At 40.0% G+C, this 144,179-nt stretch overlaps 2 protein-coding genes and 2 pseudogenes across 4 annotated transcripts; 3 read left to right on the forward strand and 1 right to left on the reverse strand.

Annotated features, from left to right (window-relative positions):
* Positions 1–11,005: 11,005 nt before the first annotated feature.
* ADH5 (alcohol dehydrogenase 5 (class III), chi polypeptide) lies at positions 11,006–27,808 on the forward strand. Its single transcript, XM_055296944.2, has 9 exons — positions 11,006–11,117; positions 14,586–14,687; positions 17,681–17,822; positions 18,345–18,432; positions 22,158–22,377; positions 22,529–22,789; positions 24,021–24,156; positions 26,354–26,492; positions 26,624–27,808. Exons 1-9 carry the CDS (start codon positions 11,106–11,108, stop codon positions 26,646–26,648), a joined length of 1,125 nt encoding a protein of 374 aa, XP_055152919.1. The 5' UTR covers positions 11,006–11,105; the 3' UTR covers positions 26,649–27,808.
* Positions 27,809–36,570: 8,762 nt separating this feature from the next.
* METAP1 (methionyl aminopeptidase 1) lies at positions 36,571–108,537 on the reverse strand. 3 transcript variants are annotated; one of them, XM_055296929.2, is made up of 11 exons: positions 108,223–108,537; positions 75,027–75,078; positions 69,659–69,771; positions 68,537–68,597; positions 64,531–64,622; positions 62,845–62,928; positions 60,536–60,674; positions 58,309–58,440; positions 53,887–54,030; positions 41,514–41,579; positions 36,571–38,220 (listed from the first exon to the last, which is right to left on the reverse strand). In XM_055296929.2, exons 1-11 carry the CDS (start codon positions 108,334–108,336, stop codon positions 38,057–38,059), a joined length of 1,161 nt encoding a protein of 386 aa, XP_055152904.1. In that variant the 5' UTR covers positions 108,337–108,537; the 3' UTR covers positions 36,571–38,056. The 3 variants fall into 3 exon arrangements, with proteins under 3 accessions (XP_055152904.1, XP_055152906.1, XP_063466288.1); XM_055296931.2 differs by lacking the exon at positions 108,223–108,537 and adding an exon at positions 95,050–95,102; XM_063610218.1 differs by lacking the exon at positions 53,887–54,030 and having other exon boundaries at positions 108,223–108,496.
* Positions 80,817–81,632, forward strand: LOC129492090 (activator of basal transcription 1-like; annotated as a pseudogene).
* Positions 108,538–143,636: 35,099 nt separating the features above from the next.
* LOC129492408 (uncharacterized) lies at positions 143,637–143,679 on the forward strand (annotated as a pseudogene).
* The last annotated feature ends 500 nt before the right edge of the window (positions 143,680–144,179 follow it).

Consider the following 144,179-nt stretch of genomic DNA (forward strand, 5'->3'; position numbering starts at 1 on the left):
GTTCATCTCACTGGAGATTGTCAGACAGTGGGTGCAGGACAGTGGGTGCAGCACACCAAGCATGTGCTGAAGCACAAAGGGTCAGAGAATTCCCTCTCCTACCCAAGGAAAGGGGTGACAGATGGCACCTGGAACATCAGGTCACTCCCACCTAATACTGCCCTTTTCCAATGGTCTTAGCAAACGGCACACCAGGAGATTGCATCCTGCACCTGGCTCAGAGGGTTTATGCCCATGGAGCCTTACTCACTGCTAGCACGGCAGACTGCGATCAAACTGCAAGGCAGCAGCGAGGCTGGGGGGGAGGGGCGCCCGCCATTGCCGAGGCTTGAGTAGGTAAACAAAGCCTCTGGGAAGCTTGAACTGGGAGGAGCCCACTGCAGCTGAAGGAGGCCTGCCTGCCTCTGTAGACTCCACCTTTGGAGGCAGGGCATAGCCAAACGAAAGGCAGCAGAAACCTCTGCAGACTTAAATGTCCCTGTCTGACAGCTTGGAAGAGAGTAGTGGCTCTCCCAGCACACAGCTTGAGATCTGAGAACAGACAGACTGACCCCCGAGTAGCCTAACTGGGAGGCACCCCCCAGTAGGGGCAGACTGACACCTCACACAGCCGGGTACCCCTCTGAGACAAAACTTCCAGAGGAACGATCAGGCAGCAACATTTGATGCTCACCAATATCAGCTGTTCTGCAGCCTCTGCTGCTGATACCCAGGCAAACAGGGTTTGCAGTAGACCTCCAGCAAACTCCAACAGACCTGCAGCTGACGGTCCTGACTGATAGAAGGAAAACTAACAAGGGACATCCACACCAAAACGCCATCTGTACACCACCATGATCAAACACCAAAGGTAGATAAAACCACAATGATGGGGAAAAAACGGGGCAGAAAAACTGAAATTCTAAAAATCAGAGCACCTCTCCTCCTCCAAAGGAATGACGCTCCTCACCAGCAACGGAACAAAGCTGGATGGAGAATGACTTTGATGACATGAGAGAAGAAGGCTTCAGACGATCAAACTTCTCTGAGCTAAAGGAGGAAGTTTGAACCCATGGCAAAGAAGTTAAAAACCTAGAAAAAAGATTAGATGAATGGCTAACTAGAATAACCAATGCAGAGAAAACCTTAGCCAATTTGATCAAGTGGAACAAAGGGTATCAGTGACGGAAGATCAAATGAATGAAATGAAGTGAGAAGAGAAGTTTAGAGAAAAAAGAATAAAAAGAAACGAACAAAGCCTCCAAGAAATATGGGACTATGTGAAAAGACCAAATCTACGTCTGATTGGTGTACATGAAAGTGACGGGGAGAATGGAACCAAGTTGGAAAACACTCTGCAGGATATTATCCAGGAGAACTTCCCCAATCTAGCAAGGCAAGACAACACTCAAATTCAGGAAATACAGAGAACGCCACAAAGATACTCCTCGAGAAGAGCAACTCCAAGACAAATCATTGTCAGATTCACCAAAGTTGAAAGGAAGGAAAAAATATTAAGGGCAGCCAGAGAGAAAAGTTGGATTACCCACAAAGGAAAGCCCATCAGACTAACAGCTGATCTCTCAGCAGGAACTCTACAAGCCAGAAGAGAGTGGGGGCCAATATTCAACATTCTTAAAGAAAAGAATTTTCAACCCAGAATTTCATATCCAGCCAAACTAAGCTTCATAAGTCAAGGAGAAATAAAATACTTTACAGACAAGCAAATGCTGAGAGATTTTGTCACCACCAGGCCTGTCCTAAAACAGCTCCTGAAGGAAGCAATAAACATGGAAAGGAACAACCGGTTCCAACCACCGTAAAAACATGCCAAATTGTAAGGACCATCTATGCTAGGAAGAAACTGCATCAACTAATGAGCAAAATAACCAGCTAACATCAGAATGACAAGATCACATTCACATATAACAATATTAACCTTAAATGTAAATGGGCTAAATGCTCCCATTGAAAGACACAGACTGGCAAATTCGATAAAGAGTCAAGACCCATCAGTGTGCAGTATTCAGGAAACCCATCTCACGTGCAGAGACACACATAGGCTCAAAATAAAGGGATGGAGGAAGACCTATCAAGCAAATGGAAAACAAAAAAAGGCAGGGGTTGTGATCCTAGTCTCTGATAAAACAGACTTTAAACCAACAAAGATCAAAAGAGACAAAGAAGGACATTACATAATGGTAAAGGGAACAATTCAACAAGAAGAGCTAACTATCCTAAATATATATGCACCCAATACAGGAGCACCCAGATTCACAAAGCAAGTCCTTAGAGACCTACAAAGAGACTTAGACTCCCACACAATAATAATGGGAGAATTTAACACCCCACTGTCAACATTAGACAGATCAGTGAGACAGAAAGTTAACGAGGATATCCAGGAATTGAACTCAGCTCTGCACCAAATGGACCTAATAGACATCTACAGAACTCTCCACCCCAAATCAACAGAATATACATTCTTCTCAGCACCACATCGCACTTATTCCAAAATTGACCACAGAGTTGGAAGGAAAGCACTCCTCAGCAAATGTGACAGAACAGAAATTATAACAAACTGTCTCTCAGACCACAGTGCAATCAAACTAGAACTCAGGATTAAGAAACTCACTCAAAACCGCTCAAATACATGGAAACTGAACAATCTGCTCTTGAATGACTACTGGGGACATAACGAAATGAAGGCAGAAATAAAGATGTTCTTTGAAACCAACGAGAACAAAGACACAACATACCAGAATCTCTGGGACACATTCAAAACAGTGTGTAGAGGGAAATTTATAGCACTAAATGCCCACAAGAGAAAGCAGGGAAGATCTAAAATTGACACCCTAATATCACAATTAAAAGAACTAGAAAAGCAAGAGCAAACACATTCAAGCTAGCAGGAGGCAAGAAATAACTAAGATCAGAGCAGAACTCAAGGAGATAGAGAAACAAAAAACCCTTCAAAAAAATCAATGAATCCAGGAGCTGGTTTTTTGAAAACATCAACAAAATTGATAGACCTCTAGCAAGTCTAGTAAAGAAGAAAAGAGAAAAGAATCAAATAGACGCAATAAAAAATGATAAAGAGGATATCACCACCAATCCCACAGAAATACAAACTACCATCAGAGAATACTATAAACACCTCTATGCAAATAAACTTGAAAATCTAGAAGAAATGGATAAATTCCTGGACACATACACTCTCCCAAGCTAAACCAGGAAGAAGTTGGATCTCAGAATAGAGTAATAACAGGCTCTGAAATTGAGGCAATAATTAATAGCTTACCAACCAAAAAAAGTCCAGGACCAGACGATTCACAGCCGTATTCTACCAGAGGTACAAGGAGGAGCTGGTACCATTCCTTCTGAAACTATTCCAATCAATAGAAAAAGAGGGACTCCTCCCTAACTCATTTTATGAGGCAGCATCATCCTGACACCAAAGCCTGGCAGAGACACAACCAAAAAAGAGAATTTTAGACCAATATCCCTGATGAACATCGATGCAAAAATCCTCAATAAAATACTGGCAAACCGAATCCAGCAGCACATCAGAAAGCTTATCCACCATGAACAAGTGGGCTTCATCCCTGGGATGCAAGCCTGGTTCAACATATGCAAATCAATAAATGTAATTCAGCATATAAACAGAACCAAAGACAAAAACCTCAGGATTATCCCAATAGATGCAGAAAAGGCTGTTGACAAAATTCAACACTCCTTCATGATAAAAACTCTCAATAAATTAGGTGTTGATGGGACGTATCTCAAAATAATAAAAGCTATTTATGACAAACCCATGGCCAATATCATACTGAATGGGCAAAACTAGAAGCATTCCCTTTGAAAACTGGCACAAGACAGGGATGCCCTCTCTCACCACTCCTATTCAACATAGTGTTGGAAGTTCTGGCCAGGGCAATCAGGCAAGAGAAGGAAATAAAGGGTATTCAATTAGGAAAAGAGGAAGTCAAATTGTCCCTGTTTGCAGATGACATGATTGTATATCTAGAAAACCCCATTGTCTCAGCCCAAAATCTCCTTATGCTGATAAGTAACTTCAGCAAAGTCTCAGGATACAAAATCAATGTGCAAAAATCACAAGCATTCTTATACACCAATAACAGACAGCCAAAACATGAATGAACTCCCATTCACAATTGCTTCAAAGAGAATAGAATACCTAGGAATCCAGCTTACAAGAGATGTGAAGGACCTCTTCAAGGAGAAGTACAAACCACTGCTCAAGGAAATAAAAGAGGATACAAACAAATGGAAGAATATTTCATGCTCATGGATAGGAAGAATCAATATCATGAAAATGGCCATACTGCCCAAGGTAATTTATAGATCAATGCCAGCCCCATCAAGCTACCAATGACTTTCTTCACAGAATTGGAAAAAACTACTTTAAAGTTCATATGGAACCAAAAAAGAGCCTGCATCACCAAGTCAATCCTAAGCCAAAAGAACAAAGCTGGAGGCATCAAGCTACCTGACTTCAAACTATACTACAAGGCTACAGTAACCAAAACAGCATGGTACTGGTACCAAAACAGAGATATAGACCAATGGAACAGAACAGAGCCCTCAGAAATAATACCACACATCAACAACTATCTGATCTTTGACAAACCTGACGAAAACAAGAAATGGGGAAAGGATTCCCTGTTTAACAAATGGTGCTGGAAAAACTGGTTAGCCATATGTAGAAAGGTGAAACTGGATGCCTTCCTTACACCTTATACAAAAATTAATTCAAGATGGATTAAAGACTTCAATGTTAGACCTAAAACCATAAAAACCCTAGAAGAAAACCTAGGCATTACCATTCAGGACATAGGCATGGGCAAGGACTTCAGGTCTAAAACACCAAAAGTAATGGCAACAAAAGCCAAATTTGACAAATGGGATCTAATTAAACTAAAGAGCTTCTGCACAGCAAAAGCAACTACCATCAGAGTGAACAGGCAACCTACAGAATGGGAGAAAATTTTTGCAATCTACTCATCTGACAAAGGGCTAATATCCAGAATCTACAATGAACTCAAACAAATTTACAAGAAAAAAACAAACAACCCCATCAAAAAGTGGGCAAAGAATATGAACAGACACTTCTCAAAAGAAGACATTTATGCAGCCAACAGACACATGAAAAAATGCTCATCATCACTGGCCATCAGAGAAATGCAAATCAAAACCACAATGAGACACCATCTCACACCAGTTAGAATGGTGATCATTAAAAAGTCAGGGAACAAAAGGTGCTGGAGAAGATCTGGAGAAATAGGAACACTTTCACTGTTGGTGGGACTGTAAACTTGTTTAAGCATTGTTGAAGACAGTGTGGTGAGTCCTCAGGGATCTAGAACTAGAAATACCATTTGACCCAGCCATCCCATTACTGGGTATATACCCAAAGGACTATAAATCATGCTGCTATAAAGACACATGCACACGTATGTTTACTGCGGCACTATTCACAATAGCAAAGAGTTGGAACCAACCCAAATGTCCAACAACAATAGACTGGATTAAGAATATGTGGCACATATACACCATGGAATACTATGCAGCCATAAAAAATGATGAGTTCATGTCCTTTGTGGGGACATGGATGAAACTGGAAACTATCATTCTCAGCAAACTATCGCAAGGAAAAAAACCAAACATCGCATGTTCTCACTCATAGGTGGGAACTGAACAATGAGAACACTTGGACACAGGAAGGGGGACATCACACACCAGGGCCTGTTGTGGGGTGGATGCAGGGGGAAGGATAGCAGTAGGAGATATACCTAATGTAAATGACGAGTTAATGGGTGCAGCACATGAACATGGCACATGTATGCATATGTAACAAACCTGCATGTTGTGCACATGTACCCTAGAAGTATAATAAAAAAGAATAATAATAATAATGCAAAACTCCCATAAGGGGGTTGCTCCAGCGACAACCCACACTGTCTCACTCTTACGAGCAGCCCGCCCTGGAATATCTCTCTCAGGTTGTACTTTACTCTGCACTTAACTTTCAATTTTTTTCTTTTCCAACAAATTATGCTGTACTTTAAAAAATATAAAATAAAAACTTTGAAATCAGTTTGTCAATATCCACAAAATAATTTGCTGGTGTTTTTTTATTGGGATTTAGTTAAATCTATAGAGCAAGTGGGAATAAATGACATTTTGACAATGTTGTTTCAGAATATCCATGTACATGAGACATTTCTCCATTTATTTAGTTCTTTTTTTTTTCATCAGAGTTTTGTAATTTACCTCACAGATCTTGTACACATTTTGTTAGATTTCTGCCTAAGCATTTCATTTCTGGGGATGCTAATGTAAATGGTATTGGGTTTTTAATTTCAGATTCCACTTGTTCATTGCTGACATATAAGAAAATGACTGAAATGTGTGTATTAAACCTGTATCATGCAACCCTGCTATAATCACTTATTAGTTCCAGGAGACTTTAGTCAATTTTTTCAGATTTTGTAAATAGATAAATGTCATCTGTAAGCAAAGAGAGTTTTATTTCTTCCTTTCTTATCAGTATACATTTTATTTCTTCTCCTTGTGTTATTCCATTAGGTAGGATTTTTGGCAAGATGTTGAAAAGGAATGGTGAGATGGGACACCTTTTTCTTGTTCCTAGTCTTAGCAGGAAATCTTCTAGTTTCTCACCATTAAGTATGATGTTAGCTGCAGGCTTTTTGTAGATGTTATTTATCACATTGAGACAGTTTCCTTCTAATACTCGTTTGCTGAAAGTTTTTCATCATGATTAGGTGTTGAATTCTGTGAAATGTTTTTTACTCCACCTATTGCTATAATTATGTGATTCTCTTCTTCTTTAGCCCATTGATGTGATGGATTACATTAACTGATTTTCTAATGTTGAAACAGCCTTGTATACCTGGGATAAATACCACGTGGTTGTGGCATGTAATTATTCGTATACATTGTTGGATTCAATTTGCTAATACTTTGTTGGGGGTATTTGTATCTAGGTTCATAAGGGATATTGGTCTGTGGTTTTCTTTCCTTGTAATGTTGTGGCTTTGGTATTGCAGTAATGCTGGCCTCATAAAACGAGTTAGGAAATAACTCTCTCTGCTTCTATCTTCTGAAAAAGATTGTAGAAAATCGGTATATTTCCTTCCTTAAATGTTTGGAAGAATTCATCAGTGAACCCATGTGGGCTTTGTGCTTTCTGTTTTGGAAGGAACACTTGTTTGGTGTTCTCTAAGTTTCCTGGATCTGTGGTTTGTTTCCTGACTTTAATTTGGGGAAATTCTCAGTCATAGTTGCTTCGAATACTGCTTCTGCTCCTTTTGCTTTCTTCTCTTTCTGGTACTCCCATACATGTATATGATATCCTGTTCCATTTATTCGTTTCTTCTCTTTGCTTTCTTGTTTTGACAGTTTCTATTAACATATACTCAAGCTCAAAGATTCTTTCCTTAGTCACATCCAGTCTACTAATGAGCCCATCAAAGGCATTTTTCATTTGTTACAGTATTTTTTTCTGTCATTTATTTTCAATTCTTTCTTAGAATTTCCATCTCTCTGCTTATATTATCCATCTGTTCTTGCATGTTGTCTACTTTTCCCATTAAAGCCCTTAGCATACTGTAAAAAATAAAGTAGAGGTTCCTCTTCAAAGACTTTCCTCCCCATCTAATTAGGAATAAATGGTAACTTCTCTTAGAAGCAAAATTTATTCAAAGACCTGTGCTCCTAAATATTTGCCCTGGCATGCTTCTACTATTCCAAGCAAGCATTAGGTCATAGCCTGTTCCTCTTCCTTATTTAAAAGTGTTTTTACCTTTCTCAGCATTCCACAAGTTACCTCCTCCTTCCTTTGTTCTCCTCTACCTTTGCCTCTTTTAAAAAGTTCTAAGTTGCTAGCCAGTCAGGACAAATACAGAATGTGAGGTCCCGCTCCAGACAATGGAAACCAGACACAGCAGTAGGGTGGATACATTGGGTTATAAATGACTCTGTCTCCTTTGTTTGGTGTACTCTCGTGGCAAAACTGCTGGCGAGTGTACCCTTTCTGCAGAAGTAAAAATGGCCTTACTAAATTAAATTTATGTTCAAGTACTATTTCTTTATGGCACCAGGGAACAAGCATTTCAAACAATATTAATCATAGTTGTTTTAAATTCATGGTCTGATAATACCAACATCGCTGTCATCCTCTGGGTTTGGTTCCGCTGCTTGCTTTGTCCATTCAAACTATGTTGCCTTTTAATATGCCTTGTAATTTTTTATTGAAAGGCAGATATAATATACTGGGTCAAAGGAATAGCAGTAAATAGCCGTTTAGTAATGTAGTGGTAAGATATATGGGAAGGGGAAGTGTCCTATAGTTCTACCATTTTATCTCAGTCTTTTAGTGAGCCTGTGTCCCTAGGCTGTAAACTTCACAGCTCTCAGTTTGTTTTTTCATCCCCTTAGGTGGTACAGAATGTCTAGAGGGAGCTGGAGTTGGGTATTTCCTTTCCCCCAGGTCAGGTAACCACTTGTAAAAATCCCAGTACACTAGGCTCTGGTAAAATAGTTTCTTTTGATGGCAAGTCTTGTTAAGAACAAAATGCCCTAGAATTTTTCAAAATAGTTCCTTTTACACTCCTCATGCAGGAAGTAATTGGGGATTTTTCTCTGATCTTCTCTGAGAATTCATGGAGGTAAAACTCACAAAAGTGTGAAAGCCCCCTATGATTGGGTCCCCCAAGAATCTTTAACTCTCAAACTAATCCATAATGAGCCTCTGGCAATTCATCAATTACAGCTCAGACTTTCCTACTCCAGTAACAGTTCCTGCAAAGGTGTGTTTCTATGGTAAGTTGTGATTCTTTGAATCCACCCATCTGTGTCTCTAATTTTGGGGAAGCTGTTTTCTCTGTGACCCCACTTCACTTACAGCTCTAAGAAGAGTTACTAATTTCTCATTTTGTTTAGCTTTTTAGTTGTTGTTAGGATGGGGTGATGACTTCTAAACTCCTTACATGTCAGACCAGAAACCTAAAGTCTTGCCTATTACTGTTAAACAAGGTACTACAAAAATGCAAGTGTCTCTTTCCAGAAAATAGACAATATATCTGCAATAGGGAAAAGAAAACTGTCTGCCAAAAGTCTTTTTTTTCCCACTAGAAATTGCTTGCTGCATTCCAAGCAGAAGTATTGACATCCACAAAGGCCTGGAATCAAGAAAAAGCATAGTCCTTTTAAGGAACTACGAATGTTCCTTAAAGGTTGGTGTGAAATTTGGCAGGAGAGCAGGAAATAAGGATAGAGATATATACAGAATGAAGTAATTCAGGGCCTGACTGGCCTAAAGAGTTTGGATTTTATCCATTTGTTCTCCCTTGCATAAATAGAAGAATGGTATTTGTTTATAGCCTATTTCATTCAAAAATTATTGAAGAAAAATAGGAAATGGCATTGATTGATGTTACGTTTTGGAAACATCACTAACAGGGCATTCCTTTTTAAGTATTAGATTCAAGGGCCTGGCATCAAGGAAATCAGATGGGAGGCTCTTTCAGTAATCCTGTAAGAAATTATGAAAGCCTGAACTAATGCAGCAGTAATGGGGAGAGAGGGGCACAAGACCAGAGAGATATTTAGGGCTTGGTGACAAACTGAATGCAGGGACTGAGGGAGAGGGAGAAGTTGTGACTCTCATGTTTCTGGAAAGAGTCTCTTTAAGGAGAAAATATTAATATGAGTTTTAGGAGTTGCATTCGATTGTGAGATATCCTAATGGAGACAGAAATCCACTAGGCAGTTACATGTCCAAGTCTGGAGTTTAGGGGAGCCATCCTGATTGGAGATAATAATCTGGTAGTCATCTTTCCATAAATAGACGTTAAAAGCCATAGTGTGAGTGGGAGAGTGGAGCGAAGGGACGGAAAGACTTTGGACATAATCTTACCATATGTACCCAGGAAAAGAGCCATGAAAAAGACTGAAAAACAGAAAACAGCAGTGTGTCTGACAGAGCTATTTTAACAAAATTCTGCGTTTACCACAGTTTAAGGGTAAACCAGCAGGCCAGGTGCGGTGGCTCACGCCTGTAATCCCAGCACTTTGGGAGGCTGAGGTGGGTGAATCACTTGAGGTTAGGAGTTCGAGACCAGCCTGGCCAACATGGTGAGACCAACCCCCTGCCCCCACTCCCCATCTCTACTAAAAATACAAAATTGAGCCAGCGTGGTGGCGTGTGCCTGTAATCCCAACTACTCAGGAGGCTGAGGCACGAGAATCGCTTGAACCTAGGAGGCGGAGGTTGCAGTGACCCGAGATCGCGCCACTGCACTCCAGCCTGGGCGACAGAGACTCCGTCTCAAACAAACAAACAAACAAACAGAGTAAACCGGCAAATACTACATTCTCTCTCTCTACACTCTGGCCCACTCTTAACACATCAAACTGTCCAGGATCAGGAGACTTTTTGTTCTCATCTCCTCCTTCCAAAGTTCTCTGCCCACGTTCTACTGTCTCCCCAAAATCCTACCTACCCTTCAGGAACTGCTGGAATGGGAGCTTGGGAAGTTTTCAGCAAACGCCTCTCTCCTCCTTTGTGGCCCCTTTATTCCCAAAGCTGTGTCCTCTCCCTATGACGAGTCCCTTGAGGGGCTGTATCTTACTCCTTGTGTCTCCAAGCACACAAAATCTGTATTAGGGGAGGCAGCATTTGCCAGTGGAGCACAAAGCTGTCGCAGGTCTCTTACTGGTTCTCAGGCGCTTTCAGTGAAATTCCCGTTCCCTCACCGTCCACATCTGTAATTTGCCAGTCTTATCTACGATAAGTGGTGTAAAGTTACACGGGGAAGCCCTTTCCCGACAAAAAAAACGAGTTCTGCAACAAGTCCGTCGGATTTTAGCAACGAAACCGGCGCCCTGCAGCCTCGCAGGCGACTGCACCCGGGAGCCCACAACTTAGCGGAACGCACCACAGCTCAAGCACCGCCCTTCCGGTTGGAGCCACTGCAAGCCCCCCCACGCCCCGCCCCTCGCTAGGCGCTCGCCATGCCCATGCCTGCGTCGCTGCGCGGCCCACCCCGGATGTCAGCCCTCCGCGCCGACCAGAATCCGTGGACATGGCGAACCAGGTAGGGCCCGCTGAGCGGAGGGCCCTGAGTCTCCGAGGGAGGGAGTGTATGGCATGGGACTAGGCTGCTATCCTCGGGGGCGCGCGAGGCTCGGCGCCCAAGACGAGATCTGGCTCCTGGTTCTGAAACTGGGCCCCCGGCGAGCGGCTCAGCTGGGCAGAAAGAGAAGGAAGCTTTGTCTCCGCTCTTCAGTCGCGAAGCAGCTTTCTTTGCTGCTTCTGGGACAGGCGGAACGGGGTGGGGGTGGGAGAGCCGGAGAGTGGGGGGCAGGGGCTGGTCAGGTCGGTATCCCAGTGGAAATGGCTTAGGAGCGGCCACGCATTGCTTCTTACACGAAACTAAGTAACTCGCTCTGGGTCATTCTTGCAGCTTGCATACTTGGCAGAGCTACAGCCAGATCCCGTGCTCCTAACTCCTGGGTTGCTTGTGTTGCATAATTGAGCCTACGCCTTAATTATTGTGCCTCCAAGGAGTGTATTTTGGAAAGACCCCTACATCCCTTTCAGAAACATTTTCGAGCACTTAAATACCAAGAGATTTATATTCCCTCTAGCCCTCACATAACAAACACCTCTGCGAGGTGTTATCCCCATCTTATCAAAAACTGAGGTTTGAGGTTGGTTGTGCTTGGTCACACCAACGATGGCGAGCTGGGATTCCGACCCAGGTCTGCTCCTCTATGACAAATTCATAAAATACAAATTAGACAGTAAAGAAAGGCAAAAATTACGAATAACATAGTCTAAAGTTGCTGATTATTTTAATGCTTTGCAATTTTGGACATTTTCTAGTAAGACATACGGCCTTAAACATATGGGAGTTTGAAAGAAATAAACTGTAACCAGTCTTTCAGACTTAAACTGGTAGTTGCTTTTCCTTATTATTGAGTGTCTTTATTCAGAGAAGGTGAAAGATTATAATTGTTACTGTAGTTCAAATGTTGAAGTAGGGCCATTTCCCGCGGATTTAGAGTGGGGCTTTGTTTTGCTTAGAATTGTCAGTAAAAGGAAAAGGTTAGGCTCCATTAAGACATTTTTCAAAGAGGAGCAGGCCATCAAATTTAATATTCTTGTTTCTTTGGATTTTTATTTGCATAACTTAATTGTTAGTATTCTGAATCTGACTTGTGGAGTTGAAATTTATGGCACATTGAAGTGAAAAAGGTTCTAATGCAGTGTCTGATTCTTTGTACTATGAGATTTAATATCTGCAATTTAATTTTAAAAATGATCATTTCCACATTTCCAGCCTCACCAATTTACAGAGGCCATTCTTCCCCCCCGCCCCCCCGCCCCCAGTTCAGACGGAGTTTCGCTCTTTGTTGCCCAGGCTGGAGTGGCGCGATCTTGGGTCACTGCAACCTCTGCCTCCCGGGTGCAAGCGATTCTCCTGTCTCAGCCTCCCGAGTAGCTGGGAATGCCCGCGCCCGCCACCATGCTTGGCTAATTTTTGTATTTTTAGTAGAGACCTGTTTCGCCATATTGGCCAAACATATTGACCATATTGGCTGGTCTCGAACTCGTGACCTCAGGTGATCCGCCCATCTCGGCCTCCGAAAGTGCTGGGATTACAGGCGTGAGCCACCGCACCGGCCTACAGAGGCCATTTTTTATATCTGTATATAACTCACCTCTCCTTTCCCTCAACCGTTTGTTCCGTTGCTACCAATAACTACTAACTTATTTTGCAAAGCTATGCTGTGCCAAGGATTGTGTTAGGGACTTCATATTCTTTTTTTTTTTTTTTTTTTTTGAGAGGGAGTCTCGCTTTGTCACCCAGGCTGGAGTGCAGTGGCACAATCTTGGCTCACTATAAGCTCCACCTCCTGGGTTCACGCCATTCTCCTGCCTCAGCCTCCCCGGTGGCTGTGACTACAGGCTACTGCCACCTCGCCCGGCTAATTTTTTGTATTTTTAGTAGAGACGGGGTTTCACCTAGCCAGGATGGTCTCGATCTCCTGACCTCGTGATCCGCCCGCCTTGGCCTCCCAAAGTGCTGGGATTACAGGCTTGAGCCACCGCGCCCGGCCAGGGACTTCATATTCTTTCTTATTCAGTTCTCACAATCACCCTATATATAGGTGTTTTATCACCATTTGTAATTACCTTTTCCTCATCCTTCAGTATCCTGGTTAGAAGTGAAGCTCTCCCAAACCAAGCAAAGTTACACTCTTAACCTACTTTTTTTGCTTTCTGTATTAGTTTGTGCCTGTCTCTTTAAATCACACTCTTTGTAATTATTAACTTTAAAATCTGTCTCCTGTAAACCCAGTGGTTTACAACCTTTAGTCTGTCCACACATTTCTCAAGTGTAATGTAAACTTATCAGAACCCTTCTCATTACGTGTGATTCTCTGGTAGTGGAGGATATACTTGACTATAATCTCTAAAGCAGGTCTGTATGCTATAGATATATTAGTCACGTGTAATATTAAATTCTTAGCCTCATTAAAAAGAAAAAAGTGAAGTTTTAATAGTTTGTTTATAATAACATTATAAATAATGTTATTTAACATAATTAAAATACCATTTCAACATGTAAGCAGTATTTTTAAAAATACTTTTGATGAGATATTTTTACTTTTCTTTGAATGAAGTCTACAAAGTCCAGCTATATTTATAGCATATCTCAGTTTTTTTTTGTTTGTTTGTTTTGAGACAAACTCTGTTGCCCAGGCTGGAGTGCAGTGGCACAATCTCGGCTCACTGCAACCTCCACCTCTCGGGTTCAAGCCATTCTCCTGCCTCAGCCTCCTGAGTAGCTGGGACCACACAGATGCGCACCATCATGCCCAGCTAATTTTTGTGTTTTTGTAGGGACGAGGTTTCACCATGCTGGCCAGGTTGGTCTTGAACTCCTGACTTCGTGATCTGCCCACCTTGTCCTCCCAAAGTGCTGGGATTACAGGCGTGAGTCACCACACCCAGCCAGTGGTCATTTTCTAAGTGCTCAGAAGTCATATTTGGCAAGTGGCTGCTGTATTGGCCGGTGCAGTTACAAGGGATATAGCTCCTCATTGTTACACTCCTAATCCTCCTTCCCACCCTGCAGTTTTGCACCAAGCCGGTGGTATTCAGAACAGCCTGAGCAAAAGAATTTCTTCAGGCATGTGTTAAGCATGCAGATTTCTTGGACCCCATGCCAGACCTGCTGAATCAGATTCTCTCGGAACTTGTGTTCTTAACCTGCTTTTGCATATGCATTGTAGAGGGCCATTAAATATTTGATGAGTACAACTTTTTAACCAAAAGATACTTTTCTGTCTGACCAGGTAATCATCTCAATTAAGTCATTTTTGATGTATAGTATTTGTGTGAAATCTTAAAACATATCACTTGGAAGCATACGTTTCTTTGTGAATCTGTGATATACTTTTTAAGATTAGCATTAATCTGTATCTAAATTGCCTATTAAGTAGTTATTTGTTTAGGAGGATAAACAGCTTGCTCCCTTTTTTCCCCACTTCAGGTTATCAAGTGCAAGGCTGCAGTTGCTTGGGAGGCTGGAAAGCCTCTCTCCATAGAGGAGATAGAGGTGGCACCCCCAAAGGCTCATGAAGTTCGAATCAAGGTAATGATACATTTAAGGCACTGGAGAAAAAAGAGACACAATGAGGTCTCTGGATAGATGAGTATCTAGATCTGAGATCTGCAGAGGATAAATCCCAAAGGACAGTGTCAAAGAAAAGGTGTTGAAAGTCATCCAGCCTTACAATCACAACATCCTTCTCTTATCCCTTACCTTTGCAGCACGCTTCACCATCTCTTTTAGCTTTGATCTTGGGCTGAGCAGCTATCTCCATGGGTCACTGGAGTATTGCAATTTATCTTCTGCAGTTTGGGTTTAAGGTAACTCTGTAGGATACTCATTTTTCTGCTGATTACATAACTTTAAATATATGCTGACACGTTAGAAACAAAAGAAGAAATGTTACCAGAAAGGGGTACTTATTCTGACCCCGGAGAGGGTTCTTGTACCTCACGCAAGAAAGAATTTGGAGTGAGTTCATAGGGTAAAGTGGAAGCAAGTTTATTAGAGAAGCAAAGAAATGAATGGCTACTCCATAGTCAGAGCAGCAGTATGGGCTGCTCAACCGAGTATACTTATAGTTGTTTCTTGATTATATGCTAAACAAAGGATGGGTTATTCATGAGTTTTCCAAGAAAGGGGTGGGCAATTCCCAGAACTAAGGATTCCTCCCCCTTTTAGACCATATAAGGTAACTTCATGACATTGCCATGGCATTTGTAAACTCATGGCACTGGTGAGACTGCCTTTTGGTGTACAAATGCACTATAATTAGCCTATAATGAGCCTTGAGGATGACCAGAGGTCACTTTCATTGCCATCTTGGTTTTGATGGGTTTTTACTGGCTTCTTTACCCCAGCCTGTCTTATCAGCAGGGTCTTTGTGACATGTATCTTGTGCCAACCTCCTGTTTCATTTTGTGACTAAGAATGCCTAGCATCCTGGGAATGCAGCCCAGCAGGTCTCAACCTTATTTTACCCAGCGCCTATTCAAGGTGGAGCCGCTCTGGTTAAAATGCCTCTGACAGAAATGGTCTTCAGTTTTGCCACAGCGACTTAAACAAGATTTGAGAAGAGGCTCCTGATTGAAGAGTAACAAGCAAATGAAGTCACCTTGCTTAGAGAGCTTTAAAATGCACCCACCCTGGCGGACAAGGGTAGGGTTCAGGGAATTCATTATTCTAGTGCTTCTTAACCTCTGGTGGCAGAGAAATGACGTTACCCTTGGAGAGAGGCATATTGTACAAGGCAGCCAGCTGGAGAGATCTTTGAAACCTTGGCATGTAGAAAACTTCATGCGTTTAGCATTCTACTACTGTCTACTTGTTTTGATACCAAATTAGTGCTTTAGAGTAGTGATCATTAACATTCTAGGAAAAGAGTCACAGCAAAAAAGAGCTGTGACTTGGAGTATATTTCCCCTACCATCTCACTTTCAAAACACACCACACATACTGGCTCATGCTCCCAACGATCACAAATATCGGGTGGAGCAGACCAGGACCAAATAACATCTTTTTTCTTTTTTTTTTTTTTTTTTTTTTTTTTTGAGACAGAGTTTGACTCCATCGCCCAGGCTGGAGTGCAGTGGTACGATCTCGGCTCGCTTCAACCCCTGCCTCCCAGGTTCAAGCAGTTCTCCTGCCTCAGCCTCCCTAGTAGCTGGGATTACAGACATGCACCACCACGCCTGGCTAATTTTTGTATTGTTAGTAGAGACGGAGTTTCACCCTGTTGGCCAGGCTGATCTCCAACTCCTGACCTCAAGTGATCCACACGCCTCAGCCTCCCAAAGTGCTGGAATTACAGGTGTGAGCCACCGCACCTGGCCCAAATAACATCTTAAGGTCCTTCGCAACCCATACCCAGGAATTTGAAATCTTACAATAGTGTTTTTTTTCTTCAAATTCAGAAATTAAGCTGACTGATTTTGCCACTGAAGAAGTTTGTTCTGGATGTAGTAAGTGCCCATACAGCTCAATGGGTATTCATTGTGCTCATTGAGCTGTATGGACACAATGAGTATAGCCGTCTTCCCTGCAAAACTGCAGACAGGTAGCAAAGTTTTGTTACATTGTAAGTGGATATATAAGCCAGGAGCAGAGACGCATAAATAGAAATACTCCAAGATTTTGCCTTTCTGTGCTTTTGGTGGCTTTAAAAGATAAGTCATGGCCGGGCATGGTGGCTCACACCTGTAATCCCAGCACTTTGGGAGGCCAAGGCAGGCAGATAATGAGGTCAGGAGTTCAAGACCAGCCTGGCCAGCATGGTGAAACCCCATCTCTACTAAAAATATAAAAAATTAGCCAGGCCTGGTGGTACGCACCTGCAATCCCAGCTACTCAGAAGGCTGAGGCAGAAGAATCACTTGAACCTAGGAGGCGGAGTTTGCAGTGAGCCGAGATCATGCCACTGCACTCCAGCCTGGGCGATAGAGCGAGACTCTTGTCTCAAAGAAAAATAACAATAAGTTACTTGAAAGCCAGAGCGATAGAGATAACAGGCTTATTTAAATAGAACTTGTGTGTGGTTTGTAAAAAGGGGGTTGGTTCCTCTAAAAGTTCTGAAATTTGGCCCAGACTCAAGCAGCCTGGCCTATTTCAGAAATAGTCATTACCTCTTTAAAAATCATATTTCCCGGCTGTCATGAGAAAACTAGAAGTGAGATGGATTCCACCTGTTTCGCACACAGGCGATGTTTCTCTCCATACTTGAAGGCATAGTGCCCATAAAATGACCTTGTTTACCTTCTTTTGCTGACGTGCACTGAAAGGGGGACTAGATGTTCCCTATTTCATTGCATATAAATGCACCATTGCTTTTATGTACCACTAAAAAATTGCTGCCAATTCTAATTGTTAAGATGCCATGGATTATAAGCACATGCTGATTTTAGAGAGGTTAAAATATGAAAGAAATGTGTCTTAGAGTCAATGAAATATAGTATTATAATAAAATGACTTTATTGTATCTGTACCTCTGAATTGCATGCACACACATTTAAACATTCATTGTTTTAATGTCCTGATAGATCATTGCCACTGCAGTTTGCCACACTGATGCCTATACCCTGAGTGGAGCTGATCCTGAGGGTTGTTTTCCAGTGATCTTGGGACATGAAGGTGCTGGAATTGTGGAAAGTGTTGGTGAGGGAGTTACTAAGCTGAAGGCGGGTAAGGAGAATACTTGAACCACTTGTTTGATAATTTTGGCTTATTCCTATGGGGAAATTGTTTTTCTGATAAAACTACCCACTATTTATGAATAGGTATCATCTAAGTAGATTGTCAAGATTCAGTTGATTCCTCATCTGGGAAGCACAAATATTTGGATATTGTTTTCTCTCTGATTTTGCAGACTACTGCTTTTGTGAAACTTTTCTAAGTACATTTCCAAAACCAATTTTGGCATATTAAGCAAGAATTTTTAGAGATGCATCAATGAAGCAGGATTTTGAAGCATATAACTTCATTGTTCTTCAGTTATTGTTTAAAGAGTTTCATTTAAATAAAAATATTGAAACATACTTTTTGCATGGTCAGACAGTATCTGAATGATGTTACCTAGGTAAAGTTCTAAGACTTAAAGTTTTTAACTTTGCAAAGCCACATCAGTTGACAGGAATTTGCAAGGGCTGATGTTTTCATTTAGAAATAGATACTACCTATTCAGGATGTCTTTGCATTTGTTTCCAGGTGACACTGTCATCCCACTTTACATCCCACAGTGTGGAGAATGCAAATTTTGTCTAAATCCTAAAACTAACCTTTGCCAGAAGATAAGGTTAGTATCTTTTTATGTTCTTCTTAAAACACAAGTGCTGCGGGATAATTAAGGAATCACAGAGACCGAGGGGTTGAGGAAGAATTATTTAATAATTTAGGTTCACCAACCCAGTCGGATTAACATCCAAAGGACTGAGCCCCGAACAAAGAGTCAAGCTACCTTTTAAGCATTTTGTGGGGTGGGGGGAGACCTGTGTAGAGGGGAGCATATTACAGAAGCAAGAAACAAAGACAGTTATTCAACTGAGACATGCATTACATCATTTCTTACTTTTCAAGGAACAACGTGTTTTATGACTTGAGATGATCTCTGTCTAGTGACCTTGCAGCTGCACAGCTAGAGAAACAGTCTTCACAATGCCTGGGAAAGGGAGAGATAAGGCTCACTAGCCACAGAAAAACAGGCAGTTAATTTTAAAGGACTCCAGCTCTTTCTCTTCCTCTGGGGGAATTGGGTTTTCTTACATACAACTGAGTTTTTGCTTGCACATTCTTTAATTTCTTTTAATTCCTATTCCACAAGATCATATTAACAATGATAAGAATAAATAATTGTGTGGCAGTTTATGTAGTGCATTGTACATCAGTGGTTTCATTCCATCTTTATAGCAACCTCACTACTATCCCCATTTTCACAGATGAGAGAAGACTCAGAAATTAAGAGGTTTTGACACAGAGAGGGTACCTGGGCACAGCAACAACCTTCTCTACCATTTGCGGTTTTCTGCCTAATTGTGCAACTGAAGAAACATTTATTTTTCACATGAGGAAATGTGTAGCTTGTAAAGGTGGCTGATTTAAGTAACTTGTGCAGCCCTCAAGGGGTTGTCTGCATTCTGTCTCCTTTCTACCCCATAAAAGAAAGAAGCCGGGGGATGTGAAGAGACCAGGGGAGTGACTCCACCTAATGCCTCACCCTGGCCTCACCTTGCCCAGCTGTGGTGCCCTATGTTAACCTTGGCTGGTCTTCACAAAGGCAACTGGGCCCTGGGCCCTCCATGTCCCAGGATCCCTTACCCTCCTGCCCCAGAATGGTTTGTCATAATCTGTAAATTTGTTGGCTCATTTTTCTTTCAACTCCTTTATTTTTCATTGAACAAATCTCTGCTTTCGAAGAGTTGAGGGTATCTGCTATCATTTTTTCTCTTCTCTCCCTCCCTCCTGCTGCAAAGAAAAGAACCAATAAGTTTTAGGGATTTTTGTGTGTATAGACATTGTCATCTGGATGTAACTTGCTTTGAAGCAGTGTTTCCGTTGTGAGTGTCTCTTGCTACAAATATTTGTTCATATTTTTGTGAATTCAATACTATGTACCATTGTATTATAGTAACTTTTTCTAAAGCAAACCATAAATATACTGACTTTTCTTACAGATAAAAGAGAAACTAAAGGGGTGTGCCCAGTATCACCAGCCGTTAAGATATAAATTTTATATCTTTAAGATATAAAAGATATCTTTTTTATAAGATATAAATTTAATGAGAACAATTTATAAGATATAAATTTTATATCTTTAAGATATAAAAGATGCAGAATTTTCTGTACCCATTCTCTTCACATAACAGTAGGCTAAATTTGCCAAACCACGTAGTAAGGAAAGACATGCTTGTGAGATTAAACGAAATCATTTTTATGAACCATTTTAGTGTCCAGTAAGTGAGAGTAATAAAACTTACCCACTAAGGCTATTAGGAAGACTGCAGGAGATAACCTAACTCCTTGATACAGAAAAGGTAGTTGTTTTTATTGTACTAGGTAACAACACTGAAAGAACTACCTCTTTGAGGAACTTTCAGATCCCCTTGTGTGTCTTCCGTTTTTTTTTTTTTTAATTGAGGTAGAGCATGCATATTATAAAGCACTTAAGGTGTATAGATCTTAAGTGTACAGCTCAATGAATGATTAGGTATATAAACACCTGTTGATTTGAACATCACCCAGATCAAGATAGAGAACCCTGCCAGCACCCGATAAGGTCCCTCATGTCCCTTACAAGTCAGAACCTACCTCCCTCTTAGGTAACCACTGTCCTGATTCCTTTGACTGTGACTTTAAAAAATTAGCTGGGCTTGGTGGCACGTGCTTGTCGTCCCAGCTGCTCAGTGGCTGTCGTGGGAGGATCATGAGCCCTGGAGGTCGAGGTTGCAGTGAGCCATGATGTGCCACTGCATTCCAACCTGGGCGACAGAGTAAAACCCTGTCTCAAAAAAAAAATTCTTTTTGATGGAGCTTTGTCACCTGTTCTTTGTTTCTGGTCATATTTATTTTTCTCTCAAAGGAAACGTATTTGCTCTTGAATCTAGAGGCAGTCCATTTTCTCTTCATCTGTGTATTTATTCATATGTATGTTCGAAAGAGTCTAAGAGTATACATCAAATTATAGTGTTCAGCCTGGGCAACATAGCGAGACCCCGTCTCTATGCCCCTGTAGTACCAGCTACTTGGTACTGAGATGCAGGAGGATCACTTGAGCTCAGGCGATCCTCCTGCCTCAGTGTTGAAGGCTGTGGTGAGCTATGCACTCCAGCCTGGGCTGTCTCAAAAAAAAGCAATTATAGTGTTTATTTTATTTAAAATAACATAATTACTAAACATCAATTCTGTGCCAGACACAATGCTAAAGCCTCATATAACATCTCATTAGACTTTTATAGCAATTTGTAAAGGAAGTTACCTATGTTTCTCAGCATTTTCTAGTGAGAAAATGAAGGCATAAAGATTAATTAACTTGCTCAGATCACACAGGATTTGAACCCAAGTGCTCTGACTTTAGGGTGGGTACTCCTAAGCAAGATGTTACATCACCTCTGTTTAGAATAGCAAAAATAATTTTTGTTACCATTTATTATATCAGTGGCCTTTGTAAGCTTTTTGGGTTTTCTTTCCTATTGTTTTGTTTTTTTTTTTTTTTGGTGTAACCAAGTCACAGGCAAAACAAAGTGAAGAAGTAATTTAACTTGCATTATTGAGGACTGTTAGTTACACTTCAGAAAAATGCCTCCTGAAAGATATAAATTAGCCAGTTTGGCCATCTGTTTTCATCAGCTGATCTGGTTAATGGTTTGTAATCTCTATTTGCATAGATAATGGTTTTGGCTTTATCCTTTATGACGTTATATTTGCTCACAGAGGTTTTTTTATTTTTTTTTATTTTTGAGACAGGATCTCATTCTGTCACCCAGTCTGGAATGTAGTGGCACAGTCACGGCTCACTGCAGCCTCAAACTCCTGGGCTGAAGTGAACCTCCTGCAGGCACGTGCTCCGCTACACCTGGCTAATTTTATTTTTTGTAGAGATAGGGTGTTGCTATGTTGCCCAGGCTACTCTTGAATTCCTGGGTTCAAGTTGTCCTCCTGTCTCAACTTTCCAAAGTACTGGGATTATAGGAGTGAGCCACTGCACCTGGCCCACCATTTTAATGATGGGATTTTAAAATAATTCCATCTGATCCATAAGTTGTACCTCTTTAAATGAGTTCAATATTCTGACAGTATGATCTAGAAGGATAGTGAATATTGGAAAAGATGGATAAGATTATAAATATAAATTTCCTTTATAAGGCATTGCTGCAAGGTGCTAAATTACTAATGAATATATTTGAAATTGTAGTTTACAACACTTTCTTAATATTTACTGGTCATTATTTTTAAAACTGATTTCTTTTTCCTGTGGGTTTTAAGAAACCTAATTCCAACTTGCCTTTTTCCTTTTTTTTTCTTTAGAGTCACTCAAGGGAAAGGATTAATGCCAGATGGTACCAGCAGATTTACTTGCAAAGGAAAGACAATTTTGCATTACATGGGAACCAGCACATTTTCTGAATACACAGTTGTGGCTGATATCTCTGTTGCTAAAATAGATCCTTTAGCACCTTTGGATAAAGTCTGCCTTCTAGGTTGTGGCATTTCAACTGGTTATGGTGCTGCTGTGAACACTGCCAAGGTAAGAGACTGACTTGAGTTTTTTGCTTCTGCCTTCCAATTTAATTCAGTGAAACTTTCCTGGAATAGTGAAATTGGCCCATCTGTATGAAACCCAGTGATTCTCTTGACTGTGGTAGAATGAGTGCTTTATAAACTTTCTTTATTCCTAGGTGGAGCCTGGCTCTGTTTGTGCCGTCTTTGGTCTGGGAGGAGTTGGATTGGCAGTTATCATGGGCTGTAAAGTGGCTGGTGCATCCCGCATCATTGGTGTGGACATCAATAAAGATAAATTTGCAAGGGCCAAAGAGTTTGGAGCTACTGAATGTATTAACCCTCAGGATTTTAGTAAACCCATCCAGGAAGTGCTCATTGAGATGACCGATGGAGGAGTGGACTATTCCTTTGAATGTATTGGTAATGTGAAGGTCATGGTGAGTATGGGCTTCATTCCTTTTTAGTTTATGGAGCTGCTTTTTTTGAAGTGCAGTTTTAGATTAAAAATTGTTTTGTTTTGGCAAAGGAAAAGTCTCTTAAGAATTATTCTAGTGAAAGAAGGGGAAAATATCTATTTGAACTACAATGGGAAATGATACAAGAACAGCTCAGGGAAGGATGAGAAAAGATGTTTCTTTGCCTTTCAATGCCTGCTAAGTGCATGTCTCATGAAATGAAAAGACAGAATAAAGCAGTTGTGCAGAGCATGAGCTTTGGAATCAAATACACGTCCACTTACTAACTCAGTGACCCTGAACAAACAGCTTCTCTCAACCTCAGTTTCCTCATCTGTAAAATGCAGGTACAGGTTGAACATCTATCCCTAATCCAAAAATACAAAATGCTCCAAAATCTGAAACTTTGAGCACCAACATGATGCTCAAAGGAAATGCTCATTGGGGCATTTCAGATTAGGAATGCTTAGCCAATAAATACGATGCAAATATTCCAAATCCGAAAAAATCCAAAATTCAAAACACTCTGGTCCCAAGCATCTCAGATAACAGATAATCAACCTGTAGTAACAATACCTACTTAAACCTACATAGACACTCAGTAAAAGTATTACTATTAATTCTGCTGCCTGCTTTTTAAAATTAAATCCTTTAGAGTTTTGAACTAGTTTACTTTTTAAAATAGAAAGCAAACACTTCAAATTATTTTATGTTAATATTTAACCAGGTTAATTTGTTAAAATAAATTGTTCAGGCCGGGCATGGTGGCTCACGCCTGTAATCCCAGCACTTTGGGAGGCCAGGGCGGGTGGATACTTGAGGCCACGAGTTCGAGACCAGCCAGGGCAACATGACGAAACCCCGTCTCTACTAGAAATACGAAAATTAGCTGGGTGTCGTGGCGCACGCCTGTAATCCCAGCTACTAGGGAGGCTGAGGCATGAGAATCGCTTGAACCCAGGAGGCGGACGTTGCCATGAGCTGAGATCATGCACTGCACTCCAGCCTGGGTGCCAGAGGGAGACTCTATCTCAAAATAAAATAAAATAAAAATATAAATTGTTCAATAAAATTGAGCTCACCAAATGTTGAGTTTGGCCTTTTGTTGCCATTATCTTTAAAAACTATGCCATCTCCAGAAGTTTCTGGGAAGCAGTTGTTCTCAGGAAAATGCACTGACTTCTGTGATTTGGTCGTATCTCTGTGCCTGCAGAGAGCAGCACTTGAGGCGTGTCACAAAGGCTGGGGCGTCAGCGTGGTGGTTGGAGTAGCTGCTTCAGGTGAAGAAATTGCCACTCGTCCATTCCAGCTGGTAACAGGTCGCACATGGAAAGGCACTGCCTTTGGAGGTAATTCGATGGATGAGATGACTGCATTTTCTCTTGTTATTTGCATTGGCAGATGTTTAATCCCAGCCTAATTTTTTTATATTAACAAGAATCTTCATGGGCTGCCTTCTGAGTTTTTGCACGCAAGGCTGTTTTATTAGAAGGGATTCAGACTCAATCACTATTTATCCCTGGGACGGGGGAGGTGCTCACCTTCTCCTGAAACATAGGGCCACTTGGTGCATATTCTATAAAAGAAAAAAATCAATATTCTGATAGTGAGGAAGTAGTTATGGGTATAGCAGGGGCAGGAAGTTGATTGCAAAGTAAGCAAACAGTATCAGCCATGGTGTGTTTCTTGTGGACTCAAGTAGCTTGTTACATTTTTATTCATTTTTCCAGGAGTGCAGTGATCACTGGATGTGATCATACATCTGTCTGATTTTAGCAGTAACCAATATTGAGTCTCAAACTGAAAATATTTAATTGGACAAAGCCTTATCATAAAATCAAAAAGCTGCTAGACTGATCATTTTTCCCTTTGTGATCCTAAAAAGTCCTTGGTGGTTTGGGGTTGCGGGGAAGCAGTTTCTATCTTTTCCATGGTTGCTCAGCCAGAGGAGAGAAAATATGTCACAACATGTTTGTATTTCCCAACAGTCGTGAATGAATGAGTCTAAAGTTTTTAAAGGGCTTTAAAAATATATATTTATATTTCATCATCCTCTTAAAGAAAAAAAATCACACAGTGTGTGTTTTGAATGATCTGTGTTTAACGGTTTGTCTTTTAAGGTCCTCTACCTCATATTATGCCAGCTTTTTTGAAGGCCAGAAGAAAAGATTTGGAAAATATGCTAAAATGAGGGGTTTGGCCAAAATCTTTCTTCTTTGTAACTACAGAATTTGCCTTAGAAGATGTCAATCTGACTTGCCCTCCTCTTCAAAGCTCTAGATACATGTCACAGCAGAGTATCATAGAAGAAACTTTTTAAGCCATGTATGCTATTCGGGGGTATCATTCTGGAGTCCATAGCTGTATTTTAAAGGGCATTCTAAGCCTGGCTGATCCAGGGGATCTTGGTAGTAACCTCTAACTGAAGCCTCATTCTAGATTCTAGCACATGCTGGTTGGGAAATTCCCTGTATCATTGAGTCCCCTTGCATTGCTGATCTAAAGATAATAGAAGCTTTTGTCTAGAGAACAGGAGTGGCTGTGGTCATCTCAGTTACCAGGACATTTAAAGGAGAAAGAAAAAATCCCCACAATTTGTGGGGAAAGAATAATTAGTGGAGAATATAAGGGAGGAGATTTGGAAAAGGCTCAAAAGAGGTTTGAAATATCGTTGATAGCATCATTAGAAGGTGAGAAGGCTTCTTGTTGATTGTATTGCTTCTTTAGATACAGTGAGAAATTGAAGCACCTAATTTTATTTAAAATCTTACCATTTAGTTGGGCCTGGTGGCCCACACCTGTAATCCCAGTACTTTGGGAGGCCGAGGCGGGCGGATCACGAGGTCAGGAGATCGAGACCATCCTGGCTAACATGGTGAAACCCTGTCTTTACTAAAAATACAAAAAATTAGCTGGGCGTAGCAGCAGGCGCCTGTAGTCCCAGCTACCCGGGAGGCTGAGGCAGGAGAATGGCGTGAACCTGGGAGGCAGAGCTTGCAGTGAGCCGAGATCGCGCAACTGTACTCCAGCCTGGGAGACAGAGCGAGACTCCGTCTCAAAAAAAAAAAAAACTTAACCATTTAGCTAAAGAGTTCTACTTCATTTTTCATTTTCATTGTTTTCTGTTCTGAGATACTATCCCTATTTCATTGTTAAATTTAAAACCAAGGAAATAAAGTCCTGTATTATATCAGTTTTTTTCTTCCTTGAATATCACGATTACAGAAATCTTTGCTGATGTGGACCTAAATAAGCTTGTTGTTGAGACTTCCAGAGTTCTGTCCTGGGTAGTTTAAAAGTCTCAATTGGCCGAAACTTTAATGAGGTTTTAGTAAATCTTAATACAGAGAAAGGAAAATTTCAAAAGTATTTACTTCTTAACTGAAAGGTGTTTGTCAAATTCTTCATCTCCATACTATTTTTGAATTTCTCATTACTCTTTAACTCATCAAAAAATTCATTCTTTTAAATGCCTTTGTGTCCTCCACTAAGTAACAAGCATACTGCAGAAATTTGTTGAATAAATTAATGTGTGATTTCTTTTAGGATGGAAGAGTGTAGAAAGTGTCCCAAAGTTGGTGTCTGAATATATGTCCAAAAAGATAAAAGTTGATGAATTTGTGACTCACAATCTGTCTTTTGATGAAATCAACAAAGCCTTTGAACTGATGCATTCTGGAAAGAGGTAAGCTTTCTCTTTATATATCATAGAATGTAATAACGATGTCGAGTTTGAGGGGATGGAGAGTCGAAAAACACAATTTTAGTTGTCTTAAAGGTATCATTTAAAACTTAGTATATTGTTTCCTTTTACAGCATTCGAACTGTTGTAAAGATTTAATTCAAAAGAGAAAAATAATGTCCATCCTGTCGTGATGTGATGGGAGCAGCTTAACAGGCAGGGAGAAGCGCCTCCAACGTCACAGCCTCGTAGAGCTTCACAGCTACTCCAGAGAATAGGGTTATATGTGTAATTCATGAATCTCTATAATCAAGGACAAGGATAATTCAGTCATGAACCTGTTTTCTGGACGCTCCTCCACATAAATAATTGCTAGCTTATTAAGGAATATTTTAACATAATAAAAGTAATTTCTACATTTGTGTGGAAATTGTCTTCTTTGTTTTATGCTGTAATCATTGTCATGGTTTGTCTGCCCATTATCTTCATTCTCTAAGGGAAAGGGAAAGGAAGCAGGGCAGTGGTGGATGTCTGAAACCTCAGAAACATACATTGAACTTTTAAGGGTCTCAGTCCCGTTGATTAAAGAACAGATCCTAGCCATCAGTGACAAAGCTAATCAGGACCCAGGTCTGCTTCTGTGATATTATCTTGAAGGGAGGTACTGTGCCTTGTTCATACCTGTACCCCAAATTCCTAGTATGGCATCTGCCCCTCAGGGGGCACTAAAATGTATTATTGAAACAGCATTGTGGGCTTAAATAGGTGTATGTGTGTGTTGGTTGTGACTGTACTATTTCTAGTACAGAGAATTACATAATATCCAGTTCTCAGCACCTACTTTTGTCAAATCTTAACATTTTGCCACTTCCAGATCACATTGCCATTCCTCCCCTCCAGAGGTAACAATTATCCAAAATTTGATGTTTATCATTCCTGTGTTGTTGTACTTCCACTGTGTATAACCTAAACCATCTATTCTTTAGTACTGTTTTATATATTTTTAAGCCTTATACTTGCTCATTCTACAGCTTTTCTTTTTTCACTCATTATTGTATAATTATGTGAAGCTCTCATTCATTAATTTTAGTACTGTGTAGCAGTATTCAATTACGGGAACTACCGTAATTTATCTGTTCTCCAGTTGAAGGCATGAAGTTGTTACCAGTTTCTGTATTACAACACTGTAGTGGAACATTCTTCTGCATTGGGCTCACTGCATTAGTTACTTAAGACATGTATCACAGAATAAACACATTTAGCCTTATAGACATTGCCAAATTGCTCTTCAAAGTAAATATGAGTTTTTGTGAATTACATTGAGTGTGGAATGGTGTTTTATTATGACTAGTTTGCATTTTCGTCAATTCTCGTTAAATCCTTCATTCTAATGGACATTTTATTATGAAGAACCTGTTCATATCCTGTGCTCAACTTTGTATTGAATTATTTCTCTTTCTCTGAATAATTTTTAGGAGTTCTTTTATTCTAGACATCAATCATTTGTCAGTTTTATATGTTGCAAATATCTTCTAGTCTATCTTGTGACTTTTCTTTTTACTTTATGGTATTTTGTTGAATAAAGTTTTAATGTAGTCACATAAATCTTCCTGGTGGTGGTAAGTAACATTTAGGTTATTTTATCCTGAGAAGTATAAAGAAGCAAACAAAAATGATCCAGGATATTACCATCCTGATAATCCTTGACATAAAAATAAATTAATGAATGCAATATACCTAAGGGTTAGAAAATACAAATTGTCAGGAAATTAATTATACAATGAGAAAGAAAAGCTATACACCCGCAAAAAGATGGGTGATTACTGTTAAGTTTCTTATGTATCTTTTCAGAAGTTTCTATGCACACAATAGCATATATATCCTTTAAAATTACACAAAAGGAATACTATCAACACTATTCTGTGAACTTTTTTCTCCACATGATGATAACGTAGAGTTTATATCACTGCATCACGTTTACCATGCAAATATCTTTTGGTTGGATTGATGCTATATGCTTTTTCAATTTATCGATATGGTTTAAATGCTCCCACAGAATTGTGTGTGAGAGAGCAATGTGTCATTGATTGAAAAGTGGGAAACTGGTAGTTATGGTCAGGACTTCCCCTTTTCAGAACTTTGGTGCATTTGAAGTGCCTGACTGACAATGTTGTCCAGCTTCCCTCCTGTTTTACCTAGAGGGCTGGAGATAGATAAGAGGGCCTAAAGGGGCCACAACTATTACCATCTTAAGTGGACTGAAAGGAAGGAGAAATTAAAACTAGCTTTTACTCCACTTGTAGGAAATGTGCTTCTAATCTTTGGTGTAGCCCAGCCTTCTAGGAACAAAAGTATCCTGTGTTGGCAACTGCAATAACAAAACAGTTATGCAGAGCATGGAGGAGAGCCAATAACTCCTAAAGGTCTTGTTCCTTTGACTTTTCTTCTCAAACATGAGATAGATATACATGAATTGCAACGGCAAACGTTTTTTAGGTTCGCCAATATGAAAACGTAAAGCAGTTTTAAGATTAATATTAAAATAGGACAAGTGCGGCAGCTCACAACTGTAATTCCAGCACTTTGAGAGCCCAAAGTGGGAGGATCACTTGGCCTCAGAAGTTCAAGACCAACCTGGGCAACACAGATGTCATCTCTAGGAAAAAAAAAATTTTTTTTTAATTGGCCGGGCATGGTGGCATGTGCCTGTGGTCCTAGCTACTAAGGAGGCTGAGTTGTTAGAAAGATGGCTTGATCCCAGGAGGTCGAGACTGCAGTGAGTCATAATCGCAACAATGCACAGCCTGGGCAACACAGTGAGACCCTGTCAAAAAAAAAAAAAAACTACTACTCTAATTCTTGTAGCTAGCCTATTATTGAATTTGCTTTTCATTTCTGGCACAGTTAAATACATACTCTTGAGCCAGCTGATTAAGTTTAGTATTAGCATTTCCTGGCTGAAAGCACAACTATCTCTTTCAGAGATCCAGTATAAAGAATCAGTTTTACAAAATCTGTGCTTGAGCCCGGGAAGTCGAGGCTGCTTTGAGCTGTGATTGCACTACTGCACTCCAGCCTGGGTGGCGGAGTGAAACCCTGTCACAAAAACAATAAAAATAATCAATTTTACAACATCTTTACTATTAGAATTCCTGGGTCATGAGACTCGGCTGTAGTTGTCAAGTCTTTTTTTTTTTTTTTCTTTTGAGACGGAGTCTCACTGTGTTGCCCAGGCTGGAGTGGAGTGGCACGATCTCAGCTCACTGCAACCTTCACCTCCCGGGTTCAAACAATTCTCCTGCCTCAGCCTCCTGAGTAGCTGGGATTACAGGCGCATGCCACCACGCCCAGCTAATTTTTGTATTTTTTGTAGAGACGGGGTTTCACCATGTTGGCCAGGCTGGTCTCAAACTCCTGACCTCAGGTGATCCACCCACCTCAGCCTCCCAAAGTGCTGGGATTACAGGCGTGAGCCACTGTGCCTAGCCAAGTCTTTCTTTTTAAGGTCAGTTTAATACATCGTCTTGAATTGAGGAATTGCTTAACATATATATGTTATATATGCTAACAACTGCCTGGCTCACACCTGTAATCCCAGCACTTTGGGAGGCCGAGGCAGGTGGATCACTTGAGGTCAGAAGTTTGAGACCAGCCTGGCCAACACGGTTAAACCCTGTCTCTACTAAAAATACAAAAATCAGCTGAGTGTGGTGGCACACAACACCTGTAATCCCAGCTACTCGGGAGGCTTGAAGCCGGGAGGCGGAAGTTGCACCACTGCACTACAGCCTGAACGACAAAGCAAGACTCAGTCTCAAAAAAAATAAACAAACCAACCATTGACTAAGTGCATGTAAGCAAATCTACCCTGGTTGTCCCAAATTGGGATTCAACCACTTTAGAAGTATTGTTAGAAATTTTTTCAATTGATACATAATAGTTGTACATACTTATGGGGCATGTGATATTGATGTGCATACAATGTATAATGATCACATCAGAGTAACTGGAATATCCATCACCTCAAACAATTATCATTTCTAAAAGAACATTCTAAAGCTGCTCTTTTAGCTGTTTTGAAATATACATAAATTATTAATTGTTGGAAAACTTTTGAAAGTTGTCTTTAAGCTGCTTTTTAGGACAAGAGGTATATAATTGCAATACAGATGGATATTAACTTCCACTGTATATTTCATTAAAGCTAGTAAAATTTTTTTAAAGGATCTAAAATTTTGCCATGTAAGGAACTTAAGCATCTTTAATTGGAAAATGTTTATATTCCCAATATAAAAATTTCAAGTATTTCCTGCATTGCCATTTTTAGCATGTTTGGCTATTCTGCTATTTAACCTACCTAGTGATACTCGCTGGAGACAGTCCGTCTACAGGCATATCTGATAGGCACAAGTTCTTTATTCACACAAAACTAACATACAGAGTAGAATGCATGGGATGATGAGGTCGTTTGGGATAGAGGTATGGAAAAAACTCATCATGTCCAAAACTTTACTACAGTGGAGCCAGTCAACATGTGTACAACTTAACACCTAACAAAAATTGCTCCAAAAAGTATACATAGCACTATTTCTGTTCATCCCATCTGAATGGAAAATTTTACTTAGCTGGTAATTCTCAAAATGTTTTGACGACTCAGGGAAGGGGAAACATATTTTACATGCACAGGATGCTTCATAACTTTTCTGCTCGGCTACCAATCTGCCATGTAGGCTGATGATCAAAGTCCTAAAGTACAGTTAGTTCTTTGGGCCTACAGGGACACCTTGTGGACTAACTGGTTTCAGCCAATGTTTTTCAATTCACACACAAGATCAATTTCTTCGTCAGCAAATACCTTTTAGAAAAAGTACACTACAAACACATTTGGAAAACATTTTATTAAGTACTGTGTAAACAGCTATTTAGATAATAATTGCATAGAACTATACCAAGGTAATTGTGTCTTTAAAGAACAACTACCAAGTGAACAAGATGTGTAAAGTCCTCTATTATACAAGATTTCCTTTGGTGGAACATTACGGTGACAAAGCAGCGTAATGGGCTCTTAAGCAGATTCATTTTTATCAAACTGGACATATCCGAATTCCTTATGTTTAAGAGAAATATGCACATGCTCCTTTCAAGAAAGGAGTGATAACCCACCATGGAATTACCTCCAGTTTAAACATGTACTCTTGACTGCCAAGAATATCGAGATATGTTAAGCAAGATAAAACAGCAGAACACGCTTTAAAATATGTTGATCTCTTTCTCTAATCTACATGTTAATACTAAACATTCTTATCCTTGGCATTGTTTCCTCAGAATCATCCAGGGCTTAAATTCAGATTTAAGTTTAAAAAATTCTATCTGGAATTGTCTGGTGATCTCTGACCCAACTACTGAAACAAAGCAAATTTGCTTTATAGCCAGTCACATTCTATATAGAATAAAACAGTTGGTAGTTGTCGTATCACTGCACAAATAGGAGATTGCCACAGAGAAGTGTGGTGATTTGTTCTCCTAGCCACAGAATCAGTTTAAAAATTGTAGAAATTGGCTGGGTGTGGTAGCTTACGCCTGTAATCGAAGCACTTTGGGAGGCTGAAGTGGGAGGATCACTTGAGGCCAGGAGTTCAAGACCAGCCTGGGCAACATAGTGAGACCCTGTCTCTATAGAAAAATAATAATCAGGTGTGTTGGAACATGCTTGTAGTCCTAGTTATGTGGCAAGCTGAGGTGGGAGGACTGCTTGAGCCCAGGAGGTCATGGCTGCAGTTAGCCATGATCATGCCACTGCCTCCAGCCTGGGGAAAAACAACAACAACAACAACAAAAAAAACTATTAAAATACTGTGAACGACTAACAGCACAATTGTGATAAGTGAAAAATGAAAATTTTTATAGGAAGTCCTTCTTGAGTGCTCCACATATTAACTTTGGAGTAGTCTAGTACAATACCAGTGTCAACCTTCTTTCAAAAATAACCAGAATCACCATATACAGACAGTTCTATTGTTGCTCACCCACAGTCCCCAAAATGAAAAGCAGCAAACACGTAGCCAGGGCCACCTTATTCCTGCTTCATCTTGCAAAACACCCAAATAAATGCAAACTATTTTTCTCTTTTTCCTACTTACCACAAAAGGAAGATGAGAGGAGGCTGCCACAAGCGGGCCAGAGTTTCCATACATATACTGTGTGCTAAGCTAACCTTTCCTTAGGTGTCCATTTTTAAAATAGAACAAAACACAACTTTTATAGGTTTTAGCCTAATGCAGCCTGTGTTATGAAACAGTTTGTTCCTAAAACATGAATGTCTACATGTTATGTTCCAATATAAAGGAGTTGGCCCCATCAAAAAGTGGGCGAAGGATATGAACAGACACTTCTCAAAAGAAGACATTTATGCAGCCAACAGACACATGAAAAAATGCTCATCATCACTGGCCATCAGAGAAATGCAAATCAAAACCACAATGAGATACCATCTCACACCAGTTAGAATGGCCATCATTAAAAAGTCAGGAAACAACAGGTGCTGGAGAGGATATGGAGAAATAGGAACACTTTTACTGTTGGTGGGACTGTAAACTAGTTCAACCACTGTGAAAGACAGTGTGGCGATTCCTCAAGGATCTAGAACTAGAAATACCATTTGACCCAGCCATCCCATTACTGGGTATATACCCAAAGGATTGTAAATCATGCTGCTATAAAGACACATGCACATGTATGTTTATTGGGGCACTATTCACAATAGCAAAGACTTGGAACCAACCCAAATGTCCATCAATGATAGACTGGATTAAGAAAATGTGGCACATATACACCATGGAATACTATGAAGCCATAAAAAAGGATGAGTTCATGTCCTTTGTAGGGACATGGATGAAGCTGGAAACCATCACTCTCAGCAAACTATTGCAAGGGCAAAAAACCAAACACCACATGTTCTCACTCATAGGTGGGAATTGAACAATAACACTTGGACATAGGAAGGGTAACATCACACAATGGGGCCTGTTGTGGGGTGGGAGGAGGGGGGAGGGATAGCATTAGGAGATATACCTAATGTAAATGAAGAGTTAATGGGTGTGCCATGGGCACACCAACATGGCACATGTATACATATGTAACAAACCTGCACGTTGTGCACATGTACCCTAGAACTTATAATAAAAAATAAAAGAGAAAAAATAAAAATAAATTAAAAATAAAGGAGTTGGAAAATGAGCCACACTGCCACAAGTGTGGTATAATTTACAGGTGGTATAATTTGCTCCTCTTGTAGCTGGAGAGCTTGGTAAAAGTTAAACACCATCAAATGTAGACAGAATCTTACTACACTGTCTCAAACAATTCCAGTATTTCTTTTTTTTTTTTTTTTTTTTGAGATGGAGTCTCACTCTATCGCCCAGGCTGGAGTGCAGTGGCACAATCTTGGCTCACTGCAAGCTCCGCCTCCCGGGTTCACGCCATTCTCCTGCCTCAGCCTCTCCGAGTAGCTGGGACTACAAGCGCCCGCCACCACGCCCGGCTAATTTTTTGTATTTTTAGTAGAGACGGGGTTTCACCGTGGTCTCGATCTCCTGACCTCGTGATCCGCCCGCCTCGGCCTCCCAAAGTGCTGGGATTACAAGCGTGAGCCACCGCGCCTGGCCGAGTTCCAGTATTTCTAACTGCCAGACCACTAATATATCCCTCCCCACCTCTATTGTATTTTTTGCCCCCGAGATTCACTGCATTCATTGTTAAAGTGGCCCGTGGTTTATGAAATTCAGAATAAGATCTAAATTACTTCAATGATATGTTCTAAGAAAAAAAGAATCATAAAGAAATTGTGTACTTTATTGTTAGCAGTAATTTTGGTGTAGTAACTTTGAAACAATTTTACGTCTGGTAGCATCAAGCAAATATTAATCTCCCAGATTACTTGTGTAGGAAAAAAGGTATTTTTACAGTGAAAAGGTCTGACAAACACCAAGTGATCAAACTTTGCATCAGCAATAAGGTGACAAGAACATTATGTGCCTCATGTTGTACAATGAATGGGGCATACAACTGCCATCTCTGTAGTCTTCCACCAAGATGTTTATCCTGAATCTATCCTCATGAGGAACAATCAGACAAATGGACTATTGTAAACTAACCTGATTTTTCAAGTGTCCATTTCGTAAGACATCAAAAAAAGTGTGAGGGTTACTCTAGCATGGGTGTCCAACCTTTTAGCTTCCCTGGGCCACAGTGGAAGAATAATTATCTTGGGCCACACATAAAATACACTAACTATAGCTGATGAGCTCAAATAAAGGCCTGTGCATAATTTTCGTGATATCCACCACCACAGATAAAGATCCTCGCATTCAAAGGATTAGACACGGCTGCTAGAGTTAAGAAGACTAAGACCAGGTATGGTGGCTCACTCCTGTAATCACAGCATTTTGGGAGGCCGAGTCAGGTGGATCACCAGGGGTCAGGAGTTCGAGACCAGCCTGGCATCAACATGGCGAAACCGTCTCTACTAAAAATACAAAAATTAGCCTGTGTCATGGCAGGGGCCTGTAATCCCAGCTACTCGGGAGGCTGAGGCAGGAGAATCACTTGAAACCAGGAGGTGGAGGTTGCAGTGAGCCAAGATTGTACCACTGCACTCCAGCCTGAACGACAAGAATGAAACTCCATCTTAAAAAAAAAAGGAGACTACAGATACATGACAACTAAATGCCATGAATTTGGAAGCTTTAAATAACATTTTGGGGGAAAATTAAAGTTTATGTCCTATACATTATATAATTCTGTATTAATATTAAATTTCTAATTGTACTATGATTATGTAAAAGAATGTCATTAGGTTAAGAGATACATGCTGATGTAGTAGGGTGAAGTACGATGTTGCTTCTTTCAAAAGAAAAGTGCTTATACAGAAATAAAGCAAAGGTGACAAAATGACATTTGTTAGATAAAGGTAAAGAATATATGATTATTTTACTGTACTATACTTTCAACTTTTCTATAATTTGAAAATTTTCAATATAAAAAGTTGGAGATAAAAAAATAAAAATTTTAAAAGAAGGGAAAAACAAGAAGGAAATCACTTACAGATACCTGAGGGTAAAGGTTAAGCAAAGTGGAGCATCCTGCTCTCAGTTTTAACCAAATCCAATGAAAACCCAGAAGTCGTTAGAGAACAAACTGAGGAATCAAGCAAACAAATTCCTAAACCTCCTCACCAACTCTTGCCTATTAATTTAGATATGTGGGTGCAAGTGGTATAAAGGTGTTGGTTAATCCTTTTTATAAACAAAAGACATAAAATGAAGTTCACGTTTCCCTTCTTCTAAGTTATAATTCCAAAGGAGTTGGAAGACTGGCAGGGGGAAAAAAAATTATTCTAAAAGTTAATGTAAACAAAGTTAATACTTTGATTTTCTTTTCTTTTTTTTTTTTTTGAGATGAGGTCTCACTCTCTCACCCAGGCTGGAATATAGTGACACAATCATAGCTCACTGTAACCTTGAACTCCTGGGCTCAAGCAATCCCCCCATCTCAGTCTCACGAGTAGCTAGTGCTACAGGCTCGCACACCATGCTCTTATTTTGTAAAAAGGTGGCAGAATGATGAAACTAGGTGTTTTGTCACCTAAATCCAGTGAACATTTGTAATTAGATATATGCAATTAGACTAGAGTCCATATTGTTTTAAAATCTCCCAAACTAAGAAGAGCATTATCACCACTGTGGTGTTTTATCCTTTAACCAAAAAACTATCACACCAAGATCTTTTTTCCTTCAGCTTATCTTCTAATGACGGACACTGAATAAGCCCACATTGTTAATTCACAATCAGTACATAAAATGCTCCCCTAATGTTCAGCATTCTTTCTTAAAAGCTCTCAAAAATATGGTTGCATCTCAAATGCTGCTGGCACTCTACTGAGTTTATGTACAGCCATTACACCTGAAAAAGCATTTCTACTCAAATGGTCGTGAATTTATTTTAGATTATCAAACAGCCTCCCCATTCCCACCATTTCCCTCTGAAATCCCAAAGAAATGCAGCAAAGTTAATCACTACATGGTAGGATAATCAAACTTTTTAATCTCCCTTTACACATTATATTAACATTCATATTGCAAGGCATTCCATTCACAAATATTACAGTTTGATAAAAACTTCACACACATACTCCCAAAGTCTATACCAGATTCAGTCAACTTTACTAAATCACTCAAATAATAAAAGTAATGAAAACATTATTATTTTTAAAGCAATAAGGTCTGAGGCACTCTGGGAAAGATGTTCTCTTACAAGTATAATGTGTCAGTGGTATGAAATTATATTACAAGGATGCCCAGTAATCAAGTACACTCTAGTGACAATGACTTTGTGATCTGATATGTCTTCACTGGATACACTCCTACTTGGACAACTGCTGAAAGGAACGTAGATATTGGGCAGCTGAGGTCATTTCTAATGAGGTTCCCAACTATGTAAAGGACAGGTGTGTTTCCACACACGAAGGACAGCTGCATCTCTACTGCAAGGTTACAGTACACAAAATTCCTTTCCCATCACTATCACGTTTACTCAACGTTAGATTTTAATAGCCCACTTGACCTCCTGGGCTCACAGCTGCAGACACTTTAGAACTCTTTCCCCATCCTCCACCATAGTGCAACCTTCACGCTTCTCTGAGCACCTCCAAGGTATGCCCTTGAAGTAAAACAGAAAAGGGAAGAAAGGGGCCTTTTTCTTTTCCATTTCTGACCAAACAGAGGTCTGAAATAGTGTATTATGAAATTCTCATTCCCTGCAACAGTCAGCCACCACTTGGAAAATGGCTATTTTTGCCATAAACTAGATTTTTAAAAGCCTAATAACCTTCCAAAGTGAATTTTACTACATTCATTCACTGACACACAGAGTCCACATTGGAGAAAGTCTCATTGGGTGAGTGCTTCCCTATGCACAATTACAAGGGTAAATAATTAGCATGGGGGAAAGGGGAGGCCAAATCCCAACCAGGAATTAAGTCACTGCAAACTATGGATCCATTTGTAAGAGCATATAAACCTGTCAGAGCAGAAACAACACAAACCCCAGGTCACATAGTGTTTGGTAATTATGTATACGGAATTTAAAATGTATACATATATATTTCCATATATATAATTTAAAAAATCTGGTGCAACATATATTGCTAAAGTTTCAAAGATTCTCATTTCCAATGTTCACCTGGAAAGCAGCTGGCTCTTGATGGCTGTTTTGTGGCAGTGATAAAAGCAACTAGAAGCAAGTTTAAGTAAAAGTGCTCAAAGGGCAAATGAGAAAACAGGTGTGCAGGGGGAGGGGGCTGAAGAGTTGAGCAATGTTTCCTTTATTCTCAGCTTTTTCAGACCCAAGACAAGTTCTTGAGGACACACATCAAATGCTGTAGTCCTTTCTTATCTATAGTCAAAACAAAACAACTGATTAAAAAAAAGGTTCCTCTTCCTTTCTGTACTCTCAATAAAATGCATAGTACAGTAAGAAGGTATCACTGAGATGTGCCATCTTGGGAGAAATTAAAATTGAGACATGAAGTGAGGCCGTGCACTGTCAAGTCGCCGGGTTAGGATTTCACAGCCAGTGTCTGTGACCAGGAGGGTGTGCTCAAACTGAGCAGACCGCTTTCCGTCTCTTGTCACCGCAGTCCAACCATCTGGCCAGGTTTCATCCTGCCATCCGCCTTCAACAAACAAAAAATTTCTTAGTTCGATCACTCAGTTTTCTAAATGAGCTCTATCAAGAAGAAAGCCAAGGAGAAAATTCACTACTAAGATCCTTATTTACATGCCAATTGTTTTAGCTAATGCCTTTCCAACTTCATTTTGGTCTTCAGTATGTTTGATGTTTAAATTTCATCAGATGTACTACAACCACATTTTTTATATATCCCAAATATCAAATCAAGCTGGAATTTCCAAAATAGAGGCGCTGGATTTCATTTTAACAACATATTGGTACCAATCACCATGACTTTGAGTAACAACTTTAATTAATTATATGTATCATTATATGTATCAAAGCATCACTATGTACCCTATGAATATATACAATAATTGTCAATTTTAAAATAGGAAATTTTTTAAAAAGGACATTCTGCAATATGCTATAACACAGATGAACCTTGAGGACACAATGCTAAGTGAAATAAGCCAGTCACAAAAAAGCATATGCTTGGCCAGGCGCGGTGGCTCACGCCTGTAATCCCAGCACTTTGGGAGGCCGAGGCGGGTAGATCACGAGGTCAGGAGATTGAGACCATCCTAGCTAACAGACTGAAACCCCGTCTCTACTAAAAATACAAAAAATCAGCCGGGCATAGTGTTGGGCGCCTGTGGTCCCAGCTACTCGGGAAGCTGAAGCAGGAGTATGGCGTGAACCTGGGAGGCGGAGCTTGCAGTGAGCCGAGATCGCGCCACTGCATTCCAGCCTGGGCGACAGAGCAAGACTCCGTCTCAAAAAAAAAAGCATATGCTTAATGATTCCACTTCTATGAGGTAGAGTACAGTAGTCAAAATCATGGAGATAGAAAGCAGAACAGTGGATGCCAAGGTCTGGGAGTAGTGAAGAATAGGAAGGGAATGTTTAATGGGTTGAGTTTCAGTTTTACAGGATGAAAAGACTTTTGGAGATGGATGGTGGTGATGGGTGCACAACGTTATGGATGTATTTAATAATACTGAACTGTACATTTAAAAATGAGATGTGTATTTTAAAAAATCAGAAAGAAAAAAACTTGAATTAGTGAATTTAGCTTTCCTAGTATAACTCTGGCATCTGACAAAACTATACTCAGCATATATTGTGAAGGAAATTATGTAAATGTTTACAGTTTTATTACAGCATTCAATTCCTGATATAATTTCAAAATGGAGGCACACAAACAGATGGTGTGAAAAGATTATACAGTGAAATTTTTGTGAACTATACCCCTGGAACCAGAAAGAGGGGCAATAGAAAGACTGGTGGGAGAGGATAAGAAAAATATGAAGCAGAATGGTCTGGATAGGAGTTGAAACCAGAGAAGGGAAGCAAAGGGACAGTGAATCTGGGAGGCCATGAAAGAAAACTCAGGGAAAGGAGGGAAAGGGGGTGAAGGGGGCATAATGAGGGAAAGCAGAAAGCAAAGGCTCAAGAGAATGTGAAGCAGAGGTGGAATGAGAAAGGCAATTCTAGATACTACTGTAAAAGATGTATTTGCGAGCTTTCTCCTTTCAAAATTAGATGTTAAAAAAATCAATACTTTCTTCATTTTGAGTAATCTTTAGGTGAAACATATTACCTCTAGGACTCACTGCCTCAGACAGACAAATCCCAGAACATAAACTCTGTAGTGAAGTAAACTACTTTTGCAATATTAAATCCCAGGCTAAAAAGAAAATATGAGGCAGCCTAAAAAAGTGAACTCATGCCTCATCAAGCAACTAAAGATGAGTACATCGATGTTTTTCAATGTAATGGCCTTTACACAAATTTAAAACATTACTACTATAATTTTATTGTGATCTGAAAAAACAGGATTTTTAGTAATGTCAAGTCAAATTTATTTGGCTATTCTGAGGAAATTCTCCTGCAGATTTGAGACTTTCTAGTCCAGGGATTTAACCTAGCTGAGTTACACTAAAGTATATCTGCTATAATTTGATGATTAATTACCTGTGCTGGCTGTATAGAAAGTTATTTGCTTACTGAAAATACTACATCGTGGCTCACCAACCAGGTGCTAGTTAATGGAAATACGTAGCCAAAATGACAATTTCCTCCCACTATCTTTCTTTTCACTGTTAAATACTTACCATCTTTACAACTGGTTGCACGTGATCAGAACTTTATCCTTATTATAAGAGGATGACAAAAACTTTACTGCACATTTGTGCAGTCTTTTAAGTATATAACATAATATAAATCATCTCAGTCTAGCAGCCCTGGGTGTTGGCAAGATAGGGATTCTAATTTTCATTTTACAGAAAACGCAATAAGGAATCAGCTTTAGAAGGCAACCTCTAAAGTGACTTCAGTGATCCCCAGCCTCCTGGCATGCACGCCCTTGTGTGAGCTCCTGCTCCCCTTGAGTGCGGGCTGGATTCAGTGAATCACTTCTAAGAAAGAGAATATAGAAGTCACTCCCAAGACTGGGTTATAAAAAGACTGGAAGGATCCAGAGAGGGAGTATCCTTTAAAACAGGGCTCAGGACACACAAGCTTTACTGCTGCCTCACTTTGCATCCCCTAACCAGAAAGCTCCATTACCAGAATCACTCTGAAAATCTCAGTGAGGAGCCCTAATTGTGACTCCAAGTCTCCTATTACTGCTACAAGCCTGTCTGGAGGAGATGACAACAGTGGGGAGGCTGCCAGAGCCAAGTGTGTCTTTGGTGTGCTTTCCCCACAATAGCTATATGATGCCACGTGATGACATGAGTGCAGACCATGAAGGGTCAGAACAGCTCATGAGCTGAGTCTGACAAATTCTGCCAGGTAACAAGCTAAGTTACAGGCAAGCTACTCACCCTCTTCAAGGACCAGTTTCCTCATTTCTATAATGGGGATAACACCTACCTTATACATTGTGAAGAATTAAATCATATAATTATGTCTGCCTCAAACTGGGTGGCTCGTCAAATGCTCTGCTCTGTTCCCTCCTCTTCCCTCACCTACATCAAGCAAGAACGTCCACACAGACTTGACCTGGGCACCTCATTATTACAATGCACCCTCTGACATGATCTTTATGAAAAGGGACCAGAATTCAAGCATTTCAGCATCTCCTGACAGGAGACTACCACGCAGAAACCATGTCGTTCTTGCCAACCCTCACAATTTTCAGTTCTCCACGATACTGAATCAAGTTTGAGGTGGGACAGGGAGTGAGTAGGAAGCAAAAAGCAAGCAGGTAGAAAAGACCACTGACATGATGAATAACCTAAAATACATATAAATTTAATTGAAAAATATCATGGCATCCTTTTTTCTCACCTTCACAAATCATTGGCTCAATTGTAAATACATGGCCCGACTTCATCACTCCAACTGCTTTATTTTCTGAAATTAAAGAAAAAAAAATCTCAAAAGGTAGCAAAACCAACAGTGTACTGTTGAACAGCTAACTAGAAAGAGTACACAACTCAAATTCCCAACAGTGATTGTTAAATTAATTACCCTGATTCCCTTTCTTAAAGTTCAACAAACAGGTATTATACTGGCAGCCATCTAATATGGTACACGTACTGTCCTAGGCACATTTCATTATGCTTATGTGTTCTCTAGGAAAACAGAGGTATTTGTAGGCTGTATTTCAAATATGAGTATCACTTCTATAAAAAGGAAAGTGGCAAATAAAGAATAAAAGTGCCTTGATTTCTATTACCTCATGATTAGAATTGCAATCACAGAACCAAGAGTTCCACTACTTATCCGGGTAGAGAAGTTTAAAGGAGAATGACAGATGTTTCAGATTATGCCAGAAATTTCCCACCGCTTGGGGGTAAGTATGTGTTTGTACCCAGGGGCACAGCCCATAGAAACTACATGATTTTCATAACGTTTCATTAGCTGTTGTCTTTTTCTCATCTTCAAAGAACAAAGTCTATGCCCATTAACCTACTTTTTAAAAAATAAGCCGGGTGCAGTGGCTCATGCCTATAATCCCAGCACTTTGGGGAAGTCGAGGCAGGTGGATCACCTGAGGCAGGTCAGGAGTTTGAGACCAGCCTGGCCAACATGGCGAAACCCTGTCTCTACTAAAAATACAAAAATTAGCCAGGTGTGGTGGCGTGCACCTGAAATCCCAGCTACTCAAGAGGCTGAAGCAGGGAATCACTGGAACCAAGACAGAGGGTGAAGCGAGCCGAGGTCAATTGCGCCACTGCACTCCAGCCTGGGCAATTGAGCGAGACTCTCTCAAAAATAAAAACAAGGCCAGGAGCGGTGGCTCTCACCTGTAATCTCAGCACTTTGGGAGGCAGAGGTGGGTGGATCGTGAGGTCAGGAGATCAAGACCATCCTGGCTAACATGGTGAAACCCCGTCTCTACTAAAAATACAAAAAATTAGCCGGGCGTGGTCACGGGCGCCTGCAGTCCCAGCTACTCAGGAGGCTGAGGCAGGAGAATGGCGTGAACTCGGGAGGCGGAGCTTGCAGTGAGCCGAGATCGTGCCATGCACTCCAGCCTGGGCGACAGAGCAAGACTCCGTCTCAAAAACAAACAAACAAACAAACAAAAACAAAAAAAAACAACTAAAAACAAAACAAAACAAAAAAAAAAAACTAAGGAGACTATTATTTTTTAATTGAAAGCAAAAAAGCAAACTCCATTTCTCTCTCCAAACACTTTTTAGCTTCTTTGTCCAAGTTCACTAATATAAGTTTTTTTCGAGATCATCATGAGAAATACAACAATAAATTACAGTGACCAGACCTGCCATACCCCTCAAAAATGCCAAAAATGTTAAAACTAGGAATAGGCTTTTTTAGACAAAAATGGAGAACTAATTTAAATTCCAAGTTAAACAAAACCTAATAAGGGTGTCAGCTAAGTGAATGACTGCAATGCTCAACCTGACCACCAGATGGCTAATACATCAGCTTTTCAGGGTTCCTCTGTGAGGTTGTTCTGATCTGCAACTGTTGAATGGCAAATTTGCCCGCCCTTTGAGGCTGACTCAACTAAACTCTCCTCTTTCCAGGAATGGTCTAATCTCCCCTACACATTTATATTCCTGCATAACTTTCCTGATGAATAGCTATCGTGCTGCTTTCCACTATCTTAGGTATTGCCAAAATACACTTACTGCAGATTTCAAATCTGGAGCTTTTAAACTGTTACAAAATCCTAAGGTCATTAAAAAAAAGGAAGAAAAGAAAAAGAAACAAACATTTGACTTTTAATTTCTAAATTCATAAACTTTCAAAATGATATGATTAATACATATACAGAATTGGTCTATATTTCCTTGGAGAAACCAAAAAGAAAACGTCAAGAATGTCAGTGTGGTGTCACAGAAAGTAAAAAGGATGAAAGAATCTCGAACTCTGCTGTCCAATACAGCAGCATTGGCCACGCATAGCTAGAAAGTACTTGAAAAGTGACTAATCAGAACTGAGGCTATCAGTGCAAAAGCCCTTTGGATTTCAAAGACTAAAACAACATGTAACATATCTCTCAATAATTTTTACACTGATTAAAGTTTCAGTTTCCCAACATACCTCACTCAACAAATACACATTATCTGAGTGACTATACTATCACGGACACTGTTAGGCACTTTTTAAAAAATTTGTACCTGATCTATAGATCAGAATGACTGTAATATGCAGGCATACCTTGTTTTATTGCACTTCACTATATTATGCTTCACAGATACTGCTTCCTTCCTTCTTTCTCTCTCTTTTTTTTTGAGACGGACTCTTGCTCTGTTGTCCAGGCTGGAGTGCAGTGGCACGATCTCGGCTCACTGCAACCTCCACCTTCCAGGTTCAAGTGATCCTCCCACCTCAGGCTCCTGAGTAGCTAGGGACTACAGGTGCACGCACCATGGCCGGCTAATTTTTGTATTTTTAGTAGAAGCGTGGTTTCAACATTTTGGCCAGGCCGGTCTAGAACTCCTGACCTCAAGTGATCCGCCTGCTTCAGCCTCCCAAGGTGCTGGAATTACACGTATGAGCCACCACATCTGACCAGGTGCTGCTTTTTTTTTTTTTTTTTAAATAAATTGAAGATTTGTGGCAACCCTGCACTGAGCAAGTCTAACAATGTCATTTTTCCAATAGTACATGTTCACTTCATGTCTCTATGTCACAATTTGGTAATTTTCACAATCTTTCAAACATGTTCATTATTATTATATCAGTTATAGTGATCTGTGATCAATGATCTTTGATGTTAAAATTTTAATTGTTTTGGAGCACCACAAACTGTGCCCATGTAAAGACAGCAAACAAATGTTTGTGTGTGTTCTGAAGGCTCCATCAGCCTGCCCCACTTCTCTCTCCCCCTCCTCAGGCCTCCCTATTCCCTGAAACACAATACTGAAATTAGGCCACTTAATAGCCCTACAATGGCCTCTAAGTGTTTAACTGAAAGGAAGAGTCACATGTTGCTCACTTTGAATCAAAAGCTAGAAATGATTAAACTTAATGAGGAAGGCATGTCAATAGCCTAGATAGGCCAAGAGCTAGGCCTCTTGTGCCAAAGAGTTAGCCACGTTGTAAATGCAGAGGGAAAGTCCTTGAAGGAAACTGAAAGTGCTACTTCACTGAACCCACAAATGCAAAGAAAGTAAAACAGTCTTACTGCTGTTATGGAGGAAGTTTGAATGGTCTGGATAGAAGATCACACAACCGACAACATTCCCTTAAGCCAAAGCCCAATCCAGAGCAAGGCACTAACTCTCTTCAATTCTATGAAGGCTGAGAGAGGTGACAAAGCTGCAGAAGAAAAGTTGAAAGCTAGCAGAGGTTGGTTCATGAGGTTTAAAGAATCCATCTCCATTACATGAAAGTGCACCATGAAGCGGCAAGTGCTGATGTAGAAACTGCAGCAACATTGCCAGACGATATAGCTAAGATAATTGATGAAGGTGGCTATACTAACAAAAATGCCGACCAAAACAGCCTTTTAATGGAAGAAAATGCCACCTAGGACTTTCTAACTAGAGAGGAGAAGTCAATAACTGGCTTCAAATAACAGGCTGACTTTGTTAGGGGATCCTGCAGCTTGTGACTTTAAGTTGAAGCCAATGCTCATCTACCATTCCTTAAGATTCCTTAAGAATGAAGCGAAATCTACTCTGCCTGTGCTCTAGAAACAGAACAACAAAGCCTGGATGACAGCACCTCAATTTATAGCATGGTTTACTGAATATTTTAATAATATTAATATATAATTAATATATAATATATAGTTAATATAATTAATATTAATGCTGAAACCTACTGCTCAGAGAAGAAGATTCCTTTCAAAATATTACTGCTCACTGACAATGCACCTGGTCGCCCAAGAGCTCTAACGAGATGTACAAGGAGATGAATGTTGGTTTCATGCCTGCTAACATGGCATCTATTCTGTACCTCATGGATCAAGAAGGAATTTTGACTTTCAAGTCTTATTATTTAAGAAATACATTTTCTAAGGCTGCCGCAGATAGTGATTTCTCTGATGAATCTGGACAAAAGTAAACTGAAAAATCTTCTTGAAAGGATTCACCATTCTGGATGTCATTAAAAACATTTGTAGGCTGGGCGCGGTGGCACACACCTGTAATCCCAGCACTCTGGGAGGCCGAGGCAGGGGGAATGTATGACTCCAGAAGTTCAAGACCAGCCTGGGCAACACAGTAAAAGCCCATTTCTACTAAAACTACAAAAAAAATAGCCGGGCATGGTGGTACGTGCCTGTAATCCCAGTTACTCAGGAGGCTGAGGTGGAGGAATCACCTGAGCCCAGGAGGTAGAGACTGCAGTGAGCTGAGATCGTGCCACTGCACTCCAGCCTGGGCAACCACAGTGAGACCCTGTCTCAAAACAAGCAAAAACAAAACTAAAAAATTGATTCATGGGAGGAAATTGTGTGATGCATGACAGGAAGTCAAATATCAGTATTAACATGAGTTGGGCAGAAAGTGATTTCAGCCCTTTTGGATGACTATGAGGGGTTTGAAACTTAGTGGAGCAAGTAACTGCAGATGTGGTGGAAAGAGCAAGAGAACTAGAATTAGTAATGGAGCCTGAGGATGTGAGTGGATTGCTGCAATCTCATGATGAAACTTGAACACTTGAGTAGCTGCTTCTTATGGATAAACAAAGGAAGTAGTTTCTTGAGATGGAATCTATCCATAGTGAAGATGCTGAGATGACAATAAAAGATTTGGAATATTACATAAACTTAGTTGATAAAACAGGAGCAGGGTTTGAGAGAACTGACTCCAATTTTGAAAGAAGTTCTATGTTGAATAGGAGCAGTGAGAGAGGGCATCCCTGTCTTGTGCCAGTTTTCAGAGGGAATGCTTCCAGTTTTTGCCCATTCAGTATGATATTGGCTGTGGGTTTGTCATAGATAGCTCTTATTATTTTGAGATACATCCCATCAATACCTAATTTATTGAGAGTTTTTAGCATGAAGGGTTGTTGAATTTTGTCAAAGGCCTTTTCTGCATCTATTGAGATAATCATGTGGTTTTTGTCTTTGGTTCTGTTTATATGCTCGATTACATTTATTGATTTGCGTATGTTGAACCAGCCTTGCATCCCAGGGATGAAGCCCACTTGATTATGGTGGATAAGCTTTTTGATGTGCTGCTGGATTCGGTTTGCCAGTATTTTATTGAGGATTTTTGCATCAGTGTTCATCAAGGATATTGGTCTGAAATTCTCTTTTTTGGTTATGTCTCTGCCAGGCTTTGGTATCAAGACGATGCTGGCTTCATAAAATGTGTTAGGGAGGATTCCCTCTTTTTCTATTGATTGGAATAGTTTCAGAAGGAATGGTACCAGTTCCTCCTTGTACCTCTGGTAGAATTCGGCTGTGAATCCATCAGGTCCTGGACTCTTTTTGGTTGGTAAGCTATTGATTATTGCCATAATTTCAGAACCTGTTATTGGTCTATTCAGAGATTCAACTTCTTCCTGATTTAGTCTTGGGAGGGTGTATTTGTCGAGGAATTTATCCATTTCTTCTAGATTTCCTAGTTTATTTGCATAGAAGTGTTTGTAGTATTCTCTGATGGTAGATTGTATTTCTGTTGGATCAGTGGTGATATCCCCTTTTTCATTTTTTATTGCATCTATTTGATTCTTCTCTTTTCTTCTTTATTAGTCTTGCTAGCGGTCTATCAATTTTGTTGATCTTTTCAAAAAACCAGCTCCTAGATTCACTAATTTTTTGAAGGGTTTTTTGTGTCTCTATTTCCTATTCAATATAGTGCTGGAAGTTCTGGCCAGAGCAATCAGGCAGGAGAAGGAAATAAAGGGTATTCAATTAGGAAAAGAGGAAGTCAAATTGTCCCTGTCTGCAGATGACATGATTGTATATCTAGAAAACCCCATTGTCTCAGCCCAAAATCTCCTTAAGCTGATTAGTAACTTCAGCAAAGTCTCAGGATACAAAATCAATGTACAAAAATCACAAGCATTCTTGTACACCAATAACAGACAAACAGAGAGCCAAATCCTGAGTGAACTCCCATTCCCAATTGCTTCAAAGAGAATAAAATACCTAGGAATCCAACTTACAAGGGATGTGAAGGACCTCTTCAAGGAGAACTACAAACCACTGCTCAATGAAATAAAAGAGGATACAAACAAATGGAAGAACATTCCATGCTCATGGGTTGGAAGAATCAATATCGTGAAAATGGCCATACTGCCCAAGGTAATTTATAGATTCAATGCCATCCCCATCAAGCTACCAATGACTTTCTTCACAGAATTGGAAAAAACTACTTCAAAGTTCATATGGAACCAAAAAAGAGCCTGCATCGCCAAGTCAATCCTAAGCCAAAGGAACAAAGCTGGAGGCATCACGCTACCTGACTTCAAACTATACTACAAGGCTACAGTAACCAAAACAGCATGGTACTGGTACCACAACAGAGACATAGATCAATGGAACAGAACAGAGCCCTCAGAAATGATGCCGCATAGCTACAACTATCTGATCTTTGACAAACCTGACAAAAACAAGAAATGGGGAAAGGATTCCCTATTTAATAAATGGTGCTGGGAAAACTGGCTAGCCATATGTAGAAAGCTGAAACTGGATCCCTTCCTTACACCTTATACAAAAATTAATTCAAGATGGATTAAAGACTTCAATGTTAGACCTAAAACCATTAAAATCCTACAAGAAAACCTAGGCAATACCATTCAGGACATAGGCGTGGGCAAGGACTTCACGTCTAAAACACCAAAAGCAATGGCAACAAAAGGCAAAATTGACAAATGGGATCTAATTAAACTAAAGAGCTTCTGCACAGCAAAACAAACTACCATCAGAGTGAACAGGCAACCTACAGAATGGGAGAAAATTTTTGCAACCTACTCATCTGACAAAGGGCTAATATCCAGAATCTACAATGAACTCAAACAAATTGACAAGAAAAAAACAAACAACCCCATCAAAAAGTGGGCAAAGGACATGAACAGACACTTCTAAAAGAAGACATTTATGCAGCCAAAAAACACATGAAGAAATGCTCATCATCACTGGCCATCAGAGAAATGCAAATCAAAACCACAGTGAGATACCATCTCACACCAGTTAGAATGGCCATCATTAAAAAATCAGGAAACAACAGGTGCTGGAGAGGATGTGGAGAAATAGGAACACTTTTACACTGTTGGTGGGACTGTAAACTAGTTCAACCATTGTGGAAGTCAGTGTGGCGATTCCTCAGGGACCTCGAACTAGAAATACCATTTGACCCAGCCATCCCATTACTGGGTATATACCCAAAGGACTATAAATCATGCTGCTATAAAGACACATGCACACGTATGTTTATTGCGGCACTATTCACAATAGCAAAGAGTTGGAACCAACCCAAATGTCCAACAATGATAGACTGGATTAAGAAAATGTGGCACATATACACCATGGAATACTATGCAGCCATAAAAAACAATGAGTTCGTGTCCTTTGTAGGGACATGGATGAAACTGGAAAACATCATTCTCAGTAAACTGTCGCAAGGACAAAAAACCAAATACCGCATGTTCTCACTCATAGGTGGGAATTGAACAATGAGAACTCATGGACACAGGAAGGGGAACATCACACTCCGGGGACTGTTGTGGGGTGGGGGGAGGGGGGAGGCACAGCATTAGGAGATACACCTAATGCTAAATGACGAGTTAATGGGTGCAGGAAATCAACATGGCACATGGATACATATGTAACAAACCTGCACATTGTGCACATGTACCCTAAAACCCTAAAGTATAATAATAAAAAAGAAAAAAAAAAAAGAAAAAAAAAGAAAATCTGGCACATATACACCATGGAATACTATGCAGCCATAAAAAATGATGAGTTCATGTCCTTCGTAGGGACATGGATGAAACTGGAAAACATCATTCTCAGTAAACTATCGCAAGGACAAAAAACCAAACACCGCATGTTCTCACTCATAGGTGGGAATTGAACAATGAGAACTCATGGACACAGGAAGGGGAACATCTCACTCCCGGGACTGTTGTGGGGTTGGAGGAGTGGGGAGGGACAGCATTAGGAGATATACCTAATGCTAAATGACGAGTTAATGGGTGCAGGAAATCAACATGGCACATGGATACATATGTAACAAACCTGCACATTGTGCACATGTACCCTAAAACCTAAAGTATAATAAATAAAAAAAGAAGAAGAAAGAAGTTCTGTGGATAAAATGCTATCAAAGAGCATCACAAGCTACAGAAAAATCCTTCGTGAAAGGAAGAGTCAGTCAATGTGACAAACTTTGTTGTCTTATTTCAAGAAATTGCCACGACAACCCTGATATGGTTTGGATCTGTGTCCCCACCCAAATCTTATGTTGAAATGTAATTCCCAGTGTTGGAGGAGAGGCCTTGTGGAAAGTGACTGGATCATGGGGGCAGAGTTCCCATGAATGGTTTAGCACCACCTCCCTTGGTACTGCACAGTGAATGAGCTGTCATGAGATCTGGTTGTTTCTCCTCCCATGCACTCTCTCTCTTGCTCCTGCTCCCACCATGTGAGACACTCACTCCCTTTTTGCCTTCCGCATGATTGTAAGTTCCCTGAGGCCTCTCCAGAAGCTGATGCTGCCATGCTTGTATAGCCTACAGAACCGTGAGCCAATTAAGCCTCTTTTCTTTATAAATTACCCAGGTTCTAACAGGAATTCGACCAGGAATTTCTAACAATGTGAGAATGTAATACAAACCCCAGCCTTCAGCAACCACCACCCTGATCAGTCAGTAGCCATCAACATCAAGAGAAGAACTTTCACCAGCAAGAGGATTACAACTCACTGAAGACTCAGATGACTGTTAGCATTTTTTAGCAATAGAGTATTTTTAAATAAAGGTTTGTGCATTGTTAGACTACACACACAGGAGACTACTGTATAAACATAACTTTTTGTGCACTGCACTGGGAAACCAAAAAATCCGTATGACTTGCTTTATTGCGACATGTACTATATTGCAAGGGTCTGGAACCAAACAGTTATCTCTGAGGTATGCCTGTACAGTTTAAATGTAGAGTATTATCATCATTACTTCCCACCCATTGATTCAAACATAGAAGCAAATAAACTCTCACCTAACAAGGATTTCTCCTACATAGAAGGAGTGGAGGAATGTTATACAACAGTTTCCTGGTTCTTCCCTCATATGGGCTAGGAATATAGAGTTACAAATTAAAGCAGAGATTTACATTTCAAAAGATATCTCTGCTATACAAAAAAAAAAATCCCTCAATAGTTTAATACTTCCCTGCAGTGATCATAGCATATTTTGTTTTATATAAATGTGACTCTTCATAAACATAATATATAAGGCTGGGTGTGGTAGCTCACGCCTGTAACCCCAGCTCCTTGGGAGCCTGAGGTGAGCAGACTGCTTGAGCCCAGGAGTTTGATATCAGCCTGGGCAACAAGGAGAAACCCTGTCTCTACAAAAATATAAAAATTAGCCAGGGATGGTGGCCCACACCTGAAGTAACAGCTACTCAGGAGGCTGAGGGAGGAGGACTGCTTGAGCTCTCGGAAGTCAAGGCTCCAGTGAGCCGTGACTGCACCACTACACTTTAGCCTAGGTGACACAGCCAGATCCTGTCTCAAAAAAACTATATAAAATAAAGTACACCTGGGTCCTTGTTCCTCTTTTCATAATTGTTTCTTAAGTCTAATCAAATGCTTTAATAGGAAACTCACATGACATCTTCTGTATAACAGTGGCAACATATTTTGCTGACACTATAACCACTGACCAAAATCCCCTTCTCCCATAAATATTATTGTCTTCAGTCTCTCTCTTTCCCTCTCACTCAAATCCATATCTAAACTCAAATTTTATTGCTTCTGCAAGTAAGGGAACTGTTTTCATTCCCTCCCCTGCACATACTCTTACATACACACACCCCACTGTAACTAGAATAGCTACTTCCATTCTGTGAAAGGGAATGCATATTCAGATGATTACAGGGTATAACAGGAAGGAATGAAGTCAGTTACCTATTTTCTGTTGCTAGCTTTTATTTCAAGCATGATTCACATTTTAAATAAAAAGAATTAGGTGGTCTGCTAATAACCATTTATTGACACACATTAGATGCTGTGCTCTAAACCAGCAGTCCCCAACCTATTTTGCACTAGGGACCGATTTTGTAGAATAGAATTTCTCCACAGACCAGGAGGATTTTGAGGGTACGAGCCTTGGGGGGATGGTTTCAGGATGAAACTGTTCCACCTCAGATCATCAGGCATTAGATTCTCATACAGAGTGCACAACCTAGATCCCTCACATGCACAGTTCACAACAGGGTTCAAACTCCTATGAGAATCTAATGCCACTGCTGATCTGACAGGAGGCGGAGCTCAGGTGGTAAAGCTCGCTTGCTTGCCGCTCCCCTCATGCTGTGCAGCCCAGCTCCTAACAGGCCATGGATTGGTACCTGTCTGCGGCCCAGGGGTTGGGGACCCCTGCTCTGAATGACTGCTCCAGCTTCTCCTTTAGAAAGGTTGCTCACTCATTTCACTTTCTCTTCACAACTATCCATGTCTAGGATTTTACCACCTCACACCTGAACTATAGCAACAACTGCCCATCAGGCCAACTATCTTCAGAACTCCCACCTGTAATCCATCTTAGTCACCACTGCCAAATTAGCCTTCTCAAAATATCAGCTTCATTATGCCATTCTTCTGCTCAAAAATATTTCTGAAGATGCCGACATACAAGTCAAATTTCTTCAGTCTGGCATTTGGCACACCTGGACTGCCTGCTGTTAGTCCTTAACATATAACTCAGCCAACCTTCTATTTTCTCTGTTCATCTCTATTTGAAGCACCCATGTTCACCCACCAACTGGAAAGCTTTTTCTCCTCTCCACCCAACCAAAACCTCAACCACTCTTTAGTTCTCCCACCCACCACACCCAGCACCAAATTTCTTCAATCCTTACTTGTCAGCATGAAGTATGGGAGAAAAGACTGACTCCAGAAAGCAAGACAGAACCCAGGTATCAATGCTAGTCTGGCATTTAATTACTAGTCTGTGTGACCTTGAGCAAGCCAATTACCTCTGTAAGCACAGAGTTGCTTTAAAAAAATTGGGCTAAGAAGTTATCCATAGAGTTGCGATGATCAAATGAGATAATGCATATTACTGTCATTGTAAACCTTAACATTAAATGCTTTCGTGTACTGTTTTCATGCAGAGTTCTAAGTGCTTTCCATGTATCATCTCACTTAATCCTCATAACAATTCTATAGTAAGTACCATTCCCTACTATTGTACAGATGAAAAAAATTAAGCACAAGGAGATGAAAGTGTTTATCTAGCAGTGGCTCAATATATATGTGCTAAGTTCCTTCCTAGGTCAACTGTGGATAGCTTTCATTTGTGACACTAAAGAACAGATTCATTCCTGTATATGTTCTTCTCTCTCTACAGAAAATGTTTCTGTAAGACATTATCTATGATCTGTCTTACACTTTCTTTGTTATTGTCTCATACGGCACTCAACCTAAGGAAAAGTACTTTGTTTATTCCCCTATTTATATGAATAAATATTACAGGATCTGACACACATTAAGCACTCAAACCAAGCAAGATGAACTGACTTCACCTAAGGAATCAGAACAGTAATAGCTAGGCCTGTGGCAGACTGTTGTTTGCCAAAATAAGGTTACTTTTCTTCCATAACACACAATTAGATTACGTTTTCCCATCTCCCTTGCATTTAGATGCAGCCATGTGACTGAATTTCTGCCAATGGAAAATAAATTTGATTTATGCCAATTCCAGCTGACTGTTAAAAACTCCCAAGTATACCCCTCCAAGCTTCAACCCCCAACATCTCCACTATCTACTGACCAGGAGGGCAACTCCCAAAGTGACTTTGAAAGCCATGGGTCGAAGATGACACAGCCTGTGTCACATAGTAACTGCCCTGCCCCCACAGTGACCAAACACACCTGCCTTGGACTATCATGTGAGTAAGATACGAACCTGCACTGTGTTTCAGCAAATACACATTTTGGGAATCTATCTATTATAGCTAAGAGATTACTCTAGTGAATACAAAATAGTAGGTACTGTTAAATGTATAAATAAGTATTTGTTGAATAAATGGTGAGCTTATACCAAATCTCTGGATAGTACTTACTGGCATAGTGGGGTACATTGGGAGCTGTATGAAAAAGCTTGTGGATTCCATGCCCACAATAGCTTCGAACAACTGAAAATCCATTTGCTTGGGCATGCTTCTGGATAATGTTTCCCAATTCTCTGTACCGAACACCAGGCTTCACTGAAAGGAAAAAAGAAAATTCACGATAAACTAATAACTAACACGTACTAAGCAATTACTATCAACCAGGTGCAGTGGCTCATGCCTGCAATCCCAGCATTTTGAGAGGTCAAGGCAGGAAGATCGCCTGAGCTCAGGAGTTCAAGACCAGCCTGGGCAACATGGCAAACCCCTGTCTCTGCAAAAAATACGAAAATTAGTCCCGCATAGTGGTGCGTGCCTATAGTCCCAGCTACATTTGGGAGGCTGTGCTAGGAGGATCACTAGAACCCGGGAGGTCAAGGCTGCAGTGTTCTTGCCACTGTACTCTGGCCTGGGCAAAAGAGACAGACCTTGTCTCAAAATAGAAAAAGAAAAAAAAAAGTAATTACTATCTTTGTGCTAGGAAGCTTTTGAAACACTTTTATGCATCCATGCCTCAACTTACAGATGAGACACAGAGAGGCCAAACAGCCAGTAATTGGTAAAGTTCTAATTCAAACCAAGGGCATCTGTAGTTTCTCCTTTCATGCCAAAAACGTTAGATTCATAGCAGCACTAAAGGGTTGGAAGTAGGTACCTTTTGCTTTCTTTAACAATAGAGAACAATAGAGAGGAAATACACTTCTTTACGCATCCTTCCCTAAGGCCAAGTGTTCCATTCTATTAATGTGAGCAGAAGAGATAAGAAAGTGCACTAGGAGTAAAAGAACGTCCAAAAAGTAATGAATTGGTCCTGAGTTTCAGCCTGGATAACTTCTGAAAGACTGACTTCCCCGGGCTTCTTTATCCCCATAAAAACAGTTCTCAAACTTTCTATGACTGCCTCTACAGACAAGCCTCTAGAGGTACAGTATAGGAAAGATACTTCTCACTATATACACTTTCTGCTCTGTTTAGTTTTTATGACTTTTACTGGTGTTTCAATAAAAAACAAAACAAAAAAAGTGGTTCTCATCACTATAAGATTCTCCCTCACACTAAGATCCAGGAGATGGGCACTGTCAGACTCCTAGAGAACCTCAAGATGGCTCTGGGGATCCTTAACTCTCTATACTCTCCTACTCAGCCTATCTGATTCCCAGACTGAGGTTCAGATACAATGTATCTTTCCCATCCATTCATCCATTTCAGGGTAAATAACTCAAGGAATCGCTTTAATTAACATTTTTACTTGCTCTTAACTGTATCTTCCAGCTTGATTTTGGGGGGAGAAGGAAGGAGGTTTCTGGTTTTGAAAAATCATGCTGACTTTCATAATGATTTTCCTTTTTTTTTTTAATTATTATTATACTTTAGGTTTTAGGGTACATGTGCACAATGTGCAGGTTCGTTACATATGTATCCATGTGCCATGTTGATTTCCTGCACCCATTAACTCGTCATTTAGCATTAGGTATATCTCCTAATGCTGTCCCTCCCCTCTCCTCCAACCCCACAACAGTCCCCGGAGTGAGATGTTCCCCTTCCTGTGTCCATGAGTTCTCATTGTTCAATTCCCACCTATGAGTGAGAACATGCAGTGTTTGGTTTTTTGTCCTTGCGATAGTTTACTGAGAATGATGTTTTCCAGTTTCATCCATGTCCCTACGAAGGACATGAACTCATCATTTTTTATGGCTGCATAGTATTCCATGGTGTATATGTGCCACATTTTCTTAATCCAGTCTATCGTTGTTGGACATTTGGGTTGGTTCCAACTCTTTGCTATTGTGAATAGTGCTGCAATAAACATACGTGTGCATGTGTCTTTATAGCAGCGTGATTTATAGTCCTTTGGGTATATACCCAGTAATGGGATGGCTGGGTCAAATGGTATTTCTAGTTCTAGATCCCTGAGGAATCGCCACACTGACTTCCACAATGGTTGAACTAGTTTACACTCCCACCAGCAGTGTAAAAGTGTTCCTATTTCTCCACATCCTCTCCAGCACCTGTTGTTTCCTGCTTTTTTAATGATGGCCATTCTAACTGGTGTGAGATGGTATCTCACTGTGGTTTTGATTTGCATTTCTCTGATGGCCAGTGATGATGAGCATTTCTTCATGTGTTTTTTGGCTGCGTAAATGTCTTCTTTTGAGAAGTGTCTGTTCATGTCCTTTGCCCACTTTTTGACTTTCATTCCTTTCCAGGCCTTCCTATCAGCCTGGGGTGGGAGGGGGAACAAAATTATAATCCATGTTGCATAGAAAGAGTGACAGAGGAAGTCTTCCCTAATTTTCAAACTGCTTCAGCTGTGGCCCCATGGGTAGTATCTAGAGATATTCATATTTCTGGTTGTCAAACACAGGGTGGTGGTATAACTGGCATTTACTGGGTAGAGACCAGGAATGCTTTGTGGAGCATCTTACATGTACAGAACAGGCCTCTACAACAAAAAATTATCAGGCCCAAAAGCCACTAAGTACATAGACTAAGAAACCCTACTTAAGAAGCCTAATTTCAACAGCTTTTCAAACCCTCTACCTGGGGGAGTAAGGGGGGTGCAAAATGAGGGGCAAAAATGACATATACAAAGGAATTCATAGCACTTTCCAAAAAAGATCAAGCCACTTTCATTCGTTCCTGGCTACTGTTATGAAAACTATTGGCAAGTTCCAGTCATACATCATATTAAACAGCATTCTAACTATCTGGTTTTCTCTTTTTTTTTTTTTTTTGTTTTGTTTTGTTTTGTTTCTTCAGTTGATTCACAGAGAAGCAAAAAGAACAGAAACATTGACTATATTATCTGGCAGAAACTCTAAAAATTATTTCAAACTTAAGCTTTCACAAATGACAAACTAAACATTAAATTTCTTCAATTCCACCTCCTGTATTAATGTTTTAAAATAATCAACAATGAGTAATAAGTTTTCAAAATTTCACCTGATACACAAAAATATCATATTCCTTCATTTCCATTCCTCCAACTTCAGTAAAAATTTCATCTCCCATACACATTAAAGAATGCACTAAAAACAATAAAAATACTGGATCAATGTTATTAGAGATAACTGTATGTTTGTCTAAGAACTCTGTCCTGTTCATTATTCTGTTCATGACATCAAGATTTGGAGAGACTGGGGAGGGTTGCAGGTAGTACACTAGTAATAAAGTTGATACAGTAAGGATTTAACTAGAAGGCTGTTTGCTCATTTATTAACAGTTTGTTAACAACTCCAACAAGATGCTGTTAACAGCTTTCCTTTCCTTTTTTTTTTCTTCTTTTTTTGAAATGGAGTCTCGCTCTGTCGCCCAAGCTGGAATGCAGTGGCACAATCCACTTCCCAGGTTCCAGCAACTCTCCTGCCTCAGCCTCCCGAGCAGCTGGGATTACAGGCGCCCGCCACCACACCTGACTAATTTTTGTATTTTTATTAGAGAGAGGGTTTCACCATGTTGGCCGGGCTGGTCTTGAACTCTTGACCTCACGTGATCTGCCAACCTCAGCCTCCCAAGGTGCTGGGATTACAGGAGTGAGCCACCATGCCCAGCCCCTTTCCTTCTCTTACCCCATAAGATACTGATTAAACAAAAAAGGCTCCATAAGTTGTTCATATGTACAAAGACAGACAGCCTGAGAAAAATCCTCCAGAAATACACCCCTACCCATTACTACAATAGTAAGAAATCTGGAAATCACCAAAATCCAACAGAATAGTTACACAAATTGTAATACTATAGAATATAATACATAGCCATTAAAAGAATGAGGTAAATCTATGTCTGTAAGTACATATGCTAACTTGAAAAGATCCCTATGATAGTCGAAAAAACAGCCCAGTAACACATTAAAAATATTATGATTCCATTTAACCTAATTTAACACATACAAATATGGGTGTGCACTAATGCACAGGAGAGAGAAAAAACCTAAATGGTAACAGGGGATATCTCTAGAGAGAAGAGAGAGATAAGGGGGGAGGCAAGTGTAAAGGAGGATCACATGTTTTTCACTCATAATCTTCAGTTTTAATTTTTTATAAGGAGGACATAATATTTATGTAGTGGAAAGAATTTTAAAAACAGAATAAAAGTTGCACTAAAAAACCATCTGCATAGTCCTCTTCATTTATCAGGCAAAGAAAAGGAAGATAAATCACAGAAGAAACAAAGGATGCTAACTAATCATCTGGTCTATCACCACCAAGAGATTCCCAGATCATCCTTTATCCATTACTGCTAACAACCAAAGCCAACTCAGGTAGAACAGGGGCAACCTGGAAGGTACAAGGAATGCAGAGAACTGCAGCGCCCAGTCATTCCTGGCCCATCAAAGCACAGGACTGCCAATAGGTGCTCAACACTGAGGTTGACCTGCATCGATGGCTTGCATCAGGCACTCATATGTGGTTTGAACAAGTTTTCGTGCTCCATCATCCACTTCTCCAACAAAAAATGTCTCATTCAGGTCCCCATGATAACCATTGCGATAAAGAGTGATGTCCACTGCAAGAGAATGTGCAAATATAAAGACCATACTTATTTTCATTTCAAAATTCAAGTGTTTTTCCAACATGACAATATCTAGCAACTTAATGAAAAAGATAACTTCTGCATTCTCAAATTAGACACCAATGGATAGTTATTGCCCAACAGAAGCTCCCTGAGTGTAATGTAACTGAACTCACTGTGGAGAGCAGGAATATGGCCATGTAACATATGCCAGATAGTGGATTTTTATACTCTTATAGTAATTGTATCACTTGTGGCAAAAGAAAAATGTATATGGGACACAATCATGCAAGATAAATTACCAGAGTTAGTAACATTAAATGGAAGACTTTGCTACATTGCTACAAAATACCATTTTCACTTATCTTTTACAAGTTCCTTACTCCTGCTAGGGAATAACAGAAAAATTTACACTGCTCTACACCTGTTTTTTTAAAACTCATTTGCTTTTCTCTCATTTGTGAATATTCATTCTTCTCTTTGTCCCCATGTTTAAGAATTCAGATTACTATTATACTATTATACTATATACTATTATACCATTATAATGTATCTAGAGAGTACACTGAGTATTTTTTTTTTGTTTTTTTTTTTGAGACGGAGTCTTGCTCTGTCGCCCAGGCTGGAGTGCAGTGGCGCGATCTCGGCTCACTGCAAGCTCCGCCTCCCGGGTTCCTGCCATTCTCCTGCCTCAGCCTCTCCAAGTAGCTGGGACTACAGGCGCCCGCCACCACACCCGGCTAATTTTTTGTATTTTTAGTAGAGACGGGGTTTCACCGTGGTCTCGATCTCCTGACCTCGTGATCCACCCGCCTCGGCCTTCCAAAGTGCTGGGATTACAAGCGTGAGCCACCGCGCCCGGCCTACACTGAGTATTTTTAAACCACATATTTCAATCAACCTGTAACATCACAATATAGATATTTTGGTTCTAGCACAACACATACATTCCTGAAAAACCTCACACATTCTGCATATAATAAAAATAACAGGGTTTATATTTGAAAACCGGGTTGGCCTCAAAACCTATGGAACTTTATGAACAGATACCCTAACTAAAGCAGTAGCAATTCTAATAAAAATAGTGTCACAGTTAAATTTTGGCTATCATTCACAGCTAGCATCACAATCAGTCAATTATCTGCAGCCTCTAACACTTGGGCTCATGCTTCCTCATTTGATAGGTAGTTCCTTTAAGATATCTTATTAACAAAGAGTCTAATTTCATCAATATTAAAATACCATCTAGGCCAGGCACAGTGGCTCATGCCTGTAATCCAAAGACTTTGGGAGGCCAAGGTGGGCAGATGCTTGAGTCCAGGAGTTTGAGACCAGCCTGGGCAACATGGCAAAACCCCATCTCTACAAAATATACAAAAAATGAGCTGGGCATGGTAGCAATGAGCCTGTACTCTCATCTACTTCTGAGGTGGGAGGATCACCTGAGCCAGGGAAGTCAAGACTGCAGTAAGCCATGACGGCGCCACTGCACCCAAGCCTGGGTGACAGTGAGACCCTGTCTCCAAAAAATAAAATAATACACAAAACAAAAACAAATACCATCTAGGAAAGCCTTCATTAATGTCTTTTAAGCTACTTCCTCTACTCTCTATACTTGTAACTTCCCAAGGTAGCTTAACATAGGGGTCTTTAAAGCTACTTCCACTCAAGTAAGGCGCTTCTGCAAGATTTTCAGCTTTCCTTTGGGTCTTCATATATTATGAAGGGTTTTCCTGTATCTATAACAAAGCCTGCCCTGGTCTCTTCAAAACCATTAGTGAACTTCTGGAGGAAAAAAACTAGACTCCACATTTCACTGACATTTTTGACCTATTTACCAATCACATATGAGAAAAGCATTAAAGAAATACACACTGCACCAAACACATCACACTGGAAGTATCTTAAAAGCAACATGCACAAAACCATAAGAGAGCTTTCCGTAGATTTAAGAGTTAGTGATACTGAATTTTAAAAAGGAAAAAGTTTAAGTACAGGAAGCAAGTCAAGAAAACACAAGTCACTGTCAGATTCCCCAAGCTTTGTTGTTTCTTTGCCCATGGTGATGAAAGTAACATATTTTTCTTACCATTAACAATGTCACCTTCTTGCAAGGGCCGTCTATCTGGTATTCCATGGCAAATGACTTCATTCACTGAGGTACAACAAGACTTCGGGAAATTATAATAATTCAGGGGAGAAGGGTAGCAATTTCTTGCAATACATGCCTATAATACAGAAAAAATAACTTGGAATATACAGAAGAAAAAATCTGTATGAAATTACAGATTTTAATATTTGAAAAATGTGAAAAAAGTTCACATTTTTTAGTGACACATGCCACTATAAAGTTCACATTTTATAGTGACACATGCCACTATAAAGAACTCAGTATTTTATTTTAGTAATAGTAGTGGATATTATCTTAAACAATATACAACAGGGTTTGTGCCAGTCAGGTACACATACACAAACCAGTTTACTGGTAACTGCACAAAGGAAAAGTAAAATGACATACAGGTTAAGTATTCCTAATCCAAAAATCTGAAATCCTCCAAAATCTGAAACTTTTTGAACACTGACAGGACACTCAAAGAAATGCCCACTGGAGCATTTAGAATTTCAAATTTGAAATTACAGATGCTTAACTAGTTATGTATAATACAAATATTCCAAAATCCAAAAAAATTCAAAATCCAAAACACTTCTGGTCCAAAGCATTTCAGATAAGGGATACTCAACCCCTATAACAAATATATATATAAATATTACCACATATGAAGATTTTACTTTAGAATTAACTAGTCCTTATGAAAAATGTTAAAGTAAAAATAAAATATTTGAAGTAAATATTAACAAGCATTTTTGATATAATTATAATTCTTATGTTGAAACAAGCCTATATCACTATGCCCCAAAAATGACTACTACTAGTATAATTAAGAAATGGTAAAGTACTTCCAGATATTTCAATAACCACATTCAGTGGAACAACAAAAGAACTCTTACAGAAAAACATGGTCTGCTCTCCATAACAAGTTTTACTTTACCGGATGCTTTTACACAGTGGTAATCACAGCATACATAATTTCTGTTTCCAACCTGCTCTAGTCTTCAGGCTAATATTTTTTAATGGTTGCACAATATACCATTTGCAGAATATGTAGAATATACCATGATTTTACTAGCAATTCCGTTCTTACTGAAAATCTAAATTAATATGAAGTTTCCTCAATTACAAAAAAAAAAAAAATCTTACAACCAATAACTACATTTATGGCTTTTCCCTCATTTAGGAATATACTTCTCTACTTCTCATAGCATCACAAATAATAGTTTAGAGCATATAGAATTAGACTTTCTAGATTGAAAATGCCAATTCCATCACTTACGAGTTGTGTAACTTTTGCCAATTTAATTAACCTTTCTCTTCCTCAGTTTCCTTACCTATAAAATGGAGATTATAATAGTACCTACCCTCAAGAGGTTGTTGGTAAGATTAATGAGTTAATGTAAAAGAAGCACTTGAGCACCTGGCCCACAGAGCATACTCAAAATGCTATTATTGTATATGATACATCTTATACTAACATATGAAACAATACCCAAAAGTGAGAATTAATAAGATTCTGAATAAAAAATTTATAAACATTTTCATAGCTCAAGATAGATTGTCAAATCCTTCCAAAAGGGTTCTTCCAATTTACAATACCATCACCAAGCAGAAGAAAGGACCAGTTTCATCATTTCCACACAAGCAATGCATATAAACATCTTTAAAAGACTAATTTACTAGGTCTTTATAATTTGTATTTGTTTACTAGAACACGTGTGATCTGCTTTCCATATGTTATATTAACTACTTATCACTCATTTTTTTTAATTCATATAATGTGTACACTCATCTAATAAAGTCTTAAGGTCTCTCTTTGATGGACAGGCAATCTTTATTTATTTATTTATTTTTAATCCCTATACTTACTACAAATATTTATCTGGACTGTTCATTGCCTTGAGGAAACATTTAACTAAATCTACCATCAGAAGTCATATTCTTTTTTTTTATTTCAGAATATTTGATGTCTGTAGTAGCAGGATTTATTTAAAGCAGATAAAATCAATCATTTTATAAAAGCTCAACTGAAATGCTTATTACGAATATCTTGTTTCAGAAACAAGGTATTTCAAGCTTACCTCACACCTTAATATTATAGATTCTTAAAGATGAGAATAATGACTGTTGAATGTTTTCCATATTTGAAACAAAGCAAAATTTGCTTTCAAATGAGCTTACCCAAGTTACCTTAGACACTCAGAACTTAAGTCTACTTAATGTTTAAGTTCAAAGCATCTAGTAATGTAACAAAATTTCTCAAAGTAAAAAAGTGAAGTTCTTACTAAGTGTACAGCGTGATCTATTTCTTCAGTAGTTACACCTGGTTTAATCATGCTGGCAGCAATATCCAAAACTTCTCTAGCAAGCTGTAAAAAAGGAACACTCAATACATTAAAAAAGACACAGAAATAGAAATCTATACCCTTTCTACTGTTTGACTGTGGAAGATCGGTAAAAATGAATCTCCCCTTGAATATTATAATTTTACAGAAAATATATAAATATATAATATGTAAATACATAAAAACAGACATTAATTTTATATAAAAATTGGGCTAACAAGCAAGCAGCAGTAAGCTTGGCTGATTTCTATGTGAAAATATACATCCTAAGAAATCTAAACTATCATCAACTGATAGAGGTAGTCTTCTCTCATTTCTATAATGGGGAAAAGTAGAGGAAAAGAAAAAAGAACAGATGAACCTGGGCAACATAGTGAGATCCTGTCTCTTAAAAAAAAAGTAGTCAGGTGTAGTGGCACACGCCTGTGATCCCACCTACTCAGGAGGCTGAGGTGGAAGGATAGCTTGAGCCCAGGAGTTTGGAGTTACAGTAAGCTATGAGCTATGATCTATATGATCTATGATTGTGCCACTATACTCTATCTAGCCTGAGTGACAGCAAGACCCTGTCCCCCAAAAAAAAAAAAAAAGATGAATGAATTCCTCAAAGAATCACAGCAAGTCATAGGAATAGAAAGTTCTCCAGGATATCAAACAAAATTAGAATCAAATCACTTTTAAAGCACTGAATAGAAACCTTAAGAATCTTACCTAAATGAATAATATCAATGTATTATATTTTTCTTCAGAATAAATATGTGATTTCACCTGCTAAGTACCAACCACTACTGCCACTCATCATAGGTATTTCACAAAAAGGCCTACAGCATAACCCTCTGAGCCTTAAACTCTGTCCTATGTTATGATGACTTGTGAAAATAAAATGACAAAATGTTTTTAAATATCATTAAAAATTTCTTTTCAAAAAGAATACAGAAAATAAAAGGATTGTCATCTAAACATAGACTATCCACCAGATTAATTCTCAAATAGGCTTTTAAGAAGAAAACTGTTGACTAAAATTATACACTAACAATAGTTTAATGAAAAGCATGGCTAAACCGGGCACAGTGGCTCACGCCTGTAATCCCAGCACTGTGGGAGGCCGAGGCGGGCAGATCACCTTACGTCAGGACTTAGAGACCAGCCTGGCCAACATGGTGAAACCCCATATCTACTAAAAATACAAAAAAAGGCCAGGCGTGGTGGCTCAAGCCTGTAATCCCAACATTTTGGGAGGCCGAGGTGGGCAGATCACGAGGTCAGGAGTTTGAGACCAGCCTGGGCAACATGGTGAAACCCTGTCTCTACTAAAAATACAAAAATTAGCCAGGTGTGGTGGCAGGCACCTGTAATCCCAGCTACTTGGGAGGCTGCGGCAGGAGAATTGCTTCAAACTGGAAGGTGGAGGTTGCAGTGATCAGAGATCACATCACTGCACTCCAGCCTGGGTGACAGAGTGAAACTCCGTCTCAAACAAAAGTTAAAAAAAAAAAAAAAAAAAAAGCATGGATAGTCAGTCTAACAATATAACATTTGCTATCTTTATAAATCAGCAAACCACTGACTTCATGTCTAAGTACTGCTTAAACATTTCCTACCGTATGGCGAAAAAATAACTCTTACCCTACATACAAGTCGCATCCCTTCTACATCTTCAGATGAGAGTAATTTAATCTGAGAAGTACCTTTAAGAGCCTGTTCAGATTCAGACATTCCTGGAATGAAAATTCAGTAAGTAAAACCAAAATGAATGCAAAGATATAGTATTTATTTGCATAATTATATAACTGTGGCATAAAAACAGTAGTCTCACTGTTTCACACAACAGTAATTCATAATTTGGGGTGGTCTAGGTTTGATCTTTTAAAAAAACATTTTCAACATCAAAGGGAAACTTGCTAAACCAATTGAAGAAAAAATTCTAAAGGATAAATTTTCAGACCTATTAGAAATCAGCCAATACTTATGGAGTACTTATTATATGCCAGGCAGTGTGATAATCAAATTCAGTAAATGATACACATTTGAAAAGTACCATAGAATTTACAAATTACTTTCATAATCATCTCATGAGGCAACTATACATCACCAACTGATGAATTAATTACACTATTTTCTGAAACAAGAACCAAAGTTAAATGTTTTTCTAACTCCAGTTTGTGACCTTTTATTGGGCTACACTTAACATTTTTTAAAAGTAAATAAATGGGACAGAAAATATTAAAACAGCATAACAAAGTATTATACTCATATTATATGGAGTAGGAATAAGTGCTGCCATGAAATCTTTGTTATTTATATACACATACAAAGATCATGTTATAAAAGCCATTTCTAACTATGAGTCATAGTCAAAAAAGTTTTAAAAGTATTGCCCTAAAAATCTTCACTAATAAAATTTGTTAGCTTAAAGTTTTACATACATGAAAAGTAATAAAGCCAGCATAGCAATTAACTCAAAATCTAACAAAAATAATGTCAACTAATCTTATTTACAAGTACTAATGGAAAAATTCCAAATAAAAATATTAACAAACAGAATCCAAAAAAACATAATACATCAGGATGCAAGTGAGAGTCATACCAGAAGGCAAGGATAGTTCAATACTGACAAATCTATTAATCCAATTCATCATTCATAAATAAAGTAAAAGTAAATAATCATCTAGAAGGAAAGTTAATTCTGAGAACATGGCCAGCTACCACCTTGACATGATAAATATAAATCTCAAACTGAGAATCAACATCACAGAATGCCCACTATCGGCACTACTATTTAACATTGTCCTGGCAATACTAGCAGATGCAATTAAACAAGAGAAAGAAATAAGACATATAAAACTAGAAAGGAAAGGACAAAATTCTTATCAATTTCAGATATGATTATATATCTCCAGAAGAATCACCTGGTAAATGACCAGAAATAAGAATTCAGCAAGTTGGCATATTGGAAGATAAATGTATCAAAATCAATAACTTTCCCACATACAAATAATCAGCTAAAAAATACCGAAGCCATTATGTACAAAAACAACTAAAAAGATAAAGTACCTAGGAATAAATTTAACAATAAAATCCCTACATGAAGAAAATCTGAAAGCACCACTGAAAAACATAAAAGGAGTCAAACAAAATTTTAAAAACATACCCTGTTCCTGGACAGGAAGACTCAATATTGTAAAGATGTCAATTCTTCCAAAATTAATCTATAAATTTAATACTATCCCAATAAAAAAATGTCAACAGGATAATTTTGAGAACCAGACAAGCCGATTCTAAATTTCACATGGAAAAACAAACATGCAATGGCCAGGAAAATTCTGAAAAAGAGGAAAGGGACAACAAGGCCTACCAAATATTAAACATTATATAGCTATGATAATTAAAAGTTTGGCAGTGGTACGTGATTAGACAAATGGGTTAATGAAACAGAATAGAATCCAAAAATAGACCCAAAGACATGTGAGAACGTAATACAACAACACACATTGCACTTCAAATCAATAAGGAAAGGCTGATTTTTTAAAATAACTGGTGATATAATAACCAGGTATTCTTCCGAGAAAAAAAATTAAGTTGCATCCCTATTTAAACTCCTTATGCCAAGTAAGTTTCAGATACATAAATGATTTTTATCATACATAAAAAAGACTGAAACCATAAAAATGCTGGAAGAAAACATAGGAATATATTTTTTATAACTTCTGCACCAAAAAGGTCTTTCTAGGTCATAGAGCCATACACGCTGTAAAATAAAACACTGATAAATTCTACTATGTTAGGATACTCAAAGTCTGTAATAAATGTAATGACAAAACATAAACGGTCAATTGGTAAAAAGCAGTTTTAAAAACATACATCAAAAGGTTATTTTCGTTAATATACTAAGAACATTTATAAATCAATATGGAAAAAACTAGTACTCTAACAGGGAAAAAAAGGCTAAGGATATGAATAAACATTTCAAAAGGGAAGAAAATATAAATGACTTTAATATATATGCTCAACCTTACTCATAATTTTAAAATGCAGATTGAAATAAAAGCAAAATAACATTTCTCGTCTTTCAGATTAGCAAAGATCATAAAGCTTTGTAACACACTATGCTGTGAAAAATATAGCAGAAAAGAGACATCCATGTATTTTTAAGGAAAGTAACAACTGGAAAAATCTCTGAAATCTGTAATCTCTCAAAATCAAAAATGTATATATCCTTTGATCCAGCTATTTTAGACTATCAGCCTACAGAAATACTTTGACACATGGACAAAGATATAAATATAAGAGTAGTTATTGCAGTCAAATTGTAACAAATTTGCAGTCAAATTGCCATAAGCAAAAACCTCGAAATGATCTAAACACTCAGTAGTAAGAGCCTGGCTTAATCAATATGATACATCCACATAACCGAATACTTCATTCACTAAAAAAGAGGTGGCTTTATATGACACATTTGTAAGACATATTAAGCGAATACAGCAAGGTGAAAAGGTATATATAGTTTTTTCCATTTGTGTATCAATGGCAGAGACGGGGTCCTAATGTGTTTATATCTATATAATAGTTCTGAAAAGTTCTGTACATAAAGGGGAATAGCAGTTACTTCTAAGGACTAGAACTTACTTTCACTGCATAACATTTGTTAGAATTTACCTTGTCTATGCTTGTTTTTCTAAAATACAAGCTAATACTACATTTAAGATTAAATAGAAAAATAATGAAATTATACATCCTCAACAGTATGCTATCATTTAGACTATCTTTTCCTTAAATTTTTCTGAAATAGTAGGGTTTAACTAAAATTTAAAAATGATATTCCTAAGAATGTTATGTAATACAGTTCCCCACTTCTTAGAGAACAAAGCAAGGATAGCTTAGCTTGCTAGATAAAACCACACAAAATTGCTGAGAGTTGACCTTCTTTGACATGCAAAATCAGTAATTTCACAAAGTCTAAATTAATTATGTGTACAGGCCCTAAGGTCAGAGATTGTTCCACTGACCTGTGTTGCAAATTACCTATCTTCGCTGGGTGTCTCAGTATCATTATCTATAAAAATGGAGAAGACAACAGAACCTACCTCAGCAGTGTTGAAAGTGTTAAATGGAGTAACACGTGCAAAGAATTTAGCACAGTGCCTGACACATAGTTAAGCAAAAATAAATACCAATTATTATTAGAGAACCATCATCATCATATCATTCTCATCATTACTATCACTATCACCACCATTACTACTTCTGTTAATGTTACAGTCCAAAGTCTTTAGTTATGCATTCACTCAGGCCTCTACCATCTGCTTTTACCTAAATAGATATTGTTTCATTTAGATAGGAGGGAATATTAAAATTAAAACTGTTTTTTAGTAAGTCTAGAAGTTGTTCTAACAACATAAAATACAGTATTATTTTAAATATAGTCTTTAACAGCTACAGAGTGTTTTCAGAGGTAGGTAGATTTCTAATGGGGGGCAAGAATCTTTAATTCTTTTCAATGTTCTAATGCTGCTTGAAAATACATTTATTAGAAGTCCAGCACTGAAAAATTTCTACAAGAAAAGCATTCCTTCCCTTTGCAGTAGTCAAGCCCACAAATTGAAAAATGAAGAATCAACATAGCAGAGCTTACCTAAGGGATGATCAGCATAATCTGGTCTTTGAATATAACTTGGCACTGGCCTTGTTGGCATCTAAAAACACCAAAGAAGTTAGTTAAAACTGATTTACCAACAAAAAATAAATAAAACGGGGGGAGAAAAAATCCATTCAAAAATTTTTAGAAGTTTTAAATGGCATCTTAAATATTATAACAGATATATATTTCATTAAGATTACGCTTTACTTTTCCTAGTGGTAATGCCACCCCTTTCACAGGGTATTTTAGAAAGGGGTAAAGTGGCCAAGGCCATTAAGGATTTAAGATTAGACAGAGACTAATAGCAAGACACTCATGTTATTCCAAACAAATTGGCAAGCTAACAACAATAAAATCATGTCTCAAAATAAATATACACCAACATGTTCTAGTCATTATCTCTAGGAGGCAGAATTAAGGAGATTGCTATGTTTTTCCTATTTTTCCAAATTTTAAAGATTAAAAGATATATTCCTTTTATACAAAGAAAATCATCAGTGAAGAGAATTTAAATATTTAAGGGTGACAAATAGATTTCAACTTGAATTAATTCTTACATTAAAACTCCAAGTCCTATCTGCCAAGAATAGAGGGAGGGAAAAGAGTGGCAGAAAAGCCATATCTAAATTAAGGGAGAAATATATCATAATAAAATAATTTTAGAAAAGTGTAATACAGTCAGTCCTCCGTATCTCCTGGTTCCGCATCTGTCGATGCACAATCTGTGATACGGAAGGTTGACTTTAAGGGACTTGAGCGTCAGTGGATTTTGGTAACTGTATGGGGAGTGAGGATGTCCTCAAACCAATCGTCCATGGTTATCAAGGGACGACTGTACACACTACCATTATGCCAGAGACAAAATATCTGTTCTACCTTACCCTACACTTCTTTTTAAAAGTTTTAGTTCTTTCATCTAAAATTTTTCCCACTTCTTTCATGATTGCCAAACTACCAGCTCCCAAATGATGCACCATAAGAGCTCAAGAGCTAAAATGCAAGTTCCTTTGTAAACACAATCCTGATTATATGATTCACTATTGGAAAACAAATTACGAGTATCATTTTTGGAAAATTCAAAATTGGAATGTTGTTTTTATTACCTTATTTACTCACCAGTGGATAATGTGGTCTGAGTTTACCAGTATATCGATAACCTGCCCATGGGTCAGTATTAATATCACCTTCCACAGTCCAGGAAGACACTTCTCGCTTTGCCTTTTCATCTTCTGAGAGACGGAGGAATAGATGTGAGAGAAAGGAGGAGAAGGAGGGAAAGAAATGTTTCAGTGGTCAAGCTAGTGAGCAGCAGCATACTTTGAATATCTCTTGTTTAAAACCAAGCCAACAAGCCCAGGCACAAAAATCCACCAAACTTTTACCCCACCCTAAATCACCAAAGCAACTACTTTACTGCTATATTCAAAACCCTTATAACTCCTTTTCGAAGATCTAAAGGTCTTGGAAGAAAAAAACTCCATGTAAACATATACTAAGTTTTTACATAATATCGAACAGAAACAGCTCATAGACAGCTTTTCTAAATGTATTCTGGCCACATCAATTTATAGAAAGCCCATTTTAAAATATGAAACATAAGCCCTAGTAAAACCTACCCAACTGAGATCAGATGTTACAAATGAATTATGCTCTTACTAAAGGAACAGATCCTAAGTAATCCCAAAGCAAATTTAAAATCAAAAATAATTATTTCTCACAAAGCTGATCAACTGCTTTCAAGTCAATATTTCAAATTGCTTTGAAAACTTTATGATCATCATTTGCCTCTTTTCAGAAAGGGGTAAACGAAAGAGGCAGGAAAAAGGCAAAGACAAAGGAGGGAACGGTCTGTTTAAAGTTCAGCAGAAAAATTAAGAATCACATCCATACACACAATCGTGTCAGTTATTAATCTATGTGTGCTGACTGAAACATACGCAAGAATTCTACTCACACAGAAGATACTCTTTGGTGCCTGTGATGTCAACATACTGGCTGCACCTCTTATCCACATAGTAAAATAAAACTCTTATCCACATAGTAAAATAAGACTTTAAATAGCAGGAATACAAGTCCCTTGTAGACCAAGTATTGGCCTAAACATCTCCCAGTGCACTCAGACCTTTTCCTGATTATTGTCATTCTACCATAGGTTTTAAAAGTCAAACTTCAGACTGATTTTAGAAGTGTCTGAAAAAAAAAAAAAATAATAAAACTCCCCTCTTAAACAATCTATTTAAAATACAAAATGAAGAAAACTAGATGGAATCATAAAATGTTAAACTTAGAGAGGATCTTAAAGACAACGTAGTGTTGTTTCTTTATTGTACATATGAGGAAACAGAGACTGTGTGGTTCACATAAGCTGTGACACAAGAATGCCAGCCCCAGTCCAGTACTCTTAAAAAGCATGTGGCTAACTCTGGAAAGGCCCTTAAGGTACAATTGACAAGAACACAAAAATATAGAAAATCCATTCATATTACTTTGGAAGAGAATATACTTATACTATTACATATAAAGGAATAGAAAGATACCATGCTATTGAATTTTAAAATATCTTTCTCCCCTCTGGAATTCGAGAAAGCCACTGTGAATGTTAATATCAATAGGAAAACTTTCTCATCACAGGACAAAAACAAACTTCATTCATTGCTAGTTGGGTCAAAAATGACAGAAAACAGTTCAAAATGGGGGCCAACTGAGCCTGCTTCAGCTAAGAAGTGCATCAAGTGATTTTGTCTGAAACACGAATCTCAATAACTTTCTCCCAAAACCTAGGAGAGAATAGCAACCAAGACGCAGGCTTTTTGCACTAGCATACTCCTGGGGAGGGGAACAGGAGAAGGTGAGGGTGTAAAAATCTTTTAAAGCTTCCTGTTGCTCTGGATTTTGCTCTTCCACAGTCTATATTCAAAAGAGAATTTAGGTACAGGCACAGCAGCTCACGCCTGTAATACCAGCACTTGGGAGGCCAAGGCGGGTGGACTGCTTGAGCTCAGAAGTTTAAGACCAGCTTGGACAACATGGAAAAACCTGTCTCCACAAAAAATACGAAACTTAGCTGGGCATGGTGGCGCACACCTGCAGTCCCAACTACTCGGAAGGCTGAGGTGAGACAGAAGGATTGCTCAAGCCCAGGAGGTTAAGGCTGCAGTGAGCCATGATTGCACCACTGCACTCCAGCCTGGGCAACAGAGGAACACCCTGCCTCAAAAAAAAAAAAAAAAACACAATGCAAAGCAAACAAATAATATAACCCAAAACTACCAAGACAACTAAAGTTGAATATGGCAAGTTCTTCTCTCATCTCTAGGTATAATTTCCTTAATGGAAAATTCACACTTGAAAAGAAAATTCGTTTACATTTTAGGATCAATTTGATCTGAGCCTTAGGTGCTAACCACATCACAGACCATAAATAAATCTGAATTGAGCTGATGATGGTAGCACAACTGCATAATAACTAGTCTTTTTTAAAAGACTGTACAACAGGGCAGTATAAATAAACATTTGTAAGCTGTCTTCCAACAGTCCCAGGTAAAATGCAGGTAGTGTCATAAGTACGTGATACATGTAAGGTCTGGCCCAAAATTCATCACGGTCAGGCTTTATTCTTTAAAAAGTTGTATGTAGGCTGCTTCCTCTTGTCAGCTGACACAAAATACTACACATGTCTAAGCTTTGCATGGGTCAGGATTTTCTGATCAAAATTCTGACTCAAGTCTTCCAGAGATGATTATTAGTTTTTGAGTACTTACTAGGCATGGTACACATGCTAAGCACTTCTCATGGATTTCTTTATTTAATCCTTACACAAACCTATGATTCCAGCATCCTGGAGGTGAGACTTAGAGTAACCCATGGTCACAAAGTTTGGTGAAGCCAGTTTAAGACATTACATAACACCTTCTCTCTGTAATCCAAAAATCAGGCACACTAGTGTGAATGGGTAGGGGAGTAGAAGAAAAAGTATTACTTAGAGTTCTTTTATTAAATGTGGCTTTTATACCTTAATTTTGGCTATTCAAGATACTTGTCAAATTCTTCCACTTTACTTCAGGAAAATGAGAAACAAACACATTGAACATGCCAGCGATACATTAAAAAGTGTACAATAATACAGTCTTGAGATGTGAAATGCTACAACTTCTACAGATCATACTAAAAGTAAATGCTGCTTAAGGTACACTGTGACAGAAGATACAGTATAAAAAACATGCACCCAAGAATCAGCATTATGTGCTTTTAATTAAGGACTTTACCATCTGAATGGTCTTCTTTACTATGACAAGTAAAAAAAAAAATCTACCTTTGAGTCATTTATTTAACTCGCTTGAAAATTTCCTAAGGCCTGCATAAAAAAATTAAGCTTCTATGATTAAGCAAACTCCAGATCCAGATGTTTCAGTGGTGAATTCTATCAAACATTTAAAGAAGAAATAATATCAATTCTACATAATCTCTTCCAGAAAATAGAAGTGGGAAATATATCCCATTTTATTTTAAGAGTCCAGAATTGCTCCAATACCAAAACCAGTCAAATATATTAAAAGCAAATTATAGATCAATATCCCATATGAATATTAATCAGAGATCAGTAGACACTATACTTAAAAAAAAAAAAACTTAACTATATCATCTCCATGACAAGAAATGCTTGCTATGTGTTATCTCACTATCGCTTCTTGGACTGAAGTGCTAACTTTAAAGATGCATTGGTTTCTTCCTAGTGCAACATTCTGTTCCCTCAGTGCTTTTCCTAATACTCTTCTTGTCCCTGGAGATCATCCTTCCCCACACCATTCCCTCCCTCTAGGACTGTCACTTAAAATTTACTGTAGTCAACTTATTAGGGTATGAAAGATACAGAGCTGGCCACCTGAGGATGACCTCTATCCACCACAGCCAAAGGGATTAAGAACAGCAGGCTCATCCACTGAAAAAAGTTATCCCAAAAGATCCAACAGAGCAACAGCTACAAGATGGCACCATACTAAACACTAGAGGTATAAGTAAAATGCAAATAGCCTAAATCCAGTGTTGTAATAATTACCTTCTTTTTACATAGGGAACACCTGCTGTTTATTCCCCTGTAGTGCAAGTCAAAAGGAAATAGCCCTGCCCCTAAACATCCAGTATTGAAGAAATAGGCACGCATCAATGAGTTAGCAAATCTGAGGGAGAGGCCCATTTTAAGCTTTTTTACTAACATACTGTTTAACCTCAACCCTTTATTACTTACCAATGCTTTAACTTCCTGGGTATAAAATGCTAGTAACTGGCTCAAAGAGCTCTGCAAAATACCCAACACATTAGAAATACAGGATGTATGTAATGCATGAATGAATAAAGTTAAGTGAGATTATTTAAATCCATCTCTAAACTTTGACAGAGGTAACAAATCAACAAGTCCTGTCTTTTATGCGTTGATAAACTTCCACTGAGTCATCATTTTTCCTCATCTCTAACCACATTTCTCCCACAACAGCCTAGCATGTCCATTAAATGTAGATGTCACTTTATACAACTACAGAAAATGTGTCTTTTTAAAATTTGTATTTCCCTATTCCTTCAAATGGTGGTTTGGCTGACTTCAATTAGATTTGTTTTGGTAAAAACAAACTGCATTCAAACTTCATTAAATCAGCTAACTCCTAAAAAAAAAATACACAAGTAGATGAATATAAGACACCAAGATTAGGTATGTAGAAACAGAACCCTTATACCAAGAACCACGTAAATAAATAGCCATGTTATTTCCCACTTCAAATTAAATCAAGCTTTGATCCATCAGGATGGCAATGCTATATAGAACAGAAAGCCCTTGTCAACTTTCAGGCAACTATGACAGGTTGTCTTAGACTAGCCACACTAATGACATGAATTTACAGGATAAATTAGCTGGAGCAAAAAAGGCTATGTGAATCTCAGCTACATCAGTGCGGCTGACAGTAATAGCTAAGGAGCAGCTAATAGCTTTACTTTGTGGTGTCACACAAAAAACTTCAAAAAAGAAAAATAAACATTAGACTGCAGGTAATAACATTAAAACACCAAAAAACAAAGTACTACAGTTTTGAGTAGAAAAAGCAATACAAATTGAAACTAAAAGAAACCAAAAGGGATCTGGTTAAATGAAGCCAAATCACTCACATAACCCCTGACTACAATATGCAAACACTTCCAGCAACATAAGAGGGTGTCAAAAGATTAGAGCATCATCAGGTATGGCTCAAGCAAGATCTATCCATACTCACAACTATCTCATGTTTTCATGTTAAATATGTAATACAAGATTAAGATATTATTCAGACATTTTATTTACATATCACAAAGATTTAAAATATGTCATAATTCTAGTATTCAGGATTATACTTTCAGAACATTCAAATACACACTTTCAGAACTAGAAGAATTCTTGTTTTCTGGCACAAATGCCACTTCTAAGACAAATTGTATAAAAATTTGTGATTGTACTTACTTGCTTTCTTATGTAGTAACTTGTGAGTAGCCCAACTTCCTTTAAAACATTCCTAAAAGAACAAAAAAGGAAAATTAGTGTCAGGCCTTCCTTAATGAGAAACATTTTAAGGAATATTGTATATAAGCAAGAGTTATTGTAAACTATTTGCAAAAACCAAGACCTGTAACTTTGCAAATTAAATATTTGGGAAAAGCTTAAGAAATGACACCTGTTCAATATTCACTTCAAAAAGCAACCTAAACTTTACTTCAAATAAGCAAGGAATATTAGGCTAAATGTTATATAGTAGTCATAGTTATATTTCAATTTTATGTCAACAAACTATTATGAAGTATTTCAAAAGAATCATTAGACAATTAACCAATCATACACTGGAAAAAATTGCAGGAAAATTTTTGCAGATTCTTTTATTTATAGTAGTTAGATTCCCAATCAGTCATACACACACTAAAATCACCCATGTGAGTAGAGTAGTTACTATGTGACACAGCCCTGAGGCCATAAGCTGTGTGAGGGAAGGGATGGTATCAAAGTTTACCACTATTGCCCACAGCCAAGCAGAGTGCCTGGCATGAGCTAGGGTTTCAGTAAATGCTTGACTGAATGATCAGAATTAATGAGTAACTAGAAAGACTTTTCATTTAGGAAAAACTGTTCATGTAACATATTTCAGACACTAGTAAGAAGTGGCAAACTGGGAAAATGAATTCAAGTAATTAATTGAATTCAAGTAAAGAACTCAAGTAATAAAGGAAAAGAATAATTCAACCAGACATAGACTTTATTTATGTTTTGAAGTTGATGGCCTCTCCTTCAAAGAGTTCAAAGTTACTCAAATAAATTATTTAAAATGCTAAGAGAATTCACAGAGTCCTACAAATGTGTTATCTTTGTAGACATAAAACTAGTAAGACATGGACAAGAAGAAAGCTAAGAAAAAAAAACACGGGAAAAAAAATCCCTAGGACTACGTAGTTAACCAAATCATATTACACTAAAGCTGCCTTCTGTAAAGGTTTGCCCAAGGGACTCTGAAAGATCAGTTTCTCCAACCTCAGCTAGAATCTTCACTACTTTCTCTTTACTCTTCCTGTAGCCTCCACAGCCTGCAACAGTTAAGCAAAGAAAATCCAGGTCATCCCTATCTCTACAACCTACAACCTACAACCTAAACAGATTCCAAATGTATAAAAAGCTATCTACAACATTAGAGATTTTTCAGTTTTGAAGCTAAAACTGAGCTCAGTCTTTTGGGGAGGTTGGGTTAGTCTGGTAAGCAGAATAATGGCACTTCAAAGATGTCCATGTCCTATTCCTCAGAACCCAAGGAATGTGTAAATATGTTAGGTTATATGACAAAGGCGGGGTGGCGGGGGTTGACCTCTTGTCCCTTCCCTGAGTTTTCATTAACTGAACTCATACCACAGGAAGAAAGACTAAAGTCTGTCAACATACCTGGAAGGACTTTTCACAAACCATGTCTGTTCTGCAGGCCTAAAAGACGGTCCCAGGCCACTTGTCCTTCAAGCCCACTGAGTTCCCCTAAAAATCATTTACAGTCCCCATAAAAACATCCACATTTCCCCAACTCCTTTTCCCCTAAGAACTAGGGTATAAGCATCTGTACCCCAGTGGGTTATTAGACAATCATTCTGTGATTCTCCCCCATGCACACTAATAAATTTGTATACCATTTCTCCTATTAATCTGGTTTTTGTAAGTTTATTTTTCAGTGAACCTTCAGAGGGCAAAGGGGAAATTTTCCCTTGGGTCTACACAGCCATCATTAACTAATATTTTGAAATTCAGCATATTCATTGAAAAGCAGCTACTCAAATAGCCTTGTATTCTCCTCAGAGGATTTCAGAGTGCTTTATACTTGGTTCATGAAACATCCATCAAATTCTAGCTTTTTAACAAGAGGGCTGATAGAATTATTCTCATTAAATAAACTAAGGACTTGTCTCACAAAACAGATTCATTAGCTAAGGGCTTGTATTTCAAGATATATGAGCATAAAGTAACCAAAATATTCATAATAAACACATCTCACCTCTGTAAGGACACCCATCTTTCTCTTCCTTACTGGGGCCAAGAGGCAACCAAGTCATGGTCTTCAACATCATTCATGGTGTCAAAACATTCCCACATCTCCTAAGAACTCTCTAAGCCTAAATAATGTTCCTTCTCTAAACCACAACTTCACTCTTTTTCTTCCTCTTATTCCCCAGTAGAAGAGGAATACTCAAAATCCTGAAAGAATATCCATTCTCTGAAGAGTTAATTTCTGACTCCTTACTGGGCAATCTTTCCCTCCCCATCTCTAACAAATGAACCAAAGACCTAACTAACCTAGATTTAGAGTTCCCCAGGCAAACACCACACTTCCCAATCTCTTCCCTTTGTATAACCTGACCTACCTAATCCTAACACTCACCGTTATAACTGTGTCCTCAGAAGCTTTACCCATTCCATTAGGTCTGTTTCAAATGCTACTTTCTCTAAAAAATGTCCACACTTCACTCCACCCACAAGCTTAACATGTCACATGTACTTATTCAATACTCACTGAAGAGTACTTTGTTTTACTACTTTATTCTCCACTTATTTAACACCACCAAAGCATTATTGTAACGAGTAGGTAAAACTTTAGTTTTCAATCCAAGACAACATGCTTTTTCTTTAGCACCAACAGGAATTTACTAAATTTAGGAGCTTATGAACCCAAAATAACTGAGACAGGTCTCAGTCACTTTAGAAAGTTTATTTTGCCAAAGTTAAGGATGTACCAGTGACAGCCTCAGGAGGTACTGACGACATGTGCCCAAGGTGGTCAGGGTACAGTTTGCTCTTATACATTTTAGGGAGACATAATATATCAATCAATACATGTAAGACTTAACTGGTTCCATCTGGAAGGGTGGGACAGCTTCAAGTGGGGATGGAGCCTTCCAGGTGACAGGTAGATTTAAACATATTCTGACTGGCAATGGGTTGAAAGTGTTATTATCTGTAGAAAGGAATGTCTGGGTTAAGACAAGGGGTTGTGGAGACCAAGGTTTTTACCATGCAGATGAAGCCTCCAGGTAACATAACAGGCTTGAGAGAAAATAGACTGTAAATATTTCTTATCAGACTCCAGGTCTGTGTTGATGCTAATGCTGGAACGGTATAATGAGGCATGTGCAAATCCCACTTCCAGTCATGACCTGAACCAGTCTTTCAGGTTAGAGTGCCCTGGCCAAGGAGGGAGAGTCCATTCAGATGGTTGCTGGGGGCCAGGGTGGTGGGCAGTTCAAATTTTATTTTTTTGGTTTACAAGCTAAAATGGGATAGTGTGGTTCTCAGCTCTGGTTCCTCATTAAAATCTATGAAATGTTTTTCTTTACAAATAAATAGCCATGTTATTCCCCACTTCAAATTCAATCAGAATCTCTGGGAATTTGCTATGTAGGTAATTCTTACTTATTTCCAGTACTGTGAATCACTGAAGAGGAAAAAAGTCAGAGTTAAGAGAAGGTACTTTCATTTCACTTCTAGAACAAGTCATTTCCTACTGAAACTGCTACTGCAAAACTGTAACTCAAACAGTGAAAGAGATCTGATCTAACCAACTCTGTCTTGCTTCTAACCTCCAAGCTGTCCTTGTTCATTCCTAGGCATAGGCCAAACTTGTTCATTCCTGGGCAAAGGCCAAACTAACTTTGGGAGAAACTTAGTTTATAGTTTAAAACAGCAGTCCCCAAACCCCAGGCCATGGACTGCTACTGGTCAGTGGCCTGTTAGGAACAGGCCGCACAGCAGGAGGTGAGCAGCAGATGGGCTGGCATTATCACATTACCGGGTGGAGCCTGAGCTCCACCTCCTGTCAGATGTCAGATCAGCAGTAGCATTAGATTCTTACAGGAGCGCACAAACTCTATTGTGAACTGCACATGCAAGGAGCCAGGCTGCACGCTCCTTATGAGAATCTAACTAATTCTTGAAGATCTGAGGTGGAACAGTTTCATCCTGAAACCATATCCCCACCACCCCCAAGTCCATGAAAAAATTGTCTTCCACAAAACTTTTCCCTGGTGCCAAACAGGTTGGGAACCACTTAGAACAAAGACAATAACAGCTCTTTCCCAAACCAAACCCTTCTTCCTGGAGACCAGACTGCCTTTGTAGGACTAACAAATTAGCCAAAAGATTAGAAATTATGTTTCAGGAGTCATGCGGCTGGAGGCTACAAGATTCTGACCCTCCCCAAATCGCCCCTGGGGATAACAACACTATTGTAAAACCTAAGATCAGTGCTTGAAATATTTTGCAGACTCTGCACTTGATGGATCAGCTGCCATCACCCAGATCAGTAAACTGGCTCATGTGGTCTTCTGGCCCCTACCCAGGAACTGACTCGGCACAAGAGGACAGCTTTGACTCTCTCTGATTTCATCTTGGTCCCAACCAATCAGTACTCCCAACTCACTGCCCATCCTCCAACCAAATTATCCGTAAAAACTCTGATCCCCATGTAGCAGGAAGAGCCACAGACAAAACCCCTCAGACACCAAGTTAAAGAAGGAAGCGGTTTATTTGGCCAGGAACATCGGCACGACTCCTGTCTCAAGAGCCGAGCTCTCCAAGTGAGCAATTCCTGTCCCTTTTAAAGGCTCACAACTCCAAGGGGGTCCGTGTAAGAGGGTCATGATCAATTGAGCAAGCAGCGGGTATGTGACTGGGGGCTGCATGTACCCATAATCAGAACGCAACAGAACAGGACAGGGATTTTCACAATACTTTTCCATACAATGTCTGGAATCTATAGACAACATAACCAGTTAGGTCAGGGGCTGATCTTTAACTACCAGGCCCAGGGCGCGGCACTGGGCTGTGGGCTTGTGGATTTCATTTCTGCCTTTTAGTTTTTACCTCTTTCTTTGGAGGCAGAAATTCGGCATAAGATAACACAGGGGTAGTCTCCTCCCTTACTCAAATGCTCGGGGAGACTGATTTGAGTAATAAAACTCCCATCTCCCACACAGCTGGCTCTGCCATGAGTAAGTAACTTTCTCTACTGCAATTCCCTTGTCTTGATAAATCAGCTCTATCTAGGCAGTGAGCAAGGTGAACCCATTGTACGGTTACACTACTTTAGTATCTATCAAATTAACCGGTGCAACTAACTCCCACCTTATTTTAGGCCCCACTGACTTGCCAAACTACAATGGCTTCACAATATATCTCCCCATCTTGAACCTCTCTCAAATTCTTTCCTATTCCAAACCATCCTAAAGTAGTGGCTAGAATTAACATTAAATGGTTTTCATAATATGACCACCCATAATGTGTCCTATTACCTTAAGATCCTGTATTACCTCTCTCTTTTCCACCATCTCAAATCTAACATCAATTCATGTTGATGAGTGTGAGCAAATAAGCACACCATACCATGTTAGCAAGAATGCTGAGTAGTCACCTGGTAACTAAAAGGATTTGTATGTATCAAGATATAACACATATATAAATACTTACAAATACTTAATATATAAACACATATACAAAGACAAAAAAATACTTTGACCCAGTAGCTCAATTCCAAATAGTTAACCAAAGGAAATAATCTGACAAACGAGCAAAACATAAGCAACTTAATGCTCACTATAGCATTACTTATAACGGTGAAAAAGAGAATTTAGATATACATCAATATAAAATAGGTTAAATTGTGATTTAACCATGCAAATGAATCTATGCAGTCATTAGAAGTAATGAAATTAGGTCGTGCTGCTCGTGTCAGTCAACATGGAGGCAGAGGAATCGGAGAAGGCCGCAACAGAGCAAAGGCGCTGGAAGGGACAGACCAGACACTAGATACGGAGGAGGAGCAGGAGGAATCCAAAGCAGCAGCCTGTGGCAGCAAGAAGCGGGTAGTGCCAGGTATTGTGTACCTGGGCCATATCCCACCACACTTCCAGCCCCTACACGTCCGCAACCTTCTCAGTGCCTATGGTGAGGTCAGACGCGTTCTTTCAGGCTGAGGACTGGTTTGTGAGACGCAAGAAGGAGGCAGCAGCAGCCATGGGAGGGAAGAAAGCAGTCCCACAGCAAGGACTGAGGGATGGGTGGAGTTCCATGACAAGTGCATAGCCAAGAGCGTGGCGGCCAGTCTACACAACACGCCTATGGGTGCCCACAGGTGCAACCCCTTCCATTACGACCTATGGAATCTCAAGTACTTGCACCGTTTCACCTGGTCCCACCACAGCGAGCACCTTGCCTTTGAGTGCCAGGTGCACACACAGGCAGCGCCTGAGAGTGGAGGTCGCTCAGGCCAAGTGTGAGACCATCTTCTATCTTCAAAGTGTGGAACGGAGATAATGCTTTCTTGCTGCTGATGGAGATCTTGCTCACCCAGATGGCTCCTGGACATTTGCCCAATGTCCTACTGAGCAGGAACTGAGGGCCTGGAAAGCAGCACAGCCAGGGGGGCGTGAATGGGCTCACCTGGCAACTGCCTAGGACAAGGCCCACTCCAACAAAGCACTCCTGGCCAGGATCTTTGGAGCACCCCCACCCTCCGAGAGCATAGAGGGACCTTCCCTGGTCAGGGACTCCTGAGGGCAGGGGAGGCCCCTTCTATCTCCTGGCCCTGGTCTGCTTCCCATCTACCTCATAATAGAATGATCGTGACTACCCAGGCAGACATTTTATTGTGTTTCTCAGACCAGTGTCTCTGATGAGGGCCCAAACGTGGAAGTTTTGTGGGCTTCCACTGTTCCCCTATCTGAACTCCTATACATGCCTGGCTAATTCGTACTGTCATACTAGCATGATTATGACTACTGCATATGCTTGTTTTGACTCTTGGTTGCCTACTGCTATAGAATCCTCTTAAAATCCCACTTCCTGCCCCCAGGAAGGGCCTTGTAAGGCATGAAGAAGTTCTTCTACAAAGTTTCTTAAATCCATAAAGGATTTATCATTCCCAGGTTAAATGTTTGTATGTGTATATTCCCAGGCTGCTCCAACTTGTTCCGGTAGGTTGAGATAAGGCTAAATGAGTCCCAGATCAGGATACATGCCATTCCTTATTTGGGAACCCCTCTGACCTCTCATCACTAACTTCCTCTTTTCTTTGTCCTCTTTCCCTTCTTCCTATTTAGGAAAGTTTTAAATTATTAGCCAATCGAGTTAAGTTTAGAGTGTGAGGTCCCATCCCAGCCAATGGGAATGGGACACAGCCATAGGGGATTGTGTCAGGATGTAAAGGTTATAAATGTCCCCGTCTCCTTTGGTGTGCTCTCGTGGCTGGACTGCTGGTGAGTGTACCCTTTATGCAGAAAGTAAACTAGCCTCCCTGAGAGATCCTTTGTCTCGGTGTTGATTTACTTATGACATCGAACTCCCGTGCCCATCAATTTCGTGGCCCATACGAGGACACTGTTTCCCCTCCAGTCCTTGGCCCTCTCTTGTGGGGAGACGCCCAGCCGCCCTGTTGCGGCAGCCCCAGGAAGATAGCCGGGACTCACCTGGTGCGAGGAATATATCTGGATTCTCAGCAACATAGGGGACAAGGATACTTTTAAAACCACGGGACCAGGAGACCTCGTGCATGAGCCAAGGTAGGAAAAACTGCTAGAGGGTGGCAAAGTACTTCTTTGGTGGTCCTTCCTTGAAGGGAATATGTGTGATGTATGTGAGTGAATGATTGTGGTTGAGAGAAAGTGACTGTAAGACGAATGTGGATTATCTTCAGAACAGGGAACAGAGGGAGAAAGTTATCTCCAGGGAACTGAGAATACAGGCAATAAGAAACTAAGACTAAAAAGGGGAAGGCTAATCCCCGGGGAAAAGGAGGAAATACATTTGAGCAGACAAGAGATCCCTGAGCTGGAGGATCTGGGGGATTAAGTCTACTGGGAAAGAGTCTCACCCCACATGGGGAATACTTCTAGTAGGCCTGGAACTGGAAACAAGGCCAGAGATGAAGGAGGCAAGAAAGACTGAATCCCTCTTGATAGTCCTTTAGGACTTATGCTTACACACTGGAAAGAAAATGAAAGGAATAAACATAAGAAAAAGCAACTAATGATCAAGCATTGTTGCTTTCTGTGGACCCATGAGCCAATTTTAAAACCTGCTGTTTTCTGGCCAAAATATGGCTCGAATGAAGACTGGGTCTGCCAGCTTTTAATACTGTATGTTAATAGCAAAAGTCCTATGTCTTCAGAAGAGATACATTATGCCATGTGCTGGCAGCTGGGGCCAGTTTCTCTTTATCCCCTAAGGGATCTGAAACAAGGGATGGAGGAGGGTAAAAAGAGAATATCCAGTGGGATCCCCTAAACCATCTTGCTCCGTTTCTAGTCCCGCCTCCTCCTCCTCAGGCTCCGGAGGCAGAAGCCTCTGATATCTCCTTAAAAAGAGGGTTTCAGAGAGAGATAGAACAATGTAGAAGGGATATTCAAAATTTTGCCTTTCCCTGCACTTCCAAAGAGCTGGCTTCTCAGCTCTTCCCTCTAAAGGAGGTGCCACAGGGTAGGGGTGCAACTGGATTCGTGAACACCCCTTTAACCACCTCTAAGTCCGAAGTCTAAAGAGTTTAACCCTTTGCTAGATGACCCAGAGAGTAGCAAAGCAAATTGACCAGTTTTTAGGTTCCAAACTATATACTTGGACTGAATTAATGTCAATCCTGGGTATCCTCTCTTCAAAGGAAGAGCGGAACATGATCCGCAGGGCTGCTATGGGGGCCTGGGAACGTGATTACCCTGCCGGTCAAAATATTCCGGCAGCAGATGTTACATTTCCTGCTCAGGACCCACAATGGAATAATAATAATGCTGTTCACCAGGAGAATATGAGGGATCTACAAGAATTAATTATAAAAGGTATCAAGGAGCCTGCACCCAGACCCCAAAACCTCACTAAGGCCTTTGATGAACAACAAGAGAAAGATGAGGGACCTATGCACTTTTTAGACTAAGGGAGCAGATGAGAAGGTATGCTGATTTAGATCCTGACAGTCCACTAGGACAAGGTATGTTAAAATTACATTTGTTACCTATAGTTGGCCAGATATCGCAAGGAAGCTAGAAAAGATAGAAAGGTGGAAAAATCGGTCAATTGAAGAACTTTTAGAAGCAGCAGAGAAAGCATATGTGAGAAGGGATGAAGACAGACAAAAGCAAAAGGCAAAAATTTTTTGGCAGATTTCACTAGGACCAAATATACCTGTGATGAGATTTTGACCAGCGCCCAGGGGTGCCATCTCACAGAGAGGCAGGTGTCGAGGTTGAAATGAAACATGGGAAGACCACAGCATATGTCATAAAGAGTGGAAATGTAGAGCAGATGAAGAGAAACTAAAACAAAGGAGCTCCAGAATAGAACAAGAAGGGGGACAAGATAGGTATTATAAATGTGGAAAAACAGGCCATTTTAAGAGAGAATGCCCTGACCTAAAGGCCACAGAGGAAATTCCTCCTCTTGTGCCAACCTTCGGAGAGGAAGAATACGGGAGTCAGGGGCTCTTTCTTTTCCACCTTGAGTCCCACCAAGAGCCCTCGATAAATCTGGAGGTGGGACCAAACCATTACCTAATAACATTCCTCACTGATTCTGGAGCTACTTGTTCTTCCTTATGCTTTTCTCCAAGTGGCCTCAGCTGTTCTCCAGAAGAGCTACTAGTATCTGGGGTGAAAGGAGAGAGGTTTAAGGCCAAAATCCTAGAAGATAAAGAAGTCAGAGACAAAAATCAGGCAGCTAATATTCAATTTCTATTAATTCCTGAAGCAGGCACTAATTTGTTAGGAAGAGACTTAATGCTAAAGTTAGGTCTTGGACTGCAAGTAGGGCCAAAGGGGTTCCTTCCCTCTCTCCACCTGCTAACTACTGTTGATGAGAGGAAAATTCATCTGGACTTATGGTCAAGAGAAGGAAACTAAAGGCATTACAGATTCCCCCGATACAAATACATTTAAAGGTTCCAAGGGGGAGTAGCCTGGAGAAAGTAATACCCGATCTCCTTGAAGGCTGGGTAGGACTAAAACCTGTGATTGAAGGCCTTATTAAAGATGGACTTTTAGAGCCTTGCATGTCTCCGTATAATACCCTTATCCTACCTGTCAGGAAGCCTGATGGATGCTACCGATTAGTACAAGATCTCAGAGCTATAAATGAAATAGTTCAAACCACTCACCCTACTATGACAAATCCATATATTAACCTTAGTAAAATTCCGTAAAGTCATCAATGGTTTACTGTAATAGACTTAAAAGATGCTTTTTGGGCATGTCCTTTGGCTGAGGACAGCCGAGATCTATTCACATTCAAATGGGAGGACCCCCATACAGGACAGAAGCAGCAGTACCGGTGGATAGTATTGCCCCAGGATTTGAGGATTCACTGAATATTTTTACTCATGCTCTAGATAGGATTATTAGAAAGACAGACGCTCCACCACATTTACAATTAATCCTATATATGGATGACATACTTATATCTGGAGAAGATACAGAAAAAGTGAATACTCTGTGTACTTCCAGAATCATTTATACTCTAAGGGACTGCAGGTCTCCAAAGAAGAGCTCCAATATGTAGAACCAGAAGTTAGACATTTAGGTCATCTAATTAGCACGGCCAAAAGGAGAATAGGACCTGAACAGGTTGAGGGAAATGTCTCCTTGTCCCTGCCTCAAACAAAATAGGAACTTATTTCTGGGATTGACTGGATACTGTAGATTATGGATTGATTCTTATACATTAAGAAGTAAATTGCTTTATGAGAAATTAACTAAAAATAGGCCGCACCCGCTTATAAGGACTTCTGATGAAGTAGACCAAATAAATGAATTAAAAGCGTGATTAATATCTGCCCCCGTCTTAGCCCTGCCTTCTTTAGAAAAACTCTTTCATCTTTTTGTTAGCATAGACAATGGAGTGGCCTTTGAAGTACTCACTCAAGAACATGGAGACCACTGGCAACCAGTTGCTTTTCTGTCCAAAGTCTTAGATCCACTTGCCAGCGGGTGTCCCCAGTGCATCCAGTCTGTGGCAGCCAATGCCATATTAGTGGAAGAAAGCAGAAAGATTACCTTTGGGGGATACTTAACAGTAAGTACACCCCATAAGGTCAATGTCATCCTAAATCAAAAAGCGGAAAGATGGCTGACTGATTCTGGAATTTTAAAATATGAGGCTATCCTATTAGAAAGAGATGATCTAACTATAACCACTGATAGTTCACTCGACCCTGCCGGATTCTTAACAGGGAATCCATTGCTGCAGACAGAACATTTGTATCTAGATTTAATTAATTATGATACCAAGGTTCGACCAGACCTATCTGAAACTCCTTATAAAACAAGACAACACTTGTTCCTAGATGGCTCCTCTAGGATTTTTAATGCAAACAGGCACAGTGGATAAGCTGTGGTGGATGGAGAAACTCTTGAGGAAACTGAATCGGGGCAATTACCTGATAGCTATTCCGCCGAAGGCTGTGAACTATTTGCTCTCAGTCAGGCCCTTAAATATCTAGAAAATGAGATAGGAACCACTTATACAGGCTCTAAGTACGCTTTTGGGGTAGCGCATACATTTGGAAAAATTGGGACAGAAAGAAGCCTGATGCAGCACTTTGGGAGGCCGAGGCGGGCGGATCACGAGGTCAGGAGATCGAGACCATGGTGAAACCCTGTCTCTACTAAAAATACAAAAAAATTAGCCGGGCGTGGTGGTGGGCGCCTGTAGTCCCAGCTACTCAGAGAGGCTGAGGCAGGAGAATGGCGTGAACCCGGGAGGCGGAGCTTGCAGTGAGCCGAGATCGTGCCACTGCACTCCAGCCTGAGCGAAAGAGCGAGACTCCGTCTCAAAAAAAAAAGAAAGAGGCCTGATGAACAGCCAAGGCCGAGAGCTTGCTCATGAGTCATTAGTGACTTGTGTTTTAAATAACCTCCAGCTACCAGGAGAAATAGCATTGTACATGTCCCTGGACACCAGCATGACTTTTCATTTGAAAGTCGAGGTAATAATCTTGCAGATCAGGTAGCCAAAAGAGCAGTAATGGCTGTGAAACAAATATTTCATCTAACTCCCTCCCTCCTGTCCCCCAAATTAGCTCCTATTTTGTCTTCTGCCTAAAAGGAAAAACTGAGCGAAATGTGGGCTAAAGAAAATACAGAAAGGAGATGGATTCTCCCAGATCAGAGAGAGATGCTCCCCAAACCCCTTATGAGGGAAGTTCTGTCCCACTTACACCAAGGAGCGCACTGGGATCCTCAGGCCCTATGTGACGCTGTCCTCAGTCTATGGATGTACTGGGATCTATGCCCTGGCCAGACAGGTCACTGACAGCTGCATTATCTGTAAGAAAACTAATAAGCAGGCCCTAAAGAAACTACCTCTAGGAGGAAGACCACCTAGGCTAAGACCATTCCAAAGTGTTCAAGTTGATTATACTGAAATGCTGCCAGTAGGCTAAAATACCTATTAGTGATAGTAGACCATCTCACTCATTGGGTAGAGGCCACTCCTTTCTCAAAGGCCACTGCCAGTAATATAGTAACGGCCTTAATTGAACATATTATACCCAGGTTTGGATTAACAGAAAATGTTGACTCAGATAATGGGACCCACTTTATGGCACACATTATTATAAAACTGGCCCAGGTGCTGGACACAGAATGGGAATACCACATTCGGTGGCACCCCTCCTCCTCCGGGAGAGTAGAAAGAATGAATCAGAAAAGTCATCTAACTAAATTTTAGAGACTCGCCTACCATGGACCAAATGCCTCCCTATTGCTTTATTTAGAATCAGGACAGCTCCCTGAAGAGATATAGGTCCATCCCCCTATGAAATGTTATATGGATTGCCTTACTTACACTCCTCAGCTGATGTGCCTACCTTTGAAACCAAAGATCAGTTCCTTAGAAATTACGTATTTGGACTCTCCTCTACTTTTTCTTCCCTTAAAACCAAAGGTCTTTTAGCACAAGCACCACCCTTGGAATTCCCAGTACACTCGCATCAGCCTGGAGACCACGTCTTCATAAAGGGATGGAAGGAAGGAAGGCTCCAGCCAGCCTGGGAAGGACCCTACCTCGTGTTATTGACCACTGAAACTGCAGCTCGCACTGCCGAGAAGGGGTGGACCCATCACACTCGAGTCAAGAAAGCGTCGACACCCTCAGAATCCTGGGTTGTGGTCCCCGGGCCAAGTCCCACCGAGTTAAAATTAAGAAGAACCTAACATACCTTTATTTCTATTCTTCTTTCTTTCCTCTCACTATCTCTCATTTTATTATTAACATAACTAGATCGGAATCACCTCAACTGATATCTTTTGATGCTTGTCTAGTGATGCCATGCAGGGACCTACACAACCAAAGGCAACTAGCCTCCTCAGAAAAATATCTATGTCCTGGTCCCCCATTTAATCTAACAGTCTCTCACTCCCATAGATGCAATCAATTACAGCCAAGGTGCCGCTTCTTCATTCCCACCGAATGGCAGCCTTGCAGCAGTTGGAATGATGTTCTATGGACCACTCAATACAGAGGCTGGACCTCTACAGGAGGGGTTTGTACTGAGCTTAGGCCTAATCTTTATTTCACCAAAGGAAGCATTTCCCCTGATTGCAAGCTTTATCAGTGTAACCCTATTCTTATTTCTAATATAGATAATCAGCCAGCTATCGGCCGTCTCTAGGGTATTGGGGCAAATGTCAACGGGAAGGATCCTATAGGCAGGTTTGAAATACGCCTTCTCCCTCCTCCTCCTTTCCCTTCTCCAACCCCAGTAGTCTTGGCTTTAAATCAAACTTCTATTATCCCAATTAGTCCCTTACTAAATGATAAGACAAAAGCATCAGTAGTACAAGTAAATGACTTAAAGCAGACTTTAGCTATTGAGACAGGGTATCAAGATGCAAATGCCTGGTTAGAATGGATTAAATATTCTGTCCACACTCTAAACAAAAGCGACTGTTACACTTGTGCACATGGTAAGCCAGAGGCCCAGATTGTCCCCTTTCCACTTAAGTGTTCTTCACATGCGATGGATTTGGAGTGTGTGGTAGCTCTCTTTCAAGATTCTACAGCCTGGAATGATGAATCTTGCCAAGCTCTCTCTCTGCTATATCCTGAAGTACAACACCCTGAGGGTCAGCCCCCGAGGGCCATTCAGCCTCCATCTTCCAGGGTAGAGTTTTGCCTCGTGCCTCTCACGGCAGGAGAAGAACTCAATATTCCTTGGAAATTTCACAGGATGCAGGGGGTAAGGCACTTCTAAGAGCTAACCATCAGGCCTCTATCAGCCATCCTCAAGTGGGACATAAGGTGGTAATGTGGGGGGGCACTTACAGGATACTCCACTGTATAACTGGAATGGTACTTGCACTCTAGTCCAACTGGCTATCCCTTTTACCCTGGCATTTCATCGACAAAAAAAGGAAACACCCCACCACCAACATGCTAGAAGAGCTCCTTACAGATCCTTTGATCCTCATATCCACCTAGACGCGATAGGTGTTGCAAGGGGGGTTCCTGATGAATTTAAGGCCAGAGATCAGAGAGCAGCTAGATTCGAGTCAACATTATTTTGGTGGGTCACGATACACAAAAATGTAGATTGGATAAACTATGTTTACTATAATCAACAATGATTAGTTAACTACCCAAAGTGGTCAGGGGAATTGCAGATCAATTAAGAGCTACCAGCCAAATGACACAGGAGAACAGAATCACTCTTGATATGATGCTAGCTGAGAAAGTAGGTGTTTGTGTAATGATTAAGACCCAATGCTGCACGTTCATTCCGAATAACATGGCCCCAGATAGAAGTATAACAAGAGCCCTAGAGGGACTTACTGCTTTATCAAACGAGCTAGCTAAGAACTCTGGCATAAATAACCCATCTCTAGCTGGCTAGAAAACTGGTTTGGAAATTGGAAAGATACCTTAACTTCAATCCTCACTTCCTCAATAACTATGTTAGGTATACTTCTACTTGCTGGATGCTGTGTCATACCCTGTATTCGATGGCTTGTACAAAGGCTCATCAGTACAACCCTTAATAATCTATCCTCTGCCTCTCCCCACCCTATTCGGAAAGGTTGCTTTTATTAGGGGATCAAGCCAAACAACAAAGCAGAGACTTGCTAGACAAGTTTGAAGAATTATAAAACAAAAAGAGGAGGGAATTTAAAGGAATGGAGAAGTTCTTCAAAGTTTCTTAAATCCATAAAGGATTTATCATTCCCCGGTTAAATGTTAGTATGTGTGTATTCCAAGGCTGCTCCAGCTTGTTCTGGTAGGTTGAGATAAGGCTAAATGAGTCCCAGATCAGGATACATGCCATTCCTTATTTGGGAACCCCTCTGACTTCTCATCACTAACTTCCTCTTTTCTTTGACCTTTTCCCCTTCTTCCTATTTAGGAAAGTTTTAAATTATTAGCCAATCGAGTTAAGTTTAGACTGTGAGGTCCCACCGCAGCCAATGGGAATGGGACACAGCCATAGAGGATTGCATCAGGATGTAAAGGTTATAAATGTCCCCGTCTCCTTTGTTTGCTGTGCTCTCGTGGCTGGACTGCTGGTGAGTGCACCCTTTCAGCAGAAAGTAAACCAGCCTTGCTAAGAGATCCTTTGTCTCGGTGTCAATTTCTTTACAAGATCAAACTCCTGTGCCCAACAGCCTTTATTTCCAACTAGGGGAATAATGCCTAGTCCAGGCAATCTTTTTCTGTTTAGCAGTCACAGGTGAGGGTGGTATTAGCATCTTTTTTACGTAGAAAAAATTGACAGTTAATGGGGTGGACTGGGTTGGGAAGAAATAATTTCTTCCAAATGTATTTATAGAAAATAAGAATATTTTTATAAAAGAAAGAAGTAATGAAATTAATCTTACATGTGCAAAGAAGTCTACAATGTCTTAGGTTTTAAAAAAACAGGTAAGTTAGAAAAGTGAGAAATCCACAAATATGTGGAAATGAAACATACTCTCAATCCAATGTGTCAAACAAAAAGTCACAGGGGAACTTCAACACAAATAAAAACAAAAACATTTGGTATGCAAAACTTATGGGATGCAGAATAAGAACCTTGGTCTTCACAATCCCTTATTTTAATCCAGACACTCCTTTCTATTAATTTCAGTCCCCTGGATAATAACTTGCCTCTTTCAACCAACTGCTAATCAGAAAATCTTTGAACCCACCTATGACCTGGAAGCCCCCACTTCAAGTTGTCCCACCTTTGCAGACCAAACTAGTGCACACCTTACATGTACTGATTAATGTCTGCCTGTAACTTCTGTCCCCCTAAAATGTATAAAATCAAGCTGTAACCCAACCACCTTGGTTACACATTTTCAAGAACTCCTGAGGCTGTGTCACAGACCTTGGTCACTCTTATTTGGCTCAGAATAAACCTCTTTAAATCTTTAAAAAAAAAAAAAAAAAAAAAACTTATGGGATACAGCCAAAGATGTTTTAAAAGGAAAGTCTACAGCTGTAAACATATACACTAAAAAAGAAACACCTCGGCCGGGCATGGTGGCTCATGCCTGTAATCCCAGCACTTTGGGAGGCCAAGCGGAGCAGATCACCTGATGTCAGCAGTTCGAGACTAGCCTGGCCAACATGGTGAAACCTTGTCTCTACTAAAAATACAAAAATTAGCCAGGCGTGGTGGCAGCCACCTGTAAGTCCAGCTACTCGAGAGGCTGAGGCAGGAGAATCGCTTGAATCCAGGAGGCAAAGGTTGCAGTAAGCTGAGATTGCGCCACTGCACTCCATCCTGGGTGACAGAGCGAGACTCTGCCTTAAAAAAACACAAACTCACATTAACAACCCAACTTTTACCTCAAGAACTAGAAAAAGAAAAAAAGATAAAACCTAAGGCTAACAGAAGGAAATAGTAAATATTAGAAGTTAATAGGCAATAAGGAAGACTGAGGTGGAAGGACTGCCTGAGGCCAGGAATGCAAGACCAGCCTGGATAACACAGCAAGACCCCATCTTTACCCAAAAAAAAAAAAAAAAATGAAAAGAAAAAAAGTGGCCAACCCTTAGCTAGACTACCGAAGAAAAAAAGAGATAAGACTCAATAACTAAAAAGGAGAAGAGAAAACTTCCCAGCTCATTTTTGTTTTGTTTTGTTTTGTTTTTGAGATGGAGTTTCACTCTTATTGCCCAGGCTGGAGTGCAATGGAGCGATCTCTGCTCACCACAACCTCCGCCTCCTGGGTTCAAGCAATTCTCCTGCCTCAGCCTCTCGAGTAGCTGGGATTACAGGCACGTGCCACCACGCCTGGCTAATTTTGTATTTTTAGTGGAGATGGTGTTTCTCCATGTTGGTCAGGCTGGTCTCAAACTCCCAACCTCAGGTGATCCACCTGCCTCAGCCTCCCAAAGTGCTGGGATTACAGGTGTCAGCCACTACGCCTGGCCCAAGCTCATACTTTGAAACCAGCATTACCCTTATACCAAAGCCAGATAAAGACTAAAGACCAGTATCCCTTATAAATACTGATGCAAAATCTTGAACAAAACACTAACAAATGAATTCAACAGCACACTGAAAGGACTATACACCATGACCAAGTGGAATTTATTCCGGGAATGCAAGAATATTCAAAAACAAAAATCAATTTAACACATCACATTAACAGAATGAAGGATAAAAATCACATAATCATCTCAATTGATTCAGAAAAACCATCTGACAAGATCTGATACTCCTTCAACATAAAGATACTCAACAAACTAGCAATACATGAAAACCACCTCAACATAACAAAGCTCATATATAAGATGCCCATAACTAACATCAAACTCAATGGTGAAAGACAGAAAGTTTTTCATCTAAGTCCAGGAACAAGATAAAGATGCCAGCTCTCATCACTTCTATTCAACATTGTATTAGAAGTCCTAGCCAGAGCAATTAGGCAAGAAAAAGAAATAAAAGGCATCCAAATTAAAAAGGAAGAAGTAAAATTATCTCTGTTCACAGACGACATGATCTTATACATGTAGAAAATCTTAAAGATTTCATTAAAAAAACTGTTAGAGCTAATAAACTAAAAGTTGCAGGATAATCAACACACAAAAATCAGTTGCATTTCTATACACTAACAATGAATAATTTTAAGATAAATTAAGGAACAATTCCGTTTAAAAATAAATTTCCATTAAAAATAAAATACCTAGAAATAAACCTAAACTAAGGAGGTTAAAAGACTTGTATACTGCAAACTACAACACGTTGCCAAAAGAAAGTAAAGACAACACAAATAGTGTAGACATCGCATGTTCATGGATCTGAAAACGATATGGTTAAGATGTCAATATTTCCCAAAGCAGTTTACAAATTCAATGCAATCCTTACCAAAATCCCAATGGCATATTTTGCAGAAATTGAAAAAAATTCTAAAATTCACATGAAATCTCAAGGGACCCAAATAGCCAAAACAACTCTGAAAAACAGCAGATTTGGAAGACTCACACTTCCTGATATCAAAACATACTACAGAGCTACAGTAATGAAAATGGTGTAATACTGGCATAAAAACAGATACACAGACAAATGGAACAGAATCCAGAAATAAATCCTTGTGTATCTGGTCATATGTGTTTTTTGGGAGGTTTTTTTTTTGTTTTTTAAAGATGGGGTCTCACCTTGTCACCTAAGCTGGAGTGCAGTGGCACAATCATAGCTCACTGCCACCTCAAACTCTTTAGGGCTCAAGGAGTCCTCCTGCCTCAGCAGGCGCATGCCAACACGCCTGGCTAATTTTTGTATTCTTTGTAGAGACAGGATTTCGCGATCTTGCCCAAACCGGTCTCAAATTCCTGGGCTCAAGCAATCCTCCAGCTTCAGCCTCCCAAAGTGCAGGGATTACAGGTGTGAGGCACCACACCTGGCCTCAGATGGTTTTTGACAAGGGTGCCAACCGGCAAAGAATAGTCTCTTCAATAAACACTGTTGGGAAAACTGGATCCAAATGCCAAAGACTAAAGCTGTACCCTTATCTTAACCATATATAAAAATTAACTCAAAATAGATTAAAGACCTGAACATGAGACCCAAAACTATAAAACTCCTAGATGAAAACATAAGGGAAATGGGGAAATACTTTGTGACAATGGACTAGGCAATGATTGTTTGGAGATGACACCAAAAGCACAGGCAATTAAAGCAAAAACAGACAGATGAGACTACTCAAACTTAAAAACTTTTGTTCATCAAAGGACACAATCAACAGAGTAAAAGGCAACCTATGGAATAGGAGAAAAGATTTGCAAATAACATACCTGGTAATGGGTTGATATCTAGTTTATATTTTAAAACTCCTACAACATAACATCAAAAAATGAATTAACCCAAAAATGGGCAAAAGACTTAAACAGACATTTCTCCAAAGATGATATATACTAGCCAACAGGTATATGAAACGTGCTCAACATCACTAATCATCAGAAAAATGCAAATCAAAACCTCTATGAAATATCAGCTCATACCCATTAGGATGACTACTATGAAAAAAAAACAGAAAAGAACAAATGTTGGTGGGGATACGGAGAAATCAGAACCCTTGTACATTGTGTTGGAATTGTAAAACAATCCAACTACTATAGAAAACAGAATGATTGCTCCTCAAAAAACTAAAAACAAATAATCGTGTGATCCAGCAATCCCACTTCTGGGTATATATCCAAAAGAACTGAAAGCAGGGTCTCAAGGAGATATTTGCACACTCATGTTCATAAGCACTATTTACAATAACCAAGAGGTAGAGACAACCCAAATGTCCATCAAGAGAAGAATGGATAAAAACAACATGCGGTACACATAAAATGAAATACTATGCAGCCTTACAAAGGAAATCCTGTGACAGGTACAACATGAAGGAACTTTGAGGGCATTAAGTGAAATCAGCCAGTCACAAAAGAACAAATATTGTGTAATTTGACTTACATGAGGTGTCTAAAGTAGTCAAATTCATACAAAAAGTAGAATAGTAGTTACCTGTTTGGGAAACAGGACAGAGAGTTGCTGTTTCAGGGGTATGGAGTTCAGTTCTGCAAAATGAAAATGTTCTAGAGATCTGTTTCACAACATAAATATGTTTAACACTACAGAACTATACACATAAAAATAGTTAAGACAGTAAAGTTAAATGTGTTTTTTATAACAAATTTTTAAAAGATATGTAAAAAATGGTAAATTACAAAACTGTATAGGTATATATAATGCAGAGCAACAATTCTATTTTATTTTGAAAGAAAAAAAAACAGCAGATAACATTTGAGATTTTACTACATACCAAGCACTGATTAGACAGAGAATTAATCCTCACAACACCACTAAGAGATAGGTACTATTATCACAGATATCTCATTTTACAGATGAGAAAGCCGAGGCACAGATTAACATGTCCAAAAAACACAGGGGTAATTAATGACAAGTCCAGGTTTTGAATGCAGGCCCTCTTAAGACAGCATCCATGTTCTTAACCTGCATATAATACATATGTAAAAGTCTGGAAAGATAAGAAACCAAACAATGCTTTGGTTTTAGGATGCTAGAATTATGATAGTTTTCACCTAACACATTTCTGTTTTAAATTTCTGCAAAGATCATGTACTCCTTTTTATAATAATATATTTAAAAGGAAATATTTGCATTTTGGAAAAAAATATTCAACTGAGCAGCAAGGTCTCTATCCCTACTAACAATCATTTCATTTCCTTTTATTTCTGTACTTGGACTCTTCCTTAAAGTAAAGCTGCTGATCTACTTGCTACTACCTACATGCCTCAGCTTGCTCCTACTTCCATAAACACATCCTTTCCCTGCAGAGAATGTCCTCTCCTTCACCTTAATATATACTGTTTTATTTACCTACTCATCTATTTGATTTTCACACCTATTTTATTTATCAAAATTCAGTTCTTAACTCCTTCATGAGGCCTTTCAAAACCTGTCTTTACCTAGTCCATTGTTCAGCTACTTAGTGTGCTGCTTTTAACAACTGTTCTTTAGCTGTTTTATCTGTGTCCTCCACATCAGCAATGTTCCTTGAAGATGTCACTACCCCTTCTTCTAAAGGCAAGGACATTACAGGAGGAAGCATACCTAGCACTCAGATCTAGATTTCTAAAAACATGACTGCCAGAAACCAGGGCTGCTTAGAAACAAGACTGACTGCAGATCTGGGGCTGGGAGAGTACTAGGCAATGTGTTTTATCATATGCCAGAGAGCTAGGAAGCAATCAGAGAGTAATGGAGGAGACTCAAAAGGATATAGAAGCCCCTTTAAAGATGGTAACACTAATCAAAATTTGAGACAATTTGAACATGAAAAAGAAAACAAGCCAAAGCTCCTAATTGAAAACAACAAACATTTGCAACTACTGGTTAGTGCCCAGTACACAACCATTTCTATCTTCTTGGTAGGAATGGTGGAACGTAGTTCATTCACCAGTTGATGAGGGAAAACTCTTCTTTACAGAAAAAAAAAAAAAAAAAAAAAAAAATCAGCTATTGAATGACAGACTTAGGAAGAAAATCACCATTTGCAACCTCCACTGAAATAATTATCAGGTAAGGATCATCGCAATGCTAAAACCACTCAGAGAAAGATTGTTGAGAAAATGCATACTCTCCAAGTGCCAGAATATCATCCCACAGATTAAATGCCAATTGTGAGGTTAAAAAAAAGTATCTGTGCAATCAATGGTGATCTGCTAGGAACAGAACCACTAGCCACTCTGTGCCTCCTGATGTGATGAAATGTGAAGTGGGTAACATCACCTGTGAGTCTTGTCAACAGCGTTTCACAGTCAGGCGCAGTGGCTCACACCTGTAAGCCCAGTACTTTGAGAGGCCGAGGCAGGCAGATTACTTGAGCCCAGGAGTTAGACAGCAGCCCGGGCAACATAGGGAGATCTCCATCTCTACGAAAAGTACAAAAATTAGCCAGGCATGGTGGCATGCCTGTGGTCCCAGCTACTCAGGAGGCCAAGGCGGGAGCATCACTTGAGCTCAGGAGGTTGAGGCTGTAGTGAGCCATGATCACACCACTGCACTGTAGCCTGGGCAACAGAATGAGACCCTGTCTCAAAAAAAAAAAAAAAAAAAGTGTTTCCCAAATCTAACAAAGCAGTTGGGCTTGATTTCTGGCTTACAGAAACTACAAGGGACAAAAGAACAACTTAAAGACACTTTGAGGAAATAATCAGTTAATCAAAAATGTGTAACATTCTACAAGACAATTGACTAGCCTCTTCAAGAAGTTAGTATCATGAAAATAAGATGAGGACTATTCTAAATTAAGAGACACGACAGCCAAATGCTGTATGTGAGCTTTGATAGGTTCCTGATTCTATAATCAAAAAGCAAAACAAACAAAAGCTTTTATGGATGACATTTGGGAGATAATTGAGAAATTTAAGTAAGATTGCCCTATTAGATGAAATCAGAGAATTCTTGTTAATCTTCTTAGGTGTAATAATAGTGTTATAGTTAAGAATGCCCTTGTCATTAGAAAATGCTTGCTGAATATTTAATAGATTCAGTGTCATGTTTTCTGTGTCTTAGTCCCAAAATATTTCAACAAATACACATATACACACACACCCAATACACATACAAGCACACATAAATAAAACAAATACAGCAAAATGTTAACAGGTGATGAGTATACTGCAATTATACTATATTCTTCTTTAAACTTTTCTATTTGTTTGAAATTTTTCACAGTAAAAAGCTAGAGAAACTCAGTAAAATTATAAAAAATTCAAGGAAAACATAGTTCCTTGTCTATAACTTTCACTAGCACTTCCCTGTTATTTATCTTTTTTCCAGTACTTCTTGTCTATACAAGAACAGCATAAGCCCCTTGATTTTTGCAAGTGTACTGATGCAAGTAGCCCATTGAACACTGCTGTTCATGAGTAATACACAACTCCGGACTGGCAAATATAAAAAGTCTGTTAACAACAAGTCCTAGCTAGCACATGAAACAAAATAAACTCTCTATAAGTACAATCATTTTTGTTTTTTGTTTAATGCTAAAGTCTGAGATTTTAGTGCAGTCATCCGAGTATGTACATTGTACTAAATATGTAGTTTCTTATCCCTCGCCCCCAGCCCGCCCTCCCCCTTCTGAGTCTCCAAAGTCCATTATACCACTCTGAATGTCTTTGAGTACCCACAGCTTAGCTCCTACTTGTAAATGAGATGACATGGTACTTGGTTTTCCATTCCAGAGTTACTTCACTTAGAATAATGGCCTCTGGTTCCTTCCAAGTTGCTGCAAAAGATATTATTTCATTCTTCTTTTAATGGCTGGGGAGTATTTCATGATGTATATATATCAAATTTTCTTTATCCACTCATCAGCTGACACTTAGGTTGGTTCCATATCTTTGCAATTGTGAAATGTGCTGCGATAAACATACATATACAGGTGTCTTTTTATATAATGACTTCTCTTCCTTTGCATAGATACCCAGTGGTTTCTACAGTGGTTGTACTAATTCACATTCCCACCAGCAGTGTTTAAGTATTCCCTTTTCATCACATCCATGCCAACATCTACTGTTCTTTGACTTTTTAGTAATGGCCATTCTGGCTGGAGTAAGGTGGTATCTCATTGCGGTTTTAATTTGCATTTCCCTGATGATTAGTGACACTGAGCATTTTTTCATACGTTTGTTCGCCATATCTTCTTTTGAGAAAATTCTATTCAGGTCATTTGCCCACTTTTTGATGAGATTATTTGATTTTTTTTTCTTGCTGATTTGTTTGAGTTCCCTGTAGATTCTGGGTATTAGTCCTTCGTCAGATGCATAGTTTGCAAATATTTTCTCCCTACAGGTTGTCTGTTTACTGTATTATTATTATTTTTGCTGTGCAGAAGCTTTTTACTTTAATTATGTCCCAATTATTTATTTTGAAGTACAACCACTTTGAAAAACAATCTGGTATCATCAAAGTAAAGCTAAACACATATCCTATGACCCAAAAAATTTTCTCCTTAGGGGTATACCCAAGAGAAATTCTTGCAAACAGGCACCAAGAAGCAGGCACAAGAATGTCTAGAGCAGTGCTACTTATAATAGAAAAACCTTAACAACCCAAATTTCCATTGACAGAAGAATGAAAAAGTTACGATATATTAATTCATTGGAATATCACATAGCAGTGAAAACAATGAAAATGAACAAACCAGAGCTACAATGAAACATGGATAAATCTCAGGAACATAATGACAAACAAAAAAAGGCATGTTGTAGAAGAATACATGTCATCATTTTGTTCGTAAAATTTCAAAAACATTAAAAATACATTTTTTAAGAAATCAAACATGGAAATGCAAATGAATGATAAACACAAAATTCAAGATATGGAATACCTCTTGGATGAGGGACAAAGACAAAGGAGCCTTCTGTTTTCACTTGTTTTCCTGGTAATGTTCTTTTTAATCAGTTAGATGGTAGGTATATAGGCATTTACTATATCATGCTTCTTTAGATCCCGTGGATGATTTGCTGTGTTATTTTGTGTGTGTGTGTGCATATGTGTATCTATCCACCGTTCCTTGGCTAATAACTTCCCTAGCCTTGTTGCAGTCTCATTATATTGTTGGGTGCTTTAGGCCTCAGGAAACAGACTCTCTCCAACCTTCTCCTGCTCTCTTCCTTTCACCCTACCTGAAGGCAGGTCTCTAACCCCCACCCCCCACCTTTCTGATGTGGGTCATAAGACTCTCATTCCAGAGAGGGTCCCACCCCATATACCCTGAAGGAATGAAGCTTCCATAAAAACCCAAGAGGATTGGGTTCAGAGAGTTTCCAAACAGCTAGCTGAACACTGAACTCATGGAAGCTCGGCATCCCTTCCCCCATACCTTGCCCTATGCATCTCTTCATCTGTATCCTCTGCAATATCCTTTATAATAAACTAGTAAAATAAGTGTTTTCTTGAGTTCTGTGAGCTGCTCTAGCAAATTAACCAAACTCAAAGAGGGGGGCCATGGGAACCCCAACTTGAAGCCAGTCAAGTTTTAAGTTCCGGAGGCCCAAACTCGTGACTGGTGTCTGAACGGGGTGGGAAAGGGGCAGTTTTCAGGACTAAGCCCTCGATCTGTGGGATCTGACACTATATCCAGTCAAACAGTGTAGGAAATGAACTAAAGGACACCCAGTTGGTGTCCACTGCAGAAATGATTGCTGGCTTGGTGGTGAGGAGAAACCCCCATACGTTTGGTTACAGAAATCATCTGTGTTGATGACTGTTGTGGTATGAGAACAGAGGGAAAAAAGTTTGAGTTTTTTCCCAAACATTTACTAATATTTTTATTCTACTCAATATCAAAAACAATTTAGAAAACATACATCTATAGATCCTGACTGTATGGTCCTTAAAACTTTAATTCAAAAATAATATTAAATTATTCATGCAACAACATTCACATTTTTCTCTATTATTTGTTTAATGGAGTGAGAAGTTAACAGTATTCTAATAGTCAATCCCATCCCTATTACCAGTTACTGAAATAATCAGTAATAACATAAATCCCCACTCAGAAGACAAAAAGAGGTTATGACATTTTTAAAACCTAACGGAACTTACATTTACCTATTTTACTGAATGACTAAGCCTGTAACTTGCTTAGTAAGTTTTTGAATGACTAAGCCTGTAATTTGCTTAGGGTTAACCTTCAGAATGTGATGCAAAGATTGGTTTGCGTTTTGCACTTAAATCACAGCAGAAGCATTAAACACACATTCAAAACAGAGAAGTCTCTGTTGCCTCCCACTTTATAATGATAAGGGAAGTTGCTAAAGTTACAATTTCACTTATCATTTATATCCTAACCACTCTTTAAAAGCTTGAGCCTGTGACCCAGATAAATGCCACATTAGCAGATAGCAGACCCCAACTAACAGGGGCTTTTCTTGGTTTGTTTTTTTGTTTGTTTGTTTGTTTTTGAAACAGAGTCTTACTCTGTTGCCCAGGCTGGAGTGCAGTGGCGCAATCTCAGCTCACTGCAACTCCACCTCTCAGGTTCAAGAGATTCTTGTGCCTCAGCCTCCTGAGTAGTAGCTGGGATTACAGGCATGCACCATCACCACTCAGCTAATTTTTGTATTTTTAGTAGAAACGGGGTTTCCCCACATTGACCAGGCTGATCTCATAGCAAGAGATCTGCCCGCCTCAGCCTCCCAAAGTGCTGAGATTACAGGCATAAGCCACCGTGCCTGGCCTTAACAGGGTTTTTAGAAATGCTTTCCAACAGACATGGCACAGCTCTGGTATATCAGGAAGAAATCTTTACTGAGCCTTGCAATAAGTCAGGTTACTGGAGATAAAAACAGGAGAGAACTTATTTACAACTTACAAAGCATGAGAAGTTCCATGTGGTCCCTATCCTAGTTTCATCCATGAGGTGCCCCCCACACACACACACACAATGAGAAAAGCAGGCCTCGTTTACAGAGTGTTTTGAATTGGTCTTTATTCAAAGCCAGAGACAAGACTGATACCAATCAAGGAAATCACAGTAAAAGACTTATAATTGTTGAGCTGGGAGCACTACCTGCCCAAGCATGAATAAAAGAATGCTTCATGTTAAAACTGTGAGGTCAGGCGAAGTTCAGGATCAAGCACAAATGGTTGTAATTACATTTATATTCCATTACATTAAACATTTGATACAGAACGAAGCTCAACAGTTGCTTTATGAAGTATTTCTGCCTATTTAATATCTAAAAGTGTTTGCTATTGCAGTAATACCAAAGACAATTACAGAAGCAGTTACCGTGCCACTGCTTTTCTTCCGAGTATCTAGAGCTGGAATGAGCTTAGCTATGCACTTATGTCTGTCACTCCTATGAAATTTACTAAAACTTAACTAAAATTTTGCAATATGCTAAACATGAAAAAGATTCACCTTAAAAAACTGTGACTAAAAGTTGATTTCAATCCACAAACTAAGTGAACAGTATAAGATCACATTTCCTATAGCACTTCAATTTCCAAAAACGTAACTCAAAGACTTGTATAACTTTTGATTACCTACCAACCAAATGATGCTTGTTTTTTTGTTGTTGTTGTTTTACAAATTCTACTGTAATATAGGTATATTTCATGCCGAAACTTCATAGATGACCAGAAGGCCCTCAAACCAACAATAATCCACTAACTACACTGTGAGAACCACTGTTCTGGACAAGGATATAGAATTAGCTTAGGATAGTTCAATTCTGGGTTCATGTACCAAATCATGTACCATTATTATATGTTCCTAAGTCAAAATGATTTAAATTTCGAGGAACATTTATTGAAGAGTAAACAGCAGCTAAAAAATTGGAAAGAAATTAAATTCAACTATAAGTGAATAAACAAATGACAGTACACCCATAAGTCTTTATAAAGGATCACGTAAATGTAGCCATGACATGACACTACCAAAACACTGGTTAAGACACAAGGATGAGAAAATTCTCTAAGATTATATGTATTATGGTTGCCATTTTTGTAAAAACATATACAACTATATGCACATGAATAAATATGCAAATATGTTCTTAAGAATATACACCAAAATTTCATAGAAATCATCTCTGGGTAATTGATTATCTTCACATATATTTTCTATTTTTCTACAATAAATAATTCATGAAATTATTTTTGTTTTGTTTTAAAGACTCATAATTTCTCTTTACCTCATCCTATCTTTTTGCTTTTAAGAAGCTATGACATTTGTACCTAAACTCAGCTAACTTACAGCAGTGTTTAAGGGTGGTCTGAAGTGACATGAGGAATTTAAAGAAAATCCCTATAAATAAAAACGCAGAACATGATAATATCTCCTTTAATGAAGATGAATTCCAGAAACACCCTAAACTGGCAGGAATGTTGTTACTGACAGAGAAAGTTTCAGAGGGCAGGGCTGCATTTCAAAGATACTGCATGTTATAAGGGCAATTCCTTCCCTACCTTCTAACTCCAACCTACCAAGATGCTCAAGAAGACTTTCTTCCAGCCAGGTGCAGTGGCTCACACCTGTAAAGACAGCACTTTCGGAGGCTGAGGCAAAGTGGAACTCAGAAATTCAAGACCAGCCTGGGCAACATGGTGAAACCCCGTCTCTACCAAAAACACAAAAAATTAGCCAGGTGTGGTGGCTCAAACTGGTGTTCCCAGCTACCTGGGAGGCTGAGGTAGGAGAATCACTTGAGCCTGGGAGGTGAAGGTTGCAGTGAACCAAGATCACATCACTGCACTTCAACCTGGGTTGACAGAGTAAGATCCCAACTCAAAAAAAAAAAAAAAAAAAAAAAAAAAAGAGAAGAAAAACTGTCTTGTTATTTAAAAAAAAAAAAAAAAAGACTTTCTTCCTGGATTCAGTTAATCATGTTACCTGCCACTTCTTTTAAAGAACCTATTATTGGATTTCTCAAAAATGTTCATAAACAAGTAACATTTCTCCTCAAAGATTTTTAAGCCTTCGTTGGTACTGATTTTAATAACATTACATATGAGGTTATGTGCACAATAAGGCCCAAATTTACTATATGCTCTACTAGGCACTCTGGATGCTCTCTTAGTCACCTTCCAGTCAACTCCATCGAAGAGGATGCTTCATTAGGCATAGGAGGGGACTTACCCAAGGTCATGGGAGCAAAATCCAGGTCTCCTTCCATTTACACTATGCTTACTACCTTTTATGCCTTATAAATATAGTTATATATCACTCAGGTCCCTCCCAGCTGATCCTCTAACCAGAGGAGACAGCAACTGCCATATGCTATTCGCGAAGTTAAACATCAGCTAAAAAACTGAAAAGTAACTAAATTCAACCATAAGCAAATAAATGACAGTGTATCAACAATATAGTATACTATTCAGTGTTTACAAAGGATAATGTAAATACAAAATTTCTTTGTTTTCCATTGCAAGCCCACTGATCTCCTTTCTTTCATTTAAGGAAATGAGGGCCTACTGTGGGCAAGGCACTTTGGAAAATACAAAAATGAGTAAAACACACCCTCTGTCCTCAAAAAATTCTTACACACAAATGAAAAAGACATACATAAACTATTAGGAAGGAACACTTCTATTAATAAATACAATCAAACATCAAGAACTCTTGGAAAACTCAATTTTCAAGTAAAACTGGTTGTACTCCTCTAAAGAACAAAAGCTTTCCTTAAAATTAAACATCCTAGGCTGGGCACAGTGGCTCATGCCTGTAATCCCAGCACTTTGGGAGGCTGAGGCAGGCAGATCACGAGGTCAGGAGTTAGAGACCATCCTAGCTAACAAGGTGAAAGCCCGTCTCTACTAAAAATACAAAAAAATTAGCCAGGCGTGGTGGTGTGCACCTGCAATTTCAGCTACTCGGGAGGCTGAGGCAGCAGAATCGCTTGAACCCGGGAGGCAGAGGTTGCAGTGAGCCGAGATCACACTACTGCACTCCAGCCTGGGTGACAGAGTGAGACTCGGTCTCAAAAAAAAAAAAAAAAAAATTAAGCATCCTAGATAAAATATTTCTACTTTCCTAAACATAAAACCGTATAACAATAAAAAGAGCTAACATTCATTAAGTTTACTAATATGCTAAGAGCTTTACATACTTTGGATTTAGTCTTCATCAAAACCCTGAGGTAGGTATTATTAATAGCCCCATTTTAAAAAGATACAGCTGAAAAAGAGAGGTTATTTGCCCAAGTCACATAACTAGTAAATGATGGAGCTGTGCTTCAAACACAGCAGTATACCTCTCTATTTTGATGCATTTATCCATTAATTCAAACATTTAATGGCCACCTACTGCATACAGATCATCATACTGGGAAATGAGAACAGGGCAATGAACAACATAAGATCATTCATCATGAAGTTCACCTTCTGACTAAAAAACAGATATTCTCGGCCGGTCATGGTGGCTCACGCCTGTAATCCCAGCACTTTGGGAGGCCAAGGCGGGCGGATCACCTGAGGGCAGGAGTTCGAGACCAGCCTCATCATGGAGAAACCCTCATCTCTACTAAAAATACAAAATTAGCTGAGTATGGTGGTGAATGCCTGTAATTCCATCTACTCGCGAGGCTGAGGCAGGAGAACTGCTTGAACCTGGGAGGCGGAGGTTGCGGTGAGGCAAGATCGCGCCATTGCACTCCAGCCTGGGCAACAAAAGTGAAACTCCATCTCAAAAAAAAAAAATCCTCATTTTTCTAACAGGTGAGGTAATCACAGATTGCACAAAAGGTCATAAAGGAATAAACAAGGTGGTGTGACAGAGTAACTGGGAATGCCTTACTTCTGTTAATGGTGTGATAGAAAGGCCTCTTGCAGTTTTGTTCTGTTTGTTCCCAAAGACAAGCTGGCCAGACAGCCAGGCCAGGGACCAGAGCAGTAGAAAGAAAGATCACTCCTAGTGATCAGAGAAGTGTTAAGGAAAATCCCTAATTTCTACTTTTTGGTTTTTTGTTTTGTTTTGTTTTTGTTTTTTTCTTCAGAAGGAGTCTTGCTCTGTTGCCCAGGATAGAGTGCAGTGGTGCAATCTCAGCTCACTGCAACCTCCACCACCCAGGTTCAAGTGATTCTTGTGTCTCAGCCTCCTGCGTAGCTCAGACTACAGGCATGTGCCACCACGCCCGGCTAATTTTTGTATTTTTAGTAGAGACAGGGTTTTGACATGTTGCCCAGTCTGGTCTCAAACTCCTGACCTCAGGTGATCCGTCCGCCTAGGCCTCCCAAAGTGCTGAGATTACAGGCATGAGCCACCGTGCCCAGCCAAGCCCATATTTCATCACAGATGTATAAAGTGGCTTAGGATAAGTTACAGTGACTTGATCAAGGTCTCAAGCTGGGATTGGGGGAATAGCTGTGATTTCAGAAGACAGGTGACACTTCGGAAAGGAAAGAATGTAAACACAGCCTTTGACTAGAGTAAGAGACTCAGAAGAGGGGCCCTGAATGTGGGGCTGGAATCCTGAAAGCAATGAGGGATACGCATAATCAGACTGCGGGAAACATAACTTCTGTACAAAAGATTTTGTTTGATAGGGTTTTTTGTGGGCGTTTGTTTGCAAGGGGAGGAATTACAGTAGATAAATAAATTAAGAGACTACGACAACTGATTTGGTGGGAAATTTTAAAAGCTGACCACAGGAGGTGGTAACAGAAAGAAAAAGAGACAGTTGGGACAGCCACTCTGGGAATATTTGAGTGCATGTCTAACAGTGACACCAGAAATATACCTGCAGAATCCAACATGTAAATACCTCCAATCCTAACACACGGAATAAATCCTGGATGTTTTGTTTTCACAAATGTGTCTAGCATTTTTCCACAAACCCCAATGATTCAACCTTCTTTCTACCTGTTTCATAAATGTGGTTTCACGCTACCTTTTTTAAATCTTAACAGAAGAATGTCATACATATTAATTCAAAATGCCACCTACTTTTAAAGTTATTCTACTCAGATGGTACAACTGTCAAAAGCAAACACTGTTTCTTAAGTTCAGGTCCCACACAGGCCACAACAAGATAGAATTTGGAAATTTTAAAGAATCTAAAGGACATGTACTAGGTTTAACATGAGTAATGCTCAACATGTTAAACCTAGTACAGGTCCTTTAAATTGTTCAGGAATGCTATTTTTAGATCAAGCAACACTCCTCCACGTGCAAGTTTTTCCAAATTATACTAAAAAGGTCAAGGATCATATCCTATCTAAAAACCAGACTATATAACACAGCTAAGACCTTTTACAATGGCTTATCTACAAGTATTGTGACATAAAGATTCTATTTATTTATATCTTTACGTTTTTATATGTTTTATGTTGGAAAATACTTTTATTATTTGTATTCTGTTCATATATCTGCCTTCATTCTTATTCATATTTTTATTAATGGCAGAGTTAAATCGTACTAGAATCCTTTAAAAAATAAAGGGCCTTACATTATAACAGCATTTCACGTTCCTTGGATAATCTGGGTCTCAGAAGAAGCTTGTGAAACTTACAAAGAAAGCTATAATCATCCCCTCTGTACAGGGTAACACTGGAACTCAGAAAGATTAACTTTACTAATTCAAGATCGCACAGTAATTGGCAAGGGCAGGGCCCCAATCAGGCCTTCCCTTTATTCCTGCTCTCCTCCCCACAGGACACTACCAATTTAATATTTGAATATTCATGTGCCTCTCTTCAGTAAACCTGGACTGTAACTAAGAGCCATACTATTGCTGCCCAGCCCTCATCCTGGGTCTCGAAATGCAGCAGCAACACTAGTACTCTTCAGTAAACAGAAACACGAGCACACGCTTCAGTCAGGACCCCGTTCAACGCTGGGTTTGCTCTACTGCACAAAACTTAACTAAAATACACTACAGCATTCACGCCTAACCCTCAATGGAACTGTCCTTTTCACTCTGGGGAATTCAGTCACAGGTGACTCATCCCGTTAGCTTACAGTTTTGTAAATTAATAATTTTACATACCGAAAGAAAAGAATGAATTACACAGACCTCTCCCTTCCCCACCCCCAAAGTTGCTTAAGTGTCAAAGCACGGTAGTAAAGCACAAAGAAGTAGGGCTGGAGCTAGCTAGCGTTCCTCCTCTCTGCGACTCCGACCGTCCTCGGGCCACCCATCTCTCAGGGCCCGGCGGGTCGCTTCCGCCCCCCACCCCGCAGGGACCCGACGGACGGCCCGGCAGCCTCCAGAGCCCAGACCCGAGCCCCGCCGGTGCTGCGGCTGTGGAGGCTCGAGACGCTCGGGCTGCCCTCCTTCCCGGTGCCGCTACCTGCCTCCGGCAGCCCGCACACCTGGCGGCCCCCGCCCCAGCGCGGGGAACCGGACCCAGGACGCGGAGATCTAGCGCGGCGACGCGACCCCGCACAAGCCCGCTTCCGCCCCAGCCCACATGGCCGCGGCGGGCGGCGCCCCCGCCCCCGCGAAAGCCCCGCGCGAGCCCAGCGCGGTTCCCGAGGACCCGGGGACCCCAGGAGGCAGGAGGGGGCGGTGGCGACGCGGGTGGGGAGAGGAGGAAACGCGGCCGGGGGGAAGAGGAGGAGCGCGTCCCGACTCGCCGCAAGGGCGGGAGGAGCCAGCAGGGGAGAGGCGAGGAGGGGTCCCGCAGCAGCCGCAGATCCACGGGGCAGCGGGCGTCTACCTGCGAGCAGAAGTACGAGCCCTGGATGCCCAGCTTGATGCAGGTGGGACACTGGAGCTTGGCCTCACTGCTGCAGCCGTCTGTCTCGCACACACGCGTCTCCACGGCCGCCATGCTGCCTGCCCGCTGGAGGAACGCCTCACCGGGGAAGAAGCGGCGGCGGGAGGGAGGAACGGCCGGGCGGAGGGGAGGGGAGAGAGACCGAGTCGGGGGAGGAGCTCGGCCAGCCGCGGGCCTGGGCGCGGGAGGGGGAGGAGCCCAGGGCCAGCCGGGACCACGCAGCGCGCCCCGCCCCCGCCGCGCGCGCGCAGCTGGTGCCCCGCCCCGCCACCTTCGCCCCGCCCCCCGCCGGCGGTGCCTGCGTGCCCAAACCTCCCGGCGGCGTGCGGGTTGGGGCTGTAAGGGAGCTCGGCAGGGTCCCCCCATTCGGCGCCTTCGGGCGTCGGCCAGCAGAGAACGCGACCTGCTGGCGCCTGGCGGTGAGGAGCCGCCCTCTCGCGGCGCACTCTCTGTGCCTAGTCAGATAAGACAGTCGTCGTCAGTGACGAACACCCAAGAGCCCTGATCATCCCCGACACCCCGCAGGCGGCTGGAGAGGGCGCTGCGCTCCTCTGCGTTGGTTCCCCCCGCCGCTCCTTGGATAACAGTCCCCTGGGTTAAGTTGTTTCTCACTGACATTGTCGGGACTGAGGCCTAAGGACCACCGCTCATTCACAGAAAGAAGAGCTATAGAGCTGTCAACGAGACGGTGAGCTGGTTCACATCTGCCCTCCCTCCTGCCTGACTTTTTTTTTCCACACACCAGCACCTCCCCTTCAAAACCGATAGTGCTAGTAATAGTAACACAACTATCAGGTATTCAATACAAATAATTTTTTTGTATAATCCTAGTTGATTGCTTCAGCAGTAAATAGGGGAGAATTGTGGCTGATCCTGAAATGTCAGAGTCGAAAGAAGCTGTAAAGGCCTTCCGCTGCGAACCTGTTGCTTCAATCTTTTCAGCTGTATTCCAGGTCGGCTGTGTTGTAACTCATGCTTGAGTGCCTCTCTGTCACTAAGGAGGAGCGAAAAACTAACATTTACTGATCACAAAAGGCTGTGAACTTTGTTATTGTATTTTTTTTAATTTCTCCGTACTTAATACACCAGAAAAGTTCATATTACTTTTATTTTTAAGAACTTTGTTTTAGCTAGGAGCGGTGGCTGACGCCTGTAATCAGTCCAGCACTTTGAGAGGCCAGGGCATCCAGGGCACCAAGGCCACCGGATTCTTTGAGGCCAGGAGTTTGAGACCAGCGTGCAAATATGGCAAAACCCCGTCTCTACAAAAGCTAAAACTAAAAACTAAAAAATTAGCCGGGCATGGTGGTGGGCCCCTGTAGTCCCAGCTACTGAGGAGGCTGAGCCGGGAGGATCGGTTGAACCTGAGAAGTCAAGGATATGGTGAGCTATGATCCTGCCACTGCACTCCAGCCCAGACGACAGAGCAAGACCACATCTCAAAAAAAAAGAACTTAGTTTTGCAATATAAGCAGTAAAAATGATGTAATAAAATCAAGTAATAGAAATGTTTACATGCATACATATACTTTTGTATACAAGAAAAAAATCAATAAGTATGTATATATGTACATATAAAATATTTTTTAAATAAAAACTGTACCATACCATGTAAAGTAACTTACTTACCTGATTTCTTCAGTCACTATGATGTCAACTTTTTGTTTGTTGTTTGGTTTTTCTTTGAGACAGCATCTCATTCTGTCAACCAGGCTGGAGTGCAGTGGTGCTCACAGTGAGAGGTGACAGTGTGCTGGCAGCCCTCGCAGCCCTCACTCGCTCTCGGTGCCTCCTCGGCCTTGGCGCCCATTCTGGCCATGCTTGAGGAGCCCTTCAGCCCGCCGCTGCACCGTGGGAGCCCTTCTCTGGGCTCCCTCGGCTTGCGGGAGGTGTGGAGGGAGAGGCACAGGCTGGAACCGGGGCTGCGCGCAGCGCTTGTGGGCCAGCTAGAGTTCTGGGTGGTCGTGGGCTTGGTGGGCCCCGCACTCGGAGCGGCCAGCCGGCCGCACTGGCCTCGGGCAGTGAGGGGCTTAGCATCTAGGCCAGCAGCAGCGGAAGGTGCGCCGGGTTCCCCAGCAGTGCCAGCCCACCAGTGCTGCGCTGGATTTCTCGCTGGGCCTTAGCTGCCTCCCCACGGGGCAGGGCTCCAGACCTGCAGCCCGCCATGCCTCAGCCTCTCCCGGCCCCACCGTGGGCTCCTGCCCACACGGCCCAAGCCTCCCCACGAGCGCCACCCCCTGCTCCACGGCACCCGGTCCCATTGACCACCCAAGGGCTGAGGAGTGCGGGATCACGGCGCCGGACTGGCAGGCAGCTCCAACTGCTGCCCCAGTACAGGATCCACTGGGTGAAGCCAGCTGGGCTCCTGAGTCTAGTGGGGACTTGGAGAGCCTTTATGTCTAGCTAAGGATTGTAAATACACCAAGCAGCACTCCGTATCTAGCTCAAGGTTTGTAAACACACCAATCAGCACCTTGTGTCTAGCTCAGGGTTTGTGGATGCACCAACTGGCACTCTGTATCTAGCTAGTCTGGTGGGGACTTGGAGAATCTTTATGTCTAGCTAAAGGAATGTGAATACACCAATCGGCACTCTGTATCTAGCGCAAGGTTTGTAAATGTACCAATCAGCACCCTGTGTCTAGCTCAAGGTTTGTAAATGTACCAATCAGTGCTCTGTGTCTAGCTAATCTAGTGGGAACTTGAAGAACTTTTGTGTCTAGCTCAAGGTTTGTAAACGCACCAATCAGCCCCCTGTCAAAACGGACCAATCAGCTCTCCGTAAAACAGGCCAATCAGCTCTCTGTAAAATGGACCAATCAGCAGGATGTTGGTGGGACCACATAAGGGAATAAAAGCAGGCTGCCCCAGCCAGCAGTGGCAACTCACTGGGGTCCCCTTCTGCACTGTGGAAGCTTTGTTCTTTTCGCTGTTTTCTATAAGTCTTGGTACTGCTCACTCTTTGGGTCCACACTGCGTTGATGAGCTGTAAGACTCACCATGAAGGTCTGCAGCTTCCTTCCTGAAACCATCAAGACCACCAACCCACCAGGAGGAACGAACAGCTTCAGACGTGCCTCCTTAAGAGCTGTAACAGTCACCGCGAAGGCCTGCAGCTTCACTCCTGAGCGAGCGAGACCACAAACCCACCAGAAGGAAGAAACTCTGAACACATCTGAACATCAGAAGGAACAAACTCCGGACACACTGCCTTTAAGAACTGTAACACTCACCGCGAGGGTCCGTGGCTTCATTCTTGAAGTCATTGAGACCAAGAACCCACCAATTCCGGACACAACAGCTCACTGCAGCCTCAGCATCCTGAGTTCAAGTGATGTTCCTGCCTCAGCCTCTGGAGTACCTAGGACTACAGGTACAGGCCTTGCCCAGCTAATTTTTTAGCTTTTTTTATGGAGACGGGGATCTCACTATGTTGTCCAGGCTGGTCTTGAACTCCTGGGCCGAAGTGATCCTGTCACCCCCACCTCCCAAAGTGCTGGGATTACTGGCACAAGCCACTGCACACAACATTCTTTATTGTCATCAACTATACTTTTACCACATAATTTTAACGTCTGCATAATATTCTATTGTATGGATAATTTACTGAACCAAATCCACTAATAACGGACATTTAGGTTATTTTAAATTGTTATCTATTGTAAACAAGGTTTCAGTGAATATCCGTTTAGCTAAAACTTTACATACATCCTTGTTTACTTAGGATATATTCTTTTTTTTTTTTTAATAGCGATAGTCTCACCAGCCCAGGCTGCTCTCGAACTCCTGATCTCAAGCCATCCTGCCACCTTGGCCTCCCAAAGTACTGGGATGAGCAGGCATGCAGCCTGCATGCAGGCATGAGGCGAGGAGGTCTTCAGATATAGTCTTAAAAGTGGAATTGCTGCGTTAAGAGTTTTCACTGTCTTTTGTTCTTTATATAGCTTGCCATATTTTTACATATCTCAGTGTAACTCCCTACAAAACATTTATCATTTAAAAAAGAAAAATAGTAACTTTAAAGTGGAGAGACCTAGGAGATACTCTCTTTATTGTGATCAAAGTGAAAATCACCAATAATGTGACAAATAGACATTGTACACTTCTCTATATGAACCATTGAGGAGAATACAGCATTATCTTTTGTAGTGGTCCTGAAAAAAATGCATAAATGACTCTAATCATGAGGAACTATCAGACAAACGCAAGCTGAAGACATTCTACAATATAATTAACCTATGCTCTTCAAAATGCCAATGTCCCAAAAGACAAAGATATGAAAAACTCTTCCAGATTCAAGAAGACTGAAGAGACCTGACAGCTAAATGCAACACATGATCATGGGTTGGATTTTTGGATCAAAAGAAAGAAAGCTTTTTGCTATAAAGGAATTAGGTTGCATTGTATCCTTATGAGTTCCCTGATTTTGACAATTACATATAGTGGAAGTCAGAAAGAGAAATGAATGATAAGACAAATGTGAGAGAACGTTAAAAATTGGAGAACCTGGGTATACCAGAGTTTTTTATTTTTTCAATTTGCTACTTTTCTACAGCTTTGAAATTATTTTAAAATAAAAGTTTTAGAAATTCTTCCTCTCAAAAGCAAGTAAATGGTGCTAAAAATTAAAAATTAGAATTAAAAATTCTTCCTAGATGCTCAACTGCAGGATCAAGTCCACTCCAGGCTCTTTGTGTATACCTCCACTTAGCCTCATCTCATTATTTTTCATGCCTAGGCCTTGACCATTTAGCAATAGCAAGATGCTCATGTTTTCCTGAACACATAGTGCTATTTCATTCTTCCATGTTCTTATACATGTTTCCTCTGTCTGGATTGCCTTTCCCCATTTGATCTCTTGGTGAAAGTACCATTTCCTTAAGATCCAGCTCTGACATCACTTCACCCATTAAACTTCTGCTGACCTCCTTAGCTCTACTTAATCAGTGCCTCCTCTGTGCTACCTGTAAACCAAGTACAAAATGCTATTGTTACAACTGACAATAATTTTAGGTAACATTTATTAAGGACTTAATATATCCTAGACATATACAGTCATGTGTATGACGTTCCAACACTTGGGTCAATAACAGGGTACATATACAACAGTGGTCTCATAAGATTATTATACCATATTTTTACTGGAACTTTGTATGTTGAGATACATTTAGATACACACATACTATTGTGTTACAATTGCCTACAGTATTCAGTGCAGTAACATGCTGTACAGGTTTGTAACCTCAAAGCAGTAGACTGCCTGTGCACCACACAGCCAGGCGTGTAGTAGGCTATACCACCTAGGTTTGTGTAAGAACACTCTATGATATTCACACAACCACAAAATCACCTAACAATGCGTTTCTCAGAGCATATCCCCATGGTTAAACAACACATAACTAGTGAGATGTAAAAGTATAGATACTAGTGCTTTTACTTTTAATTCTCACAACTACCGTATAAGGAAGGTACCAGTAGTAATCCCATTTTTATTTCTGTAGCCCAAGGTCACATAGCCAGTAGGTAACAGAGCCTAGAATTGAGCTCAGGTTTCCCAGACTACAAATCTCATGTTTTTAGCCACTATACTTCATTGCCTTTAATTTTTCACCTGTGTCTCCTACTAGACTGTGACTTCCTTGTAACAACAGATTTAATTTATTTTTCTCCCTATCTCCAAACCTTAACCCTAGCACAATGCTTGATATATAATAGGTGCTCAGTAAATGTTTGGCTGGGCATGGTGGCTCTCACCTACAATCTCAGCACTTTGGGAGGCCAAGGCAGGAGGATCACTTGAGCTCAGGCATTTGGGACCAGCCTGGGCAACATAGCAAGACCTCGTCTCTGCTAAAAGTAAATTTTTTTTTTGGGGACAGTTGCGCTCTTGTTGCCCAGGCTGGAGTGCAATGGCGCAATCTTGGCTCACTGCAACCTCCACCTCCTGGGTTCAAGCGATTCTCCTGCCTCAGCCTCCCGAGTAGCTGGGATTACAGGCATGTGCCACCACGCCCCGCTAATTTTGTATTTTTAGTAGAGACGGGGTTTCCCCATGCTGGTCAGGCTGGTCTCAAACTCCTGACCTCAGGTGATCCACCTTGGCCTCCCAAAGTGCTGGGATTACAGGCGTGAGCCACCGTGCCCAGCCTAAAAGTAAAATTTTAAAAATTAGCTGGACCTCGTAGTGGACACCTGTCATCCCAGCTACTTAAGAGGCTGAGGCAGAAAGATCGCCTGAGTCTGGGAGATTGAGGTTGCGGTGAGCTATGATCACACCACTGCACTGCAGCCTGGGTGACAGAACAAGTCCCTGTATCAAAAATTAAAAATAAAAGTTTTTTCTTCTCAACTTGTTAGCACATTATGCCAAATATGCAAAAAAAAGATTCATGTGTCTGGAGAGAGAAAAAGAGAAAGAATATCTATTCTATCAGTTGGAACTCAGCAACCCCGCAAAAAAACAGATGGCACTCTCAAGCTGGGTAATACCAAATAAATAAAATGGTATTTTTGTTTATTTATTTTAGAGTCAGGGTCTCATTCTGTCCCCTAGGCTGGAGTGCTGTGGCTCAGTCATGGCTCACAGTAACCTTGAGCTTCTGGGCACAAATAAGAGTGTCTCACACTACAAGTACTTACCACCACTCCCAACTATCTTGTTTTTATTTTTTATAGAGATCGGGTCTCGAAATGTTGCCCAGACTGGTCTCCAATTCCTGGCCTCAAGCCATCCTCCCATCTCAGCCTCCCAAAGTGTTGGGATTACAGGTGTAAGCCACCATGTCCAAATACAGTCTCTTCTTTTTCTTTGCCCCCTCCTCTCGTCCTTAATTCAGGATGGCTATAGTCTCAATTAAACTCTTCATTCTTTTCAAATTACCTATAATCCCAGCACTTTGGGAGGCTGAGGCAGGAAGATAGCTTGAGGCCAGGAGTTCCAGACCAGTCTGGGCAATATAGCAAGACCCTCATCTCTTTAAAAAATAAAAGGCCGGGTGCAGTGGCTCACGCCTGTAATCCCAGAACTTTGGGAGGCCAAGGTGGGTGGATGTTCGAGACCAGCCCAGACAACATGGTGAAACCCCATCTCTACAAAAATACAAAAATTATCCAGGCATGATGGTGGGTGCCTGTAATCCCGCATACTGGGGAGGCTGAGGTGGGAGAATCGTTTGAACCCTGGAGGCGGAGGTTGCAGTGAGCCGAGATCGCGCCATTGCACTCCAGCCTGGGCAACAGAGCGAGACTCTATCTAAAAATAATAATAATAAAAATTAAAATTAAAAACAAAAAGTTAAAATTAGCCACAGGTGGTAGCATGTGCCTTTAGCTTCAGCTCCCTGGGATTGCTTGAGCCCAGGAGTTCAAGGCTGCAGTGAGCTACAATCCAGCCACCGCACTCCAGCTTGGGTGGCAGGGTTTCGGAAAACTGTAAGGAATGGTGTAGTAACTGAGTGTTAACAATAGGACATTTCCATTTCTGGCCCTGCAGGCACAAGGGGACTGGGCAATTACCAAAACTCACAGTGGGCTGGGTAGAGAGGGCCTCCAAACAGGAGATGTGACCTCTGCTTAAGAGACCTGGCCAGCACAAAGTCATCCTAAAAAATCAGGAAGCTGAGACTTCATTCTCTTCCACCTTATAATCTTCTGAAAGCTGGGACAAGGAGCCCATTGATCCTACAGAAGACCACACAAGTCAGCCTCTCAGGACAGAGGGCAGAAATGAGAAAGTAGAAAACAGATTCAGACGGACAAAAGGAAGATAATACAGAATAATGTTGTATTCACCACCCAGCTTAAGAAATGAAATATGGCCCATACAGTTGATCTCCTCAGCGTAACTCTCTCCGATTGCATCCGCCTTCTTCTCTTCTACAGAGTCACTATCCTAAATTTGGTGTTTATCATTCCCATGAAGAACTTAAACCTTTGTAATGGCATTATACTCTGTAGTCTCCATTCTTGCCTTCACTATTCTTCATCATGATTGTGAGATTCATCCTTGAAATTAGGGATACTTGAATCCCTAATTTCTTTATTTTCCCTACCATATAATTTTCTGTTCTCTGAATATATCACAATATGTGCATTCTCTTGCCAACGGATATTTAAATCTTTGTTTTCCGTATTTTGCCCTTATAATCAATGCTGCCATGAATAGTCTTTTTTTTTTTTTTTATACTTTAGGGTTTTAGGGTACATGTGCACAATATGCAGGTTTGTTACATATGTATCCATGTGCCATGTTGATTTCCGGCACCCATTAACTCATCATTTAGCATGAGGTGTATCTCCTAATGCTGTCCCTCCCCCCTCCCCCCACCCCACAACAGTCCCCGGAGTGTGATGTTCCCCTTCCTGTCTCCATGAGTTCTCATTGTTCAATTCCCACCTATGAGTGAGAACATGCGGTGTTTGGCTTTTTGTCCTTGCGATAGTTTACTGAGAATGATGTTTTCCAGTTTCATCCATGTCCCTACAAAGGACACGAACTCATCATTTTTTATGGCTGCATAGTATTCCATGGTGTATATGTGCCACATTTTCTTAATCCAGTCTATCGTTGTTGGACATTTGGGTTGGTTCCAACTTTTTGCTATTGTGAATAGTGCCACAATAAACATACGTCTGCATGTGTCTTTATAGCAGCATGATTTATAGTCCTTTGGGTATATACCCAGTAATGGGATGGCTGGGTCAAATGGTATTTCTAGTTCGAGATCCCTGAGGAATCGCCACACTGACTTCCACAATGGTTGAACTAGTTTACAGTCCCACCAACAGTGTAAAAGTGTCCCTATTTCTCCACATCCTCTCCAGCACCTGTTGTTTCCTGATTTTTTAATGATGGCCATTCTAACTGGTGTGAGATGGTATCTCACTGTGGTTTTGATTTGCATTTCTCTGATGGCCAGTGATGATGAGCATTTCTTCATGTGTTTTTTGGCTGCATAAATGTCTTCTTTTGAGAAGTGTCTGTTCATGTCCTTTGCCCACTTTTTGATGGGGTTGTTTGTTTTTTTCTTGTAAATTTGTTTGAGTTCATTGTAGATTCTGGATATTAGCCCTTTGTCAGATGAGTAGGTTGCAAAAATTTTCTCCCATTCTGTAGGTTGCCTGTTCACTCTGATGGTAGTTTGTTTTGCTGTGCAGAAGCTCTTTAGTTTAATGAGATCCCATTTGTCAATTTTGGCTTTTGTTGCCATTGCTTTTGGTGTTTTAGACATGAAGTCCTTGCCCACGCCTATGTCCTGAATGCTATTGCCTAGGTTTTCTTGTAGGATTTTAATGGTTTTAGGTCTAACATATAAGTCTTTAATCCATCTTGAATTAATTTTTGTATAAGGTGTAAGGAAGGGATCCAGTTTCAGCTTTCTACATATGGCTAGCCAGTTTTCCCAGCACCATTTATTAAATAGGGAATCCTTTCCCCATTTCTTGTTTTTATCAGGTTTGTCAAAGATCAGATAGTTGTAGATATGCGGCATCATTTCTGAGGGCTCTGTTCTGTTCCATTGATCTATGTCTCTGTTGTGGTACCAGTACCATGCTGTTTTGGTTACTGTAGCCTTGTAGTATAGTTTGAAGTCAGGTAGCATGATGCCTCCAGCTTTGTTCTTTTGGCTTAGGATTGACTTGGCGATGCGGGCTCTTTTTTGGTTCCATATGAACTTTAAAGTAGTTTTTTCCAATTCTGTGAAGAAAGTCATTGGTAGCTTCATGGGGATGGCATTGAATCTATAAATTACCTTGGGCAGTATGGCCATTTTCACGATATTGATTCTTCCAACCCATGAGCATGGAATGTTCTACCATTTGTTTGTATCCTCTTTTATTTCATTGAGCAGTGGTTTGTAGTTCTCCTTGAAGAGGTCCTTCACATCCCTTGTAAGTTGGATTCCTAGGTATTTTATTCTCTTTGAAGCAATTGTGAATGGGAGTTCACTCATGATTTGGCTCTCTGTTTGTCTGTTATTGGTGTACAAGAATGCTTGTGATTTTTGTACGTTAATTTTGTATCCTGAGACTTTGCTGAAGTTGCTAATCAGCTTAAGGAGATTTTGGGCTGAGACAATGGGATTTTCTAGATATACAATCATGTCATCTGCAAACAGGGACAATTTGACTTCCTCTTTTCCTAATTGAATACCCTTTATTTCCTTCTCCTGCCTGATTGCTCTGGCCAGAACTTCCAGCACTATGTTGAACAGGAGCGGTGAGAGAGGGCATCCCTGTCTTGTGCCAGTTTTCAGAGGGAATGCTTCCAGTTTTTGCCCATTCAGTATGATATTGGCTGTGGGTTTGTCATAGATAGCTCTTATTATTTTGAGATATGTCCCATCAATACCTAATTTATGGTCGGGCGCAGTGGCTCACGCTTGTAATCCCCGCACTTTGGGAGGCCGAGGAGGGCGGATCACGAGGTCAGGAGATCGAGACCACGGTGAAACCCCGTCTCTACTAAAAATACAAAAAAATTAGCCGGGGGCGTGGTGGCGGGCGCCTGTAGTCCCAGCTACTCGGAGAGGCTGAGGCAGGAGAATGGCGGGAACCCAGGAGGCGGAGCTTGCAGTGAGCCGAGATTGCGCCACTGCACTCCAGCCTGGGTGACAGAGCGAGACTCCGTCTCAAAAAAAAAAAAAAAACCTAATTTTTTGAGAGTTTTTAGCATGAAGGGTTGTTGAATTTTGTCAGAGGCCTTTTCTGCATCTATTGAGATAATCATGTGGTTTTTGTCTTTGGTTCTGTTTATATGCTGGATTACATTTATTGATTTGCGTATGTTGAACCAGCCTTGCATCCCAGGGATGAAGCCCACTTGATTATGGTGGATAAGCTTTTTGATGTGCTGCTGGATTCGCTTTGCCAGTATTTTATTGAGGATTTTTGCATCAATGTTCATCAAGGATATTGGTCTGAAATTCTCTTTTTTGGTTATGTCTCTGCCAGGCTTTGGTATCAGGACGATGCTGGCTTCATAAAATGTGTTAGGGAGGATTCCCTCTTTTTCTATCGATCGGAATAGTTTCAGAAGGAATGGTACCAGTTCCTCCTTGTACCTCTGGTGGAATTCAGCTGTGAATCCATCAGGTCCTGGACTCTTTTTGGTTGGTAAGCTATTGATTATTGCCACAATTTCAGAACCTGTTATTGGTCTATTCAGAGATTCAACTTCTTCCTGGTTTAGTCTTGGGAGGGTGTATTTGTCGAGGAATTTATCCATTTCTTCTAGATTTTCTAGTTTATTTGCATAGAGGTGCTTGTAGTATTCTCTGATGGAAGATTGTATTTCTGTGGGATCGGTGGTGATATCCCCTTTTTCGTTTTTTATTGCCTCTATTTGATTCTTCTCTCTTTTCTTCTTTATTAGTCTTGCTAGCGGCCTATCAATTTTGTTGATCTTTTCAAAAAACCAGCTCCTGGATTCATTAATTTTTTGAAGGGTTTTTTGTGTCTCTATTTCCTTCAGTTCTGCTCTGATTTTAGTTATTTCTAGCCTTCTGCTAGCTTTTGAATGTGTTTGCTCTTGCTTTTCTAGTTCTTTTAATTGTGATGTTAGGGTGTCAATTTTGGATCTTTCCTGCTTTCTCTTGTGGGCATTTAGTGCTATAAATTTCCCTCTACACACTGCTTTGAACGTGTCCCAGAGATTCTGGTATGTTGTGTCTTTGTTCTCGTTGGTTTCAAAGAACATCTTTATTTCTGCCTTCATTTCATTATGTACCCAATAGTCATTCAGGAGCAGGTTGTTCAGTTTCCATGTAGTTGAGCGGTTTTGAGTGAGTTTCTTAATCCTGAGTTCTAGTTTGATTGCACTGTGGTCTGAGAGACAGTTTGTTATAATTTCTATTCTTTTACATTTGCTGAGGAGAGCTTTACTTCCAACTATGTGGTCAATTTTGGAATAGGTGTGGTGTGGTGCTGAAAAAAATGTATATTCTGTTGACTTGGGGTGGAGAGTTGTGTAGATGTCTATTAGGTCCACTTTATGTAGAGCTGAGTTCAATTCCTGGATATCCTTGTTAACTTTCTGTCTCGTTGATCTGTCTAATGTTGACAGTGGGGTGTTAAAATCTCCCATTATTATTGTGTGGGAGTTTAAGTCCCTTTGTAGGTCACTGAGGACTTGCTTTATGAATCTGGGTGCTCCTGTGTTGGGTGCATATATATTTAGGATAGTTAGCTCTTCTTGTTGAATTGATCCCTTTACCATTATGTAATGGCCTTCTTTGTCTCTTTTGATCTTTGTTTGTTGGTTTAAAGTCTATTTTATCAGAGACTAGGATTGCAACCCCTGCCTTTTTTTGTTTTCCAGTTGCTTGATAGATCTCCCTCCATCCCTTTATTTTGAGTCTATGTGTGTCTCTGCACGTGAGATGGGTTTCCTGAATACAGCACACTGATGGGTCCTGACTCCTTATCCAGTTTGCCAGTCTGTGTCTTTTGATTGGAGCATTTAGCCCATTTACATTTAACGTTAATATTGTTATGAGTGAATCTGATCCTGTCATTATGATGTTAGTTGGTTATTTTGCTCGTTAGTTGCTATAGTTTCTTCCTAGCCTCGATGGTCTTTACAATTTGGCGTGTTTTTGCAGTGGCTGGTACCAGTTGTTCCTTTCCATGTTTAGTGCTTCCTTCAGGAGCTCTTTTAGGGCAGGCCTGGTGGTGACAAAATCACTCAGCGTTTGCTTGTCCGTAAAGTATTTTATTTCTCCTTCACTTATGAAGCTTAGTTTGGCGGGATAGGAAATTCTGGGTTGAAAATTCTTTTCTTTAAGAATGTTGAATATCGGCCCCCACTCTCTTCTGGCTTGTAGAGTTTCTGCTGAGAGATCAGCTGTTAATCTGATGGGCTTCCCTTTGTGGGTAACCCGACCTTTCTCTCTGGCTGCCCTTAACATTTTTTCCTTCATTTCAACTTTGTTGAATCTGACAATTATTTGTCTTGGAGTTGCTCTTCTCGAGGAGTATCTTTGTGGCGTTCTCTGTATTTCCTGAATCTGAATGTTGGCCTGCCTTGCTAGATTGGGGAAGTTCTCCTGGATAATATCTTGCAGAGTGTTTTCCAACTTGGTTCCATTCTCCCCATCATTTTCAGGTACACCAATCAGACGTAGGTTTGGTCTTTTCACATAGTCCCAAATTTCTTGGAGGCTTTGTTCATTTCTTTTTATTCTTTTTTCTCTAAACTTCCCTTCTCTCTTCATCATTCATTTCATCTTCCATCAGCAATACCCTTTCTTCCAGTTGATCGCATCTGCGACTGAGGCTTCTGCAATCTTCGCGTAGTTCTCGAAACTTGGCTTTCAGCTCCATCAGCTCCTTTAAGCCCTTCTCTCCATTGGTTATTCTAGTTATCCATTCTTCTAATTTTTTTTCAAAGTTTTTAACTTCTTTGCTATTGTTTTGAATTTCCTCCCATAGCTCAGAGTAGTTTGATTGTCTGAAGCCTTCTTCTCTCAACTCGTCAAACTCATCCTCCATCCAGCTTTGTTCCATTGCTGGTGAGGAACTGCGTTCCTTTGGAGGAGGAGAGGTGCTCTGTTTTTTACAGTTTCGAGTTTTTTTGCTCTGTTTTTTCCCCATCTTTGTGGTTTTATCTACTTTTTGTCGTTGATGATGGTGATGTACAGATGGGTTTTTGGTGTGGATGTCCTTTCCGTTTGTTGGTTTTCCTTCTACCAGACAGGACCCTCAGCTGCAGGTCTGTTGGAGTTTACTAGAGGTCCACTCCAGACCCTGTTTGGCTGGGTGTCAGCAGCGGTGGCTGCAGAACAGCGGATTTTCGTGAGACCACAATTTCAGCTGTCTGATAGTTCCTCTGAAAGTTTTGTCTCAGAGGAGTACCCGGCTGAATGAGGTGTCAGTCTGTCCCTACTGGGGGGTGCCTCCCAGTTAGGCTGCTCAGGGGTGAGGGACCCACTTTAGGAGGCAGTCTGTCCGTTCTCAGATCTCCAGCTGCGTGCTGGGAGAACCACTACTCTCTTCAAAGCTGTCAGTCAGACAGGGACATTTAAGTCTGTGGAGGTTCTTGCTGAGTTTTTGTTTGTCTGTGCCCTGCCCACAGAGGTGGAGCCTACAGAGGCAGGCAGGCCTCCTTGAGCTGTGGTGGGCTCCACCCAGTTCGAGCTTCCTGGCTGCTTTGTTTACCTAAGCAAGCCTGGGCAATGGCGGGCGCCCCTCCCCCAGCCTCGCTGCCGCCTTGCAGCTTTATCTCAGACTGCTGTGCTAGCAATCAGGGAGACTCCGTGGGCATAGGACCCTCTGAGCCAGGTGCGGGACACAATCTCCTAGTGTGCCGTTTTCCATGCCCGTTGGAAAAGCGCAGTATTAGGATGGGACTGACCCGATATTCCAGGTGCTGTCTGTTTCCCCTTTCTTTGACTAGGAAAGGGAACTCCCTGACCCCCTGCACTTCCTGAGTTAGGCAATGCCTCGCCCTGCTTTGGCTCGCGCACAGTGCGCTTCACCGACTGTCCTGCACCCACTGTTAGGCACTCCCTAGTGAGATGAAACCGGTACCTCAAGCAGAAATGCAGAAATCACCCGTATTCTGTGTCGCTGGGGCTGGGAGCTGGAGACCGGAGCTGTTCCTATTCGGCCAACTTGGCTCCACCCTCTGCCATGAATAGTCTTACACTTCTGTAGAATACATTACTTTAAGACATAAAATTGAATAATGGAATTTTCTTACAAGGATTAGCACTTTCCTTGCTCTATCATTTCCACATGCTTGAGAATCATTGTGAATAATGGGTTGGGAGCCAGAAAACTGATTCATGTGTCTAGTTCCTAATGCCTTGTCTCATACAAGACACTTAAAATCTTTGAGCTTTTGTTTTCTTATCTGCAAAATATTGTTATAAAAATCGGGCCAGGCACGGTGGCTCATGCCTGTAATCCCAGCACTTTGGGAGGCCAAGGCAGGTGGATCACCTGAGGTCTGGAGTTCGAGACCACCCTCAGCAACATGGAGAAACCCCGTCTCTACTGAAAATAAAAATAAAAAAAAAATAGCCAGGTGTGGTCGCATGCACTTGTAATCCCAGCTACTCGGGAGGCTGAGGCAGGAGAATCGCTTGAACCTGGGAGGCGGAGGTTGCAGTGAGCCAAGATTGCGTCACTGCACTCCAGCCTAGGCAACAGAGCAAGTCTCCATCTCAAAAAAAAAAAAAAAATTAAATGAGTTGGTGCCCATGAAAGCACTGTGTAAACAGTAAAGCACCATGCAAATGTAAGTTGTCACTGTTTATTGTGTGCCACCCCTTTTATAAGGTATCTCCTGTGAGAGGAGGAATCATGTCTCTTGTTTCCTGTTGCATCCCTAGTACCCAGAATAAGGCTGGCACAGAATAGGCATTGCATTTGTATTAATCAGGGAAGACTAATGGCTGTAACAAACAATCTCAAAACTTTTGGGAGCTTAAGAAAATCAAAATTTATTTCTCTCTTATGTCATAGTCAGCTATAGGCCAGTCAGGGAAACCCTACCTTAGCAAAGATCTCAGATCCATCTTGTGGCTCCACCAACTCCAAAGTGCTTGGAGTCCCCACCCGAGGAGAGGCTGACACATGAATGTACAGAATTGTGCATGAGATTTGACAGGCCAAACCTAGGAGTGGTGTATTTCACTCTACTCCATTCCATTGTCCAGAATTCAGTCAATGACCACGTCTTATTCTGAGGATTGCTAGAAAATGTAGTTCAGCTGTGGCCTTAGGAATAAAACAAAATTGGTTTGATCAACATCTAGCCAGTCTTTGCTACAACAATTGATAAATATTTACAGAATAAATACATCAATAAATGAATAAAATATACATATCTAAATGTAGCCTATATTCCTTTTGGTTTGGTTTTTTAGCTTCTCAATAATGCCTTAAAGTTGAATTTGCATCAGCTAAAATGCCTAAAGCATTTTCACTATTTGCTGTTAAGGCCCCACTGAGAGAATAGTAGTTTCCCAAAAGTCCCATTTCTGGCTGGGCATGGTGGCTCATCCCTGTAATCCCAGCACTTTGGGAGGCCAAGGCAGGAAAATGGCTTAAGTCCAAGAGTTCAAGACCAGCCCAGTCAACATAGGGAGACCCCCATTTTTACAAATAATTTTAAAAATTAGCCAGGCATAGTGGCACATGCCTGTAGTCCCAGATACAGGGGAGGCTGAGTCAGGAGGATTACTTGAACCCTGGAGGTTGAGGCTGCAGTGAACTATGATCAGGCCATTGCACTCCAGCCTGGCTGACAGAGTGAGACCCCCAGCTCAAAAAAAAAAAAAAAGTTCCATTTCCCAGAGATAGATTGGGAGAAATTTGTCACCAAATGCTGCTGTTTCCCCATTACTAGGCCCATTCTCTAGTATGGGCCTCACGGACTAGACCCATTCTGTGATAATGTTGTGACAGCATCTACCTTCCTTAAGAGGCAAAGCCAAAAGTTCTTTTTCTTGAAATTTTGCTTCCAAAATCTCACTTGGATTGTTCATAATATGTTTCTGTTGGCCAAGAAACTAACTTTTTCTATCCCATTCTGAGGCAAAAATGGCCCCACTTGAGGATTTGCTCTTATTCCACCTCAATCTTCTTCACAGGTGGGCAGCCCTGGATCAAGTGAATGTTAAAACTTCTGAAGTCAGGCCTTCAGAGATCTGGAGCTTCAACCTTAACCCCTCTTAGAACACTCTTTCTCGGTAGGTACCCAACAACCATATAAGAAGGTCAAATTTCTTTTATTTGTCTTGTATAGATAGCTGCCTAAAAATTTGATTTTGGGGGAATTGGAGACACAAATAAGAAAAGTAAACAATATATCTTCCAGATGATAACACTGGACAATATCCTCACAACCTTATGGAAGGCAATGATTCCTTAAAGAGGACAGGAAAACTTCATTTATTGAAGCCCACCCTTTCCCCCCTGCTCTGCAGACCATCTTTGTCTTAAGTAACCATATGTGAGTGGAGTCATGTCTTAGCATTCTATATTATTCTATTTGGCTATCCCTTGCCTCTATACAATACGGCCTTATTTACTGTAGCTTTGTAATAAGTTTTGCTATCTGAAAGAGCAAACCCTCACATTTAGTTCTTTTTTCAAGATAGTTGCAGTCCTTAACACCAAGGGAGGCTGAGAGTACAAGAGCTCAAGACGAAAGAGTCCATACAGGGGTGGGATCCATGCAGCTCAGAATAGACTGTCAGAACCTACACAAGATGTGGAGGGGGTCCATGCAAGGAAGCAGCTCAGCACTGAGGCTGACTGCCAGAGCCTGACACACACGTCACCTTGCTCAGGTTCCGACTCCCACCCTAGACTGCCTCTCTTTGGGAATTCCCTTTTCATCTTGGTCAGGCTCCTATACTGAGTATCAAGAGCGTGTCTCCCTGAAAGGGATGGCCTGGAATAGGATGTCAGAGCCTCAGAACAATGATGAGGATGTCTCTGCAGTGTAAGGGTCCAGGCTGAGATGTTATAACCTGGGTATGGTGAGAAGAGCATTACCACAGAGGGACAGCCTGGCAAGGGGAGTCATCTGCCAAGTGTGATGAGAAGGGTGCCCACACAGGAGGAGGCTCAGGATGAAAAGTCAGTGCCTGGTGGGGTCAGGAGGGTGTCCTCCAGGGGTGAACCAGCATGGGGAGTCAGAACCCTAGTGCGGTAAGGAGGAGTCCATTGGGAAAGGGGCAGGCATAGGGTGTCGGAGCCTAAGCCATATGAGGAAGTCATCACTTAGAGAGACCATAGACCAGGCATGGTGGCTCACACCTGTAATCCCAGCATTTTGTGAGGCCGAGGTAGGTGAATTGGTCCCAGCTACTTTGGAGGCTGGAGCGGGAGGATTGCTTGAGCCTGGGAGGTGTAGGTTGCAGTGAGCCAAGATCACGCCACTGCACTCCAGCCTAAGTAACAAAGTGAGACCCAGTCTCAAAAAAAAAAAAAGAGAGAGAAAAGAAAGGGAAGACTAATGGGGGATGAAATAAGCCCCAGTCTGTTGTAGCGCCCCCAGGCTTATTAGGACAAGGAAATTCCCGCCTAATAAATTTTGGTCAGACCGGTTGTCTGCTCTCAAACCCTGTCTCCAGATAAGATGTTATCAATGACAATGTGTGCCCGAAACTTCATTAGCAATTTTAATTTCGCCCGGTCCCATGGTCCTGTGATCTCGCCCTGCCTCCATTTGCCTTGTGATATTATATTACTTTGTGAAGCACGTGATCTCTGTGACCCACACCCTATTCGTACACTCCCTCCCCTTTTGAAAATCACTAATAAAAACTTGCTGGTTTTGCGGCTTGGGGGGCATCACGGAACCTGCCAACATGTGATGTTTTGCCCAGACACCCAGCTTTAAAATTTCTCTATTTTGTACTCTGTCCCTTTATTTTTCAGACCGGCTGACACTTAGGGAAAATAGAAAAGAACCTACGTGAAATATGGGGGGTGAATTTCCCTGATAATCAAAGAATTGTGGGGACATGTAAAACAAACAAGTATACAAAAGAACCAGAAAAGTATGCTTGATGAAGTTCCCACAGTCAAAATCACAGAGCATATTAGCTCCAAAATAAATAATGATAGCAATAGATTATGGCCTGTTGAAATAGGCTGTGATTTCATACTAATAGTAAATGATGAATCATACTGATATAAAATGATAAATGAATAAACTGATGGTTTAATGAGAAACAGAATATTTACATAATCCCAAAGTACTTCCCCACAAAATGCTTATTAATTATAAGGGGAAAAGTAATTTGAGTTGATAAGCCAGGCAGATGCCACCTTAATCAAGTAATCAAAGTAAACAATATCAGCCATGGGACAAATTGAAATTGTGCTCTCCACATGACAGGCTGCAATAAAATGAATGTAGCATGACTTCTGTGATGCCCCTCCCAAAAATGCATAACCTGAATCTAATTGTGAGGAAACATCAGGCAAACTCAAATTGAGGAACATTATACAAACATGCCTTATAATTTTCAAAAGAGTTAAGGTCATGAAAATAATGGAAAGATTAAGGAAATGTTTTTGGATTTGTTATGGACTGAATGTTTTGTGTCCCCCTCCCCAAATTCATATGTGGAAATTCTAACTCCCAATGAGATGCTATTAGGAGGTGAGACCTTTGGGAGGTAATTAAGTCATGAAGGTGAACTCCTGAATGAATGAGATTCGTGCCTTCGTAAAAAAGAGACAGGAAGGCTTGCTTCCTCTCTCTGTCTCTCTCCCTCCGCCACCCCATATGAAGATACAGCAAGAAAGCAGCCAGTAAACCAGGAAGGATGTCCTCATCAGACATCAGATCTGCAGGTGCCTTGATTTTGGATTTCTCAGCCTCCAGAATTGTGAGAAATAAATGTTGATTGTTTAAGCCATTCCGTCTGAACTAAGACAGGGCTGAAGGACACTAATGAGACATGACAATTAAAATTAAGACATGGTTCTGAAATCGATTGTTTTGCTCTAAAGGACATTATTCCAACATTTAGTGAAACTTGAATGAGGTCTGAGGATTAGATGGTAGTAACGTACCAATGGTAATTGATTTTTTTTAGTAGTGTTTTTCCTGATTTTTTTAGCAGTGTTTAGCTATGTAGGAGAATGTCCCAGTTGTAGAAAATATACTCTGAAGTATGAGGAACTGATGGGGCATCCGGCTGGCAATTTACTCTCAAACGGCTTAAGAAAAAGTAATTTTTGTACTATATTTACAACTTTTCTGTAAGTTTCGGATTGTTTCAAGAAATGTTGCCTATCCAATGCAAGATATTTATAAAATAATGCTTTATGTATGCTAACAATGCATTTTTCTAATGTATAGTACAATAAACTATTTTTTTAATAATAGGCAGAGCCAGTGCCTGACCCACAGATGTTGTGAAAATTGTCTGACCTGTTCTGAGGAGATAGCTTGACCTTGATTGAAATGCTTTAATTTTAGCACATGCATATTTTAATTCTACTAAAAAATAGTTTTTACAATTAGCAAACAAATGTTATATACTTGTACATTCATTTTTTGATGTCTGTGTACAGAGTAACAAAATAACAGAAGAACAGGGTTGCACAAATGCACATTTCAGCTGTGAGCTACATAAAACATATCTCTGTGTGCCTATACTCAATATCCATGGGGTCATTGGACAGTAGATACGGTAAATTACATCTCCAATAATGGTTCTTACCAAGGAATTGCAATAGAATTAGCATGTTTTGCTGCAGACTCTCTAAAAGTCAGTATTTCCTTTACTGTATTGCCATAAAGTGCCTTTCCAGAATATGCTTTTTAAATTTTCTTTAAAAAACAGATTATGACAGGCTCTTTATCATTCTGAACAAAGACATCTTGTTCTTATTAAATTATAAAGAACTAAATGCATTTTAATAGTTGTTTTGATTAAATTATATGAATAACAAAATTTCTATTAGTCTTAAATTACCAATGTGTATGTGGAATCATCATCAGGGAAAAGAAACTCCCATACCTGTCTTACACATAAATACACGATTCTTAAAATATTTAAAATATGAAATTTTCATTTAAAACCATATCAAAAATGGATTTTCAAAAAATATTAGCTGATAAACATCTGTTAGTGCTTTTTTTTTTTTTTTTTTTTGGAGACAGAGTCTTTCTCTGTTGCCCAGGCTGGAGTGCAATGGCATGATCTCAGCTCACTGCAACCTCTGCCTCCTGGTTTCTAGCAATTCTTATGACTCAGCCTCCTGTCCTGCATAGCTGGACAGGAGCACCCACCACCCCAGCTAATTTTTTTGTATTTTAATGGAGACGAGATTTCACCATGTTGCTCAGGGTTGTCTCGAACTCTTGAAGTCAGACAGGTGTGAGCCACCACCCCCTGCCTTATTAGTGCTCTTAAGAGGATGATTTTCTCACTTTGTAAAGAACATCTAGTAGATATAACAAACTAAGAAAAATAACAAAGAATATTTCTTTTCTTTTCTTTTTTTTTTCTTTTGAGATGGAGTCTCACTCTGTTGTGCCCAGCTGGAGCACAGTAGCGCAATCATGGCTCACTGAGGCCTCGATGTCCCCAGGCTCAGGTGATCCTCCCACCTAAGCCTCTCAAGTAGCTGGGACTACACCACACATCCTCACACACGGCTAATTTTTTGTATTTTTTGTAGAGACGGGGGTTTCATCATGTTGCCCAGGCTGGTCTTGGACTCCCAGGGTCAAACAATTCACCCTACTCAGCTTCCCAAAGTACTAGGATTACAAATGGGAGCCACCACACCCGGCCAATATGTCTTTTATAATAGCAATTTTTAAAATACCAACGAGTAGCTTGTCGAGAAATGGGTTAATATCAAGATGAAAACATTTAGAAAACTTTGTTGAGAGGCTTAAATAAATGGAAGGACACATATTTATATACAGGAAGACAAATTTTTCAAAAAATGTCGGTTTGAGGCTGGGCATAGTGGTTAACGCCTGTAATCCCAGCACTTTGGGAGGCTGAGGCAGGTGGATTACCTGAGGTCAGGAGTTTGAGACCAACCTGGCCAACAAGGTGAAACCCCATCTCTACCAAAAATACAAAAATTGGCCAGGTGTTGTGGCATGGGCCTATAGTCCCAGCCACTCTGGAGGCTGAGGCAGGAGAATCACTTGAACCCAGGAGGCGGAGGTTGCCGTGAGCCGAGCTCATGCCACTGCACTCCAGCCTGGGTGACAGAGCGAGACTCTGTCTCAAAAAAAAAAAGAAAGAAAAGAAAAAAAAATTGTCGGTTTGTCCCAAGTTAATATATAGGTTAGTTACAACTACAAAACCAGTGAGAGATATTATTTTGTTAATTGTATTGAAATAATGTAAATAATTTTTTGAATAAGGCAAGGATAGCCACAAAATTATGGAAGAGACATAAATTAAATGAAAAGCCTAATTCTACCATATAGAGATGCTACCATAATGATAATATAGTCCCAAGGGACAAAACAGTCTAGAAAAGGGAAAAAAACAGTCTAGAGTGGGAAAAATAAGAATATCTGAGTTCAAGTTCTCTCTCTCCTTTTTTTTTTTTTTTTTTTTGGTAGAGAGGAGATCCTGCTTTGTTGCCCAAGCTGATCTCAAACTCCTGGGCTCAAGCTATCTTCTCGTCTCAGTCTCCCAAAGTGCTGAGATTACAGATGTGAGCCACCATGCTTGGCCAGAGTTCAAGTTCTAATTCATCTGCTTTGCAGTTAGTTTCTCCCTATGCTCTCCTATATACGATAATTTCTTTATATATGATGTCTAATGAAAATACTACAAATTCATGTAAAAGGGAAGAATGATTAAATAATTTTAGTAAAATTAGTTAACAATTTGGAAAAAATCTTAATTGATGAATTAAAGAGCAAAAGTAAAAAATTAAAGATAATAAGATTAGCCAAAGAATAACTAAAATAAATAAAATTGGAATTTTCTAAAATTCTATTTAAAAATTATTAAAAATGGAAGAGTATGTCCAAAATTCAACTTTATCATGTATTTAGTGAGCACCTACAACATTCCAAGCACAGTTCTAGGTTCTCAAGATACATCAGTAAGCAGTAGACAACGTTGAATTTATGTTTTTGAAAGTTCAGACAATAATCAAATAAATATCAGGAGTAGATAACTACTATCAAGAAAAAGAACATACAGGCTTATAAATAGACATAAATCAGTGGGATATAATTGAGAGTTCAGAAATAAACTCATACACTTATTTTTCAGAACATGAAAATAATCTGCTATGGTCTAAATGTTTGTGTCTCCACAAAATTCATCTGTTAAAACTTAATCCCTAATGTGATGGTATTAAGAAGTGGTGCCTTTGGGAGGTGATTAGGTCATGAGGGCTTCACTCACATAAAAGGGATTAGTACTCTTATGAAAGAGGCCCAAAGCCGGGAGCTTGAGACCAGCCTGGCCAACATGGTGAAACCCTGTTTCTACTAAAGATACAAAAATTAGCCAGATGTGGTGGTGCACACCTGTAATCCCAGTTACTTGGGAGGCTGAGGCAGGAGAACCGCTTGAACCAAGAGGCGCAGGTTGCAATGAACCAAGATCTCACCACTGCACTCCAGGCTGGGCGACAGAGTGAGACTCTGTCTCAAAAAAAAAAAAAAATGAGACCCAAAGGAGCTCGTTTACCCCTTCCACCACGTGAGGATACATAGAAAGCACCATAAATGACTAGCAGGCCCTCACCAGACAGTGAATCTGTTGGCACCTTGATCTTGGGCTTTCTCAATTCCAGAACTGTAAGCAGTAACATTCTGTTGTTTATAAATTACCTAGTTTAAAGTCTTTTGTTATAGCAGCCTAAAAAGACTAAGACACAAACCAATATCCATCCACTGATTAATGGACTTTGCTTTTTCCCAGAGATGAAAAACATTTTATTTTATTTGCCTTTCCAACTTTCAGGGGGTACACGTGCAGGTTTGTTACATGGGTAAATTGTTGTCGTGGTGGTTTGGTGTAGAGTTAATTTTGTCACCCAGGTAATCAGCATACTACCTGATAAGTAGTTTTTCAATCCTCACCCTCCTCCCACCCATGAGTGGACTTTTTGAAAAAAAGTCCTATATCCCTATAATTTATATTATTCAGCCATATAAAGAAATGAATACATGCTATAACTCAGATAAATCTGAAAAACATTATAATAAGTGAAAGAAGCCAAACATAAAAAAACCACATAGTTTATGATTCCATTTCTATGAAATATCCAGAATAGGCAAATCCATAGAAAGTAAATCAGTGGTTTCTAGGGATTGAGGGGAGGAGAAAATGGGGAGTGATTGAGAGTTTCTTTTTGGCTGATAAAAATGTTCTAGAGTTAGACAGTGATGATAGTTACACAGCTTTGTAAATATGCTCAAAGTCATTGAATTGTACACTGCAAAATGCTGTATTTTATGGTAGGTTAATTACATTTCAATTTTTAAAATTTACTTTGCTCTGTGTCCTGTGGTTTCATGATTTTAAAAATAACTTTGAAGCTAAGTGAAAAGAAAAATAAAGATATAAAGGCTGACTCCTGGAAGTGCTCCTGAAAAGGACTTTAACGTTATTATTCCAACGTCTCCTGGTTTTCATACTCTTTCTGTCTTTTTTTTCATACTTTTGTTTAAAAGCTAGATGTTAGTCTTATTGCTTATTCAAAAGTAATTTTTTTCCTTCCAAATGGTTTTAAGATTTCTCTCTTTGTTTTTGGCTTTCAGTAGTTTTGCTATATTTGTACATAGATCTGATTTTCTTTGTATTTATCCTGCTTGGAGTCTAGAGCTTATGAATGCTTTGGATGAATGTCTCTTGCCAGATTTTGAAAATTCTTAGCCAATATCTCTCATTACAACACATATTAAAAATAACTTCCTGGCCAGGTGTGGTGGCTCACGCCTGTAATCCCAGTAGTTTGGGAGGCCAAAGTGGGTGGATTACCTGAGGTCAGGAGTTTGAGACCAGCCTGGCAAACATGGCGAAACCCCGCCTCTACTAAAAATACAAAAAAAAGTAGCTGGGCATGGTTGCAGGTGCCTGTAATCCTAGCTACTTGGGAGATTGAGGCAGGAGAATTGCTTGAACCCGGGAGGTGGAGGTTGCAGTGAGCCGAGATCATGCCATTGCACTTCAGCCTGGGTGACGGAGTGAGACTCCGTCTCAAAAAATAATAATAATATAAATAAATAAAAATAAATTCCTCTAAATTCCACAAACTTTCTCCTTCTCCTCCTCCTCCTCCAACAGGGTCTCATCCTATCACCCAGGCTGGAGTGCAGTGCTACAATCTCAGTTTACTGCAGCCTCAATTTCCTGGGCTCAAGCCATCCTCCCACCTCAGCCTCCCAAGTATCTGGGACGGCAGGTGCATGTCACCACACCTGGCCAATTTTGTTTATTTTTCATAGAGACGAGGACTCACTATGTTGCCCAGGCTGTTCTTGAACTCCTGGACTCAAGTGATCCTCCTTCCTCCACCTCCCAAAGTGCTGGGATTACAGGTATGAGCCACCATGCCCAGCCCATGCCTTTCTTGGATGTGCAAAAAAGGTCTGGCCTTAACATAGATTGATGGATGACAATCCAAAGTGCTGAACAGCCCTACAAGATTCCTGCTCAATGCCATGGGTTTGAAAAAGAATGGAAAGAAAGTGCATAAGGAATCCATAGTATCCGGGCAGAGAAAGAGTGCAAGATAAAATTTGATGATTTCATAGTGTTTGTTTTGGCAGGAAACAATCAGACGTGTGAGTACCGTCCAGAAGCAGCAGGACAAGCTAGTAAAGGAAGGGTAATATATCTCTCCACCTCACCTGTTCGTCAAGGGGATCCTAGGCCCTGAGCAGAGCAGCTGCTGATGGCTGGAGGCTAATTTTCATGTTCTCTATTCTCCACAGGAAACATTGTTTACCGAAAACCTTTTTGTCAAAGTGTGTAAAAAATAAAGGATTGCTCCATCCTATTTGTTATATTTTCTCTTGGATTATAATATACTTTTCTATAATGAGATTGCAGCCTATTTTTAAATTTGAAAAAAATGGCCGGGCGCTGTGGCTCACACCTGTAATCCCGGCACTTGGGGAGGCCAAGGAGTGTGGATCACTTGAGGTCAGGAGTTAGAGACCTGCCTGGGCAACATGGCGAAACCCTGTCGCTACTAAAAATACAACAATTAGCAGAGCGTGGTGGCTCATGCCTGTAATCCCAGCTACTTGGGAGGCTGAGGCAGAAGAATTGCATGAACCCAGGAGGCGGAGGTTGTAGTGAGCCAGGATGACATCACTGCACTCCAGCCTGGGTGACAAAGCGAGACTCCATCTCAAAAAAATAAATTAAATAAATAAAATAATTTGAAAAAAATGCCTCTACCTGTTCCTAAAAAATTAGCATCTATAGAATAATAACTAACATTTTATGAACGCTTACTATGTATGAGAGACTTTAAATATGTTAACTCATTTACGAAGTTGCAGTATTCTTTTGTGTTTTCATCCTGGGTTGTTTTTTTTTTTTTTAAACACACGCTTGGGCTGGGAAAGGGAGTCAGTGGATACAGTGCTATAAGTGTTGAGAATGTAGTTGAAACCTTGGATAGCCTATAAATTTTTTTCCAATTTTTTTATCATGGTAAAATTATAAAATTCACTACTTCAGCCATTTTTAAATAGTTAAATGGTATTAAACATGTTTTTGTTGTTGTTGTTGTTGTTGTTGTTGTTGTTACTGTTGAGTTTTAGGAATTTACTGTATTTTCTGGATATTAATCCCTTATCAGCTATATGATTTGTAAATATTTTCTCCCATACTGTGAGTTGCCTTTTACTTTCTTGATAATGTCTTTGGGTGCACAAGATAATGCACAAGATAATGTCTTTGGGTGCACAAGTTTGATTTTCACGAAAAAAAAAAGTTGAGGAAAGAAATTTAAGAAGGCACAAACAAATAGAAAAATACCTTATGTTCATGGATTAGAAGAATTAATATTGTTAAAATGTCCATATTACTCAAATCAATCTACAGATTTAATGCAATCTTTATCAAAATTCCAATGTCATTTTAGAAAATATAATCCTAAAATTCATATGAAACCATTAAAAAAAAATAGCCAAAACAATGATGGGTAAAAACAACAAAGCTGGAGGCACCACAGTAATCTGACTTCAAAATATACTATATAGCAATTGTAACCCAAACACTATAGTACTGGGAATAAAAAAAAATAGATACATTCATCAATGGACCAGAACAGAGATCCCAGAAATGAACTCATACATGTACAGTCAATTGATTTTCAACAAAACTGCCAAAAATGCACAACGGGAAAAGGATAGTCTCTTCAAGAAATTGTGCTGAGAAAACTGGATATCGGCATGCAGAAGAATGAAAATGGACGCTTATCTCACACTCTATACAAAATCAACCCAAATGGGTTAAAGGCCAGAAACTGTAAAACTACTGAAAGAAAACATAGAAAAGAAATTGTATAACATTTTTCTGGCCATGATTTTTTTTTTTTTGACTTGGTCCCCAAAACACATGAAGAAAAAACAAAAGTAGACAAATGTGATGTCATCAAACTAAAAAGCTTCTGCACAGCAAAAGAAACAGTTAACAGTGTGAAGACTCAACCTGTTATGGGAGAAAACATTTGTAAGCCAAAGCCCTACATCCTAAAGGAGTTAATATTCAAAATATATAAGGAACTCAAACCACTCAATAGCAAGAAAACAAAAAAATTTCAATTTAAAAATAGACAAAAAGGGCCAGGCGCGGTGGCTCACACCTGTAATCCCAGCACTTTGGGAGGCCAAGGCGGGTGGATCACGAGGTCAGGAGATCGAGACCATCCTGGCTAACATGGTGAAACCCTGTCTCTACTAAAAATACAAAAAATTAGCCAGGCGTGGTGGCGGGCACCTGTAGTCCCAGCTACTCGGGAGGCTGAGGCAGGAGAATGGCATGAACCCGGGAGGTGGAACTTGCAGTGAGCCTAGATCTCACCACTGCACTCCAGCCTGGGCAACAGAGTGAGACTCCGTCTCAAAGAAAAAAAAAACGCAAAAAGGTCAGGCACAGTGGTTCATATCTGTAGTCCTAGCTACTCTGGAGGATGAGGGAGAATTGCTTCAATCCAGGAGTTCGATGCTACAGTGAACTATGATGGTGCCACTGCACTCCAGCCTAGAAGCAATATCCTGTCTCAAAAAAAAGTTGGTGGGGACAAGGACCTTGAATACATATTTCTCAAAAAAAGAAGATATACAAATGGCCAGTAGATATGTGAAAAAATGTTCTACTTCACTAATCATTAGAGAAATGCACATTAAAACTACAAATCACCTCACATCGGTCAGAATGGCTATTCTCAAAAAGACAAAAGATAAATGTTGGCAAGGATGTGGAAAAAAGGCAACCCTGTACAACTGTTGTTGCGAGTGTAAATTAATGCAGCCATTATGGAAAACTGTATAGAGGTTTCTCAAAAATTAAAAATAGAATTCCATATGATCCAGTAAACCTACTTCTGAGTGTTTACTCAAAAATTTTGAAATCAATGTGTCAGAGAAATATCTGTACTCCCATGGCCATTGCAGTGTTATTCACAGCAGCAATATTATGGAATCAACCTAAGCGTCCACCAACAAATGAATGAATAAAGAAAATGTGGTGCATACACACAGTGGAATACCATTCAGCTTTCAGTTATTTTCAACAACTTAGATGGAATTAGAGAGCATTATGCTAAGTGAAGTAAGTCTGGCACAGAAAGACAAATACTGTATGTTCTCACTTAGATGTGAAATCTAAAACAATCAAATTCATAGAAGTAGAGAGTAGAATGGTAGTGAGAGGCTGGAGGGTGGGGGACATGGGTAGATGATGGTCAAAGGGCTACAAATCTCAGTTAGACAAGGGGAATAAGGTGGTTTTCAACAAAATCTATTGCGCAGGGTGGTGAGCATAGTTGGTAACAGTGTATTGTACATTTCAAAATTGCCGAGAGCAAATTTCAAATGTTCTCACGACAAAAAATAGTAAGTTTTTGAAGTGATAAATACATTAATTAACTTGATGTAATTTTTCCACATCATATTCATAAATCATAACATCATTTTGTACCCCACAAATATATACAATTATCAATTTATGCTGAAATTTTAAAAATAAATTTCAATTACACATATATTCTTTTACTTCTTCATGTTCCATATGGTTTCTAAGTTGTTTTCTATTTCTATCCTTCGTTTTCTCTTAGTTTTTGTTTGAATATTTTGGACAACAAGCTGGAAATTGTACTGGGAGCCCAGAATATTGTTATTTGATTGTCCTTTCTCCTAATCTTGTAATTCAAAAAAGAAAAAGAAACTCTCCTATTTCATGCCAAAAACGCATACATCTGACTGTCTGTGTTTGAGGCTAGGAAACTCAGAAGAGTTTATGTATTTTCATTTTATTCTCCTAGTCAGCTCCTGAACTCACAGCTTTCTGTGCTCCAAATCTCCTGTTTTCACTCTCATTTTCTTTGATCTTATGGGTCTGTACATATATTTTACTCTTTTGCTGTCTCTTTAATAAAATTTTGAGTAGAGGAGAAAATAAACGTGTATGGTCATTCTACCGTGTTTAATAGGAAGTCATATATACATATACATACATGATGCTATTCAATGCTGGCAAGACTGCCATGAAACAAAGCGTTGTCATAGATTTCTGATGATGATACAGTTTTTGAATGAGTCTTTAAATTTTGTTTCCTTTCTGAGAAAAAAGCCTAAATATAAAATCTAAAATTCAAAATTAAGAGCACTTTCCACACATAAAGATATAATAGCATGCTTTATGAAAGTGAAAACTTAGGTCAACCTAAAAAGATCTGAGACTAAATAAATAAATTATGGAAACTGCATGTAATGGAAAATTGTACTATACTCTAAATTTCTGTGTAAAGGTATGTATTAGCATTCATAGAGAAATGCTATTATATATTGTTAACTGAAAAGGCAAGAATTAAAAAATTTTCTAAAAATAAACACAGCCAGAGCCAGGCACAGTGGAACACGCACATGTAATTCCAGGTACTCAGGAAACTGAAGCGGGAATATCACTTGATCCCAGGAGCTGGAGTGCAGCCTGGGCAACACAGTGAAATCCCAGTTCTAAAACAATAATAATAATATAATAAAATAAATGAAACACACAACCCAAAACAAAAGAATAAGTATAGAGGAAATGGCCAGGCGCAGTGGCTCACTCCTGTAATCCCAGCACTTTGGAAGGCCAAGGTGGGGGCATCAGTTGAGGTCAGGAGTTTGAGACCATCCTGGCCAACATGGCAAAACCCCATCTCTACAAAAATACAAAATCAGCCAGGCGTGGTAGCCCACGCCTACAATCCCAGTTACTCGGGAGGCTGAGACAGGAGAATTGCTTGAACCTGGGAGGTGGAGGTTGCAGTGAGCCAAGATTGTGCCACTGCACTCCCACCTGGGCAACAGAGCACGACTCCATCTCAAAAAAAAAAAAAAGTATAGAGGAAACATACCTAAATATAGATGACACCTATCTTTAGTGGACAATGACAGTTTTTTTCTTTATACTTTTCCATATTTTCTAGTATCAATTAATGAATATGTGATTCTTAAAATTAAGGGGTTGAAGCCAGGTGCAGTGGCTCACGTCTGTAATCCTAGCACTTTGGGAGGCCTTGGTGGGAGGGTCGCTTGAGGCTAGGAGTCATGACCAGCCTAAGCAACATGGCGAGACTCCCATCTCTACAAAAAATACAAAAATTAGCTGGGTGTGGTGGCTCACACCTGTGGTCCCAGCTACATGAGGCTGAGGCAGGAGGATTGGTTGAGCCTAGCAGGTTGAGGCTACAATGAGCTGTGATCACACTCCTGCACTCCATCCCAGGTGTCAGCGTGACCTTTTCTCAAAAAATTTTTTTTATCAATTAAGGGGTTGGTTTGATCATTACACATTGTATACATGAATTGAAATATCACACTGAACATCAAAAGTACATATAATTATTATGTATTAATTAAAAATAATTTTAAAAGAAAGGGAAAAGCTATTTTTAAAAGAAGGGACATTATTTTTAAACTTACATAATATGCTATTTAAAATAATGTAATGCCCACATTATTTGTCCAAAATTTTCTATTTCTTTTTAATTTATTACAAGGTCTAGATTTCAGTTCAGATATAACAATGGAGAATTCTACATCAGCATTTCTAAAAAGTAGCATGAGAAAGAGCTCTGGACTCACAAGCCTAACATACTTCAGGTACTATCCTTTCTACTTTTCATGTTAAAAAAATGTTTCATTCTACAATTCAGCCTCAAAATTAGTTAACTAAAATTTTGTGCTACTACAATTCTACCATCTAAAATGCAATGCCTCAGGTAAATATCAACCAAGCATTATAAAGTTTAATTGGAAATATGTGTTCCATATCTGGTTTCTCTCCATACCATTTAAAAAATTAAAATGGCAAGTGGTGTTATCTGCTATTCCTTTGAGGTTAGCATGAGCTGCTGAAGGGTTGCTTGAATTGATTTCTGCTGACATATTGTACAATGTATTACAAAACTGTTCTAAGATTGATTATAGAGGCAAGATGAACTAAAAGTAATTTTTTACAAAGTGGGTCTGTGGATGTGGTATAAAATAAGCACCATTCTGATTTCTGTCTTGAGTGCTTGTGATAAATTTAAAATAAGTGGAAACTTTGAGTAACTAGAGTTAAGACAAATATCCATAAATTGTGGAATATTGGGTATGTACATTAACACCAAAGCCTCATTGCAAAACTTTCTCATTTGAACTGTGAAAGTAATACATCATACAGGCTAGTAGGATCTAAAGACTTGATTATCCAGGAACATGACATTTTTATGTTAGGAAATAACCTTTTATATTCTGCTTGAGTTCATAACAACCCTTTTAGCAGAAAGAGGCCCAGAAAGAGGAAAAAAGGACGGGGAAGTACAATTCTTTCATACCTTCCAGTTTGGGCTCAAATTACACAGAATACTTTGTCATGTCTTCCAAGTAGGTAGCAGGAAAGACAACTACATCGCACCAAACCAGTTTGGAAATGAAAGAAAAGCCTCTGTTTGATATACATTTATCAGCTTCTTACAAGCCTCTCTCCAGCTGCCATTCCACACTGCTTAGTGGTACACTCATATGAAGTGAGTTTACTGATTTCTGTTGCTTCTTTTCTTAGCAAAATAGTACTTTTACATCAGTCCTTTCTGGTTACTCTATTTGCATATCTTTAAGTATCTCAAAGGAACACACACCACGTAGCATATAAATCAGGAATTTTATAGTATCCACTCACAGACTGATTTATGGCAGGACTCCATTTCAGCTCTATTCTGGGCATGTCTGAAAGCAGCCCAAGAGGAGAGCTCCACAGGGGCTAGCAGAGAAGTCTCAAAGGAGAGGTCAGACATGCTACCAAGGTCAGAATGCCTTGTGAGAATGCCGCTATAGCCAGCTGTGAGTACAGCTGCTGTTGTGAGAATGACCACCGTGACTGTGCGATGCTATTTAATCAAATGTCTCTTGGTAATTCAAAAAGTGGCAATATGCAACCTGGGATTGCATAAGCCATCCACTTTGCTTTATCTCAGTCTTATCAGCATCAAAATGAAGAATGCAATTGAATAATGCATTTCAGTCTCCTTCCATATATTACAGTTAAATCATATTTCTTCTCAAAACACTTGCTGCATTTAGGCAAGTTTTTTTTTTCCAATAATAGTCTTTACTACAAGAATACAAGTAACGTGTCTTTAGGGATTCTGGAGTAATTTTATCTTCATTACTGTTTATTACATGTATTCGGATATTTAAAAAATTTTTTTAAAAATGTGTGGGTACATACTAGGTGTATATATTTATGAGGCACATGAGATATTTTGCTACAGACATATATTGCATAATAATCACATCAGGGTAAATGGAGTATCCATCACGTCAAGCATTTATCCTTTCTTTGTGCTACAAACAATCCAATTATATTATTTTAGTTACGTTAAAATGTGCGATTATTGTTGTACTGTAGTCATCCTGTTGTGCTAATTCATTCTAACTACATTTTTGTACCCGTTAACCACTTACTCTTCAACTACCTTTCCCAGCCTCTGGTAACCATCATTCTACTGTCTATCTCCATGAATTCAATTGTCTTAATTTTTTAAGCTCCCACTATTCTGATATTTTTTACAAAGATGAACAGGATAGGCTTTCAATTCCTAACATCATTTCATCTTACTTAAAGCAATGCTATTGTTGTCTAGAAATACTTGAGTCTATAATTTAGAAAAACTGAATAGGACATGCCATAAAACATTTTTGGAGGACTCTGAAAAATCTGATATTAATGAAGCTGCTCTTTTAAGGCTTCTATCCTCTTTGAATATAAACAACAGTACAGGTCCCTGAACAGAATTATGTTATGCTCCTGATGGTCTGGAATGCTGAATAACATTGAAAGAAAATATCTACCCTAATAACATCTCTTTTTTCTTTTTCACTTAGGAAGAAAGCATTTGATGAAGTTCTGGGATTGTTGAAAGAATCTTCCTTACTAATACTGTTAGTGATACTCAAAGATTGATATGCAATCAACAGTTTAGTAAGAATATTCTTGGCTTAATTATCAGTCTCAATTCAGAAAATAAAGGAACAGATCCTAATATAAAGAAATTTCACAGAATACAAGCAGAGAGCACTGCTTATAAAAAAGCTAGACTGCCTGGCTAGCATCCTAGCTCTGCTGCTTACTGGCTATGTGATCCTGGAAATATTGTCAACTTTAACCACATTAGCTTCCTTATCTATAAAATGGGTATATTATTTGGAAGGTTGAACAGACTATACAGCACTTAGAACAATGTCTGGCCCACGGTTAGCACTCCATAAGTGTTTGCTTTTATTCTTCTTCTCACAGGATCTGCCACAATTACAACTCCTTGTGAGGTAAGCTCAGAAAAGCTGCAGAACCAGCTGGGCATGGTGGCTCACACCTGCAATCCCAGCACTTTTGGAGGCAGAGGCAGGTGGATCACTTGAGGTCAGAAGTTCTAGACCAGCCTGGCAAACAGGATGAAACCCCATCTCTACTAAAAATATAAAAATCAGCCGGGCTTGGTGGCACAAGCCCGTAATCCCATCTACTTGGGAGGCTGAGGCAGGAGAATCACTTGAACCCAGGAGGCAGAGGTTGCAGTGAGCTGAGATCGCACCACTACACTCTAGCCTGGGCAACAGAGCAAGCCAGCTCAAAAAAAAAAAAAAAAAAAAAAAGAAAGAAAGAAAGAAAAAGAAAAGAAAGAAAGAAAGAAAGAAAGAAAGAAAGAAAGAAAGAAAGAGAAAAGAAAAGCTTGAGAACTCCTATCCCTGGCTGCAGCTTGGACCAGGGATACGCAAATGATTCAGCAGCGATAGCCTTGCCCAACAGAGGTGGCCATGATTGAATGAATGGATTAATATTCTCTCTTACAAAGCTGAGTGTACAACACCCAGAGTAGGTCAGCAGTTTATCATGGGGGTAGAATTCAAAAAAAGAAAAGAACAAAGCCAACCTTTTCTCACCCAGAAAAAAGGCAATGATCAGAAGCCATGAGACAATAAAAGCCAAGAGTAGTCAGAAACCATGAATGGCAAAAGCTAAGAAAGACAATGGAGAGAAGTCAGTTCATTGCTCAGTAGCAGGAATAGCAGCTACAGAGAGCAGCTGAGTCACCAGAATGGTATAGGACTGCAACAGGAATCTACAGCAGCATGAGAACACAATGGCAAGAACTGGTAATATCCCAAATGATTTTCCAGATTCATTCCAACGCGGGTGGGAGGACTGGCTGTAAGACAGAAATTTGTCTTCTTTACTTTAACACCCCATTACCTAAGATTCCCTAACATGTCATTTTGGCTTGTGATTAGAAACAGTCTAACTCTCCTTGCAGCCACTGTGATCCATTGAAACTCAGAAGTGAGCTTGATTCTTGTCTTTCTGATAACTCACGTATAGTGGGTGGGAATATCAGTTCTCAGGTATAGATGTGCAAAAAATTTTGTACATCAAGATACTTTCTGATTTTGAGCAACACTCCCCACCCACGATTCTACCCAGCATGCAGAAATTTAACTTTGTTCATTCTTTAAGCTTGATGCCAATCTCCCCAGGGCTGTTCCTGGTTCTGGAATCTTATGCAGTGCCAGTGCATCAAGGAGGTAACAGAAAGGCCCACTAGTCATTGGTCATCTCTTCATAGACCTGTCCATGCTCTTTCTGCATCATCCCTTCAGGTCCAGTAGCGCTTTGCTGCTTCCACACCACGTTTGCAGCATGGGTATTTTTTGCCAAGCCTGAGAATTTCATACTTTGGGGTCTCTTGCTCTCTCCCTAGCAATACTACCACAAATCTGGATCAGGGTCCTCATGTCCAAAACTCGAGTTCCTCTGGTATTATAGAGCATGTGGGTATTGTTTTATCAACTGAGCAAAGTTCTTTTACTTCAGCTTTCTCCAAGTCATTTTATCTTTACCTGCTATTTCTCTCCTTTACTGAGGCTTAGCCTTTTGAAATAAAACCAGACAGTTTTCTAGGCAAGTTCAATGTCCATCCTTACAACAGACTTCACCTTGAAGAAGAAAGCACAGACCTGGCTAATATGAGAGGAAGGAAAGGGAAAAATAAATGAAGATAAAAGTTAAATATTTTAAAATATTTTTGTTCTCATTTTTTTTTCTTTTTGCCTTAAATACTTGGAAGCCAAGATTTGAATTTCATGCTCAGTACCCATAGAGTAAGAATATTTACCAGTGTTACATCTCTTTTAGAATTTGTCTAGCAGCTTTTCCAGTTTTCAACGAGGTAAAAAGAAGTGAAAAAATAAGGCCGAGCATGGTGGCTCACACCCGTAATCCCAGCACTTCGGGAGGCCAAGGCAGAAGGATAGCTTGAGCCCAGGAGTTTGAGACCAGTCTGGGTAATAAAGCAAAACCTTATCTTTATAATAAATAAAGAAAGAAAAGGAAAAAATAATATTTATTAGTTTATTTTTCTTAAATTTTCATTTCTGTCAGTCTTGTTTTGCTGTGTTACTAATGTCTACTAATATGTTTTCCTTATTTAAATCAGTATTGATTTTTTAAAAACTGGTAAAATTCATTGCAGCCATGTGGGAGTAGCTAGAGTCTAGTAGGTTACAGGAATAAAGACATGCTGAAGCTATCCTGCAGGACTCAAGGAGACAGAACGTGATTTGAGATTTGAAAATTCCTTCTTGATGTCCAGCCGTTCTGGTAATTGGGTAGCTTCTAATGGCTCCATTTTGTGCTCCACTATAATGGAGACAATTAT

The sequence above is a fragment of the Symphalangus syndactylus genome, chromosome 10 (genome assembly GCF_028878055.3).
Source record: "Symphalangus syndactylus isolate Jambi chromosome 10, NHGRI_mSymSyn1-v2.1_pri, whole genome shotgun sequence".
NCBI classification, from domain to species: Eukaryota; Metazoa; Chordata; class Mammalia; order Primates; family Hylobatidae; genus Symphalangus; species Symphalangus syndactylus.

Bases quoted from the DNA above. Each gene is read 5' to 3' on its own strand.
- ADH5 (XM_055296944.2), top strand. The intron at 22,378-22,528 runs GTAAGAGACTGA...CTTTATTCCTAG, and splicing joins CTGCTGTGAACACTGCCAAG to GTGGAGCCTGGCTCTGTTTG. The intron at 26,493-26,623 runs GTAAGCTTTCTC...TTCCTTTTACAG, and splicing joins CTGATGCATTCTGGAAAGAG to CATTCGAACTGTTGTAAAGA.
- METAP1 (XM_055296929.2), bottom strand. From the start codon at position 108,336: ATGGCGGCCGTGGAGACGCGTGTGTGCGAGACAGACGGCTGCAGCAGT. The intron at 68,598-69,658 runs GTGAGTAAATAA...TGGTGTTTTTAG, and splicing joins TCAGACCACATTATCCACTG to ATGCCAACAAGGCCAGTGCC. The intron at 38,221-41,513 runs GTGAGAAAAAAG...TGTTTGTTGAAG, and splicing joins TGAGCCAATGATTTGTGAAG to GCGGATGGCAGGATGAAACC.